Source organism: Ammospiza caudacuta, chromosome Z, assembly GCF_027887145.1.
Source record: "Ammospiza caudacuta isolate bAmmCau1 chromosome Z, bAmmCau1.pri, whole genome shotgun sequence".
Classification (NCBI taxonomy): Eukaryota; Metazoa; Chordata; class Aves; order Passeriformes; family Passerellidae; genus Ammospiza; species Ammospiza caudacuta.
The window spans coordinates 20,862,357-21,003,211 of NC_080632.1; the positions used below are offsets into that span (position 1 = coordinate 20,862,357).

The window sequence follows — 140,855 nt, forward strand, 5'->3', positions numbered from 1 at the left end:
CTGAATGAGGAACTTGGTAAGTAGACAGCAGCACCCAAGATCAAATAGCAGAGGTTTCTTTGGCCAGGTCACCACCTCAACTAACACTGCTCTGGTCCTGTCTGATTAATCAGAGTCTGAGACAGATAGCTCATCTACATTCCTTAGTCCCATCACTCACTGGGTTAGCAGAGGCAGCTCTGGGCTGAGCTAGCAGCTGTGACAAGACTGTGAGACTCAGTGTCCTTCACAAGTGAGATGTTGCAGATCAGTGTAAGTGAGCTAACAGAAAAGCATACATGCCCAAATGATAGTTACCAATTATTGACTCCTCAAGGCAAAGTACTATTTATCAAGAAGCTGTATATCAACCTTAGCAAATGTAGACAAAGACAGAAGTGGCAGAGGCCTCGTGAACCCTTCCAAAAAAATGTCTCAAACACTCTCAACCGAAGCAACAACAGGCAACATAGCAGGATTGAAATCACTGGAACAGTAAGAACTGCTGTCCTTAGCTGAAAGATAATTCCATCAAGGGGAGATCACAACCACCAACCCAGCAACCAGTTCCTCACTCCAGACCCCAACTCTAGTAAAAGAGGAGACTGCATGTATGATATCATCATTAGCACATCTGTCAGCACACCTCAAGTCCTTCTGGAGAAGAAAAATAATGCCTGTGAAAGGACCAGATCCACTGAATGTTTCAAGGGTGTTGAGCAGAATTTCAGAACCAACCAGCAATCACCAAGAGTGATCTTCATCCTTTGCTACCAGGTGCCAGCCCAGGACATCCCAGGAGATTGAGGTGCTTCAGCAGATCCACCACCAGACAACTGTGGAGAAGCAATATCTATGGATAGAGCACAGGAAGGAATTCCTGTGGACACAAATTGTGGCTGCTAGTGCAACAGCTGTCCTGGGCCTGTCATGCCTACAGGAATTGAGATGACTTCTGGTAGCTCTCAGGATCCTCGCAGTGTGTGCACACATGTTCCCCATGGAGAAGTACAAGACAGGTCATGTACTGATGCACAGATGATTTCCAGTGCTTCCTTTAACACATGTTGTGCTCCAACCCTGAGTAAGCTGTAGAAGATTGCATGCAGGACTGACAGAGAGACAAAGACATCTTTGTTTAGGGTCCTTGGGGAGAAAGATTTCTTTCACCTACAGCTCTGTCCACTGCAGGCATCTGGCTGTGCTATTCATGTGCAAGTGCCATTCCTGAGAGCTGTTTTAGGTGCTGACGAAGTGAATAGTTTTGCTCCCCAGTCCCCTTTGCAGTCTTAAACTTGGTGGCTGGGCCTGGGGTGTCCTTGGTGATTGGGGTGAATCTCTGATGTGTTCCCTGAGGTGTCTCAACAGGTCATCCAGCAGCAAGAGCCTGGCTGAGCAACTGCTGCTGACAGCCTGTGTCCACAGAAGTGGCTTTTGGGAAAGAGCTCTCCCACACAACACTTCTGCTGTGCAAAGGGCCTCCAGCAGCCAACATGTTTGTGCTTTCTGTTGAGATCCAGCAGCAGAAGTTGGAGCAGCATGTTCTGTAACTCTCTGCCATCCCATACCATTACGTACCAGAAATCAGGCCAAGAGGCAGGCTGGTATCCCACCTATCTCTTTCTGACCCATGCAAAATAGTGAGAAGTGGAAAGCTACCATTCCAGCAGAGTTGGTTATGAAGGGGAGCCTGACAGCAGTGCAACAGAACAACACTCCTGTTAGCCATGTGCACTATCTCAACCTGTGGCAAGCCACTGGAAGAGCAGAGCTGGCACCTGTTGCGGCTGGTTTGCATTGCAGGAGCTACACAGCATGGCCACATTCATGGTGTCTGTGCAGCAATGATGAAGCAGTTTATCCAGCTGGGCACAGCTCCCTGGGAGCAAAGTCCTGACTGGCATGGAGCATTTACACAGGTGGATGAGAAAGAGACAGAAGGGAACTAGCTTTCTGCACAGTGATATGCCTTGCAACTCTAGGAAAGACATGACCAGTTTGCAGATATGATATCCTCAGGTATATTTAATTCAAGGCTAAGTCATCCCAGCACACAGCCCAGTACATCTGCACTGAAGGGGAGACACTGCAGCAAACACTGAACTCTGCTTTACCCCTGCCTGCAGAGGACAAGGGGCCTGACATGGCTCTGGATGGAGACACATGGAAGAAGCTGCTAATTAGTTATGACCAATTAGGTTCATCTTTAACAAAAACTTCACTGGTTCCTATTTTTCCTACTGCAATTATTTCCAGCCCCATGCAGCTCACTAAAACTAACTGTGCCACAGGTATGTGGGCAGGTGGCATGGAGGGCACAACACCTACCAGCCTTGGGACTGATTTAAAGCACCATTGCAATGGTAGTGCCAAAACTGGAAGCCTTTTCAGAGTTTGTGGCATTGGCATTTCCCATCAAATGCAATAGCTTTTATGATGTTGAAAAATGTTATTGGAAGATGCAGAAAAAACTGTCAATTGGTTTTAATTTTGTTTTGGAACTTTTCATCCCTGCAAAATGCTGCCCATAGACAATACTTTTCTACCAACAAAATTACTCTGTAAAAGAAAAATATGTAGGTATTATTTTCAGCATGGAATTGTGATGTTGGGCTGACTACTATTTTTTTTCCCAAATGATAAGGACAGTAGAACAGAAAAACATTTTACTCTTATCAAATAAAGGAACAATATAGTCTTGGAGGAGTAGACAAAAAAACTCATGCAAAACACAAACAGTATGCCAGTTTAGCTTTGCAAGGCTGACAAAGCAGAAGTTATGCAAAGCAATGATATTGCACTTACTCAAAATGAGAGTTGAGGAACAGGCATCTAAAAAGGACACTGAACATTAAAGACAAACCCCAAAGAGCCATATTGGGACTTCCAATGAAGTGTGCAACTATGTAAAAAAAAGTAATACACATACATCATGTAATCAGGGATAGCCAATGAGTATGCCATCAGTGTGTATGATTAAAAACTCTCAGTTTTGAGCATTTACCAATGTTCAGGGCACTCAGTTTGAGGAAGGATTCTGTGAGTGACCAGCACACTGCAATAAAGAATGCTGCTTTCTAATACTCAAACCTGTGTTAGAAAGTTTTTATCTGGACAATTTTGGTATTACAAGGGGGCTCGAAATTTAATTCTGCTTACCCTGGATATTGCTCCAAGTCTTCAAGCTTCGAACAGCTTGACACCAGAATGTGCCAGAGGTTCTTTGTCATAAAAAATAAGCTCAAAACCAGAGCAGATACTGATCCAATAGCTGGAGTCTCAAAGGCAGACTTTGCACTTTGCAGGAAGCTGTCATTTAATAACAAGGAGAAATAAGGACTTCATCTCAAAGGTATAGCGGACCATGTGACCAAAGCAAACATCTAGCTGCAGTAGAGTACGGTACCTTTCACCCCAAAGGTGTCATGGTTACAATACCTTCTCTTCCACTGACTAACCCAGTGCACTGTTTTCCCCTCTGGAGAGCTCCTGAACAGAAAGCACACAGATAATCTCATGATTTAGCATCTCTGGGCAGGCCCCAGCTTCTCACTGAACTTAGGAAAGGGGTTAAATTATCTCACCTGGCATTATATTATATCAGCTCCAGCACTGTGGCTCGGTCATTGGAAAGTGTTTGTCTTCTTGCACTCGGCATGTCCCCAGACAAACTAGAGCTAATGTTTTGTAAAGGAGCTCTTAGCACTGGGGGATGGCTGGGGAATCCTCAGCATTTTCTCAGACCGCAGGTGAGCTCTTAAATGGGAAGAGAGCAAGCCCAAGGCCTTGCATCTGGCAGGAGGTTGCCCAGCCTGCAAACTGGAACAGAAACTCAGCACTGTGGTATAGCTCCTGCTACAGCGTGGTGTAGACATCCACCCACGGAAAATGCCTTGCCCCTTAGCTCTCACCTTCACCCTGGACAAGAAGCTCAAGCTTAGACTAAACATTAACAAAAAACAACCTCCCCACTAGTGCCTCTTACCACTCTGGCAGCATGCCAGAATAGAGCTTAGCCACAGCATATGAAGGTGCAGATCCTGCCAGCCAGGCCAAAAAGAAGAGGTAAAAAAGGGAAGCTTCACAGCATCTTCTTGTTGGCAGCTCAGAGACTTATTGAGCCAGCACTGGCTTTATGTGTTTGGCACCACTCCACCAATTTATCTTCTCAAACCCTATGAACTTTTGGTGGCCACAAGATCCTGCAACAAAGTGAATTTACAAGTTAATGGCACATCATAGGGAGGAGGGTGGGTGTGGAAATCAAAACTGTCCTTTTTAGGGTTGGAGCTGTTATCTTAAGATTGAGGTTAATGCAGAGATAGAAAGCTTAATTTCACAAGTAATGTTATGCATACAGTAAAGCTCAGCAAAGACTGTTCTGAGTAGAAAGACTCCTCTTTTACCACAGGCACCAGCAGAGGCAGAAGGAGCTGCTGGGCTGCATAACCAGGTCAAACTGTTTCCCAGCCACAACAGCTGTCAGTGGCAGCACAAATAATTCTTGAGCACTTCATGCAGAGGTAACCAAGAGGTTCAAAACACCCATGGCACTGACTGATAGTCATCACAGATCTTGCAGGGGCCTGAGGAATTTTTGTCTGGCCCAATTGCAATTTTGTGACCTAAGTTCAGCGCTTTTCAGTACCACTGAAGTTTATGAAGCAGAAGGAAAGTAGATGAGAGCCCATGAGGACATGTGAGCTTGGCTCCAAGGTGGAGGTCTTTATAGGCCTTGCAGGTATTCCTGCATTCACCACAGTTTAATAAAGAATGACTACAAGTGATTGGTTATCAATATGACCAGAGAAGATGGTCCTCAGCCAATACATGTGGATCAAAACAAGTGCTGAGGAAGACACAAAATAAAAGAAACTTATAACAACCCTCACATGTCCTTCCCTTCTGATTTAATTTAAAAATTATTTTCAGAATTCCCCATCAGGATCAATACTTTGATCCTTATGTCTACATCAGAAGAGTTTATGTATCACATGGACCAATGTTTATTATATGCTGTAGACATATGTCAGGCTGTGGTTTAGTCTAATAATACATGTTTCAAATGTCTTTATTATTAAACATAAGGCCAAGTCAGGAGGAAAGATTTTTAAGCTGTTGCAGAAAGCTCTAAGAAACAAAATTGTGAGTAAGCTTTTAATTTTCATGGTCTCGATTTAGAAGATAATATCTGTAACAACAGCAAAATTCTGTGTGCACTCGTGAACATAAGAGTATAAATAAATTAGATTAGCAATATCTTATGTGGAGAAAAACCTTCTGCCTTTTAGACTTCCCTATATACAAGGCATACTTTTAGAATGAACTCATTTTTTTTGAGATACTGTAGTAGGCTTCCAGTAACATTTTCTTCTCATCCCACGCTTTTAATGTGTGCAGCTCTCGGTGACCTTCAGGGGGATCTATCCACTCGTCTCAAAACTTCACTTCCACTTTGATTACTTCTCTGCTGTGTGGTTGGTGCCTCCACAGCTCTCTCCCATCTCAGTCTTCTATAATGCATTGAAACTGGCTGACTTGTCCAGTGAGGCAGACCATGTGTCTCAGGTGAATAGGTAACGTTTCCCCTAGAGTCTGTCATCTTGGCTACAGCCTGTGGGGCTGAGAATACTGTAGGCTATGAATTTCTCCCATTCCTTCCTCTACAAGCACTGACAACTTGAAGGGTTGGGTTATCAACCACCAGATATTTAAAGAAGGCATAAGCCACTTGGATTCAAGGTCAGTCTAAAACATAGAGCAGAGCCTCCTTGTAGCAGGGTCTGCTGCATGCTGTCAGTGCCAGCACTGCAGGCACACCTGGAGTGATACACCACTCAGCAGGAACGTGGGGCAGCAGGATCTGGCATTGTGTTTAGGTAACAACGGAGTGTTCTTGGTTCATTATCTCTGGAGATTTTACTCGTAGGTAAAGATCTCATTCAAGCCTCCATCAGAAAATGTATAAAAGCCCTGCTAGATCTTTTGCATCATGTCAGTTCCTGTCATGATACCACAACTGATATTTCTTCTGCACCCTCAGCTGTAATCCTGAACTGCACAGGACAGGATGGGCTAAATGGGGAGGAATAAAGAAGAGGATTAAACTCCTCAGACACCATCCAATCCATTATAAATCTGACTTCATATGGTCCCATAACTACAGCCTTGCTTATTGGGGCAGATGATCTCCTGTGACCACACTTCCCCCTCTGGTCCATTTCTTACTGACAGTTGCTACTGATGACCTTCTGCAGTATGGGAGGGAAGTGATGACAAACTCTTTTCGTTAGCTCTCTTCCTCCTCTTCACTAACAACCTCCTCCAGGTCCTGAGGTCCCTGCTCTGCTCTCTCTTTCACATAGGCTGCCTTGATCTGTTGAAGTTCACACAGCTCTGCCTCCAGCTCTTCTCTGTGCATTGACCGACGGTTCCTCAGCAGTTTCATGGGGAAGGGGTTTAAGTCATTGAAGGCAATGTTCATCAGTTTCCTACGATAGAAAGGACAGCTGTGGTCAACTTATTTACTGGCTGGTAACACATGGTAGCAGATACACCAGGAGCATTCCGGGATATTAAAGAGTAGGGCCACAGACTTCAGCTCTCTGAGCTAAGTCACCAAATAGCCGAGTCTTAAAGGAATTCTTTCCCACACAAACACCAACTCAAGCAGTACTTCACATCCACGTATACCATCCCACCTTTTAAGATATCAGTGTGCCGCCATCATTTAGGAGACAATGGATCAGATGCCAATTCTGATGGCCTGTCAGGGAGGGATATTCCTGATGTAGAGCTTTTCTGATCACAGAAATCTTCATCTCAGAGACATGTTGCCATTCAAGGTCATGGGTTGTGCTGTGTTCCCAAATACCCCAACTACAGCTGAGAGAAATCCAGCAATCACTAGCACAAGTACCAGCTGCTACAAGAAGACTGACCCAGACTTTGTGGCTTGCTCTGCTGTAGCATGCCTTTGCTTGAGCCAAAAATATTTTAAATAATACAATGAAGGGAAAGTCAAAAAGATCCATATGCCACAGACCTATCAATGCATTTGTGTCTCTCTTAATAAACTAGTTACAACTCCTGTTAAACTGACCCAACAGGCAAGCAAGTACAAACACAGAATGGAAGCTTGTCTACAACTGAGTCCTACCTGCCGTCCGTGATCATCCTCGTGAAGAAGCGTAGGTACTGGTAGATCTCCACACTGTCATGAATTCTTAGGATTTCCTCCTCATTGTATTTAAAAATCGCAAGAGCATAGCGGAAAATGACCTGGAGGGTTAAAAGGTATTTGAGTAGATAAAGTTTTAAGTAACTTAAGGTCCAGGCCATCCTGTAGAAAGATGGTGTTTGGCACATAGCACTGCAGTACAGACTAGATCCAGGGTTACTCCTGCTCTCAATAGTATGTTCTAGGGCAGGCCTAAAGGAGTACAGAGCTAATCTCAAGAGAACGACCATCTGTTAGCTAAATTGCAACCCCAGAGAATACCAAGCTCTACAGAAGTATCCCACAGGGGTTTCACAAGGGTTCTGTAGTTCTCCCTATGCACAGGGACAGTGCAGGACTCACATTTTCAGACACCATCTATCTTATGCTCCCTTTATCTGTAATACTTTAGTTGTGTCACAGAGTAGGAGACACCATGGCCTATCAGAGAGATGTTTTGCAGTACAACTATCCACTAAAAAGTACCAAGTGCACAGAATCAGAGACTAGGTCTCCCTACTAGCAGCAAGTACATAGAAAACAGGGGCTTGGAGACATCAAGGCATGCCACCAAACAGGCAGCATAGGCCAAAGCAGTTCAGCCTCACATATCTGTGACATATGTGTATGCCCATCACCCTGTCACTATGCCACAGAGGTGGTACAGAGGAATGAAGGCCTAACTGAGAGCTGCACCTTAGTTCCTTCATACAAGAAGGCATCCCACACTCTCAGGAGGATGTCGCTGACCAGGCTGTCCACAAAGGCCACCAGAAACCAGTTGAAGGTGATGAGTGAGACATCAATGCGATACTGTTCAAAATGAGCCATGAGGCGAGGCAGCTTCTCGGACAGGAAGTCTTTGAAGACTCTCTGATCTACCTAAAATTGACAAAAAAGAAAACAATGAAGTCTTATTCAAGAGCAGTCTTGCTGTTAGAGCAGAGGAGTGGTGCAACAGGACAATGGCCCTTGCATGTCAGGGTCATCACTGGTGCTGCCTTATAGTGAACCACACCCTAGGAGGAGCAAAGCATCCTTTGTTTCAAACTCACTGAGCAGTGTACTTGTATGTGGCATCCAGAGCAAGGCATGGAGCTGAAACAAGGCCAAGATATAGGCAGAGAAATACACATTCTTCTCAAGCAAAGTCATATTCCTTGCCAATCTCAAAGTCAACAAGGAAAATCTGACACAATCTTCCTGCATTGGTCTTACTGGGATTTTCTGTGATACCATGAGCATCCAATTGAATGACAGGCATTAAAACCAGCTCAGGTCTGAATGACTCTACATGGCCCAACAGACTGAACACCTTGAATACCTCTGACTTTGCAAGAGGAACTTGATTTTCTCACTTAAGCTTCTCTTTGTGGTCTGAGTACTGTCTGTGCTTTGCTTCTGGTTGCATGAGCCAGAACACAGAAATGCAGTCAGTGAGATCCTTGATGGGGTTTGTAAAGATTTCATGTCAGCAGAGCCATGCTTTCTGGAGGGTAAGTGCTAAAGAGCCCTCATGTTCAGGGCTTCCCTCTGCCATATCATATCAAATGCCCCAGCTGTATCAGCCCACTTAGCTGTGGCACAGGGGTACAAACTATACAGGTAATAAGCTTTGTCTTTAAAATTTGCAATTTTAAGTTTTCCAGCCAACTCACTTTATCAAGCCAACCCACAAAGCATCACCTCAGATGTTCCTCTTTACATGGGTCTTGGCTAGACTTTCAGATACCAACCATGAGGTCAAAAATTCTTTCTAAAGAAGACTTTCAGCTGACACTGTTTTCTCACCAAATGTAGGCAAGCCTCTTCAGTCTGTCATATTTTCCCTGTCAGTCTCTACTTGTTCAGTATTGAGTGCTGTCTATTAAATCCCACAGCTAACACAGCCTCCTCTGGAGAGACATTTTGCTGTCTTCAAAGTGATATAACTTTTTCCCCAATCTGTGAGTTGGCCTCTCCATCACCACACCACTCTCCCAGTAAATGTTAGTCAACAAATTCACTGGTATCAGTCACTCTCAACTACTGACTCTTGAAGCCTTCTCTATTGTGGGCCCACAGATAAAAACGAACCTTTTTTTCTCTGAAAGGATCACACGTAATAGAGACACCAAGTAAGGTTTACCAGACCAGGCACTGATGGGTGTGGGTGGTATGGGCACACAATTACAATTCCATTGAATTATATGAGAGTTAGCTTATCTCAGTCTGCCTGGGAGGACAGAGTATATCTGACACAAGACACACTGAAAACTTTGAAATCCAGTGACTTTGAATCAGGTGGATAAGCTATTTGTAGAACAACAGCTGATATCAAAAGGCCAGAATCTTTTCTGATGTGCAGAGAGCCCCACAGTGAGAACTAACCCTATGCTTGATCATGAACTGAGGCAAATAATGTGAATATAAAAATCTCAGCATTTTCATCCACATGTACATGGAACACCAAAGAGTGCAGCTTCAAAAACTGGAGGACTGCAAAGTGGTCCCTTCCTCATACTCAGTCTATACATACCAGAATTTGCTGCTTCTACTCTATTAAAACTTCTTTAAAATAAGTAACTGTGCAATTAATGGGGCACTTTCCTTCTGATTTATGTGATTTCATTTTATTACCTCATTTCCTAGAGCTGGTGAGTAATTTTGCTCTGTGTGAATGTAACAATTTTGCTCTGTGTGAATGTAACAATTTTGTACTCTCAAGTCTCCAATGCCTCTGCAATGGAAGGGATTGTAAGGTGCTATCACTATCCTGTGAGAAATCAAACACACAGCAGGTTGACAACTCACTTTTAAATCTTTACTTCACAACACTGTATGAGAGTCCAAGCAGATGTGAGGGTGCTCAGCTCACCTGTGATGTTATTAGTGTTTCACTGTAGTAATCTGCCGGCATTAGGTTCTCCACAATATAAACTAGACACCAGAAAGCACTTTCCTCATCTTCTAGGACCAAAAGAGCAACAGCTGCCAATCTGTGATGGACAAGACATGGTGAGAGTATTCAGTACTGCAGGAGGAGTCATCAACACAGGAACTGAAGAATACAAAAGGTCTTTTTGCATGTCTCCAGCTCCATCAGTATCCAAAATATCAAATGTGGCAAGAAAGCCAGACAGAGGCAAGTGATTTGTTTCTGAAGGAACCACAGGGATGTGATGTTCTTTCCCATGTGGCTCTGTCAGAACATATGGAACTGATGTGACAAAGAGAGGTTTCCCAGCTAATGGAATGTTCTGTAGATCTGCTGAAATTAGTAGTGTGCTGATTTAGGCTATTTCAATACATGAAAGAGGTCACACAGAGGTACTTCATATTATGTGACATGCTTAATCTCTCCACACATTCTTTACAGCCCTGACTTCCTTCAGCTGTGACTTACTGCCTTTTAGACAGACTAGAAAGATGATGTCTTTTATTAAGGGCTCTCTGGAGGAAAGTTGCTATCGTCTTTCTGAGGATCATCCAAACATCATTAGGAATAAATAGCTTATGCACATCTCCCTCATGTAAAAAGGTCCAACTAGAAATTCCCTTCTTACAGCTAACACCTACTGCTTTTCTACTGGCAGCACAATTCTAGGAAATTTAGGTTCACCTTTCCTGTAGCCTTCTTTGGGAAGTGAAAGAAACTTTTATATTCTCTGAATCTTCTCTTTTCCAGACAGAACAACCATGGTTTCCTCAGTCTCTCTTTGCGTCATTTGCTGCAACTCCCTTGCATGTTAACACTTCCCAACATTTCCTCCAACTGTTCTCAGCAAAAAAGGGAATCACCAGGGTGGTGTTCTGCTTTACTACTTTACATTATTACTTAAAAATTCAGCCCCAGCCTTGTGGTGTTATTCTGGGACTACTTCACTCCTCCTCCTATAGCTGTTCTTTCCCATTCTGTAACTATAGAGATGCCATGCAAGTGCACCCTGCTGCTTTCTGCATCCGAGTTACAACACTGGATGAAAAATAAGTCACCAAATGCAGAATTCTGCAATTAAATACCTACGGCTAGGACAGAACTGTAGAGAGGCAAGAGCCTGAGGCTGCTGGAATCACAGCCTAGAGTATGTGTCCACACCTTTTCAGTGCCATCTCATGAAGAAGCAGCATACCTGTTCAGTCCCTGGCAGTATCCAATGGCAGGATTGTGCCAGGAGAATGCCAATAACACCCTCCGGAGCCTGGGGATGAGCTGGGAGGTGGGAGAGGAGAAATGCTTGTTGTTGGTCAGTGTGCGGGGCAGGTCAAGCTCAATCTGGCGGCAGGCCGGGTGCTCGGTGCTCCTGCTCTGCTCCAGCAGCCGCTGGTAGTGGCCAGGCGCTGGGCTGCAGTGCCGGCTGACCATCCACCGCCACACCCGCTGCCGGTGCTCCACTGGGATGCCGCTTCGGATCAGACTCTTCAGCTCTGCACAGGGGTTCAGCTCGCCAATGCTGTTCCATCTGTCACGGAGGGGCTTCTCCACTATTTCCTGGCTCCGCAGTTTGTTGGACTTTATCTCAAGGGCTTGAATTTTGGCCAGGAGTTTCCAGTCCTCAATTTCATAGTCAGGTACAGTCATAAACCCATATTCATCATACTCACTGGAGGGACACAAGGCAGTGTTTAGTTCAAATGACAGTGCTGGTACCTGTGTCAAGGACACTTACACTTACATTCCAGATACAGCCTGCTGCCAGGCTCACGTCACCCATACTGGAGCACAAGTACTTGTGGGTGGGCACACCCTACCCCCCTGCCTTTCCAGGCTGCACTGAGATCTGAGAAATGCTCCTTAGGCCTCAACTTCACTTGGTTGTGCTGTCACTTAATATTGGGTTTTTCTGATACCCTTGCTAGGGATTTTTTTTAAAGTGATCTCCAACACTCATTTGTAACAGTACTTCTTCACTCTCTGCATGTGACTGCCTACCTCAGAGCCTTAAAGATAAATGAGAACCTGCAGCACTGGCATACACACACCAACTCAAGTGTAACTTTGCTCTGAGCTGCAGACCAACCTCATCAGACCCCTCATCAGCCCCTAAAGAAATACTGAGCTCACCCTGTATACCTTCTCCCTACCCTGTCCCAGTGCAGAGACAGTTCTGTAGGAGAAGACTGGAAAGGCTTTGGGGCATGAGATCAAAGTACAGAGATCCACAGTTCCTTCTGGTGTCTCCTTGTACAAAATGAAAATCTCTTACTGATCAGAGCACACCAAGAGTACAGATAGTACAGCTTGTCAAGGTTTGTGCACCATCTGTCCACAAGGTGGGAAACTTATAAGGTATCATCATATTCTTGATAAAAAGACCTAGGGGGGTCTCCTCTTGTGGATGCCAGCCCGGTCAGGGAGAGAGAAACAGCAATTGTTTCTCACAGTGGTTTGTGAGAATTTTAAGGAATTGTAGGAATATGATAACTTGTTAGTATAAACAATCTGCAGGTGATGTTTTTTCCACTTTGCTTTCCTATTCTTCTCAAGAATGATGTGTAACTAGCCAATCAAGTAGAATATATTGTATCGGTCTATATAAACCGAAAAATCCTTTGTAATAAAGCTTCTTTTTCTCCTTTTGCAATTGCGTCTCTCATCTGTTCTTGTGTCATTCTCAGCTCAAGGGTGACCTCCTCTCCAAAGCTACATGGAGAACCTGTGAGACTGACCAAACAGATAAAACAGGAACTGCTACAGAACAGGGGCCCCCACTGTGCAGGAAGGCATAGACACAAATGTAGGCCCTGCTACAGGATGTTGTTAGATGTATCTTGCCTGCACACTTCCCTTTGCAGACAGGTTCTACAAAGCTGTGAATATCCCCATGCTCTCAACTCTTACCTTACAGGGTTCAAGTTAAAACCTTCTTCTGCTTCTTCCTTCACATCCCACTGGAGAGCTTCCTGGATGAGGTTCTTCACCAATTCAGCATGCGAGCTGGGCAGGCCAGGCACAGCCTCCTGCAGCTTTCTCAAGACTGTCAAGTATTTGCTCTCCATCTGGCAGTTTCTTGCTTGCAGGCAGGCACACTGTTGGAGAAACAAGAAGGAAAGAGCTCGTTCAGTGGTAGTCCTTCCTGTGTTGCCACTGCTCTCTGCTGGGCTGGTCTGCACATAAAGTAAAGACTTCTGCAGAGCAAAGCCCCAGGAAACACATTTAGCAGTTTTCCACAATCAGTGGAATTGCAGCCGTGAATGAATCACCATGGTCTATGAACAAGCACAAGCTGCAGTAGCTAGCATGCAACAGAAATTGCTTGAGTGGGAGACCTACTACATCACCTACTTTAACTACTGCATTGCATCAGTAGATGGCCACACCCCACCAGCTCAACTGAGGACACAGTCAAAGAGCCAGCTCTGCATCTGAGTTCTCTGATATCTTTTCCCCTCATCCTCAGACAAGTTCTCTACACCACATTGAGCTGTGTCCAGATAAAACATACCACTCCAGAGACTGAGCTGTAAGTACAGCATTTTCAAGATACATGGTAGCACCACAGACTAGGTGACTACATGCCCCTCAGCATCCCCAGTCCCATGGCACTGGTACACATCATTTCTCATGCATAGGAAACCCAACTGAGATCAAACAGCAGGACAGTACTTGTCACCACCTTAGTCCTGCTCACAGAAAGCAAAAAAATGACTAAAGATTATTAATGCACTCTGCAAGTGGGGAACGGAGGCCACATAGGTGACAAGACTCACCCAGTGTCTCACAGGAAGCTCAGTGAAGACTCCTGTTCAGTGGGATGCAAAAGTTGAAAACAAGAACAAAACAGAGAGAATTACGTTGCATATAGAGGGGACAGAAAGCAGCATGGTTTCTTTCATACTACCACTTTAGTCAGTATTTTACCTCACAGAGCATCCTAGGCTCATGTGATAACTTCCTTTTTGAAGGTTATGGCAGTGTCAGGATGAAAGAGCAGCAAGTTAGGAGGAAGGCAGGGTTTCAAAGAACTAGAAAGCAAACAGACCTAAGAATGGCAATAACACTCCAGAAGCAGGTTTTTGCCCTGTCCCAGAAGTCATGACTGTGAGAACATACCTGTAATGGCACACTCTCCCATCACGTGGCCCTAAGGCCATATTATGATCTCAGAAATACTTGTTAGGCCTCAGTCTTGATGAACAGCACCTGGGCTAAGCTCTTGTGCTTCTCAGAAATATTGTCTGCTCCCAGGAATTGGTGCTAATGAGCTTTGGTTTTTAACAAACACCACTGGAAACTTATCTTTCTTGCAAACTCAAGTGGAGGAACATTTTTGTCATCAGATTTTCAAAAGTCACCAATTGCAGCCAGGATAATAAATTACTATGACCAAAGGCAATTCTCTTATGAACATATAAACACTGGTCTCAAGTGAGACCCTCTGAGCTCTTCTGGACCACAGTGTGCTGTGATCACCAACCTCCCTCTGAGTCTCTGAGTGGGGCATCTCAGAGCCAGAGAATTCTCAGGTTTGCTGTGGAGCACCAGTGCCAAACAATGATGACAAAGCCTGGGCCCATGCCCCCACTTGTCCCTTTGGCCTGCTGAGAAGATGCAGGCATTTGACATGAGCCCTTCACTGAGCTCGAGGGAGAATTTTCACAGGTGCCTTGTACGTACTCTAGGTCTGTGTGAATACGTTACAGAAAATGTACCTAGAATCTTAGATTCTCAAGTATTTTAGGTTAGTAACTTAGGCCTATAAATGAGCTACTGTTGTGATTGCAGGAAATTCCATAGAATCTTTTGTAAATTGTTTAAATTCAGCCATTGTTTAAGTGTGGTTAACTTTAAGTGTGTTAAAATCTTTAGGCCCAAACTATTGTTCAAGTCCAGAGCTAAGTTTTGCACAGGAGCCCACACTGAACCTTGTGGCTCAGTGGGAGGGCCACCCTTATTCCTTTTATGCTAAAGCTTTCCCATCCATACCCGTTTCCATCCCCAGCTTCCACATATATTTTTAACTGATTTTTAGGTTAGTACTATTTTATCTTTGTGTGCTTTAACCATCTAGTAAGTAGTAGAGTGAATCTTGGCAATGACCTTTGCCATGCTTTCACTTCAATATTGAACCTGCTATGCCTAACCTTTACCAGTGATTCTTTAAGCAATCTAAGACACTCATTCACAACAATACTTTAAAATCCAGGGAAGTAAATCCTAGGCAAACCCACAAAACAAATGCTGGCACACAGCCCCAGCCTTGAGAGTCATTCAGAACCAGAAAATAGGATTAGACAAGTCTGAGAGTAACCAGGTTTTTCACACTTATAAAGCTAGAAATAAAAATACAACTTAGGAAAACGTAAGAACTCTGGTCTAACTGCAGGACTTCACCATGCTGCCACCTAGTAATGTCAAGTCCAGCAAAGAAACCAAGACTAGATGGAGTCAGGACTCGATCTGTCAGCTCTCAGGAAATTTTTCTGATTGCCTACACAGGGTTGCTTTTTTATTTGTATAGCTGAAATGCAGAAATTTGGGTTAAGCTTCAGCACCTTTAAGACTAATCTTCACAGGTATTTTACTTGTGTTGAAGAATTAAAATTATCATGTCTAATTTCGGAACAATACAAAGCAGTAAAGAGGTCACACTAAAAAAAAACCACAAGAAAGCTTATTCCTTGTGGATCAAAATCTATTCTGGTGTGATGGTGAAGAGAAACTTTGAAAATAAATTAGTAACAGCTCACATCAAGGAAAAAGGTCACTTGGCCTTACCTTCATCAGGAGAGCTTTTTCATTTTCAGCAACACTTGTCCAGAGTCGAGTAACCTGGTGGATCTCAGAATTGAGAAATTGGTTCTGGGTTTTGTATGCATCAATATCATCCTGTCATGAAGCAAAACAGTGACACAAGGAGAGATCTTGAGGGACTTAAAATCCTTCACATTTCAGGGACATCAGATTAAGTTAATGACAATAAAATATCTCAAAAATTCTGTGTTCTGAGGCGTAGACAGGAGTCCCTAGTACAAATATTACCTACAAAGGAAATCAAGGCACAATACTGTCTTGCATCAACAAGACACCTGAAAATGCTAAATGTATATACATACTTAAAAACACTGGAGAGCTGCAGACCATATAAAGCCAGGGATTCACTTCAGATTAAGAATATATGTGTTTTGTTTGATTGATTGGTTTAATTTTGGTTGGTATCTTTTTTTTTTTTTTTTTAATATGAAACAAATCTCAGCCCCATGCCTGGCAGGAAAAATGAACACTCTCCACAGAAAGTGGCTCTTTTGGCAATTCTCCACCTCACAATAACCTATAATTACAGCTGTGCACATACAACAGCCTGCATCTGAAAGAACCAAGATGTACTGGAAAACTGCAAGACAGAAACATAGAACAACAAATTAAGTGAAGGCAGCAAGTCAGGCTGCAGCTGTGAAACAAAAGAAAGAAAATAAAGTGACAGGCACTGAATGATAACAGAAAGTCAAACAAAACAGGCTCTAGGCTGAATCTGAAACTGACCCAGATGCTTTTTAGGACCCTATTGGCACCAGGTGAGCCTCTTCCAGCCTTCCTCTCATTTGGAGAGGGATGGAGCAACCAGCAGAAGTATATTCTGTGCTTACTGCAATGAACATCCCCCACTGAACCTGACAGCATAAAAACAGACCCAAAAGACCTGTGCCATCTCACACACCTTCAGATGCTCAATCTCCTCCTGCTGCTTATACAAGGTCTCTACAGTGATAGTGTTGGCTTCTTGCAGGGGGTCAGAGAGCTCTCGGGCCATCTGTTCTGTCAAGGTCATGATGACTTCTTGTTTGGCATGGTTCTTCTCCATCAGAAGCTGCACATGTTCCTTGAGCTCCTGGATGTGGCTGTCTCTCAAAGTCAGTATCTGCTCCAGTTCCTTCTTTTCTTGTTCAAGAGCTTCCAGTCGACTTGTCAGATCTGCAATTTGTCTCACTTTGTGGCGCACCAGCTCCAGCCTGTCCTTGTCCTCTGTTGCAGTGAGATACATGTTAGATACTCGCTTCTCCTGCTGGGCTGCCTCCAGAGCTTTGTGGAGAAGTTTGACTAGTTCCTGGAAAGGGAATGCAAAACCATTACATCACTGTGCTGTCCAGGGCAATGGCATTCTGGACAGCACAGACCCAACAGTGAAATATCTTGAAATTGCCTCCTTTTAGAAGGAAAAAAAAAAAAGCAGAAATCTTGAATCTACAGTGACACCACTGTGAGATGTTCTGCTCTCAGAGCTGGGCCTGTGTCCTAGGTTGACTATATGATGTTTTTATCCCCAATCATCTGCTCTGTTTATGCTGAATAATAATTTTTTATTACCTTTAAGACTTGTTCCAGAGAGTGAAATGGGGAGAGAAGAAGTGCAGAGTTTGTTTTCAGACACTGCACTCGCCCCTCCACTGGACTGTGGTTGTCTGCGGATGGACAGACAGCAGGACAGAACTCTCCTTTGTGTTTTAGTTCGTTTTAGCTAGCTGAGGCAAAGAAGTTCCCTGGACTGTGGGGTTTCTTCCCTTTTCTTTGGAGCTGTTTAAACCTGCTCTGGACTGGACACCCAGCAGAGCATCAGCAGCTGCACCTGAGGCCCACCGGGCCAGGCCTGGCCTGTGACATTTCCAGCGCCCGAGGGACTGACCAGAGACTGAGTGAGCTGAGCTGCAACCCAGGGAGGGACTTTCTCAGTTTGTCATCTCTTTTGGAGCAGTAAGGGGTTTTATTGTTTAATATTGTTTCGGTTTTATTGTTCAATAAACAGGTTTTTTCCACTTTTCTCCAAGGAGGTATTTTCTCCTGGACCAGTTGGGGTGGGAGGGGCCGATTGAATCTGCTTTCCTAGAGGAACCCCTTTGGAGATTCTCTCCCAAATTTGCCCTGAACCAGGACAGCCTGAAAGGTCTCTGCGGCAGTTCACAGATGACTTGACGTGGATTGGCAGCAAAAAAGCTGTTGCCCACACTGTCTGAATTCTGGCTTTCCTACAGTCATTCTTGGGAGCCCCAGCAGCGAACATGGAGATCTGGTCAGCAGTGTGTTAAAATGGGAGGTAAATAATGCAGTCTGCAACTACCCATGCTACCAGAATGAAACTGCAGTATCCATTTTAACCTTCCTTCTGACAGAGTCCTCCTTCACTCTATCCTGCATGAAGGCATGAAACCTTGCCCCACAACACGTTGCTGATTCAGGCTCTGCCATCTCAGACACTTAAGAAAGCAAATCAAGGATGCAACTGACTGCCCAACATGGGACTTGGCTCTCCTGCCTCTTTGGCTGGAAGAGCTACCAGGATCATTAGCAGAGAACCTGGCATTGCTCCATGCTTTGAAGAACAGTTTCATTCATGAGAGACAGCCCTTACAGTGACCCATGCCCTGATTTCTTATAGTTAAATCACACCTTAAAGGTGGGTCACTGTTCAAAAGAATGATCTGGTGTTAACATCATGACTCCACCTGGCAGTTCTCACCAGTGTCACAGCACCCATTCAGGACTGAACTTATCAAGCAACAGAGATGCAGAAGAAAGATAACAGCAGAGTACACTTGAATTTGTTTTACCTCGCTCTTACACCTACTGCACTTCCTAGAAAGAACTGAAGGTCTTCTTTTGCGCTGGGCACATTTAGGCACACACAAGGTGGTAACACCAGGAGCTTCAACTGGTCTCCAGTTACTGCCTGATGAGCACTTCTCAGTGCTTCTATCACACCAATGTGTAAGGGAGTCCCTGAGCCCAGCCTCAGGGCCCCGACCCTTAGAAATAGTCTCTTTACCACACTCACCTTCTGTGACTTGACTTCCTCTGTAAGTGTCAGAATCTGTTGCTGAAGGACACTCACTTTATCCACTGAGTTCTTCTCTCTCAACAATTCTTCAGAGCCTGGGAAGCCACTGTTCATCCACCTGGCCTTCCTAATCCAGTTCAGCCTGGGCCCCATCCTCCCATCTTCCAGGGTCCCTTCTTTAACTGAGGGGAGATACATTTAATTTAGACAGAATTGCTCTTCTACTATGGACTCCCAAGTCTTGCTGTGGGGACTCAACAGTTCCACAGAGAAGGCTGACATACAGGACACGGAAAATTGACCCACAGGATTGGATCCAAACCTGTAGGGATCAGACACTGATATGCCCACAATAAACAAAGTTGTGATGGTTTATGGCACCTGTTAACCCACCTTGCACCCTGCAAATGAATCTGGCCCACAGGAAATGGAAGTTACCACCATGGAAAGGTATGCATCCAGTAGAGCTGCCATGCTTAGCTTGTGGCTGTGCAGCAATTATACTTCTACCTCAAAGAAATAAATCTGGTGGATTTTATTTGTTTGGGTTGATTTGGTAGGGTTTTTTGGGGGTTTTTTTTGGCTTCTGCAGAAAATTCCAGAGGTAGGAGATAGATGGAACCTGAAGCAGAGCCAAAAGAGTCAATCTTGTGGCAACAACACAGGAAGAGACTTGAGACAATGTAACCGAGTTTTCATATCCCTTGAAAACTTGTTACCATCTCACTTCCATTCCTGCTAATCCCTGCTAGAAGGCATCCCAGTCAGCTGACGCAGCTCAGGAACAATCACCTGCGCCTTCTGCCTCTTGCTCCTCATCCACATTCTCAGGATGCTCTTGGAATTCATCAAAGCTAAAGACATTCCCGTTGCTCCCCCAGAGCTGCTTGGAGCCACAAATATTGTAGACAGTGTTTCTGAAACAAGAAGAGATCAAGACAGCCTAGTGAACAGAAGTCATGATCACTGAAGCCAGCCAGTGCATATTCAAAGTATTCAATTCCTTATCTCCTCTTACTTCTCGCCTCTCCTCCCAAAACTTATCTCCTTCATGTGCTGAGAAAATTAACTCTTTATAGAATTGGTGGATTTGAGGAGAGCAAGGTTGTAACCAGTGCAAACCAGGAAAATGCCACAGAATCAGTACAGCACAGCAACGTCAAATCAGATAATCTTTCCCCATGCACTTGAGCCCTATACATCAGATCAAAGAGAGGATCAAAGGCAACAGTAAACCAACCACATCCTTCCCTCTCCCCTTCACTTCCTTCATCCATCCCTATCCTTAGTTCACTGCAGAAATCCCCAAGTACCAAGAAAGGCTGCCAAGAGAAGATCAGTTACCTACAACACAGCCAGAACTGGGACAAATTATCACATTTGGAGCAGCCACAGGTCCTGTGCTCTGAACATTTAATAAATAACCTTGCCAAAGGTTATTTACAAAGTCATAAACTAAAATGTAGGAAAGAGTTTCAGGAACAAAAAACTGCAGTCACACCCAGGAACAGTTTGTTACAACTGCTGCTATCAGATATTGCCAGAAGCACTAAGAGATGACTTGATAGAATCATGGGGAACTACAAAGGTACAAGTAGTTTGTGTAAAACCTGTACCAGAAAACATGTATACAAGTCTTTTTCTTCTCCTCATGCGCTGTCCTTCAGCTAAAACAGAAAACAAGTCCCTTGTTTTGAGATCTATAAAAGACTCAGTCTTTGCTGCTTTCCTAACTGTAAATGAAGCTGCCATTTAGATACCATTATCCTTTTGCCTTGCTACTGTAAGGCTCCAGAGCAGAAGAACAGACATTGCTGACCTTGGAGAACATATTGGTGTGTAAGACTAGCAGACCTTCAGCCTTCAGTCCCTGTAGTCTGCAGTTACTACTCATCCAATGCAATTTTCCTACTTTTCCCTATCTAATGCTGCACTGTTTTCTCCATGAGTCTATAGCAGCTCAGGGATCCAGGTGTGCTATGCTCATGAAGACCCAGCCTGATAGTGATAGAGCCTGGAGAAATGTTTACTGAACAAGGGGAGCAATACAACTTGAAGCTGGAAAGAGACAATTGTTACCTAAGCTCATGCTTGAGTAAAAGCACCGCACAGGAGCAGGGGCCAAGGATATGTTTGTGTTATTTTTAATCAACGTGAATAGGAAAGAAAGCATAGCCTGAAAAATAGAACAGCTGACCTTGAGGAACTACAAATGTACAAGTAGTTTGTGTAAAACCTATACCAGAAAGTATGCATACAGGTTTTTTCTTTCTCGTCCTGTGCTGTCCTTCAGCTAAAACAAAACAAGTCTCTTGAGATCTACAAAAGACTCAGTGTCTGCTGTTTTCCTGACTGTAGATGAAGCTGCTAACATGAAACACTGGTCTCATGGAGGATCTTTCTTCATATAAGCATCAGATTGTAACTGCAGCAGTGGTGGTAAAAAAACTACAAGCAACTTCCACACCAACAATATTTGGCAGGTGCCCGGCTGCCTACTACACCTACGGCCACTTACTCATTTTTTATTATGTGAAAATTAGTGACTAGGAAACACTTAAAGAGATACTGATGAAGTTGCGTTTGTGAAACTGTAACTGCCCCAGACTAGTAACTTTTAACCTGATGGGGCTATCCATTGCAACAGAAGCAGGCAGTAGGAATACTAAGACCCTTGAAACTCAGCAAGCAAGAGCAAGTTGTGCAGTCAGGCCACATTACAGGCTCAAGCGCCTTTTCCCTGGAGTTCCTGCTTTGGAGAATACACTACATTCAAGGTCCTTTGAAACTACTGGAAAGAGCTAATGAGCTTCTATGTACCTACTGAGTACAGCTGAAGCTGATCATGCGCTCTTCCAAGATCGCTGTGCAGGTGTGTCATACTAGGCATGAAAAGCACTGACTACACTGAAGAAAACTTAGTCAAGTCCTAGGTCTGCTACCAGGATCTTTGCTAAGAGAACTAGATTATGTGAAATGCATCAGAACAGGGGGATGTGAAAGACCCACCTGCAGGAAGTTTACTTTGGCCTGGACTAGCCTCTGAAAAGGTGCTTCACAGTTCTCCCACCTAGGCAAGAGTCCCATTTCACACAATACATGACAGGCAAAGAAGGCACACAGTGGCCAGCCAGCATGTCAACTGCACTGCAGTTCTCTTCATGCACTTACTGTATCTCTGTCCAAGGGTGCTTAAGGGAGATGTTCTGCAAAGCAGTAGATGTTTGGGGTGCAGGCAAAGATGCTGCCTTTAAACCCACTACTTCTGTTGGTGTTTTCACAAGAGGCAGAAAGTCTTCATTGTCAACTACATCTACAAATATAAAAACAAAACAGGACACAAAAGCAAATAAGCAAGACAGAATTCCATTGGACTTTGGGTCCTTCATGTAACCTGACAGCCACAACAGCTTATACAACAGATACACATTACATGTTCAAGTGGTCAAGGACAGCGGGGTAGGCTTCCTTAATTTTAGGTTAAATTACATAAGTTTCCATGTACAAACAGAATGATCTACTCAAGGACAATCAAGTGATTTCAACCATATATATGAGCATGACTAACATTAAACAATCAAACTTCAATGGCCCAAAGGCATAAGGAAGGAGAATTTTGCTGTTCTCTTCCCACATGCCAAACCACATTTGATAGTTTTAATGTGCAGATAACACTCTGCAAGAACAGTTTGTTACCAAATTTTTGCCTGCTGTAGCAAGATGCCAGAACCTTTCAGAGCAGACACTAACTAGAGAGGGGATTATTTGTTTCAAACAAAATGTGCATCTAGTCATTACTGAACAGGTGGATACCCTGATTGTGCCCTCCCCTGATCCACTGACCTGTCTACTACCATTTCTAGGAATGGGCATCTTCAGCCCAATGCTGGAAAAAACCTTCCTTGCTTGAAATTTCAGAGGCCTTACAGGAGTGATACATTAAATATGTACATTTCACAAGTGTGAGGAAAATCAAGATGATCACAAGACACCTGAAAATCCCCAAACATATGCTGTGGATTAGGAGGCAGCTTTCTCCCTTTTATACATAATAAGGCAGAAGTGTCAAACATTGGCCAAGTACTGATAGCTGGCACCTGCATTTAAAAGCCTGACCAAAACTTCTACCATTTCCAGATGAGGAACACCATTCATCACCAGGGGGCTGAAAGCAAAAGAAAGGCTAACATGTGCAACACCTACTTGTTCTTCCAGCCAGAGGTTCATTCACAAGCTGGGAGCTGCCCACAGGAAATCTGCTCTGAGTGTTGCAAAATTCCCAACGTCTCATTTGCAGCTGCTGCAGCCAGTACATCATTGCTTGTTTGCTGATTGCCTAACAAAACAGGAAAGGGAGGGTAATCATCTCATCAACACAAGACACAGCCTGAGGAGATGACCACCACTTTCCTGCACAAGTCAGCAGGAAAAAAGGTCAGCTGTATCAAGCCTATCCGTAGCTGTATCTGCTGTATCTGTATCCTCTGGTCCTAACACTGATTTGGGAGGACAGAGGAAATTTTTAGTATGGCCTTAAGGGGTAGAATCTCAGTGGACCACTGACCTAATTTTAAATGTGGTTTGGTTTATTATGGTTAAAGACTAAGCAGAAATTTCTCAACTGTTTTAGACAGGAAGCTTCCCCAGATCTTTTTAACAATTACTTACACAGAAATAAAAGTCTAGCAAAGAATCCTCCTGGAACAACCATTTTAGACAGAAGAGTTAATTTCTGTTCTATAAATGACATATGGACTGCAGGACTCCTCAATTACTTTAATTTGGCACACAGTTCCGCTTTTATTCCTACTACTAAACAACAGCCATCTCACAGGTAAGGAGTCCCAGACTTGCCAAAACAACACAAGTAATTGAGGTCCAAGTGGTAGCAATCTAAGCTACAAGGACTCAAATTAAACTCAAACTAAAAGATACCTGAGCTACAAATATGTCTATCCTGACTGAGAATTTTTCATTACCTTCAAAGTAAAAGCTCTGCTTGGTGTTCTGATCTCAAAAACTCCTTCCCCATTCTCCATTTTGCAGTCAAAGCTGGCGCTGGAGAGATCAATAGACCCCAAAGGATTAATGTCCTGGGCAGTTCTGTAGTACAGTAAGCGACATTTGTTTTCATCGTAAAAGAACCAGCGAGACTTCCAGGTCTTGATTGGGCCCTTGATACCCAACTTGTTTAAATAACCACAGAGTTTTTTTCTGGATGTTTCTGTGCTGGTTTTCACCGGTACATTTTCCAGTTCTCTGGGAGAAGGAAGCATGTCTTTCTCTCTTGCTGAGGTTCCATTGCTGCTGTTAGTGTCTGGATCTGACTCCACTAAACTGCCTGGAGCAGCAAGCATACATGTTCCGCTTTCTGGTCCTTTCTTCATCCCTTTAAGGAAATAGATTGAAACAGGATACTCTCTAGGTAAATAAGCCAATCCCAATTATATCATCACTGTTACAGAACCTGCAGACAACAAAAAAAGGAAGGAATAAGTTCAGGTCTGCCACACGACAAAAAAACACTTCCTAGCTTTCCAACTACCCAGCCAAGGTCTCCAACTCTAGTTTTGGTCATTGCTCCCTGCCCTCCTCTGCTCCAATGACCTCTAATAACTGTTTTCTCCCTTTTTCGTTCCTAAATTAAGCTGGACTAGCAGTCAAGAAACAGTACTTTAATCTCTTGTGAGAAAAATAAGTACAGCCTAAGGGCATACCAAATCCATAGCAATAACCAGGGCATTCAGCACTTAATATTAAGGAACAGCTGAAGAAAACATGGCAAGATAACAAGATCTGCAGGTAGGCACATAGTCAGGTCAAGGAATTGCAGGTAAGTGTGTCCTGGTATTTTCACTGAATGTTCAACTAATATTTAAACCATGGCATCTGGAGAAAAATACAGCATTATGCAGCATCTTTATTAATAATTTGTGTCAGCTGACTATAGTTGTTAAAATGCCTGCATGTTACGTGTTAGTCCTTCATCCAGTAGAATGGATTCATGTGATGAATTATGCACCAGAGAAAGTAATTCTGTGGCATTGCAAAAGAGACTTGGTTGCCTTAGTGACCAAAGTAACCACCTGGGTCCCAGAAGTGTAAAAGAAAAAGATAAAATTCAGGCTGGAGGAGATCTTTGTAAATCTCAAGTTCAACTTATCTCTCAGACATAAAAGCTGTAGCTAGATACACAGGCCCCCATTCAGGTAAATTTTTCCTTATGCAAGGATGGCAATTTTGCCATGACTCCAAGCACTTTTTCAAGTGCTTAACCACATGACAGATGTGATTTTTTGCTCAGAGTGGCAGATACCCACAGCTCCTGTATAAACAAAGCTAACAACACTCCGGCAAAGTATCTATAAATAACTTCTTGCATTTTTTGAAACTTCAGTTCCAGACACTAACATAGCTGAAGCAAATATGCCAGCAAATAAATTGCTGCAGTGTTAAGTTAGTGTGAATCCAACTGCAGACACAAAACTATTCAACCCAACATCCAGCTGTATGGCAACATGTCAGTGAGATAATACAATGGAGCACACTGAGATGTTTCCCAAGCTGATCTTTTTCCTCTGCTCTTAGGAACAACTTGTCCTCATGACTGAAAGAAGGTTTATGCATCCTAGCACTGGCTAAGCCCCAACATGTTTATTGCTGCCCCCTCCTGTTCCCACATTAGCTTTACAGACACCTATCAATAATGTTCACTCTTTGTGAAAAGCTACTTAAATTCTTTTAGTTCACTCCCATACGCTGTGGATCAGGGTTGTGAACACATTCACAAACACCAACAACAACCACTCCTTCAGAAGGTGTTGCCTCAACTACACCTCTGAAACACACAAAAAAACTTCATTTCCAAGCTAGTTTTGCTTGTCATAAAGGAAATATCATCAGGAGGAATGAACACTTTCAACTTTCCCAAATAGACGCTGAGGCTTTTATGTCAGCACCAGTGTAAGTATCTTCTCTATGCCCTGCAGATTCCATCATGCTTCTACTTCTTGCCAGCGTGATGGTCCACGGGTCCACACCATGAACAGGACCAAGCAAGCACTTTATGTAATTTAATTTAGGTTATTTAGTAAGCATTAGGTTCAAGAAACAAGTTAAAAGGAATCATGTCACAGCTGCATTCAAAGATCTCTAGATAAGACCTCACCTCCTTAAGGGAAGTAATGAGGAGCTCCTGGAAGTCACCGTCTCCTGGCACAGAGCTATTGCTGCAAGCACAACCAAGCAGGTACCCACAGCCTCCAACAAATCCAACAGCAACAGAAAAGCAGCGTTTGTCTCAGATTTTCTTCGGTCCAGTTAAGATATATTTAGCCGAAAGCTGCCCCGACACTGACTCACCAATGAAAACGGATCAGGGTGGACCCTACAAAAACCTTTCCGGAGCTGCGATCAGCGCAAGGCAGCCCCCACGGCCACTCCCCGCGCCTCCCGCAGCGCCGCAGAGGCGCTCCCAGCCCAGCTGCGCCGCGCGGGGCAGCAGCGCCGGCGGCCGGAGCCTGGCACGGGGCTGGCCTGAGCCTGGCGCCGCTCGTACCAGCGCCCGGCTGCGGCGGGGGGGCATCCGAGCCGCTCGCCGAGAGGGGATTTTGCGGGGGGGGAATGGCGGCGCGGCAGCCCCGCGGGAACAGCCCCGCGGGAACAGCCCCGCCGGGAATACCTGCGGTGGCCGCCGCCCCGCGCTTCCTGCCGGGCCGGTCTGCGGCGGTGCCGGCGGGGCGGGGCCCCGGGACAGCGGCGGGGACGCGGCGGCGGAGCGGGAGAGCAGCGGGGCGGGGGACGTCAGCTGCAGCCGCGGGAAAAATATCAACAACAACAACAATATAGGGCATTTCAGACGGGTTTCGGGAAGAAAGTGATTCACCAGGGTGATGAGACCCACGGAAGGCAAGCAAGCAGAGAGGGACAGCTCGTGGGCTAGACGGAACCAGCAAGTGCCATCTGCCATGGGGCACTTCTCTCCAGAGCTGCAGATCCACCAGGAGTGGTGGATGCAGAGCCTGCGAGAGGCACGGCTGTGCAGTCAGCTAGGGCAACTCAGCTCAGTGAAGCACATTTCACTGGGTAAAAACAGTGGTGAATTGGTGAGTTGGGACACTGGAGGCTGATAGGATCAAGCTGCACCAAAGGAAAAAGCCTCTGGAAAAGATACTGCAAGGAACAGGGGTGTCAGACCACCCTAATGAAGCAGTGTATGTCCTGGGGGCACAGGGGACAAGACATGCAGCACAGACAGGTTCACATGCTCTTTGACAACTGCCTTTCCTCCTACCAGTGCAGCCTGGCACTGCTGGCATTGGCAGGTGCTGTACTGGCCTGGGAAAGAACTTCTTATGCCTTTATCCCAAAAATAAGGAGTCTGGAAGGCTTTAATTTTCCTGGTGTGCAGTGATAGCTGTGCCTTTTCCACTGGTCTCAGAAAAGCCTTCTCTGAGTTTAGAAAGTGTTGCTGAGTTTTATCACTGACTTTAGCTAAGTTTAGTACCCAGAAGAGCAAAAAGCAGACCTGTCCAGGTGTGGCCCATCTTTCCACTGGCCTAAACTGCCAAATGGTGGAGCACATAAAGTTGATTACAGCATGCAAAATTTACAGATTGCCATAGAAAAAAACAATTTGTCTCAAATTTGTCTTTTCTTGGTATTTGGCCAGTAGACTGGATTATAGGATCACACAGAATCATAGAATTGTTAGGGTTGGAAAGGATCTCTGGAGACCATCTAGTCCAACCCTCCCTGCCAAGACAGGATCACCTAGAGTAGAATGCATTGAGATAGGATTTTAATATCTCTGGAGAGGGAAACTCCACAACCTCCCTGGGCAGCCTATTCCTGTGCTCTGCAAACTTCAACATAAAGAAATTCTTCCTCATGCTGAGGTGAAAGTCCTTGTGTTTTAGTTTACAGCCATTGCTTCTCATCCTGTCATTGGGCACCACTGAAAAGAATCTGGCATCATCTTCTTGTCACCTGCCTTTGAAATATTTGGATGTATTGATGAGATCCCCTCTCAGTTTTTTCTGGACTGAATAGGCCCAGGTCCCACAGTCTGTCATAAGAGAGAAGCTCCAGGCCCCAAATTATGTTTGTCTCCACTGGACCTTCTCCAATAGCTCCCTGTCTTTTTAAAACATCATCAGTACTGACTGTCTGAGTCTAGCTCCACTAGGAAAAGAGGGAAGTGTGAAGGGTATAACTGATTGCACAAAGTCCTTCTTTCCCCTGAAGGCTGAACTACCTTCTCCCCCTCAGCCACACCTGGAGGGAGGTGGCAGAATGTGACAGAAGCAGCAGCATTAGGACAGCACTAACCTATGTGAAGGCTGGCCTGTAAGTGCCTGGGAAGCCTCAGCTGGGATGCTTCAGCTGGCTAGTGCCCAAATGGCTCCAAAAGAATCATCCTCCTCATACTTACACACTGTCATCTTATACACTGTCACTGGCAAGGTGGCACATCAAGTGCTGCATCCAGTTTTTGGCTGCTCGCTTTAAAAAGGACATTGATGTGCTGGACATGTTTGGAAAAGGGAACAAGGCTCATGAAAGGACCAGAAAACATGTCTTATGAGAACTAGCTGAGGGAGCTGGGATTGTTTAGTGTCCTGAAGAGGAGGCTCAGGGCTGACGCCATTGCTCTCTAAAACTCCCTGAAGGGAGGGTGCAGTGAGCTGGGAGTCAGTCTCTCCTGCTGGGCCTGCAGTGAGAGGACAGGAGGAAATGGCCTCAATCTGAGACACGGGAGATTCAGATTAGATATTAGTAAAAAAGATTATCACTGTCAGAGTGGTCAGACATTGGAATAGGTTTCCCTGGGAGGCAGTGGAGTCCCCCATCCCTTTTGTTTAAGCATCTGGATCTGGAGATGTGGTTTAAGAGTTACAGTGGCAGTGTCGGGTGGATGGTTGGACTGGGTGACCATAAAGCTCTCCCCCAGACTCGGTGATTCTGTTATTTGGGCAGGCTCACAGGGAGCTGGGCTCCGGAGGACTCGCAGCGCTGCATTTGCCGCCTCAAGCGGGGCGGCTCGTGGCTCCAGGCCCGGCACTCCGGCACGGCCCGCGAGGGAAGGAGAGGCCGCGCTCCGCCCTGCGAGCGCGACACCGCGCACGGCGCCTGCGCCCGCCCGCCCGCGCTGCGCGACATGGCGGCTCCGTGAGGCGGTCCCGGTGCCTGCCGTCCCTCGCTGCCCGGCCTCATCGCTCGCTCCCTCCCTCCGCCATGAGGAACCTGCGACTGCTGCGGGCCGGCGGGTGCCGCTCCGCCGCCGCCACGGGCACCCCGCGTTGCTTCTGCCTCGGCGCCGAGCCCGGCGCGGTTCTCGTGGGCTCCCAGTACGGGCTGGTGGAACTGCGCGCCGGCGGGGACTCGGTGAGGGCCGCGGCTGCGGGGCAGGGTTCTGGTGCTTGCCGGCGTGTTGGGGTCGGCTGTGGTTGCAAAGCCTCCGCCAGCGGCAGCTCGCCGGGAGCTCGCCTGTCTCCTAATGCGGCTCCCCCTTCCTGGCGGTGTCTGCGCGGTCCTGGACCCTCCCGCTGCTCCCCGCCGCCGCTTGCTGCTGTCTCACGGTGCCGTGGAAGCCGCTGCACTGTGATCTCCGTGGCTGAAGAGGCTTTCTGTGCCTTTAAAATACTCTATCTGCTTTTTTAAGAGCGTGGCTATGTTAGACGCGTGTCATTCCCGTGGTTTAGTCTTAAACACGACGTGACGAATAGTTGCATCCAGACAGAACCAAGCGCCGGCAAAGAGGTGGTGAAGAGTACAAGAGGAAACTTTGTAAACTTTGCACTAAAGAGGAAAACACGCCGGCATACCGCTAAAATAATAGAATGCTATTGAGTCATGAATTCCTGTTAGAGCTGTGTTGCTTTCTTCTCAGTGTGCAGCTCTGAGGCATCTAATTCCTTCAGTACATTCAATTCTGAAATTAAGTGACAAAAAAACTTTGGAGCTTTCCAGGGGTTTAATTTTCAAAGATTGCTGTACCTTAACCATCCAAATGATTTTTCTTAGAAATTATTTTTTATGCTGTGTCTAGTAGTCTGCATGGCCCCTTATGAGCAGTGGGACACTTTAAGCAGCTACCCATGCACTTCTTAATGTTGATACTGTGGTGAAACGTGAAAAGGGTATTGAAAGATGTTTAGCAGGGCAAATTGGAAGTTGTATATTGTTTGTTCCCATATCTGGGTTTTCTCATTTTCTTCTATCACTTTTGCCTTAAGTGGAGATAAGTTCTTGCGAGTTGGCTTTTTTCTGGTGCCATTCACACTTCTACTGTGTAGTGCTTTGTGTCACTGCAGTAGGATGGAATATACCTATAACTTTTACACTGTCATTTCTGCAAAAATCCCAGGGAGGTGATGTATAATTAGTAAGCCATTGACCTTTCTGTATCAAGGTGTCAAGAGAAATTTCCCTGACTGTGGATGGGTTCTTGCCTGAGGATGGAAGTGGCTGCATCGTGGGTGTTGAAGATCTTCCAGAGCAGGAGAGTGTGTGTGTTGCTACAGCAGCTGGAGACATCCTACTGTGCAATCTAAGCACAGAGCAGGTAACATGGCAGGAAAGACTCAACTGTAGTGAGGAAATTTGGAGGAAAGAGTAACATTTAAAATTTCTTCAGTGGCCAGTTGTACACTCATTGCATACTGAGCTGTGGCTAGTTTCCATTCTCTGGGCAGACAAACTGATTTTTGTGGTAGCCTTGGGAATGACTAAAGACAGAATATATACTCTGTAAAAGAACTTGAATTGAAATGATGGTTTGCCTGTCCACAGCCTGCATCCTCTGAGTTTGCTCAGTGGGCTCCTAGCAGCAAAGGATCTGCTGGAGAGTCTTACAGAAGCAGGATATCGCTGAGACTAGGTGAAGAGTAAAGTAATCCATTCATAATCCACTGTGTAGCTACCATTTTGTTATCAGTAGATACATGTTGGCATGATTTAGGAAATGGCAGAAACTGAGATACTTGCTTTCTCCTCCTTCCTCAGTGTCTTGTATTATCTCCAGCAAGACACCACAGCAGCACCCTCTGAAATCTGAATCAGCTCCCACAATACCAGTCCAACAGTGCAGGTTTAAGTGGACATGAGATGATAGTGGTCTGTCTGAGTTAGCTGTAAAATTGTGGTTATTTGTAGCTTGTCTGTTTTGGTTCATGTTTGCACTTGATTTGCAGATACCACTTACGTGTTCAGTCAGCTGTATCTGAAAAATGTGTCCTGTATTGCAATTTACAGTATATCATTAGGGAATAGAAATTACCAGAGCTTTTGGGGGGGTTTTTTTGTTTGGTTTTTTGTTTGTTTTAGTTTTTGTTTGTTTTCATTTTTGTTTGTTTGTTTTTGTTTTTTGGTTGATTGGTTGGTTTGTTTGGGGGTTTTTGGGTTTTTTTGTTTGTTTATTTGGGTTTTGTTTTGTTTTGTTTTTTGCATTGATAGTTGCATCAGGTTTAACATCAGATTCTTTATTTTGTGGGGTTTTGGCTTACTTTTCTGGTTTTTTGCTTTACTTTCCAGTCTTCTTTTGGTGCAGTCTCGGCACCAAGAAGGAGGTCTGGAAGACTCTTCTGCTTATTCTGAAACCCTCTCTATGTAAACGATAGTTACTCTGCTGACAGGTGCCCAGTCTCACTTTTCTTACGTGGAAAGATTGTGACCCCCAAAACCTAATTTCTTCAATGGCATTGTGTTGCTTTTTATCACAAGTAATATATTTGTTTTTCTGTTCCATGCCTTTTGCAAATCAGAGTAACCATGCATAACAAACGTTCTCTGCCTACTGCTATTACTTGCTCATGATGGCCCAGTAAAACGATTCCAGCTTTCCATTAACTTTGACATTGGTGCAGGTATATACAGTTGTCAAGTTCAGCATTCACAGGCTGGTCAGAGTTTACCCCTGTGTTGGAATTTTCTAGGCAAGAATCATTATGTCTGTGTTTTGTTACTGAAGAATATTTGCCAATGTAATCACAGGCCCTATCAGGTCATATTAGCATTGACGCTATATGTGCTGACACAAGACTGAGAATTGCAGAATAAAGTTTTTTCCAAAATGGTGCATGGTAGAATGTGTAGACTCTACATTACCTGGGTTCTCATTCATAAACATTCTGGAACTCTTTTTAGTCAGAAATGTGTCTTTTGTTTTGTTCAACACAAAATGTGAAGTTAGACTTTAGATTATTTTTTTAAGTAGAAGGCAATTTTCTTTTCCCTTGGTGACTGTTTGCTTTTGTGCTGGGATAGTGGTGCCCTCATGTTCCTGTGATCTTATTTTGGTCTTGTAGGTGGAATGTGTTGGAAGTGTGGACAGCGGTCTGAGTGTGATGAGCTGGAGTCCTGACCAAGAGCTCGTTTTGCTTGCAACAGGTATCAACAACAGCCTGTAAGCTTTCTGCCTGTAGGAGTGAAACTCTCTATGGCAAAAGCACAAAACATAACCAAGATTGAGAGAGAGACGAAAAAGTTACAAGACTGGGACTAGGACTTAAAGTGGAAAAAACTCTACCAGATCCTATATATTAGATTTCATTTCATGGTTCATAAGGTGTTTCGGAGATCCAAGGAGAAATTGGTTAGGCCCAAAAAGCTGCTTTGTGGAAGAGATTTTAGTCCTTAAAATCTTCCCAGGAAGTACATTTGATATTGCCTCAAAAGCATAATGACTTCTTTATATCACCATTTGGTTTCTTCATAACAAAAACTGTTTCTTGGCCTTTGGTATGAAGTATATGTGTCACAGGCCCTAATTAACTACAGGTGTGACTCATCTAGAAAATCAAATTAGCTTCAGACAAAAGAGAATCATAGAGTGCTTGAGGCTGAAAGGAAACTTTGGTGATTGCCTATTCCAACCACCTTGCTCAATGTGTGTTACCTAGAGCAAGTTGTTTGGGGATTTTGCCCAGTTAGGTTTAAGACCCCATAACCCTCTGGGCATGCTGTTTCTATCTGTTACCACCTTCAGAGTAAGAAAAACCCCCTTTTCTTAGGTTTTAAGGGAATTTTCTGTATTTTAGTTTGTGCCCATTGCTTCTTGTGCTGTCGCTCAGCACCACAAACAACATGGCTGTGTCTTCTTTACTGTACCCCACCTCCCACATAATATATTTACACATCCTGTTGAGATTCTTACCTGGAAAGATTGTACCTGAAGCCTTCTCTCCAGGGCAGTCTGGCTTGTCTCAACCTCCACTCATGTGACATCTTTCAAGCCCTTAATCATAATTTTGATCTTTTGCAAGACTCACTCCAGTATGTCCTTCCATTTAGGAAGCCCAAAAATGGAGTCAGCATTCCATATTTCTCACCAGCACTGAATGGAGGAGCAAAATCACCTCCCACAGCCTGCTGGGAGCACTCCTAATGCAGCCAGATGCTGTTGTCCACCTGTGCAGCAGGATGTAATGCTAGCTAGTTCAGCTTGGTGCCTCAGGAAACACAGTGTACTGGTTTTTGCCAAGCTGCTCTCCAGCCACATGATTCCCACTCTCTCTTTAGTTCCTAAGATTATTCTTTTCCATATGCAGGACATTTTTTTCTTGTTGAGCTTTATGAAATTCTGGGCAGTCCATCTTGCCTACCTGACAGGGTCCCTGTGGACAGCAGCATAACCTGCTTTACCTGCTGCTTTTCCCAGTTCTGTGTCATCTACAAACTTGGAAAGGGTCCCATTCTTTGGATCATTAAGGACGATGTTAATCATTGTGCCTAGTGTCCAGGGGCACGCTGGTGGCTGACCTTGAGCTGCACTTAATGACAGTGCTAGCAAGCTTTTGAGCTTGGCAGGTCCTCTCTGTCCTTTTATCTATCCCATACTTCATGGGTTTGTCTGTGATGAGTTGGCACACAGCATCAAAAGCCTTATTAGAGTCAAGATAAATGAAATCCACTGCTCTCCCCATATCCACAAGCTGGTCATCTCATTGTAGGAGCTTATCAGGATGGTATGATTTCCTCTTCATAAATCTTTCGTGCCTATTCCCAGTAGCCTTTTTGTCCTTCATATCTCCAGAGAAAAGGAACCAGGTATTTGTTTGGAAGGTGGAAAAACTTATTAAGGTTAGGCCAGGAAGCATATTTTTGAGGAGAAAAACTTGGAAGTGTTCTGTTCCAGTTTACGGTTTCATGCTTTGGAGGATATATTCTCTCTAGTACCATGTTTTCTGTATTCAGGTCCATGGCAGAACAATAGGAGCACACAGGAGAGCACTTGAGTTTTTATTTGCTGCAGATATCATTACTAATACTGTATTTTATATCTGCCTTGCAGGTCAGCAGACTCTCATCATGATGACAAGGGATTTTGAACCAATTTCTGAGAAGCAAATCCACCAAGATGAGTTTGGAGAAGGTGAGAAGAGCACTGAAATTAAGTTGCCCTAGCTGATGTAGTTGATATGTTGTAAGCACATGGAAAGTAAGGAAATGGAGCTGAGCACTTTGAGGCCCCAAGAGACATTTTATTTATTTTGTAATGCTGCTTGACAGCAGAAGGGTAAAGTCAATATTGTTACTTGTCAGCATAAATTCAAGTAAGGTCCATGTACCAATGTACTTTCTAGGCTTTCTACATAACTTCCCAGCAGGTTTTTAGAATAAAATTTGGGAAGAAGGTGTGTCATCATTGAGTCTGTAACGGGAGTGAGGCAACACATAAACTCTAACTCTCTTCAGCAGGCTAATATGAGTTTTATTAGAAACCAATTCTTTCTATGCGCCATTCCTGTCCAGGTGGACCTCATTGGTCATGTAATCAACACCCTGTCAGCACTGGCTAATTAAGAAGATGCCCTTTGATAAACATATAATGGGAAAACAACTGTTCAAAACACCAGCTGCAAGATTGTTTTAATTGTTTCTCTCAGCCTTCTCAGAACTCTCCAGAACAATTCCTGCGAAAGTTTATCTGGCTTTCTCTCTCTGACCTGACTGTGGCATCCACAATGGTGTGGGTTGCTTGAGGCTCTAGTTGTGTTCATAATGCACAGTAGTTAAGGTGTTATCTGTAAATCTTCCACTCCAACGATTATTTCTTCTCCAGGAAAGTTTGTTGCTCTTGGATGGGGTAAAAAGGAGACACAGTTCCATGGATCAGAAGGGAAACAGGCAGCACATCGCAAGCAGACGGTATTATACTGCTTTTTTTGTGTGAAGCCAATGCTCTCTCAGGGAAAACATGCATAAAGAGAGTTTCTGTTATTCCTGTGATGCTGATTTGCCACCACCTTTCTAGTAGTTCTCTTCATATGCTGCTTCTGTTTGTTCCTGTGTTGTCTGAAATCATACATTTTTATCTTTCTTTGAATTCAAGCAAGCATCAGAGAGTATTTACTTTTCAAACAGAGCTCAAAGTAAGATTTGCAGCCATTCCAGCATCAATCTTAAGCAAATCTCAATTCACCGTGTGTCCAGCTTATGCACTGTTGTCTATAATTAGAGACCCCAGTGAATGGGAAGGATAATGTGTGGTTATGTGAAGAGACAGTCATATGCACTTGGAGGAGGAACAGATTGAATTAAATAGTTTTAATTCTAGTGTTTCCTAAAACAACATTTTGAATAGTGAGTTTTTAACTTACTAGTCTTGACACTTTTTAATGGATGGATTTCATCATAAGGCTCTTGAAAGAGCAGTCTGTTTAGACAAAGACAGCAGGTGCCTTCCCAAGCTTTGATGCCACTTTCTTTTGTGTGACTTCAGGAAGTGCTACCAGCATCAGCCTGGGATGATGGCAGGCCTCGGGTGACGTGGAGAGGAGATGGGCAGTTTGTTGCAGTGAGTGCTGTCTGTCCAGAGACAGGTATGACACCCCACTTCTTTGAAATACCAGCTTGTGTAAAGGGCTTCTTAAGCAGAATCTAGGTAAGGCAAGGTCTGTTTGTGTCTGTTGACGATTTAAAGTGAGGGTGAGTTGAGCTATTTAATCACCCTTTTCTCTGCTCTGATGTTCTCAGAGCCATTTTATAGATATGATATTTTGAATATTTTCTGTGTGGTTTGGTTTTCAGTTCTGTGAGATGCCAGGAAGGAGTACTACTTTGCAGATACTATCTGAACTATCTTTTTTACCTGCTCAAGCTTTAAGCAATACCTGATGGGCTCTCAATGCCAAATGGATGAATATGTTTGGGTTCATATACCCCCTGTCCCTCATATTAGAGTTTAGCCTTGCACACTTTCTTAAAGATACTGGTGATACTTTTCCCTTGGTTCTGCCCTGAAGTCAAAGAGGTGATGAGCATATGCATTACCTCTAAGACTGTGTGTTCATGGAAAACTGTGCATTACTTCTAAGACTGTATCATGGAAAACAATGTATTTTCCATTATAAATACTACTTTCTGAGCAGTTTAAATGTATTGGTTAACATACTGAACTGCATCAAACTGCACTGCTCTTCCACTTGTTTGGATTTTTACCTCAGTTTACTTCAGATTAGGGAGGATTGTAAATTTATAGCTTGATTTTAACATTTCTATGGTGAGAGCTGGAGCGAAAAATGATTATGACTGAACTACATCAGACTGAAATTCCTAACACAGTTCCTTTAGTCACTTGCTTACTATGGGAGAACTGCCAGAACACAGAATAAATTCTTAGCCCTTAAGGTGTACAAGAGAAACCTCCTTTTATGCATGTGCATCAAAATTTGCTCTTGTACCCTCAGGAAAGTCTCTTCCCAGTTTTCTTAGACTTTTGTCTCATTGCTTTCTCAACCTGTAGGTGCTCGGAAGGTCCGGGTATGGAGCAGAGAGCTTGTGCTGCATTCAACAAGTGAGCCTATCTCAGGATTAGAACAAGCACTGTCCTGGAAGTGAGTAGTACTGCAGTCTGAATGCTGACAGCAGTGGTGCTTGTTATTCCCTGGTCACAGTCTTTCATCAGCATTATTTTAATTTCTTCAGCATTTGGTTGATTTTTCCCAAAACTTGAAGAAAGTTGCCTTCTGATTCAGCATAAAGAAGAGTAGCCCTTTAAACCCTGAAAATCCTAATACTTTCATCACAAGTGGGAAGAAAGGATAGAGTCTCTGCATAAAGTCAGAGTCAAGTGGGTTTGGGCTCAGCTGTATAAAAAGAAATATTACAGGTTCCTTTCCTAGTGCTGACATTTATTTGGTCACATATAATTTGGTGGCTATCATAAGCTGTGGTCTGTACTGGATCTATGACTGTTGGAACAGTGCTGAGGAAAACACGTCCTCTGCTGCCTTTTCTTCATGTCACTGGAAAAAATGTGAGATCGTGGGTGTTTAGAATGATAGTTAGGGATTGTGTAAGCAATGAGTTTTCATTTGGCTCTTTTTTAAGGCCCTCAGGAAACCTGATAGCATCTACACAAGAAAAACCCAACAGACATGATGTGGTTTTTTTGGAAAAGAATGGACTTCTTCATGGAGAGTTCACCCTCCCTTTCCAGAAAGGGCAGGTCAAGGTAAGTTCCTTGTCTGGGCTTCTTTGATGAGAGTGTAATGGAGAAGAGGACTAGATCTCTTACAGATTATAGGAAAAGTTTTTTAACTTAATACTTTGTGCTAATCCTAATGGGAGAAGTGACCTGAAAAGAGAACAATGAAGAAGCCTGTGGAGAAGATGCAAGCCCATAGTAGAAAGACATGTAATAAAGGATGATTGTAGCCCTGGGGTACTCCTGTGCTCTATATACTTTGCACTAGGCAAGTGAATCAAAAGTACTTTTCAGCATGTCAGTCATTGCAAGAGTACTCACATTATCCCAAATAAGTGAGAAGCTATTGCTAGAGTGTTACTTCAGATTCTGTGCTTGGATGCTGAGAGGTCTTTTGGCAGGTGCTTAACTCAATGTCAAGGAAAGCAAAGAGAAGGCTGCTGTCATTTTTGTGGCCTCCTCATCTGTGGTCTTCTCAGGATGCCTTGTCAGGAGCTTTGTGATGCGCATGGGCTCTGTTTGTGTATTAGCCCATGTGCCTTTTGTTGTTGGAGCTCCTCCTGGTCTTGTAAACTTTCTGTGAGCAAGAATATCAGCAGCAGCCATGTTTATTTCTGCAGGTTAACGAAATGCTTTGGAATGCAGATTCTACAATCCTGGCTCTATGGCTGGAAGACCTGAAGGTGGAAAACTCCAATCCAAACACTTATGGTGAGAGCACTCCATGGGGCTCTGGCTCTTAACACTTGCCTGCAAATGTTCTTAGCAGTGGGTACTTACCTGCAGGGTAGGAGACACTGTGGAGGCTTGCAAGTGGCTTTGAGACCACTGTGCTGGTGTCATGGTTTAACCACAGACAGCAGCCAAGTGACCCCACAGAGTCACTTGCCCACTTGCCCACCAGCAATATCATGGAGAAAATCAGGTGGGTAAAAGCTGGAAAACCCATGGGTTGAGATAGTAACAGTTTACTATGAAAAAGAAAAAGCCATGTGTGCCATAAAAAGCAAAGCAAGGAATTAGTTCACCACTTCCCCTGAGCAGGCAGGTGTTCCGCCATGTCCTGGACAGCAGGGCCCCATCACGTGTAATGGTTACTTCTATTACAGAAGAAAAATGCCATCAGTTCAAATATCCCACTCTTCCTCATTCTTCCTCTCACTTTATGTATGAACATAATGTCATGTGGTTGGAAATATCCCTTTAATCAGCTGGGGTCACTTGTCCTGGCTGTGTGCCCTCCTGACCTCCTATGCATCCCCAGGTTCCTTGCCAGCTTGGCAGTTTGGCAGTACAAAAAGCAGAAAAAACCTTGGCTCTCTGTAAGCCCTACTCAGCAATAACTAAAACATCACTTATTATTTATGCTGTGTTCAGCACAAATCCAAAACAGAGTCCCATACTTGACACTGTGAAGAAAATTAACCACCCCAGCCAAAACCAGCTCAGCTGGTGAGGAAGAACTGGTAGTTCAGCCTGAGTTTGAAGCATCTTCCAGGCTGCTGTAACTGGAAATGGTACAAATGGAATGGTAAAGGTCTGAGTCCTCCATTAAACCAGGGGTACTGTCTCAAAGGGTAGCTCAGTAAATTTTAGGATTGACTTTTGCACAGCGTGTTGTTTTCTTGTGCTGTGTGTTGTATCACATAGGTCATGGACTGAAGACTAGAACTGCTATTTTAATTGCACTTAACCCACCCATAGAGGGGCAGTGGTGGTTGGGAGGGATGGTTTGAGCTGGGTCTCAAATACTAGTCTGTGGTAACTATTTGTTTTTCTGCAGTTCAGCTGTGGACCACAGGGAACTATCACTGGTACCTAAAGCAAAGTCTACACTTTGGTAGCTTGGAGGAAAATCAGTTGGTGTCACTGCTATGGGACCGAGAGAACCTGTATAGACTACATATACTCTGCCAGGGCTGGCATTACCTCTTCTACGACTGGCACTGGACCACAGACCATGGGCTGGGGGAGAATAGTCAACATATGGCAAATGTGGCTGTCATAGATGGAGGTAAGCAGTGGGACAGCTTTCCAGCTCTAGGGTGAGAAAAGATGAGGTAGTCTTTTGTATTCAGTTCTTCTTTTAGTTGTTGCTACAGCACTTTTAGGGAGGGATCCATGTAATTGATACCTGCTTCAGGGTTAGCTCAATGAAGATAACCACTAAGAGCATACCAACCATTTTCCTGTAACATCATTTCTGCTTCCTATAAAGAATCCAGGAAGAACTTCACTAACATTTGAACATTTGGGGTTCATCTTGGATTTTCTTCTTGTTTCTTCCACAGATAAAGTGCTTGTCACAGCATTCCAGCATGCTGTGGTGCCTCCACCCATGTGTACCTATGAGCTCCAGCTCCAACAGGCAGTTAATCAGGTTGCCTTTCACACAGATCCCAAACATAGTGGGGACATGGCTATCCTGGATGCTGATAACAGGATCTCTTTGTACAGATATGGTGAGTGCATGTTACAGCCTTGTTAAAAGAAACCCTGTGTTCCTGAGAACAGTACCTTAGGAGACTGGTTAGGTGATGGTCACTTAAATCTTTACACAAGACATACTTGGTTTAAGTGTGAGTTCAAGCTCTCTTCTCATTTCCAGTAGTTTGAGTGACATAGAAGCATTTTGGTGGTGCATTGACTTTGTGGGAAGACAGCGTTTGGCACTTGACTATGTCATTGTGCTGGTAATATTCCCCTGCCTAGCTTCAGCTTGAGTGCAGCACGTGGTATCTTGCATAAGCTGCTCTGATGGCATGATGATGACTGTCACTGGTAAGTGTCTGGGAACCTGTCTGGGGCACCCAGCACTTCCCAAAGCAGTTCTATACACAGTGTGCTGTGAGGAAACAGCTGTTTTGTACTGCAATGTTGGAATGTGACTATCTTTCTCAAAGTGAGTGTTAATGAGAATTAACATTTTGGCTGTAAAAATAGGGCATTTTCTGACATTTTTAATACTTGCACAAAGCATCTACTTTTTGCAAAGATTGAAGATGGAAGGGGCTCTGTTGCGTGGATGTCTAAACTCTGCTTTGTTCTGCTTTGTGTTTGCTAGGACAGAGTACAGGGAATGACCCTTCTGTCAAGTTTGGAGCTGTGGGAGGAAATGGCTTTAAAGCAACTGTAGAAACACCATACCTGGATAAAACCTACAGGTGATAAAGAACTACTACAGCTGTAGAGGGGATAAGAGGGTTGTACCTGACTGGATGCTTTAGAGGTCACAGCTCTTACCACTTTTCTCAAGATTTTTAAGAGTCTATCAGATAACATGGTATCATTTTGTGGACACTGTGCCTGCAGCTAGGACTAACTAAAGGACTTTGAACGTCCTTTACTGAGGTCTCAATCTAGCAGAACCAGTGACTGTTAATGACCGCAGAAAGATATCTCTTCCTGTGCCTTCCTGTGCCTGGTGCACAAAGGAATGATGGTGCAGTGCCCAGGCCCATGATCAAATCACACAGAGCAACAGACCTGCTTGCATGGCAGAGACAGTGATGAGGTTAAAATTCCCACCATGTTCCCTCTTTGTTCCTAGAGGATTCATGCTTTGGGTATTAGTGTTTCTGCACTGGAGCCCTCCCAGCCATGCTGTATATTTAAACAGTCAGGCTGTGCTTAGGAAGTCCTCTGCCTCTTTAGTGAGGTGGCCTATCGAAATCAGGTTCTATTTGTGTCTCAACCTCTCCTATTTCGTGACAGAGTTGATGTGAGCAGCAGCAGCAGCAATGAAGTGATGAATCCTCTGGGGCTCCGATTTCTCACCTGGCTGCCAGATGACAGCTTCCTGGTTGTTGGTGAAGGTCAGCATGCTGCTCAGTCTGTCCTTCACCATCTGACTGCAGTGCCTCCTGTGGCTGGAGCTGAAGAAGAGTGCCTGAATTTACGGTACTAGAGATCTGTCAGTTGTGGCTGAAGTCTGAGAATGCCTTCTGGACAGTGCCTAGAAGGAATTAAGTCTCGTATTAGCCTGGAGGCCCTGGGTTAAGGGATTTGGTGCTCTTCTGACAGAAGAGCCAAACGGCTCATGAGGATCCCTGCTGGTCAGCACTTGCCTGTAGTCCTGATGCCTACACCCAGCCTGGCAAGGGTGCATGCCAGACCTGCCTGTGTCAGTACAGGATAGCTCTGTTCCTTGGAATTCAAGGCCCTTGGGGGAGAGGGGACGGCACATGGCACTAAATTCCTCCATTCCTTTTCCCACCATTATCAAGGTCCAGGAGGGGACCAGTAGCCATCAAAATTGCTGTCCTCCTTCTTTTCTCCTCCTCACCTGCTGGTCTTTGTGGGGCCAGTTGAGCTAAAACCAGACACAAAAGAAAGCCACCTGGGGTGCAGAAATATGGGAGGGCTGCTTTTTGCAGCACTCACCCAGCAAAGACAGAATGATTTGCACATGAACTGTAGAACAGAAAAAGAGGGGTGTGTTTGCAGAGTGCTGCACTGCAGACAGTGACCAGCACAGTTAGGCAGATGCCTGTTGGCAGGAGTTGCTGGTGCTCTGTGGTGCCATTGTCAGCTGACATAGGTGTGAGAAGACTGCAAAAGATCCTTACATGATGAAAGTATGTCCATGCTGGAGATGTGCGTCTTTTCAGCTGGCTACAAGAAAGGCAGGAACGAAGTATCTGCTCTTAAGTGTGTCTGCTGTGACTGACATTCTGTACATCCTCTGTCTTGCATCAGGTTGTCAGTGCCTGTAGATGGAGAAGTGATCAGCCTGTACTGCAGCCCAGTGACCAGAACTGTAGCTCTGCAGCTGACTGATAGGCGGATCCTAAAATACCTGTGGGGTAAGCTGGGCCCTGTTAAAGTACCTGGTCTTAGGGGTAGTTGTTACATATTTCTTAAAAGGTTTAATGAGATGATTTGACTTTTGGGGACTTGAGTGACTCTTCCTGTATAGTTGGTGCTGCTTTTATATTTCCTCTCCTTCCAGAAATGGGCTGAAATTAGTGATTTGTATCACAATTCAATTAAAGGTAACTTTATACACACACATATGTTAACACGAATATGCACGTACAAAGTTCAGTGCTTACTGACTGCCACATTCATAGATCTTCTCTCTCATTCGACAGTGGAATAAAGGCACCACTGAGCCCCTGGAAGTTACCAACTTCTTGTCCACTGTGTCATGGATTTCTGTGCCAGCATTCCCTGCCTCTTTCAGATAGTGTAGCTTATTCCCAGTTCTGGTTTTCTTAAGATACATATCATGTGGTTTTAATGTCTGAGTTTTTGTTTGGCTGGAAAACAATTATATCTTCTTTGCTCCTTAGAGGCTTCTACTCCAGTCCTTGAGCCTTGGCGGAGTAGCAGTAGCTCTGCTGTTCAGTTCCCCTACCGTTGTGTGCAGACTTCCATCACAAGGATCAGTGGTGAAGTAAGTAAGGCTGCAAACAGATTAAATTCCGTACTCAGTTATTCTCTGTGCCAAAAGTACACCATGGTCTTCTGCCCAGGGCCCAGTGATACTTGTTCATGTTCTTCATAAGGCCCTTTGCAGAGCTGAAAGCTTATCTTCCCTTGCCTTCTTGAGCGGGTGGATTGCAGTTAACACCTGATCACCCTGTTCTATGAATACAACAAATAATTTCATCAGAAAGTGAGAAAATTCAGATTGGAAATTTCTAGCAGTTACTGCCACACTCTTTTTGAAAGGAATGTTCAGTTTTATTTGAACTTAACATATTAGCAAATATGGCTGCAGTGAGTTACTGCAGATGTCCTGCTACTTTTTTTCCTCTTGGAGATGCTTTCTTGATAGTTACAACAGCTTAAAGAATGACTAGCTGTTTTGCTGATATTTCTGGGGTTTCTTTCCTTGAGTGTGCATCCAGCTGTAGGAAGCTGCTTTGCTCAGCTCTGTTGTGGAGCTGTTCCTCTGGTACCCTAGACCAAGTGCTGCTGAATAGAAGAGTCTAGATTTCTAGCATGGCTTCTGTTTCCATTTTGCAACTGTGCAGTTACAGGGTAGGCCAGGCTGGATTTTCAGCCAGCAGTGTTTAAAGATGTTCAAGTTAAAGTCCTCCTGGAAAAGAGGTTGGATGACTTGCTGTTTGGCTTCTCTAAGTAATTCACATGAAGTACTTGTTACCTAATTGTAAGGTACTTCAGTGTAAGGTACTTTAGTGCTTGTCAGAGTTGTGAAAGACTGGAGGTTGTGATGGCTCATAGTTGTCATTATTTTAATTACAGGAGGTGATCTTGGGCCTCACGGATCGATGCCGGTTTTTTGTTAATGATATTGAGGTACAAAGCTTTTGCCCCTCATTTCCTGCCCTTTTTCTCTGCCAAAGGCAGCTTCCATATCCTGGTCTAAACTGTGATAAACTTCATTTTTTTACAGGTTGCTTCTAACATCACATCATTTGCAACATACAATGAGTTTTTGTTGGTGACAACCAACTCGCACACCTGTCAGTGCTTCTGCTTGAAGAACTTGTCAGTGAAGGGTAAATATCATTTAGCATTTGTCTTGGAAACACAAGATGTCCCCATTTTTCACATCCAAACCTGTTGTATTTGGGTTCCTCAAAGGAAATGTTAAAGAGATGAGAGTAAGAGAACTGCTTTCAGAAATCTACCAGAGAGCAAGGAGCTCAGGAACTGACTATATATCAGATGTTTTTCACAGGGAAGAAAATTTATGCTGTAGTTGACTCTTACACTGTTTCTAACAGCCTAGCCCTGCATTGTCTTCCTTCCCTCCATGTTCAAAAGGAGAAGTCTGTGTGCTATTTGAGGGTGTGTGGTAGGGAGGGGAATCACTGTAGAAATAGTTTCTGGTGGTGTCTGGCTTTGAGAAGCATGATGACTTTGGTAAAGGCAGGACAACAACTTATTGGTCCTTTTACACCCTTCAGTGCTACTCTTATCTGGTCTGTTGAGCTTTGTCATCCTGTTGTGCAGAAGATGCAGCTTTGCTTGTCTTGTTCAGCTGTGATGAGCACTCCACAAGGTCTCATCCTGTCAGGAGTTGTTGAAGATTGCTGTTGTACTGATGGCTTGGTTGGTCCAGTACAGCCTTGCCTGGCTCCTACAACAGGAGGTTCTAAATGGGGCACTGTGCTGCATGTGCCATGTATGCTGATGAATGTTGTCTCCAGCCCTCCAGGCCAGCCTGAGCAGCGCTGCTGCACCCAGCAGTGAGACTGTGCGCAAGGTGGAGCGAGGCTCACGTATCGTCACCGTCGTTCCCCAGGACACAAAGGTGGTGCTGCAGGTCAGTGCTCTGCCCATGTCTGCCGACATGTGCTATCAGGATGTGCAGGGGTCTGTCACTGTGAGCACCTTGCCAGCCTGCAAACAGTATGTGCAGTGCTACAAAGCTGGTGCCCTGCAGTGCTACAGCAGAGCACCTCACAAATCTCCAGCTGCAGAGGGATTTTGAGCATGCCTTTGGAAGTTAGATTCAGTAGAGGCAGGTAGGTATGTGCAGAACTGGGAAGGACTATTCAAGTTCCTAATGGCTGAGGTAGTGTAGTGGTACATATTGTGCCCTCTCATCATGAATCCCAAGACTCACTTCCTAGTATTTACTAACAGCCCTCCATTAGCCTTGGCACTTAGTTTTTTGCTGAGCTTGCTCTTCAGAACTGCTAGAGATTCACAGAATGGAGAAGGATGTAATTTGAGAGGCACTTTTGAAGGTGTGGAGCTCAACATCTTCCACAGAGCAGGACTAACATGAAAATTTGATCAGGTTGCTCTGGGTCATGCCTGGCTGGATAGAGTCCAACCTTCTGAGGAAGGAATGTTTCTGGACTGAGAGAGTGCTCAGGTATTTTTCCACAGTTGTTGAAATTGCTTGTCCTCTGAAGTGAGCAACCAGGCCCATGCACTTGCAAGTAGCAGACAGGCCAAAGAAACTGGCCAGTCCTTACTTTCCCCACAATGTAGGCAGAGTAACTAAAGTAAGTATTCGTGTGGATCTTGTGTTATAGATGCCAAGAGGAAATTTGGAGACTATTCACCACCGTGCTCTGGTTCTTGCCCAGATTCGGAAGTGGCTAGACAGGTAAATGGTGCTGGTGTATTCTTGTCTTCCCTCCTCCAGTCTGAGCTGTTAGATGCTGACTGACCTGGAAAAGAGAGGGAGGCTAAAGTCAGAGGAATTGACCTTGTGAGAGGGAGCAAAACTGTTTCTAGGGTGACCACCCAGGAGTCTAGCTTTCAGCTGTGCCAGGTACTTCTCGCTTCACCACTGAAGGGCTAAAAATTGTGTGGGTGGGAGAAATCTTCATTGCTCCATTCTCCAGACGTCTCAATCACTTCAAGCTGGCTGTTTTCCATTTTTTACTGAGTTCATTTACACTGAAATTTTCTGAAAGGGAACTTGATACAAAATGTAACATTGTTTTAATGGAAATAAAAATAATCGAAGTTCTGTATTGCTTCATCAACCTTGCAAGCTGGTGTGTCCCACTGCCAGGGTCAGCAGTGAGCTCTATTGACCTTGCACATTTTTCTGGAATGCTGTCTACACAGCTTATGGTGTAGGCTGTTCTCATCCCACTGCTTCTGTTCTTAGCTCTAATTTTGCAAAGTTGCCTTTGTTTGCATCTTATCACTAAGTAAACTCTCGTACTTGACTCATTCCTCCAGGCTTATGTTCAGGGAAGCTTTTCAGTGTATGAGGAAGCTCCGAATCAACCTCAATCTTCTCTACGACCACAATCCCAAGGCAAGTCTGCCCAGCTCTCTTGTGTTGTTTGCTACACTAATCTATCCTGGAATCCACTGAGCAGTGTGCTCAAAAGTGTAGGTGGTACTGCTTTCAGCAGTGATGGCTGGCTGTTCTGCACTGCAGCATCATTGCACACACAGATCAAATTTAGCATTTCCTTCATCCTGTACTTCCAGACAAGGTCTCTGAATTTATTCTTATACTTGATGTACATGTTCTTACTGTTCAGAATATCAGTGGTAATACTCTTGTTCATTTCAGGCATTTCTGGAAAACACAGAAACCTTTATCAGGCAAATAGATTCTGTGAACTATATCAACTTGTTTTTCACAGAACTGAAGTAAGTATAAGTCTGCAAATGGAAGCATGCATGCAATCAGTGGTGGTACTTTATTTTGTCAAAATGTTGACAACTCTTCAGTGTGGGTGCAAGGAATCAGAAATCTGGCATGTTGAGTCATAAAGTCTTGAGTAGGCTCAGTAGTTTCAGGGATAGCATGTCTTGTTGGAAATTCTCGTTTGCAGGCAGCCATTAGATTTTTGTAGCAAGTAATTAGTACATTGTCCTAGTGCTTTGACTTCTCTACTGTTTCGCTGTAGAGTAGTAAATGAGAACAGAGAAAGTTTTTTCCCTCATAAAGAGGAGTAAGGTAACAGTGCAAGGGGCCTGATACTTGCCTGAGTATCTGAGGCCAAGATACTTGCTTGAATCCTCAAACCAAGTCCCCTGACTTCTTTTTTAAAGGCTCAGTGATGAGGCTTTACAGTGATGGTAGTTTCACAACTTCTCAAGCTTGCTAAAGTCAATAATTGTGTAGGAACTGGTGCTATCACTTCGGTTTGATTTTCAGTCTTGACCTGACCAGAAATAATAGCAAATGCCTTACTCTTCTGAATTGTTCAGTGGAAATATCCATAGTGAATTTACAGCTGTATCTTGTAAATCTTGTCTTCTGATTTTTTGGTGCTTCTGAAGTAAATGTTTGACCAGTTTTAGGGGATTTTTTATGCCTTTCTTGGCTGACAATCAGTTTGGACTGACAGAGATTTTTGGAGAACTTCCTGTTAGCATGGCAGTTAATGAGTAGTTATGTTCTGCATGCATTTGAGTTCCTTAACCTTACTGTCTTTGTTCTGGGCTATGTGGCGGGTGGTGCTCTTATTCACATTACCTGTTTTTATGCAGAGATGAAGATTTCACTAAGAGTATGTACCCATCTCTGAACGGCAGCAGTAACAGCCAGCCACGCCAGCATCCTGATCAGGAAAAAGTAAACCTCATCTGTGACGTGATGAGAGTTGCCATGGAGCACATTGACCCTCAAAAGTGAGCACTTTCTTACTGTAAAGGAACCATTAGAGAGATTTCCAGTAAGTCATTGACAGGAAGCAAAGCTGTCCTTGACATCAGTTCTTTGGCCCTAGGTTCTCTGAGGTGAGCTTGTGCTCCACAAAATTAACTCTACCATGCCTTGCTTCTGCTGAGCATGCTGTCCTGGAAACATCTAATAATTCCACAGACAGCATACCAACATTTTACTATTAAATAAAATAATAGAATTAAAATAATAAATGCAGGATGCTTATAAAGATTTTGGAGATACACTCAATTTAGGATCAGTCTGTGTGGGAATGGAGATATGAGCAAGAGTTTCATCTTGGTGAGTTGCTGACTGTTTGAAGCAGCTGGCCCTTTGGAAAGATATCAGCTGTTCCATTTGACACAGAATTACTTTGTAAATGATCAGCTCCATTTTTCTGATTGATTACCTTTTTGGTAACTGTCCTTCTTGGATGAATCAACACCAGACAAAGATAAAAGCTGGGAAAATAGGATAGTAACAATGCCTGGTGAAATGGTGTTAAGGTATTGACAGTCTAATATTAAACAGTGGAGAGGGGAGCAACCGGTGGTGAGTAGCTACTGAGCCCTGAGAATTTAAACACTTTCCTGCAAACTTTCAGAAAACAAAGCATTTGCTTGGCTGGGAAAGCTATTTTGAAATAGTAAATGTGAGATGTATGGAAGTACAAATAACACGCTAGAAAGCTGTCATTTTTTTAAAAAATGCTATTTTTGTGCCAGATTTGGAAAACCATGTCCAGCTAGCTGAACTTTCAGAGAGAGTTTCTTCATCATGCTAGCTGGCATGGTAAAGGAAGCTCATTCTACTCAAAACACACCTCCAGCTTTGTGACGTGTTTGGGAAGACATGCTGATAGAAGAACCTTTCTGGTCTATTCTCTTCTTTTCCTGTGTTTGCTGCCTTCCTCTAGGAGGATCACAGTGCCTGAGCAGTTTATTTTATTTTTTTTTTACTAAGACGTAAACTAGAACTTGTACAAACTGCTTTAAAAAGGAATAAGCTGTGTTTCTGCCTTCTCATTTTCTCATTCACTTCTTCTCTTTTCTTCAGATACTGCCTGTCAATACTGACAGCACATGTGAAGAAAAGTCCTCCAGAACTGGAAATTGCTCTCCAGAAGGTTCACGATCTTCGAGGTTTTGTATCAGAAACTCAAAAGTTTTGAAAATGGGTCATTTGCAGAAGCTTTATGTTAAGGAAACTTCTCTATCCAACCAAAACTGTTAAGGGGGAAACTTCCTCATCTGACCATCCAGGATCCTGGCAGACTGGCAGTCACATTTGCACCACCTGAGCTGGGACCACCCCCCACAGCTACATCCCCTACCCTCACAGTCAGACCAGGATTCCTTACTGGCTCCACCTCAGTTTCCCGTATCAGAGTCTCAGGCATTCTGGTCCTCAATATAATTAGTCTCAGTGCAGAAACTAAGTAACAAAATAGCAGCTCCAGCTATTGCCCCTGAGGAGAGGACCTGAGCAAAGGAACCCCTGGGCCTGTGAGTACTTTTATACCCTCACTGTATATCGCTGCAAAAATCTGGCAGTCCTCAGCTCCTACTGTGTCTCACAGGTCTCTATCCCCTTTGCTAGGCAAGGGGTTGGCAGTTCAAACTGGAGCTCTCACCACCCAGTGCTCAACCTGCCAGATTTCCCAGCACAGCTGAATCCTGAAATACTGCACTGGATGTGTTCCTCAACACTTTGATCATTAGCCTGGTTCACCAAAAAAATTATTTTAGGGTTGCTGTTTATGGAGCAAGCCAAAAACCAGAAATGGACTTGAATCCAGTATGTGTTTAGGTACAGCAGCATATCAGCTAAGATAGGCTGCTCTACATACCCTCAGCCCACCCTTTTGACTCGGTCTTTTGGCAGTTACCCCAGAGTTGGACCTGTTTTCACTTTCCAGTTGGAGCTCTAGTTCTCCCAGAATGGAATAGGAGGTTCCTACTCTTGATTCTGGTATCCCAAACTAGCAAACTTTGCTTTTATTCTGTGCTGATCCTTCAAGTTCGTCACAGTTGCACACTCACTGCTATGCTGGGGATGGTCCTTGAAGTTGCCCAGTAAAGGCAAAGTAACCCCTCTGCAAGGCAGAGCAAGCTGTTAGTCCAATGGGGTCTCTCTGATGTCAAGGTTTGCTTGATGATGCATCCTTTCCTCACAGCAGGGCTCCACTGCTGGTGGTGTAACAGGTCATATGCTGTTTTATCTTGTTGCAGAAAGCATTACGCCAGATGTCCAAACTGTGAGTGCAGAAGAAGCACTAAAGTACCTGCTTTTCCTTGTGGATGTCAATGAATTGTATGATTATTCCTTGGGGACGTATGATTTTGATTTAGTCGTCATGGTGGCAGAAAAGTCTCAAAAGGTCTTGGTTCATAGTTCCAGCTAAGGAACTTATTTTTCTACTTTCTCAAAGGTTCTCTGTAGTCTGCAGATCAGCTTGCATGTTTTCGTAGTAATGGCTCTCTACCCAGGCAGGATTGCAGTTGCTCAGAAGCCCTATGTGTGTTTGGGATGATGCTGGGCAACTGTCATGTCTCTGCATCCTTTGGTTCTTGAGCACAGCTCTGGGAATTTATTTGTGTTCAAGGTGAAACAGTGCTGTTCTAGAGCAGCAGAGCAAAGTAGCTCTGGGGAAGGGAGGGATTGGTATCTGAAGTTTTGCAACTGCCCGCCTTTCATTCTCAGTTCTGCACTTCTTTTTCTTGCTTCTTTAGTGGTTCCTATGATAATAGCATGTGGGTTTAATGTGAAATCTCTGAACTGAAATGCCCATCTGCATCTTCAGAGTTTTCTAATGTTATAGCAAATTCTGCTGCTCATCAGTTAGGACACCCTATTCGTGTTAACAGGTTTTATAACCTTTGGTGTGGGGAAGTTGATCAACCTTATGTCTGCAAATGTATACATAATCATAGATAATAGAAAACAACACTTGATATGACACATAGGCTTGAATTTTAAATGTTGCCAGCCTTTAGATAGTGTTGAAATCCATGTGGGAGCCTGGTAATTCAAGTTAGTAATTTCTGACAAGAGTATGTGCACAAATCGATTAAGATGACTTACATTTGGGGGGAAAAAGCCTTTTTTAGTGTGTTACCATATTTTTTCAAATATGGGACTGTCTGTTTGTGAAGATGGGAGCAAATAAGGATTTTAGCAGATTAACTCAATTGCCATTTTTATTTTTCTTTACAGGACCCAAAAGAATACTTGCCCTTCTTAAATGCCCTCCGGAAGATGGAAACCAATTATCAGCGATATACAATAGACAGACACTTGAAGAGATACACAAAAGCTCTTGGCCACCTCAGCAAATGTGGTAGGTGTCCTAAGGAGGATTTCTGCAGTGCAACATGTCCGTTTGGGAGAGCCTTTCAGGGGAAATAGCTGAAGAAAGAGAAGGATTGCATAAGATCATCTTCCCATCTGGTAATGGGTGGTGAACTTCTGCTACTTGCTTTTTGTACTATAGGTTTGTGTGGGAAGAAAGAAGTGTTTACTCTTCTGTGGTCATGAAGCACGTGAAGTCTTGTGTTGTTCCTGTTCAAGTGAATTGTGCCTGGTTAATATCTCTTGAGGCAAAACCTCAAGGAAGTGAATGCTTTGATTTTACAGTAGTAGAATGGGTGGTCTTCCACCCAGGCACCTCTAGTTGATTCTTCATGTTGTGAACCCAGACTGTCTTGGAGCCATGTACTTTCTCCTTAATTTTTACAAAAAGTAAATTATTTCTGCAGGTCCTGAACACTTCTCTGAATTTCTGAACTTGGTGAAGGATCAGAATCTGTATTCTGAGGCCTTGAAGCTGTACCCCTCTAGCACTCAGGAGTACAAGGTGTGTAAGCTCATGACAGTGCAGTGTCAAAGGTTTATATTCCCTTATGAATGTGTTTGGATCTCCTCAGCACCTTGCATGAGGGCAGGAAAGAAACTGCAGCTGCATGTGTTCAAGCTCTGTAGGTCGTTGCTCTTCCAGTGCTGTCTGAGACCCTCTTCTGAGATAACAGCTGGAATGACTCTCAGCACTAACCCTGTGTGACTTGGTCATCAATGGTTGTTATTCCTTTGATCCTGTGACTCAGAGAGCATCTGCAAGTCCTGTTTCTTCTGCTGCACTGTCTTGTAGTTTGCTGAATAACTCATAACCTCAGAAAGACTTCTCCCTATTTTGACCTCTGTGTGGCTTGCAGATTGTGTGGGGACAATTTGTTATCCTTAAACTATTCTGAAAAGTGCTGAAGAACTTGAACACTTTTGGATGTGCTGTTTCTTAGTACATAGTGTCCCTTACTGGTTTCAGTATTACTGAAGAACTTCAGCTTGTCCAAGGTTGAGATAAAATGTTAAATACATTTAATATAAGCTAATGTAGATACTGTAAATACTCAAACACACAAGCCTTTGTACAAGGAGGAGTTGAGTGAGAGAGGAAAAAGAGAAAATTGGTCTATTTGCAGCACAGTGAAAGCAAAAAGGAGTCTTTATTCATGAGGGAGATCTGTTTCTGAGTGACTCCTTGGAAGTAATTTATTATTCCCCCTGTATCCTTCCAGTGAAATCCACTTACCCCTTCTTCGTGGAGATAGTGAGCTTTGAGTAGCCTGTGCCTGTAGAGTTACAGAGCTTGTGTGTTCCCTTGTGCCAGTGTTTGTTTTCTAAAGTAGGTTGATTCAGAGAGATATTCTAACAAAAACTGCTCATGTGGGTGAGGAGGAAGGGTCTGGTTTCCTGTAGTATCTAATTTACCCAGCATTTGGTTTGGAGAATCAGGTACCACCCCTGTGTCACTTTACTGTAGCTCTGTGAAGTATCTCCATGTGCTGATCATCAGCCCTTGGTTTGATAGTGTTTGAAATGAGGTAGAAACTTCATGCCTAGAAATTCCTTGGAGAAGCTGGGTAAGAGGCTTTTGTTGATGAGCCTCCATTTTTACCAATGGAGGACTGCTACTGACCTTTCTTTTTTTTTTTTCTTTTTTTTTTTTCCTTTTTTTTTTTTTTTTTGTTTTTTTTTTTTTTTTTCTTCTTTTTTTTCCTTTTTTTCTTTTTTTCTTTTTTCTTTTTTTTCTTTTTTTTCTTTTTTTTTGGTCCCTGTCTTTCAGGATATCAGTGATGCATATGGGGAGTACTTGATTCAGAAGCAGCTGTATGAACAGGCTGCATTGATATTTGCTCGTGCTGGCATCTTTGCAAAAGCACTTGATGCTTTTCAGAGCAGTGGCAGCTGGCAACAAGCCCTGTGCATGGCATCACAGCTTGGTTACACAAAGGATAAGCTGTCCAGCCTGGCACGGAGCATGGCAGGTAAGCCTTGAAGAGATGTAAATGTGCAGAGCAGAGTGGCTGCTGTTATTTATGGTTCACTTCAATTTTTCCTAAAATTCAATGAAAGCTTCATTATTCAGCAGCGGTTTTCTTAAATGAGAACAAAGATCCCATGTTTCCCCAAGGTTTGTGCATTTGTACATGACCTTTGTTTCTCAAAGGAACCAAAAGATGCTGAAGCTGAATTGGTAGGCAACACAGAAGCTGCCAAGCAAACTGTGCCCTTGGCTGCCCGGTGCTGACTGCTTCTTGCATTGTTCCCTTGCAGCTGGTTGCCAGACTGCTCTTCCAAATTGCCTCATTAGTTAACCCCAAGGAATGGACATGCACGTGTCTGATGTAACTGAGGCCTCTAGACATTAACTGGTGCAAGTGCTGTGCCTATTCACCAACCTTAAAGGCTGTTGGATAATTTGGAGCTGCATCTTGTTTTCTCCTTGAAGCCAGCTAGCAGCTAGGACCAGCTGATACATAAAGCTGTGTGCTGTCCTAAGGAGAGGAAGATAGCTGGTCGCAGAATTTTTACTCACTAGCACAGGTCAGACATGAGGTGTGTTGTGGACCTGGTGGACCTATATTTCAGCAAGAGAATGGAGCATCATTTCTCAGAGGCAGAGTTTATGAAGGGCCACTTAACACAGAGGGAGTATGGCTTCTGGAAGTCTACTCTTCCAGAGTCAGATACCCCAGTATTTGCTTTTATTGTCAATGTGATTTAAATCCTTCATGCCTTTAATGATTTTTATGGTGCCCTTTTTAAATTACAGCTGTAATTTAGCAATTGAGTACATGTGTGAGTGGATAGAAAGTCTCTCAGTGAGTGGTATCTTTCCTCTACTTTGTAGTTTTCTGGCACAAAAATCTAGGTTTTTCTGAGAAGCTGAAACTCCACTTTTTCTTGTAGGAAAACTAGCTGAACAGAGAAAGTATGCAGAGGCAGCCATACTCCTGGAGCAGTACACTCAGGTAATGTCATCACCCTCCTGCCTGTGACCAGTAATGCCCAGTATTGTCAGTCAGATACACCATCTGTGTTTCCTCTGTTCTGCACCACATGTGACTCCATGCATGCTGACAGCAAAACATTCTGCCAAGGGCCCCCTTGGGGAGGGCAGAGCAGGCCTGGGTGATGCCATGAGCAGGCTGGGGATAAATGCTGTGTCTCTGAGTTTTTCCACTTGTAAAGCCTCCCATGCTTTGATACGAAAAATGTTTCAGCTCTGTTTTGTCTCAGGGAGCTGAAGCATGAGGACTGGAATAAGGAAGATAGAGTTCCAGAGGGATTTCCCCTTAGTGTGGGAGAAGTAACATAGATTTGCTGAGTTGGTTTGTGGGTTTTGTTTGCTTGTTTGGGTTTTTATGTCGTCAACACCTTGAAGTAGCTGGCATAGTAGTGTTTTCCTCTCTTGACTGGGATACTGCTGTGTAGAAATAGCCATCTGAATAGCTTCTACCTGAACATGTCTTGCTAGCAGCAGCAGCAACCCGTGGTTGCTCTTTCCTTCTAGGACTATGAAGAGGCTGTTCTCCTGCTCTTAGAAGGGGCTCTTTGGGAAGAGGCTTTGAGACTGGTAAGACATTTCAAACCATAATAACAGAAGTGGAAATAAACCTTTAGAGTGCAAAAACAGAGGGATGTGGTGTGGGTTAGATCCTTGAATGATACCTTCTCTTTCCCTGATCCAGATTCACAAGTATGGTAGGCTGGATATATTGGAAACCAACTTGAAACCTGCTATTTTGGAAGGTGAGTCTGTGCTAGAATATTTCTCTGTGCTGTAGAGGCTAAAGAAGACCTTTGCTGGGTCTGTGGGAAGTCGCAGCATTTCAGTACTGGAAGGTGTATACTTTGTTTCCACCTAATTGATGCTGCTCAGTTATCTGCATTTGGCTGTCCTCAGTTCATCTTGAAGCCCTGCAGTGTCATGGGACCTTTTTAGCTTAGTCAGGCTCCTTTGGAGCTTTTCCAGACTACACAGTCAAAAGCTGCAAAGAGGTCCGTGTCTGCATATCCATGAACAAGCAGAAAAGTCCTTGTTCCAAAGCATATGTGGCAGCAGAGCTATGGACCAGGAAAATGGCTATCTGTACTGTAAGCTTTGATGAGTAGTTTTTGGAAATAAAAAATTATTTGATAGCTTTATTCTCCCTTCCATTCAGGAAGAATGTTTTATTACTATTGCTTGTTCTTCCTTTTCATGCTTTATGAGTTGAGGGATTTTTTTTCTAAGGTTGTTGAAGGACTGTGCTTGTGTAAAAAATGCTTTTCTGTTTCTCTTGCACAAATGTTTGTGTTTTGATTTTCTTAATGATCAGCTCAGAAAAGTCAGCTGATCTTCCTAGATTCCCAGAAAACAGCATTTCTTCGCCATAAGAGTCGCCTGCAAGTGGTGCGAGAGCTGAAAGAGAAGGCCTGTGAGAACCTGCAAGGTTGGTATTGAATTGCGTATGACTTTTTCCTACATAAGTAACTGTGATCATGTTTTTATGTGTGGTTTCTGTTTGCTGTGATGGAGCTATGCTCTCCTTTAGCTCCAATGGGACCTACAGGAGTAAAACAGCACCCTTCTCAACCCCTCCTCACTCCGTATTTGGAGTGTGGTTACTCTTGTATTTTCAGCTCTTCCTTGGGTCACAGCTTTCACGCAAAGAAAGTGCACCTGAAAGCTCTTCAAAATGACACAGCATTGTTTCCACAGTACCAACTTGACTGGGTGAGACAGTGCTGAGCATGTCCTTCGTGCCAAGTACCTATAGGCATATTCACCTGCCCACTGACACAGGCTCAGAGAATTCTCTGAAAGCAGAATGCTGTGTCCTAGTCCAGTTCTGCTGCACTGAGATTATCATCCCTTTTATTGTGCTGTTCAATATCACGATCCCCACCAGGGTGGAGGAGCAGTGTTGTTCTCACAATTACTGTTTCCTCTTGTGTGCTGGCGCAGTGAGTTTGGGAGCCATAAAGCTTCAGAACACCAGCGGGTAGAATGACTTTTCCCAGCAAGCTACACAGATCAGTCAGAAAGCTTGAAATAATTCTGACCTTTTTCCATACTGTGACCGTTGTTACCATATTTTGCAGATTATGAAGTGCCAAATTGCCCGGAATTGGAGCTTTTTTCTGAAACCAGCAGCGTTGTGACAGCCAGTGACATGAACAGCAAATATACACACAGCAATTCAAGAATATCAGCGTAGGTATCTGCCTTCAAGTCAGGTAGTGACTGTTCTGGCATCAGCATTCAGGAGGTTAGCTTGCTCAAGCTTGGCTTGCTCCTCCTGCAGCCTTGTAGCTGCTTTAATTACAGGCATTTGATGGTTATTTTAGCTCTCATTGGAAGGGAAAGAGCAGAAAAAGCCAAAAGCTACTAGTGCAACAGGAAGAGCAGAGGAGCTGAGAGCACGGACTCTGGGTGGGTTCTGGCTCCCATGGATGTTGGGCATATGGCCAGAATGGCTGGCTGTAGAAAGTTAGCCAGAGAATACAGGCAGAGCCTCTCAAACATTAGCCGCTTGTGTGCATGCCTTGTGTTCTTTGGCCCAGGTTTCACACTTGGTGTGTGGGACTTGCTACTAAATCTCATACCAATGTCTTCCCACAGTGGTTGTGTGCATTGTTTGTGAATGCTCTTAGTAGTATGAGCTGCAGTATGGGATGGGATGTGTTACAGGCTGGTCAGGCTGGTGTAGTCTCTGGGACCACTTCTGAATCCCCTGGCTGAATTGTGAAAGAATACAGAAGAATACAGTTGTGGGGAAAGTGTGCACATTTTAGACACTTTTTTTTTTTCTTGTGGACCATATGTAAAAGAAGGAGAATGCTGCCTTAGTATTCAGCATCAGTGTGCGGATCACTTAGGAACATTATGCAAGTAGGTCTAGTCTGTGAAAGAATTTGCTTTCCTGTGATTATGGTTAGGAGCTGAGCAGGCTCTGGAGATGGCAGAAATTAAAATGATCACAGCCAAGCACAGACCCTGGCCACCAGTGTTCTAAGTGGACCTCAACTTTGCCTGATAGTGACTACTGCTTTGTGCTTAGACCAGCTCCTGCTTTGTGTTGTTCACATGCTTTAACCTTGCTGGAACATGGAGCAGTCCTTTTTGAAGTAGAGAAACAGCTTGATTCCTGTCTTGTGTTTCAGACCACTAAGTATATTGGTTAAATAGAGCTGAAAACATTGTCAGAGCACCTAAGGTTACACACGGTCCTCTGTCACTGGAGAAGGCAAGGACTTGAGTGACAAGCTTCATGCACACTGTTGATGTTCCTTCATGCATAGCCCTGCTAACAGCGAATCTGTTGTGCACACTGTAACTGAACGTGCTCTTTCCAGGCGATCCTCAAAGAACCGACGCAAGGCAGAGCGTAAGAGATACAGCCTGAAGGAGGGGAGTCCTTTTGAAGATACTGCCCTTCTGGAAGTCCTGGGAGAGAGTGTTCGTGCTGTTGAGACTGTGAAAGGTAGGATAGTTGGTGATCTTAATCCATGCTGCAGCTTGTGAGGATGAGGACAGCTAAGGTACTGTGCTTGTTCTTACTGTGTATGCTGGAGAGAAAAGCTGCCTGGTCCATACAGCTCTCTGCATTGAACATTGGTTTACTTAATCTGCCTCTGTGCTCAGAATAACCTGAACTCTCTGCGTTTGAAGCTGGGAGCAGAGAAAAGAAGCCTTCTCTGTACCATTTCAGATTTGTCTTGTTTTTGTTCTCAGACGCTGTAGGGGCTCAGTAGGAACAGAACCAGTTCTGAGTTACTGCTCTCCTTCCTGTGTGCTGATAGCAAAGAAATGCAGCTGTTTATTTAGTATACCTGTGTTGATTGCTATTTTATTGCTTCTGTTCCCTCCTGCAGGAGAGATACACATCCTTCTGAAGCAGCTTGTGCTCTTTGGTTATGATGAGCAAGCTGGGGCACTGCAGCAAGCCCTGGAAGAGGTTTTGCAGTTGATGGAGACCTCGGTCCCAGAAATCTGGACTCCAGACCTGCAACAGAGCTCTGTCAGCCTGGTCTGTGCTCATCTACAGCACCTTTCATTCTCACTAGACAGTATCAAGTGTTTAACAGTATTTTGCATTCTCCAGCACAGACCCTAGAATCCTTCCATGGCTTTCAAAATCTGGGGTTTCTTTCTGTTAGAGGTTCAGTAGATATTCTGGGCAGGACCTGCTGATTCAGTACACTCTAGATGGGTACAACATGTATAGTCTACTGTCACCCCTGCACTGAGTGCCACATTGGATGTGATGAGATCTTCTGAGGATTGTGTTCCCTTGTCCTAGTGGTGACTTGTTTTTGTAAGCTCCATCTTAAGCAATTTGTAGAATATGGGAACACTCCCTCTTTTCTAGGCCTAATGGTAGAAGTGTACTGGAGTAGAGTAGGTCTTGTGAAGTGAAAAACTACTGGATTGGTCAATTAAGTCTGAACCATATATCATAAGAAGTAAGTTACATAAAGAAGGGTTATATCAGGCTTCTAAGCTTCAGCTTAATGCAGAATAAGGAAATCACAAGGGCTTTAGTTAGTTCCCTTCCAGAGTAAAAGTTTTTATTTCTAGTAAGTGTTTCTGAGCATTTATGGTGAACACAAAATGTTCCCCAATATCTTCCCCCCCAACTGCTGATTAGCAGGACTCTTAAAGACAGACTAAAATTGTTCTGTGTGACAGGGAACAGAGACTCCCAGATGAACTTTAAATATTGGTGGTGCTGTAATGAAGTCGGTCCTGCTGAATCATGACATTTATGGTGCCATGAAGAAGTAGGTGCTGGATAAGAGTTCTGTGTCATGAAAAGCTGTGTGAAAGCAATTCTCTCTTTCTGCCTCTATATTAACTTTTCTGAGACATTGCTGCGCTTTGATCACACCGATCACACTTTGATCCTGTTCACTTTGTACTGTGAGGTCTCCTGGTTTTGGACAATCATAGCAGAGTTTCCTTTGAGGGTGTCCCTACTTGTGCCTTGCATTGTTCAGGTTGGAAAATGGCTATTTCTTCTTACAGGTCCTGGGACCCAATTCAACTGCAAACAGCATTATGGCTGCTTATCAGCAAAAGAGGATGATGCCTCCTGTTGTACAAGGTTAGTTGAGTCTCCGAATTAAGTTTGGGTGTGAAATGTCAGGGAGGTTAGTGGGCTTGGTGGCTCTCCAAACACTGCTACCTGCCAACAATTGTACCAGTTACTCAGCTGTGGTGGTTCCTTGCTTTTCTTTATGGGTGTACCATCCTGCCTTGTGGCAAGTGAGCAGCTTTCTTAATAAAGTTTATTTTGCTCTGAATTCATGTTCTAAAACTGTTTCCTGTGCTAAAATATCTCAACTGTTCTTGGGTTACTGTGTGTGTAACGTCAGTCTGTTGTGAGGGAATTGAAAATCCGATTTCTTAAAGAGCATGTTAGATAATTCTTCTTGTAACTTACCTGCTGAATTTTTCTCTCTGCCTTTGGCAGTCAGGCCAGGCCCTTGACCAGACCAGGCTACAATCTGTCATGTCACTTTGCCTTCTCTAAGTCCTTGCAGTGAATACAAAATTAGGGCTGAGAGACCTAGCAAAGAGTGGTCCCAATTCCTCAGTCTTCCATCTCTCCCCTAGTCCTACATCTTCTTTCCCTGCTAGTCCTGAAATTGCGTGGGGAGATCCTCTGTTGAATCTATAGATGCAACCTGTCTATTGCCACTTGCCAGGGTTGGCTTCAGAAAAAGCTCTTACTCACTCCAGAAGGAGCTCACTGTGGTGCCTGAAGGGCCAATGACAGGTGAATGAATGGGGTTCTGCTTTGTGCCACTAATGGTTGTGGCTTTGTGCCTGTGCCTCCTCGTTCTGAACAGTGACACTTAACTATTAAGAGGGGACTTGGTGTGCCCAGACGTTTCCTGGGCAAGCAAGTCTTCTGAGGACACTATCCTGTGCAGGCTGGTTATCAGTCACTACAGGGAAATTATAGATGTCAAGAGATTTCTCAGCATCCTTTGATTTAAGAAAAGTGGACAAAAGTAGTTGACAGCTCTTGAAGAAACTGTATGCTGTTACTCCCTGTTCTGACACTTGCTCCATTTGTCTTTCAGATCCAGAAGTACTGACTCCACCAAAATTCAATAAAAATGTGCAATGGAAGCTGCATCTTCTCCAGTAACCAGAAGCCAAGGAATCTCTGTGGACTCCGAACTCTTAACTTTTCATATAATTTCATTATATCTTTGCAGAAGGCGTTGCTGTTCTGGTATTTCTGATACACTGTTCCTAGGGCTGCTCTGGAAGTGAAGGGTCCCTCCACCTGGTGCAGCTGTGACTGTCACCCATATGGTGTCACACTTGTGGGCACAGCTCTCATGTGCACTGCAGAGGTGGCTTGTGCGGCTGGGGAGCAAAAGGATATGCAGATCTGACAGCTCCTACCACTGTTCCCCCTTCTGGATGAAGCAATCCCACCAGTGTTGGATGGGTTATCTTCACTGCCATCCATACCTCCCAGAGTTGATATCTGCTATGATAACAGGCCACATTTTAAGCACTTCAGCCTGCTTTAGAGAACTCATCTGCAAGACTGTACCAATAGCAAATTCCTGCAGTTGCCAAACAAATTTTGTGTCTTTTCTGCTGAAACTGGGTGTTGCTGATACCAGATTTTCATTATTGCTTTGTTTTATCAGAGTGAATGCTGCAGTGCCAACAGCCATTGTATTGAAACTGGGCCTGATCACACCAGGGTGTCTTGGACAGAGGAAAACACGAATAAAAACAGGACAGTGGTGTTGGTGTTTCACTCTGCTGGGTAATACTACCCTAATTATCTGACATCAAAGAAGATAAAGTAATGGTGCTTTATGGCACTGACCGATCAGCCGCTGTATCGTGATAATAGTGCAATAGTGCACAGCATTATTGCAGAACTGTGTCATCTGGAAACTGATCTTGTACTGAGAATTAGGTTTTACCTCAGAATACTGTCATCTGATGCAAGAAGTAACAGCAGTAGTTCTGGGAGCAGAGGAAGGAGATGAAACTGGAAGCCCTCTCAGTGGCAGCATCCCCTTCTTGGTTAATTATGGCCTGGCATTTGTAGTGTTCAGGCCATTTCCATTGGGTTCTGCAGAAAAACACCTTACAGACAAGGTGCTTGCTGTCTGTTGGAGTCGTTCAATGGCACAGCTGTGTTCTGACTGCACAGCCGTGAGCATGTGCAGTGCTGCAGGTAACTTCTTGTGTGGCAAGAACTCCATCAGATTAGACTGGCCATTTAGTCTTGCACTGTCTGTTTTGTGCTGGCTTGGGCTTGCTGGATGGAGGAGAGTGGTAAAAGTGTGAAGTCTTTTTTCAGTGTGAAGCATTGGAGCACATCTCCAGTTTTTCTGAGTTGCCTGGCGTGTTCTGGGTTGTGTGGGGGTGACTTAAGCCTGTTGTCAAATACTGTGACTACACTGGAAAGAGATTCTCCAAGAGTAATGCCTTTTGAGATGGCAAAACACATGAAAGTCTTTACAGGACAAGACTGTTTCACAGGACCTGGTCTTCAAAATGGTAGCAGAGCACAGTCCCTGGTGAAGTCAGAAGCCATCTACCAGATCTGGAGAGTCTGTGCTTCTGTGCAAAGCACTCTGGCCCTGCAGCTGAAATGTGACACTGACACTAGTAATTCCTGACATTCCTGAATCTGATGCCAAGAAATGCTGAGTCTTGCACAACTGAACCTATTGTTTAGAAAGAGAACACAAGAAAAGATAAAATTGCCACTGGCTTACTGAGGATTCATGCTTGTGCCTAAGAATGGGTACGATTTCTTTGGTTTTTTCATCATGGTGATGGTGAAAGCCAAGGACCCTTTTGTGTTAGGCATGCTTTCTTGTTCTCCCACCAAGGCAAAAATCTGCCATCCAAGTGAAGACCAGTCTTATACATCATTCTTCAAATTCTTACTGTCTTCCCCCACACCTTTCCCTCCTGAGTGAACTTGGAATAAGGAGCAGTAGAGCTGGGAGCAGCACCTGGTGTGGGTGAGCCTCAAGGGGGAATATCCTTCTTACTACTTCTGCAGTTGCTGGACCTTAATATCTTCTCAGCAGCAGCTAGGAGTCAGCTTTCCCTTGATTTCTGCTGCCATGTTCTTTTACTTTCTTAGTGATGCCTGTAATCTTGAAATATACTCAGTTTTAGTTACTGTCATTACAGACACATTGAATTTACTCTTAGGAATTCTGTGGGGGCTCCTACAAACACAGTTACCAGGAATTGAAGTAAACCATTAATGCAGAAATATGGAGTTCACTTTAAAAATATCTCAACCTCTGAGCAAATACGGCTGTATGGAAGCCTGTTTCTCTTGTTAGATATTTTCCACCTGTCTGCTGATTAGCTTCATTAAACACAGAAGGAACATAAATCCATCAAGTTCAGTAGGAAGTTTCATGAACAGATGCACAGTGTGGTTCACTGGAGCAATAGATTATAGTTCTTGCCAGTGATAAACACACCTGCTAAATACAAGTGTAGAGTGCTTTGTACAAGTGTTCCCAGGTATACTCTAATGAAGTCAGAATCACAGATCTTTCCAAAGAGGCAACTGCTGTGGGCGAGAGATGAGTAAGACCTTTGACTTTTCTGCAAGGTGGTTATGTTCTCATCCTCTGCCTTGGAGGCTTTCAAAGAATAAATTTATTCTTTTTGAGAGAAGCAGAGATAAGACTATAGTCTCATATTCTATTAACTGCAATTGTAAACGGAGAAGAGGGGGAGAGAACTTTCTTTGTAAATCAGTATTAAGAGTTACAAAGAGAGAACAAAGCCAGTGGCATTTTCATAAGGATGGAATAGAACTCTTGTACCATTCACTTTTCCACTGGGATGGCTGCAGGGGCAGGGGTCATCTGCCCCTCCACCTGATAACCCGTCACTCCATCAGCCTACCATCAGCCCATGTTAATCCCTTCACATATCTCATGGCACATCTCATGGAAAGTCCTTTACCATATCTTTCTTGGCTTTAGGCCTCATTTCTGTAACAATATTACAGAAAAGAATACAGTTCCGTAAGAGATCTAATTACAGCCAGGTGTGGATGGGAGATGCTTTATCATCACTGGCTGATGAGTGTTAAGGCTATGCTGCTATTCTGCAGCTCTCTTCCAACAGAGATGTTATCTTGGTTGCTCGCAGTCTCCTGTATGTACTTAGCAGCTGTAGAGGAAAGATTGGAGGAAGGCTGTGAGTACCTGCAAAGCCACACACAAAGTCACTTGTGACACTTTGTGGCCTTGAGGCTACCCCTATAGGTGGCTTCCCCTTCTTGGCTTCAGAGAGCTTGTGCCCACTGCTGCCATTCCTGTGGACCTTTTCCATACAGTGGTGACCTCACACAGTGCTGGACATGCTGCCATCCCTCACCCTGAGGTCAGCCCAGTGGCAGTGGTTCTCCTGGTGATGCTGCTGATTTACGACATCATAGATAGGCTTGTCCCCCTGAATCGTGCTCCCCATTTGAGTGTGTGGCAACTGTGACTAAGCTACCTGCTGTTCCCAGACAGATGGATTGCAGGGGGTTATGCTTCACTCTGACCTGCTCCAAGAAGTTCTAAAACCATGACTCCCGCTCAGATGTGATGGGCCATGGGCCAAAAGCAGCACATTTCACTGTGGAGAAGCATGGCTTCCCTTTCTGGCCTGGGTCTGCTATGAGGAAGACCACAGCTCTCTAGCATTCGCAACTGGCCTTGGTACAAATTAGTTCCCGTTGCAAAGCATTAGCACTTTACCTCTGGAGCAGCTGAAGCCCTAGTTTGTGACAAGAATGGATTCATAGACTGGCTGTGCTTTTGTCCTTGTTCCTTACTGTCTTTAGCTTTATTCTGTAATTTAAGGCATATTAATACTGATGTCAGCAATAGCTGAACTGTGGCTGGTGTTTTAAATTAGGCCATGGCCACCTGTTAAGCTTACTGTACCCCATTCTGGTGAAAGATGAATGGTTTAAGAAAAGATTTTGCACAGTGAGTCATAGGAGAACAATAAATACTTTAGAGACCCAGAAAAGTGGGAAATGGCAGGTCTTGCAGAATAGTTTTGAAACAATAGAACACAAACAGAAATCGTGCATTTGGCAAGGTTCCATGTTTTACTGAAATTAACTAAATCAGCTAAAAAGCATCCTTTAGATGAACTTAGCTCATTATAATGTGAAAGCCATATCTCTAAGGCTTAGACTACCCACCTCCAAATGAAGAATCCTACCTACTGAACATGCATAATAAATTCAAAACACATTATACCCTTATATTGAAGCAGGCAAAAGATTGTCCAATAGCTATTGAGTTGGCAGGTATTTAGACATCAGGTAAGTGCAGACTTAGATATTTTGAAAATATCTTAGCTACACTGCTTGGCTAGAACTGGGTGTGCTAGCTTTGTGGATTCACCAGCCAGCACCCATCTCTGCACAAGCATGAAATAAATGTGATCCTCTGTGCAGTTTGGCTTCTTGCACACCAGGTTGAAAGAGCACATTTTTGGGAATAACTTTATGACAGAAACATCTTTATTATTTTCCAGCAACATCTACTTATTATTTGCCCTATCTGAGTGGGTACAGCAACATGCTGCTGCATGGGGGAATGGAAGAAGAGGACACCCTCTCCCTAGAGAATGTGTTACTGTTAGGAGCAGCATTTTGCTTGTGTAACAAAAGCTCTGTGCACTCTTTTACTAAAAGCCATTTCACCCAGAGAGCATCTTACTTAACTCAAAGTTGAGCTTAGGATGAAGCTGAACTGTACAAACCAGATCTGGACTCAAGAGATTTTTACTAGTACTGTCCTGCTGCTTCTGGAAGTTCACATCTTGACAACAATCAAATTATTAGAGGCTCACTAAAATCCTGATTGCAAAAACAGTACAGGATTAAACCACAGAATTTCTGTATCAACCTCAACGTATGCAGACAAGCAACTGCAAACCTTGATAGTTTTATTACTCTAGGAAGCAGTAAAGCTGGTCATTGTGTATTACAAATGTATTACATAAAAAATGTTTAAATACATCCTTGTACCCCAATGAGACTTTTGCTCCACTTAGAGCCTGAGCAGTGGCTGTACCCTAGCTGAGGGGCAGTTCAGCAGCACTGAACCTGAAGTCAGGCCTTTCAGCCAAGCGGGGGTGATCAGCTGCTGCTCCTGCCTCTCCACTGACAGTACATTCTGTCAGCCACACCAGTGCCTGCAACATCAACACATAGGAGGAACTTCAGTGGTAAGCAGAAAACGTCAAGAGAAAGACCTCTAGATCATTGTTTCTTTCCTTTCTCAGTAGAAACCTAGATCTGGGCTCAGTTCAGCTTCTGAATTTAAATAAATCCTTTCATCCAAACAAAGCACTTCTCCCAGACTTCAGTTCACTTACAGATTGGTGCGACTGTACGACAATAAAGCTGCAACCAAAAAGCTTCCATTTCAGAAGTCACTTTATTTACATTTTCAGTAGGAAGGAAGAAGAGGGCTTGAGGTTTTGTTGAAGCTATTACTAAATTAGTATGCTGCTGTTTCCAGGCCACTTTTCCCCACATTACAACATGTCACTTTAGTTAATAAACATATATTTCCATTAACATTTTGTCGTCTTTGTGTTGGCTTGAAATCTGAAGACAGATTGAAAGATTATTTTTTGCAAAATCATTTTGGCCAATGTTTCCGAAGATGTTCCTTTAACTGTGGGATTGTGGACAGCTGTTGTTTACAGCGATGGCATCTGAGGGGGAGTTTGAGAAGTTCAGAGGTGTGGTCTTTCACCATTACTTTTCCCTTGCTTCTTACCATCTCTATCACATCTGGGGAAAAAAATAAAAAAGACCATAGGTATTGAGACCACATAGCGTCATGAAACACATGACATTGCAAATCTCTGTGCATTGTTTTGCATGCACAATATGTCATTGCTGCATTCCAATTTAAACCAGCCACAAAATTTGTTGAATTTTACTCAGTGCTACTCCCCAATATCTTAAATTAAATAAAATCTTTCACTTACTGCAATAATATGTATGACTTGCACATTTGTTTGGAAGAAAAGCCCGAAGCCAGAATGTGCAAGTATGTTATGAAATACTTTCTCTAATCATTACCTTGAGAGTTTAAGAAGTAGTCTGTAGTAAAAGAATTCCAGTGCTTTTTGGTTTTCAGGGCTGGAGAATCAAAATCCTGGCTGATTACATGCAAATGTAGCTGACTGAAAAAAAAATATAACGTAGATATGAGAGAAGATGGTTAATGCTCAAAGTTGTTTTGCAGTTGCATCAGTTGCAAACATGATTCAACAGGGTGCCAGCCTTGTGGGTCAGTCCTGACCCTGTGACAGAAGAAACACAGTCTGTTCTGGAAGCACTGTCTCTTGCCAAGCATGTCACTTATAAAGAGTCAGGGTCACTAATCTGCATATTCCATTGGTCCTCACTGCAGTCTATATTCCTGCTAGTTTCCAAAAAGGCAGAGACAGTAGTGTTAGCAAACCACAGGTTTATTAAAGATTTAATAATAAACCAAAGTTTTATTATTTGTAGAGTAATTGAATGGGACTTGATCAGTGTTCAAAAGCTTCATTCAAGAACTGGAGAACAACTGACTGCAGTATCAACAGACACTTGGACACTCTAAGGTCTGGACTTAGACACAAGACTCAAATCCTTGCTCCTAGCCTTAACAGGTCTAGGAGTCAGTCTCTAATCTCATGCTGGTGCCCTGGGAGCGGGATGCCCTAGCAATGGCAGTAGTGCTTCTGTCACTGGGGCTGGACCACAGGCATCCCACAGCCCCAGGCACCAACTTCTGCTAGAGAAGCCCAACAGGCATTTTCCCCGTGCCTCAGGATCTACACAGCAGCGTGGGGCAAAGGACTGCACACCAAGCTGTCTCTAGTGTTGAGGAGGACTGCCTGTTCTTTAGCAATGCCAAATCTCCTCATGGATTTAGCCCCAGATCTGTGTAACTGGAATAACAGCATGTCCGCCACATGACTCCTCTAGGTCTTACCTCATACTGGGGATAGCATGGTAACCCAGTCGGAACTCCAGGCTCTCTCGGGCAGGGCACTGTTCAATCATTTTTTGCCCAACGGCATGCATATGTTCCAGAAGTGCAAGGTGGTCCCTGGTGACTGACTTCAGGCTTGAAATAGGGTCCCATGGTAAGATAAGCCAGTGGTAACGTGCTTTGGGATATTTATCCTTGATGACTACAATCTTTTCATCTTTGTAAACCTTGCAAAAAAATGAAATAACAAGATTACTTTACAATTGAAAGTTAAACATATTATTCCTATAAGCACTATGTTTAGTGGAGAGACGCTATCCAGTGAAAACTTTTGCTGGAATTAAGCTGCTCCAGGATAAGTACCCTCTTCCATAACATATACCAGGCAGCTATGGAAAGGTGTTCCAGCATCCTTTTTCATATACTTTATTATAAAAGGGGCAAAAGCTTTCTAATCTTACTTTCCAGTAAGTTAACCATAACTACAGCGGTATATGAACTTTAGAAAATCACCTGGACTGAGATATCAGTGAGGCCTAGGGAACTCTACTTCCATCAGGCTATGCTCAAGCTCTGCAGTCACAAACAAAACCACAGTGCTCAATACAGAATATGTTGGAATGTACTAGGTTGCAAATTTCCAGAGTGAAGCACAAATCTCAGATGTGCTAACAGCGGTGTGCAACAGACCTCCACCAGCATTACAAAGACAAAAATATTCAAGTCTGGGCTATTTCAGTTCATCCTACCCAGTGTGCTGCTTTGTAAGATCACTCACAAGAAGGAGAACAGAATCCTGTCTATCATGTCCTTCTTCCTGTTTTCATTTTGTTTTACGTTCTGCAACAATTCAGTGCAGCTGAGGAAGAGAAATGGTTGGGAAGTTTGTGGACAACAGTGGGGAGAACCCAGCAATAAAAAGCCGTCAGGCTGTGATGCAGAAACTGTGTATTGTGTCTCTGGTCTCTTAGCAGGGCACCAGCTGACGAGAGATGGATGATGTCTTTGTCACCTTTGTTAATTAAGTTTTGGATGTTTATATAGAGATCAGTCTTACTCTACAGGAAAGAAGATTGGAGTTCTATTGGCACACAAATCATAGGACTGATTCTTTCAGCAGCAAGATATTTTATACACACATACTACTGTCTGCTCCTGCTGCCAACAGGAACAGGATCACATTCAAGTCTTTTCAAGTTCAAGAAAAAAGAAATATGGCTATTTAATATTTGATTAAAAATAAAAAATAGGAGTTCTATTGTTTGTGTATTCAGATTGAAACTACAACTAATAAAGCTAACCTTCACTCATAAACAGGTACTTGTGTCTAACATTAAAAGAAGAGTTTTAAAACCTGCTTACATTTTGGGTCAAGAAAGCCTGGTTTTGGTAAGTATACAGAATTCTCCTTCAGGGGTAAAAGCAAGGTTTCATGTTTAAAAAGTATGGAAGAAGAATGTACTCTATAGGGGCTTTATCATCCCTTATATATAGACTCATTTGAAAGTGCTGGCAACTCTTGGACAATGGACAATGGCTATCCAGTTCTCCTGTAAATCTATGCAGTTCAACACTGCACACTTGTATTAGAAGAAAAATCAATCCAGAAACAGGAGCCTTCTGTTTAGTTATCAGCTAAGCAAGGAACTGGCTCACAGGTCTGGCACAAAAGTTTACAGTGAATGGGTGACATCAGACTGGTGACCTGTCACTGGTGGGGTTCCACAGGCCTCCATCTCAGCCCTGTGCTCTTCAACAGCTTCACAAATGACCTGGACACAGGACTGGAAAGAACAGAAAGCAAGTTTGCCAATGACAGTAAGCTGGGAGGAACTGTCAACTCCCTTGAAGGCAGGAAAGCCCTTCAGAGAGACCTGGACAAATTAAGGGCTGGGCAGAAGTTTAACAAGGTAATGTGCTGGATTCTGCACCTTGGACAGGGCAACTCTGGACATAGAGAGAGACTGGGGAGCAAGAGACTGGAGCGCAGCTCCATGGAATGGGAGCTGGGGGTCCTGGTTCATGTCAAGCTGAACTTGAGCCAGCAGTGCCTGGCAGCCAGGAGAGCCACCCGTGTGCTGGGGTGCATCAGGCACAGCATCACAGCCAGGCAAGGGAGGGGATTGTCCTGCTCTGCTCTGCTCTGCTCTGCTCTGGGGCACCCTCACCTCCAGTGCTGGGGGCAGTTCTGTGTGACAAAATAGAGGACATAAAGCCCTTAGAAAATGTCCAAAGCAGGGCTCAGAAGATGGTGAAGGGCCTTGAAAGGAAGACATATGAGGAGGTGCTGAGGTCACTTTGTCTGTTCAGCCTGGAGGAAACTGAGGGGAGAACTCATTGCAGTTACAGCTTCCTTGTGAGGGAACAAGAAGCAGCAGGCACTGACCTCTTCACTGTCATGAACAGTGACAGGACTTGACGAAATGGCCTGAAGCTGAGTCAGGGCAGGTTTAGGCTGGATATCAGGGAAAGGTTCTTCACCCAGAGGATGGCTGGGCTCTGGAACAGGCTTCCCAGGGAACCTGTCATGACACCAGGTCCATCAGAGCTCAAGAAGAGCTTTCAGGTACATGATATGATTTCTGGGAATGTCCTGTGAAGGCTAAGAGTTGGATTCAATGATCCTGATGGGTCCCTTCCAACTCAACATACACTATGACTCTAAATTATCTTCAGCCTAACAGAGATGTCACCTGAAGGGGCCCAGTGAGGCCAGAGGTCAGATCGTGTCAGCTGATATAAAGGCGTGAAAGTTAAGAACTTGCTGGAAACAAGGAAATAACACAGCGCTGACTGCTGGAGAATGGGAACCCCTGTGGCTTGCTCAGCTTCAAATGATAACACTTAGTTGGTTTCCCTGAGGAAACAAAGCAACTGCACAGCTCTCCTGCTCTCCCATCAATGTTTTTGAAATCTGTTGGCCAAATCTCACAGTGCAAAGAGCTCAAAGAAATTAACACAATGAGAATCTGCGAAATCAGTACAGTAGGGACTTCCAAGTTAATGTTACTACAGAGAGAGATGCAAGTACAATTCAGCCCTCATGCAGGACTCCATTGATAAACCAGACTGTTAAAGCAAATTGCAGAAGGAAGAAAGAAAGCTCATTTAGCTTTATGATACAGGATCTACTGTAAAGTACAAGTATACAGCTCTCACCTGCATTTTTGGATCTTGCATGGAGCTCTTTAGACCCTGACTCCAGTGTCCTAAATGTTCCTATAGCACAGAATGGGAAAAATAAATTGTAAGACAATTAAGCATTCAATTATATACTTCAAAGAATTCAGTAAAGAATATTCATTTGTACACAGCAGTACAATAACAGCTGAATGAGACTTCAATTATTTCCCTTCTATAAAATGCCAACATACCTGCTTTAACTGCCCCCAAAAAGCTACTTTTGAAAACTTTTAACAAGATACTGTGAAGATAGAAAGTTCAATCTTCCAAACATTGGAAATTCAACAGCAGGGAACTATAAATGTGTTTAAATTTAACAATTTGCCTGCATGTGTCATGGCACAAGGCCCTCTGCTTCAGGGATCATAAGAACCAAAGAAAGAACAAAGATGTCCATTAACTGTCCTATCCCATACTGCTCTGCACAGAAAAAAAGTAGTTGCAGTGTGTGGCCTTATCCTTAGATGTATTGATTTTTTTTATGTTGTTCAGTGGCCTGCAGAGAAAACAATAAAGGCATGGGGAGATCAAGCCTTTGATCAACACAAACTATTTCTTAACTTTGCTACTGAACACCTAATAGAAGGTGTGTCTTGAGTGCACCTTTTTCAAAACAGATGTTTTAACTATTCGGAGCAGCAATAATATTCATCATATTCTTACAAAGAAAGATATTCAAACATTATTATAGTGCTGGCAGGGCTATAGTGTGAGTTGTCATCTCCCTGCTCATTCTACCACAAATCTGGCCCTAACATAACCAGCCCAAGTCCACAAATTAAATAAGTGGTTAACTCACAGCAACCTGAGAATAACATTTTGTCTTAAGCAGTTGTATTTCTGTGCCTTCTCCTTCAGCACTGCACTAGTTCCAAATGCATTAAGGTCTTTTATTTTGTCCATGTCACAGGGCTAAAAACTCCCTTTCAAAGATTCTGGCTGAGAACATTCACTAATGTAAACATGGTTCTGCCATACGGAATGAACAAAGCAGGAGGAGAAAAAAAGCTTCATGCAATTATAAACATACAAATTTTAAAAAGAAAATTCTCAGGTTGTTCTGTTCTCTGTGCACTTGCTTTTAGATAACCACTCAAGAGCCAGGACAGTGTCCTTGGGTGACTGCAGCTAAACAGAGCTCACGTGGACTGTTCTTCTAGCAGAAACTGCAGCTGAAACCAGAGATTAAATCCTCATTTGCTCATCCTCACACATACCTAACTCTCAGATCAGGTTAGCATGGGTCCCAAGTAACTTTCCCAGGGTGTGGGTGATGTCAGGAGCACATAACACCTCTCATGCTCTGTATACTTTGAGGATCTGTGCTCACCCGAGATGCCTCTCACCAGCAGAATCCACAAAAGCAAAATACCATGTCTCCTCATGAAGGAGACAACCCCAGGAGAAACAGCACAAGTACTAATACCAACACACTCACCTTTTTGCTCGAAGTTCCTTCATGTGTAGTTACACTGGTATTGCTAAGCTTTGGATTTGTAGAACTGCCTTGTGTATCCACCACTTCCAACTTCATTGTTTTTCTGGGCACAAGCTCTATATCATCATTCTCACAGGAGCCTTCATGTGGCATCTTGTCTGTTTCTGGAACAGCTTTCCCAGACTCTTCAGCAAATTGCACCGTGTAGGGGTAAAGGTTATTTACAATATGCAGAACTTGGCCTGGCTTCATTTTCACCACTTCACCCTTGCCAATATTCACAAGATCAACACTAGTTGGGTTGACCCCTATCTTTGGTAGACAGAAAAAGGAAAAAATAGTAGAAAATTATGTTGTGAGTGGAATTGCCAACTTCTGTTCAGTTCTCCTGGAATACCATTATCCTGGAAAGAAAATGCATTTTGTATTCACCACCCACCCTGCGCACATCAACGTGCTTCAGCAGACCAGGCAGTGCAGCACTGGGGACATCTGGGGACATCTGGGGACATCTGCTTCTGTCCCAGTCTTGCAGTCACGGCTGTCAGCACACAGCCTTAGGGCCTGTGTCAGAGGGAGCCTGGTCTGCAGCAGTTACACAGTTTAAGCACCACTTGTGCTGCACTTCCCACACAAATTAGCAACCTATTAAACAACTAGTAACAGCAGCAATTATTTCTGAGGAGTAACGACAGCTTTAGCAAATTATTTTAGTGCAATGGTGTTGTGATGTAGGCAACCCGCAGTGATTGCTTGATAGCTGGATTTTGCATCATCATGTGGGTGACCCTACAAAAATTAGGAGTCTTCAGCAAAATGCTTTTGGTTAATATCTATGCACAAAACGGGCTTTAGGAAATCAGCCCTCTCCTGTGACTGATGAACTCAGTCAGAGAAACTTTTTGTTAGCTTTGTCACTGCCATACCTACATGCTTTACAAGATGGTACTACACCTCTCACTTGGTATTCACTGCAATGAAGCACACACCTGATTCCAGCCAGGATCTCTTTAGTCTACAGCTCTGCAGTTTCACTCAGGTCAAGGATGCTTCCCATGAGTGAATAAATTATCAAACAACTGATCACTAGAACCTTGTGCCACACACCTGGGGAGCAACTCCTCAACAGGCAGCGAAAACATGCTAGCACCCACCACCAGAAAGTATCCTCAGTTTTGAGATTCCAGTAACACAATATTCAAATCATGACTAGGGTTGATTTCTGAGAGAAACTGTCCTAGATATCTCCGCCAGATTCACCAGATACCCCCAGGTGCCTGTGCATAGTGGGCTGTGGAGACATTTTGAGAGAAGGCGTGACCCCTCGGCAGGTACAACATGTTGTGGTACTGTCTGCACAGGCTGATGCTGTGGGCACCCACACACAAACTAACACCAGCACCACAGACCTTTCCCTTCATAGTATCTCAGAGATACTGGGTCTGGTGCACATGAGGGAGTAGGCCTGCCACCATCCATCTGGTAACAGGGGCATTCCAGCAGTGCTGTCTCTCAACCCATCTCTTCCCATAAGTAACCACATCTCCAGCTCTATGAGCTCACTCATAAAATACTCTACAACTGGGGAGTCCCATTAACACAAGAAGTTCAATCTTAAACAAAGGGCTGCCTCAGCTCATGAAGTTTAAGGCTCAGGAGAAAGATAAACAAGTTCAGTAGAAGAAGTCCAAAGTCTCTCAAATGCAGCACCCAACAGAACTGACCGAGGATTCACAACAGCATTCCCTGATGCCGCAAGTCTGGCTGTCTTAGACTGGAATGTATCTGGAAGGAATAGTGCAGCCTTTCATTGAGATGCACAAAGCAGAACGTTCACTTCTGAGGGTCACTTGCTCTAACCTCCCTTGGTGATAAGAAAGCTTCAGGTCCCTCAGACCCAGTGATCATTATCATCACCTGGAGCATTTGTGGAGCTAAGTACAACTGTCCCAGTAAGTGCCAGAAACACTGCAGATCTATACATAAAAACATACCTGTTTAACTGTGACATACCCCTTGTTACAGTCTGCTTTTAACTGAACTGGAAAAGAAAGAACAAAGTGTCACAAAACCATGCAAATAAAAAGAACTCTGCTGAACCACCCAGTGCAGGAAACACTCCTATTTTTGAAGAGCTGTTTCTTTCTGGAGCTGATCTTTGTGAATGTGTGCCAAGAATACTTCTGCCTCATCTCTTCTTTCCAGGACCGCAGGTAAAACAGAGCCAACCCACACACTGAGCCAAGGGTAGAATTACTTCAGAACAAAGCTGGATTCTGTTGATGTCTTATACGTATTTTTGACATTCTTACCTGCCCTCTGGGACAAAAAAAAAGGCATAGAGCAAGACTGTGTCCAGAGGCACAGAAGATAAAGCAAGGAAGATGTGCAGCATTGTATAGGTGATAGGCCTTTTCATATATTCTCCAACATCACATTATTTTATGTATCTAATAACAAGTCCTGCTAAAAATCAGTTGGTGGAATACTATGGAGAAGAAGTGCTGCTCACGAATAGGGGGATGCAGGCAGTGAAACACAACTTTTGGCCTGGGAACTCACATTAAGATTCAAAGCTTTAGTTTACAGAGGTGGATGTCCTGTCACTGGGTGTCTCGGATTTTTTAGGCCACAGAGATCTCTGTAAGTGCTTATTAAAAAGGATTGATGAGTTCAAGAACCAGGCAACACTGCAGACCACACAGAGGAACGAGGCAAGCTCAGCTGCTCTGCACATGGAAAGCAGGATTTGAGCAAAATCACCTTACCTTGCTGCCGTGAACACTTCTTATCCGTTATCCCGGTCTCTGGGCCACGCCCAACCACCACAGCTTCCAAGTGTGGCAGTTTCACTCGCTGAGCGCATTTCTCTTTGCCCACAAGCCAGCACACACGCATCACTGAGCTACAGAGCAAAATAAACAGTGTGTTACTTCCCGAGGGCCACCTTCCTGTGGAACAGGGTCCATGAATTCTGGTGCCAGCCCATCCATTAGCTGAACCAATTCTGCTAACTTGGTTCAAGTTTCTGAAATTCAAAGCAAAGCATGTCACCAGCACACGCATAATCTATGAGCAGGTTGCTGGTGAAAGGGCAATCCTGTTTTCCTTCCTACATTACTGTACATTCTCACATCCGTGAACCATATACAGGAAAAATCAATTGGATTTGATGGGACTCCTCCATCTGACAGAAGAGCCTAGCCACAAAAAAGCTCAATTTGTTTCCCACTGGATCAGAGTTCACCCGAGAAATTAACCACCAAAACAAGAGAGAGCAGCAAAAGACAAGAGATGAGAGAAGTCGGGACAGCTTCCATCCAGCAACACTCAGCACACGGACCACGCTATGAAATCTTCAAGTTTACATCAATTTGACCCTGAACAGCAAAGATCCCTCACCCTGCCCGGTGCTCAGCCCTGTTCCTCCCAGCTCTGCGGTGAAGAGCTCATGCCCGCGGAAAGCCAGGCTCCGTCCCGGTGTAACACCGGCACTGTCATACACCCATCCCACGGCACACCCATCCCACGGCACACCCGTCCCCACACCACACCCATCCCCACGGGACACCCACGATCCCCACACCCATCCCACACCACACCTATCCCACGGCACACCCACCATCCCACGGCACACCCATCCCCACGGCACACCCACCATCCCCACACCCATCCCCACGGCACACCCACCATCCCACGGCACACCCATCCCACGGCACACCCATCCCCAAGGCACACCCATCCCACGGCACACCCATCCCACGGCACACCCATCCCCACCTCACACCCACCATCCCCACACCCATCCCACACCACACCCATCCCCGTGGGCCCCGTTCCCATGGCAACGCCGGACGGACCCCCTCCCCCTTACCGCGCGGGTGACGTTCGCGCCGCCACCGCCCCGCAGCCAATCAGATACTGCAGCGTGTCACCCACGTGACCAGGTAAAGACTCCCGCCACGCCGCGTGGCCCAGCGCAGGCGCACTGGGCCCGCGGAGCCGGGGGTGGGCAGTGGGTCCTGGCAAAGGCGCAGCAGAGTGAAGCGGCCCGGGCCGCCGGTTACCGGCCTGTGCGGCGCGGAGCCAGGCCCGCGTCGGGTGAGGGGGGGAAAGGAGCGAAGCAGTGCCGGGAAGGCGGCGGCGTCCCGTATCCGGTGCAGCTCGGTGCCTCCGAGGGCGGGAGCGGCCCGGCGCGCAGGCGCAGGGCGAGGCAGACGCTGGGCAGGGACGCCACAGCCCGCGCGGGGCGGGGTCAGCGCTCAATGCGGGCGGCAGAGGCGCGCGCTGATTGGCCAAGCCCTTTCCCCTCCCCATCAGCCATTGGTGGGCCACTCGCCCGGGCCCGGCGCGCGGTGGGGCAGGACTTCCGGGGCGGGGCCGGCTGTTAAGCGGCGGGGCTGCGGGACCGGCCCGAAGTTTCCAGAAGAGTCGGGATCAGAGCAGCGCTGAGTGGGATCTGCGTCCGCCGCCCCGGGGGCCTCCTGCCGCCGCCACCGCCGCTATGGTGAAGGAGACCACCTACTACGATGTGCTGGGCGTTAAGCCCAACGCGTCCGCCGAGGAGCTGAAGAAGGCCTACCGCAAGCTCGCGCTCAAGTACCACCCGGACAAGAACCCCAATGAGGGCGAGAAGGTCGGCGGGACGGGCCGGGAGGGGGGGGCGGGCGGGCGGGAGTCCCGCCGGGGGTGCCGCAGGTGCCTGAGTGCCGGTGACTGTCCTTTCCGCAGTTCAAGCAGATCTCGCAGGCTTACGAAGTGCTGTCGGACTCAAAGAAGAGGGAGCTGTATGACAAAGGAGGCGAGCAAGCTATCAAGGAGGGCGGCTCTGGCGGCGGCTTCGGGTCACCCATGGACATATTCGATATGTTCTTCGGCGGCGGGGGAAGGATGCAGAGGGAGAGGCGAGGTAATATGTCGGCGGGGATATCAGATTCTTTGAAGAGAATGTCATAGATGTGAGAATTTAAACAGAGTTTAATGGAAGTTACAGAATTAATCTGAAAATTGGAGAAAACTGTTTTTCCCTTAACGCCTGAAACCCCAACGGAGGGCGTTTGGTTGGTGCAGTGGTAGTTTGGTCTCCTGTGCATTGTCCTCGGTTAATCGCTAACCAGGTGCGTTCGGAGTACCTTTAGCTGAGTGTAAGCCCAGCTGCTGGTAGACAAAATAGGAAATGGAAAGGTAAAGTATCTTAAAATGATTTATTAACTAAGCTAGTGTAAGTGTAGCATGTAAAAGCAACTATCTTGACATCAAGATCCAGTTCAGTCTGTGAAACTTTTCTGTGTTCTGCACTGTGCATTGGTATTATGTTGAAGGTGCAGTAAAATGCTACCCAGAAGTTAAGCTCCAGTTTAATCACGCTGGGAAGAACTTTAAACTTGTTAAGAGCAATGCTGACCCCATCACCTCTTAGTGCAGATCTGGTGAGAAAGGGAAGAAAAATTGTTTTGTATCCAAGTGTTAAGAGTCTGTAACAACCCAGAGCTCAGCATCCTTTAGATAACTAAGCCTACAGCAGCTGAAGTGCTAAGGAGTTCCTGAGGGTAAAAATATAGTTGGTCATTTCTGGTTCCAGAAGGTCACATGGTGAGAGAAGGAAGGTGCCGAAGTGGAGATTCCAAACAGAGTCTCTCACTTGTTTGCAGGAGATCTGTTTGGTGACTTTGTTGAAACCAGGGTCCTGCATTATAAAACTTACACATTTGAGGTTTTGTATGTTCTGTTGCTTTCACTGTTTGTACTTTTCCAGAAGGTCTCCTCTGACTTTGCCAGAGTCAGTCATAACAACTGTTCCCTAATATGACAGCAGCTGAGAAGGGGCTTTTGACTAATATGAGCAAAACAAGACAAAGCTCTATTGAAACAAGATGCTAAAGCCCAGAGACTTGGCTTATCATGGCTTGACAGGGAGATGTGAAGACCAAGCTTCTAAGCTTGAATAAATATTTGTTCTTTTACAGGTAAAAATGTGGTCCACCAGTTGTCAGTAAGTTTGGAAGATATGTACAATGGTGCAATGAGAAAACTTGCACTGCAGAAAAATGTCATCTGTGACAAGTGTGAAGGTAATGTTGAAACTGAAACTAAAGAGAATGTTTCTAAAGCTTTTGGGTTTTTTTTCTGCTAGCATATAACTACCTATCTCCAATTTTTGTTCTCAGGTCGTGGTGGTAAGAAAGGTGCAGTAGAATGCTGCCCTAATTGCAGGGGAACAGGCATGCAGATCAGAATTCACCAGATTGGGCCAGGCATGGTGCAGCAGATCCAGTCTGTGTGTATGGAGTGCCAGGGGCATGGGGAGCGTATCAGCCCCAAGGACCGGTGTAAGAGCTGCAATGGCAGAAAAATTGTTCGGGAGAAGAAGATCTTGGAAGTTCACATTGATAAAGGTGAGGTGTGTTACTGAGGTGAAGTATTGAACTTGAATGTGCTGACTGATTTTGCAGCACTAAAACAGAAGCCTTAGCAAATACCTGGTGTCAATTTGGCAAGTAACAGTGCTGAATACATAGCAAAATTGCTTATTGTTGTCTTACAAAAGTAGAGTTGTTTTCTAGGGAAGGTCAACTATCTCTGTTCACTTCTTAAGCCTGGCACATAACTAAGAGTGAATTCTGAAACTTGCATTATTGTAAGCAGTGAATTATTTTTCAGGTCCCTCTAAGGCCAGTTTGTGATCAGGTAGTCTGATCAATTTTCACTGCCTGCAGCAAAACCCTGCAGACTCCGATCACTTCCGCTGTGTTTCAGTGTGAGGGGAACCAGGTCTGCTGTAGTGATAGGGTGCAGAGACAGTGCTAAGCCTCTCGTGCTTAGGACTCTGTTGGCTACACACCCCTGACAGTGCTGCCCAGCGCAGGTACTGCTTCCTTTCCTGTCAAAATGCAGCTCGATACACAGACCCTCAGTGTGATGGGTGAAGGTAATGGTATTGAGTGACAAATGCATTTCTGCTGAGGGGGCTGCCCAGAGGCTGGTGGGAGAAGCCTGTGGAGTAGTGCAGCTTGTAGGACAGAGCAAGCTGACAAGTACATGACTTTTAGAGACTCGTGATTGTGACCTGCAGCTGTTACATGTGTGAAGTGTAAGCAGAGCTTATGCAATGCCTGAATTTGTAGGCCAAATCCTACAGTAGTAATAAATATGAGGACTAGAAGGGATATATATTACTGATACTTCGAACATATGAGGATGTTTTTCTAGAAGGAAGGGAAAAGAGACTCATATAGCATTAGAGAGCTAGTATATTTGTTCAATAGACTTCTTGTGTGGGTGAAACAAGTTTCTTACAGGAGATTTTCAGTCCATGGGGAATGCTTCTTTTACTTGGCAGGCACTGAGACGATGCTTCATAAGGAGATGTGCCACATATTTATGAAACTGAAGAACCTGACTAGTCAATTGCTCTTGAATAGAGTTAGTACACAGTGTTTCTGATTTCTTCTTTGTATTTGTGTGTATAATGAAAACTGTCTTGATGATGTTTTCCTTCAGGACTTTATGTTGGTGGCTCTTTTGGCAGTACAGTTAAACCTGATGGTCTTGAGACTGAATTCAGGTTAGCAGTGCTAAGATCTGTTGAACAAGTGAGTGGATTAAAAGAAAAAATAAAAACAAATCCTTCAAGGGAAAATCCTGATGTTCTTGCTTTAAGATATCTTGATACCAGCTCATGCCTCTAAAAGTGTTTGTTGTTGGTGCTTTTATCTTAAAAATAAGAAAAATGGTTTTGTTTTGTGCAATAGGAATGAAGGATGGTCAGAAAATAACATTCCATGGTGAAGGGGACCAAGAGCCAGGTCTGGAGCCCGGGGATATTATTATTGTGTTGGATCAGAAAGACCACTCTGTATTTACAAGGTAAAGATACTTGAATTCTCTTGTATTATCTCCTGTGATGTTTTTCCACGTGCTTCCTTGGTTACCACTCATCTTGTAGGTACTGGAGTGTCAGGATCACATGACTGTCACTCAGCCATGAGTTTGTCTGGGTGGTCAGAGGAGCGCTGAGGTGAGTTCTGGTGCAGCTAGTCTGGCCACTTGTGTTCTGATAGCATGAGGTAATCAGCTGTGAACTTTGGCAGCAGAAGGGAATAGAAGGCAAACAAAAGCAGTTACATTTAAGAGTTTACAAATCTTTCATTTTAAGAACTCATTGGAATACTGAGATTTATAGTAGTTTTGAATATTTGTGACTGTTTCCTTGCTTTCAATTATTTAGCTCAGAAAATTGTCATTTAATGTAGTCCACTGTTGTCCACATGGCCTCAAGACACAGAAAACTTGGAGTGTGTGCATATGTGTTTGTGGATCTTATTTAGGACGGATTTATTCAGTATAGCGTGCACCCTTGTGATCAAACATGGTTTGCCACACTTCATTTCCTGCCCAAGTGCTATGGGCAGCATAATTGGTCCTGTCTGGCTTTTGTTGTGAAAGCAAAAGTGACTCAAGCAGCACTGACCACATCTCAACTATTTCATGCTCCCAGGCAATACTGCTGGGTGTTGCATACCTCCCTCTGTAGTTTTACTGTTTGTGGAATTAGTCTGTTCAGTATATTTTGGTTAAAAGCACCGTTGATGAGCTTGCAGAACTGTGTTGCATTTGTTTTCTCACTGCTGCTTCTCAGAGCAGTTACAGAGGAAGTGGTGGGTTTAGAGAAAGCACTTTTCACTGACCTTGTGCTTGTAAATAGGAACAGTGAGCCAAAGGTTCTTGGGAAACCTGCAGCTGGTGTACCTCACTATCATGTATGGTGCTGAGCTCTTGAAGCTGGTGCCAGAATTCTGTGCCAAGGAACACTGAGCTCACAGGTTAAGAATCACTTCTGCTTTGGATGAGCTTACTCAGCTGATTTTTCTTAACTTCCAGTGAAACCAGACACTGATTCAGATATGCCAAACTGTTCTCATGGTTTCCTGGGACCTGAAGTCAAAATGCTGCTACATTATTTTTGTCTATCCTTCTGCCCAATGCTTTCAGTTCTAGTGTCCTTCAATAACCCTTGATATTACTGGTCTTGTGGGTTATGCTGAGGTCATGCTCTCGCACAAGTGGGATGTTCCTCCTCTCCTGCCAGAGTCTAAAATTAGCTTTTCGTTCAAGTCTCCTTTTAAAACATCCAGAGATGTTTTAAAAACAGGGTGAGTGCTCTATATTCTTTGAGTAAAGTGAAGGATTTTGTAGCCTTTGAACATGTAGACAATTACTAGTAGTGTCATACTGAAGTCAGAACACAGTTAAAGTAATTAACACTATCTATTCCAGATACTTCTTGGTACTTGTGTCAAAGGTACTTGTATCATTACCAAAGTGGCCATCACCTGTTCAGACTTACCCTGGTAATAAATCTTGAAGGTGTCACAGATCACCTTAGTGCAAACTAGTGCAATTAAGACTGTATTTATCTACACAAAGAAAGGAATTAATTGTCCCAGTTTCAGTATTTATGAGGCTGAGAAAAATTTTTTTTAATTGGGAATGAGCAGTGAAGTGAAACTGGATGCCAGTGGGCCTTACTGTATTATTTCTTCTCAATAAACACTTGTAACACTTTAGATAGCTTGACATAATCGTAATGGCTCTCAGAGCGAGCATCATTCTAGTAATTGAGGAGCTACATTAATATTTGGTATGCTTTGTTTAGTTGCCTGGGTTTCTGTTATAACTACAGCTTATTGTAATTTCTAGATTTTAAATACTGAAGTTGGGCATGATCCTTGTACTATTTCTCTCTCACTGTGCTGTTGTTGATTGGTTCTGCCTTAGACGAGATGAAGATCTACTTCTGTCTATGGATATTCAACTGGTTGAAGCACTATGTGGCTTTCAAAAGCCCATCACAACTCTGGATAACAGAACTATTATTATTACCTCCCATCCTGGTAAGAGTTGGTTTGCTTTCTGTTGGAAATTCTTGCATACAGTGAATGTAAGCTGGAAATCTAAAGGAACAGAAGCACCCCATCTTGATGTAAATGGGATGTGTGCTGGTGTCAAATTCTTTGCCCTAGTCTTTGCAGTACAAATCTTAAAATAAAAAAGGATTTTTGCATAGCAGTCAGCAGTAACTTTCTCTTTGCGTGACATAGTAACAGACCCTACCTCATGGACATACTTGCATCCTGAGGATATCTCATGAGAATTGAAGGCCGTGGGTCTCTGAAAACCACTTTTTCAGCCTTGGAAGCGATGGAGCACTTAATAAATTTGTAAGTATGCTTCCTTTGGGAAGCATAACAAGGTTTACAGGAATGTAATGGAGACATCAATCTGCTTTCCTGCTGATATGTTACCAGGCAGTAAGTTCCTGTTAGACTACTACGTGTTGCTGCCTAACCACAATATAGAAAGCTACATAAATATTGAAGGGAATTATAACTAAAGCTGCTTCTGTTGCTTGCATGGCTCCCTTCCTTTTTTGGTAATTTTTTGGGTTTTTTTTTTAGGCCAGGTTGTTGAGCATGGGGCTATTAAGTGTGTGTTGAATGAAGGTATGCCAATCTATCGCAGACCGTATGAAAAAGGACGTCTGATCATAGAATTCAGGGTAAGTGAATCAACTCACTTCCACAGCATTTCAGGACTGAACATCCATCCAAAATTCAACCAGTAAGCACTACCTCAGTCAAGAAGAGATACCAATAATCAGATATTCTGTTTTGGTATTTGTTCTTTACAATGATGGGAACATGGAACCCATCAGAATTATAGTTCAGAACAGAAAAAACTTCCGGAATACTGTGCCCTCAAAGTACATTAGGTACCAGAGGAGTTTCTTCAGCAACCTTGTGAATTTCTATTTGCTTGACATGTTGTTTAGTTTCTATTGCCCTGTAGGAAGGATGCATGAGTAACTTCAACTTCTGCACTGGAGCAGAAGAGTAGGTTGGAAAATGCTGATTTTCTTCTCTGGGGAGAAGCTAATACTGGGAGCTGTAGCCGTAAGGCCTGTCTGCTACAGCTTAGAATATATTTAACCATATCTCTAATGTTGATGTTTTTGTTTATATATATATATTTGAATATGTAGTTGTATATGCTATTATAAATATGTAGCAATATGTGCTACTGTATTACATTTCTGCTTTGCTTTTGTGGTTGGTTCTAGAGGGCAGCCTGAGGCAGAAGAATAAAGGTGTTGATTGAGTTGCCAGAGTTAGAAGCTAACTTCATGCAGGCATTAAAAACCAGCTTAATGATGCTGATATTAAGCTCTGAATTTAAGTAACCTAGGACGACAGACCTGACTTTGACAGATATTTAACCTGTAGGTCTCTTTGACCTAATGAAAAAACAGTTCAGATAGACTTGAGTAACTTTAGCTCTTGATTTCAGGTGATCTTCCCAGAGAGTGGCTTCCTCTCCTCAGATAAGCTGTCCTTACTCGAAAAACTGCTACCTACAAGGCAGGAGATAGAAGAAACTGAGGAAATGGAACAGGTGGAATTAGTGGACTTCGATCCGTCTCAAAAGCGAAAACACCACTATAATGGAGAAGTGTATGAAGATGATGAGCATCAGCCTAGAGGTGGTGTTCAGTGCCAGACATCATAAATGGGCCAGTGAATAACTTGTGATGCTTGTTTTGTATGGAGTAGTGGATGAGTGAAGGACTACAAGCAGTTTACCCTCACCTGCTATTTGTTGTTCTATCCAGCCATAGTCATTTCTAAAAGCAAAGAGAAATAAACTGAGTAATTAAACTGACTTTGCGATTTGTATAAAGCTCCAGGATACAAGCTGAAATGAAGTTGACTGCACTTCACCCCTGCCTCTTGCTCCAGAAAACTCCCTTACCTGCTTGTCTTTTATTCCAAACCTTGTAATTCCTGTATGTGTGCAATTGCCCAGGCTTAAACTAAGATTCTGTGGTGTGCTTTTTAGAAATTCTAGATCTTATACTCTGTGAATAAAGTATGCACAAGTACTTATAATCCATGGTAAGATGTAGTGAAGTTTTGTACAATTAGGATAATAATGTTTGGGCTTGTAGTGGTGTTTGTTAAACAGGGCCTGGCTGTAATGCACCCACATGGTAGATGAGGCTAACACAGATGTGATCAATCTTCGCAGGCCCATTAATGTCATGAGATCCCCAAGCTTTCCACGCCATTCCACATGAGGTCAGATAGTCCTTTCCTTTGCCAGCACTGGTCCTGACCCTAGAACTAGCTATGGAGCTTCCTTTGTTTCATCAGTGACTCCCATTTGGCTGCTGTCCTGCGCCACACTGCCTGTGGAGCCAGGGCTTGCTTGGAGCTGCCTTGGCTACTGTGCATTAGTAAAATCCTCTAGGTGTTGTCAGCATGCAGGTGGCTCAGAACGTCAGAGTGCTGCTAGGTGAAGCTCGATTTCCACCCTGACTACTGAAATCAGATACCCTTGGTGTGTTGTGGAGAGCAGCACCAGTCCTCTTAGTGAGTATATGTGATCCTGCAGAGGAAAGAAGGCTAGTGAATGCAACCAACCACTGCATCTAGTATATTCTGCAATGAATGTATTGTGTGCATTATTTCAAGCTGACTCTTAAATTTCTGTATGAATGTTCTAATTATTGTAGATGAAGTGTTTCCGATATAATTACAAAATTGTTCATTGCCTCTTTTCTTAGACCAGATGTTGGTTCAAAAACACCACCCCCTTCTTTTTAGACAGCTATTCACAGAAAAATCTTTAAAACCTTCTTTCAGAAAATATGCTGAGATGACATGTCCAGATTTAACCTCTAGTGTGGTAGTTTAGTCTTATTCAACCATCTGGCTTGGGACAGAGCTTGTGCTTCTCTGCTTTGAAGCAAAAGTGTCACGAGGAGAACTCATCTGAGTAGCTGCTGCGTGGTAGTACATGTATTGTAACCTGAATATCTGGAACCTCTTAGAACATCTCTAGCTTATCTAAGCGTTCCAGGTTTCATTGTATAAAGACAGCTAGTATACTGTGGATTTTGTACCTCAAATGTGGTCCCTTTCAGGTACCTACAGAACTGTGGTCTTTCACCTGCATGTTTCACCTACTTTTCTGTTTTCTTTCTCAACAGAAATAAAATTCTGTAGGCCAAGTGTTTTTCCAAATTCTACTTGAGTGAGCTCATCAGTGAGATGAAAAATGTGACCTGCAGGTGCCTGTGCTCTATCAGTAGGATGGTTTGAGTCAAGCAGAGAAACAGAAAGTAATCTTCTGGCTAGGGCTGAATCCTGCACAGCTGGCTTGAGACTTGAACAGCAGTAAAATAAGCTACTTTTTTTTCAGCTCAGTAAGCACCCTTGGTTTTGGTTTTTTTTTTTTTTCCTTAACCACTAGATCAAAACAGTAAGGACAAACAACACCCATTCATAGCCTTAGTCTTGACAGGGGGACATGATTTTGCTTCAGATGACTGTGTATTATATTTCAAAAAAACTCATTCCATAAACTTACTTTCTCAGGAGCACTGTGTTTCCTTTCGCCACACTCACCCGTAGCCGCATTGGCATGCAGTTGAGGTGACATTCTTGACTTACTCTGGAGACCATGACATGACAATTGTGCTTGGTGGTTGGTGACCACACGGCAGATGGGCCAGGTTCCAGGAGGAGGGTGGCTGACCAGGAGCTGCCTCTAAAGGCTTTAGCAGAGCAGTCCAGGGAAGGATGCTCTGCCAGGAGGGAGGCAGCAGGAACACCACCAGATTAGTATTGTTTTGAAATGAATTGGTTACAGATACAAAATCTGTGCCCCAAACTAAGGATACAGTAGCACAAAATAGCTATTTCTGTAACTGCCAGTATAGTAACCTGACCTATTGTAATCTGAGTTTGCAATTACTTCCAGTGATTCAACACCACCTAATTCATGTGATCAAGCTTATATTTTAGTTTATTACAATTATTCTTTTCACTGTGCACCAGTGAAAAGTATTTAGGACTTCATATTTTGCCCATAAAACAAAGTTCCACTACTGCACAGGCTGGCTGGGAAAGAGCCTACTCTCACTTTTGCTTTGCTTTCAGAGTCCTTAGGCTACAGGTCCTCTCCTTCCCATAGCTTTGAATATCTGTTAGCCAGCAAGAGTGGAAAAGGTTGGTTCAGCCCAGGGGTGTAAACTCAATCATCCCAAATCTGTTTTGAATTTGCAGTGTGATGCAAGGTCAAGCAACTTGCCCTATGTTTTTTCATTAGCAGCTTCACCTGGGAAGAAATGTTTGTGACTGATTTCTGCTCAGAGCATAGGAAAGCACACTAAGAAAAGAGGTTTGATTTAAGCCACTCTTTTTGAAAACAGCACATAAACAAATGCCAGGCTTAATTATTTTCTTAGGGAGTAAATGAGAACAATTACAGTGCCCAAAGAATGGGACTTCAACTACCCTGTTAACTGCTGTCAGGAAAACAAAGTAATTATAATTAATAATAAAACTAAAAGTAGATCCACATCTCAGGTAAGTGCTAAGTGCTTTAGGTCTCTGCCATAATGGTGGGCATTCCTGAGCCAGAGCCAGTGTGTCTACTGAGACAGCCCCTGAGAAGTCTGATGCTTCCCTGCAGACAGAACTGGTGAGGCAAGTGTCAGTACGGGTGGTTTCCATGGATACTCCAGGTACTTCTGAAGAAAAGGCTGGTACCTGTACAAAGTGTGCACAGGTGGATGACCAGCTGCAGCAGGTGGCTGAATGACAAGAGACAGTCGGTTGGCTGTGCAGTATATAGAGGGGCTGAAGCAGAGATAGGTAGGTGGATTCAGAGCCACTGTGGATACCACTGAGCCTGAGGCACCCTGCACCCTGGGGACCCACAAAAGCAGGCCTCCAATTCCATCTCCAGCCTTCAACTTGCAGACCAAAAACACAAATCTGATGCTTTAAAGGCTTTAGATGTCCATGAGCAAGGCCAACAAAGAAAACCTCACCAGCAGTGCATTGTGATTACTGTAAAAATAAAATCAAGTGGTTGTAGTGGGCACTGAGTTGTCCATTTGCCAGCCTAACAGACAGTCACAAGGGTTATCCTGCCCTCCAGGAGCTGGGATCCATGGTGTTGCTAAGAGGGTACCCTGACCTGTCATACACCACTACCCCCATCACTTTTTCATACGGGAACAGATGATGCCACATGCCTGCAGCGAGGTGGCCTTCGGTAGAGAGTCCGGCTAGCAGGAGGGGCGGCCAACAGCCCACTGCAACTGGACGAGCACCCCTCGGCGTCTGTGGCCTCGGGCTGCACTCGTGGCGGACGGATTCGCTATTGAAGCTAACCCGCGTCAGCCAGGGAGTGACCCCAAACTGGGGGGAGGGTGAGTGCAATAAGGTTTTATATGGGGAGGAAAACATTGGCGGGGATTACATAAGAACCAATAGGGGAGTGCAAGGGAGTGATCTTAAGATAATAGGCATTAAAGGAAGACCAATAGATACAATATAAGGGAGGGGCCCCAGAGCCACAGCCAATCAAGTCTCCCTGAGAGCAGAAGATTCTGGAAGAGCAGGAGGGGTAGGGAGTGATTGACTAGGCCCAGGGAGGAGAAACAAGTCTACATAAAAGGGAATGAGGGGAGGGGAAATTACCTAACAGAGGGGATTGACATAACAAGTGGCAGGAGTTGCCATGGGAACAGAACAACTGACAGGGCTAAGGCGGGAAAAACTGGGAGGGCAGAACCATTACAGAACAATAGGGGAGAAACTGAACAAATTAACAAAACACACTACAACACATGCCAAAAAATAGGTGAGATCAAGGAAGACTATAAGACCCTGGCAAGGCAGATGGAAAATACCACAAGTCATCCCCATGCCCAAGTCATCTCCTTCTCTGTCCTCCCTGTTAGAGAAAGCAGGACAGCCAGAGACAGACACATTGTGCAAATCAGTGTCTGGGTTTGTGGCCAAAAGCATGAAGGTGGTTTTGGCTTCTATAACAGTGGGTTGTGTTTTTATGATTTTTAGCCTGTTATGGGGGAAGGAGATTCCCCCTGGCTAAAATGGGCAAGAGAATCATTGGCAGCACTCTGGCCAGTCAGGTGAGATGGGCTTTAAACTGAAGGACTTGGGAGGCAGGGTGCAAATGGCAACGATTGTGCCACTGCTTCCTCCTGAGAAGCAGGTTATAGCAACCACTGCAGAGTCAGATGTACCTTGGCTGCCCCTGGAGTTGAGGATCAAAGCATAAAACACATCATAGGTGCTTATGGCTGCGGTGAATCCTCTCACATCCCTTCTAGGAGACCCCATTCCTTGATTATCCATGAAGTGTCAGTATACAAAATGATGCAGCATGAGGAATGAACAAGAGCTATATATATATATATATATATATATGTGTGTGTGTGTGTGTGTGTGTGTTCACAGGGCCATGATCTCGCTGCAGTGCTGAGACATAGTGGGATAGCTCACATGACTGGAATATTGTCATGGATGGGTATGTCCTTTTTAGAAACAACGGAGACATGTCAGAGAAGCAAGGTAGTGGAGTTTCTATTTACATGAGAGAGGAACAGGAATGTATCAAGCTCTACCCAGGAACAAATTAACAAACTGAGAGATTGTGGGTGAGAATTATCCAGTGTGCCCTGGCAGCCAGGAGGATCAGTCCTATCCTGGCATGCATCAGGCACAGCATCACCAGCTGGACAAGGGAGAGGCTTGCCCTGCTCTGCACTGGGGTGGCCCCATATCCAGTCCTATGTGCAGTTTTGGGTGCCACAGTGTAAGAAGGGCATTAGGCCAATACAGAGCATCCAAAGGAAGGAAACTAAGATGGTGAAAGGCCTTGAGGGGAAGTCATATGAGGAGTGGCTGAGGTAACCTCAACATGAGAAAGAACTTCTTTTGAGGGTGGCAGAACACTGGAACAGGACATGGACTCCCCCTCTCTGGAGATATTCAAAAGCCATCTGCTCTAAGTGACCCTGCCTTGGGAGGGGATCGTATTAGATCTCCAGCAGCTCCTTCCAACTCTAACAATTCTGTGATAATCAGTCCAGGAGGATCATGGAGTGCATCAATGAGAATTTCCTGACCCAACTGATAGTGGAAGCAACTAGGAGAGGTGCTCTGCTGGATCTTGTACTCAAAACCAAAGAGCTCGTTGGGACTGTTGGGACTGTCAAGGTCAAAGGCAGCCTCAGCTGCAGTGACCATGAGATGGTGAAGTTCAGGAGACCGAGAGGAAGAACTAGGACGAAAAGCCAGTTCTCAACTCTAGACTTTAGAAAAGTAGACTAGTCTCTTCAACATCTGCTTAGAAGCACTCCAAACGATAAGGCTCTGGAATGAAGAGCCTAAGAAGGTTAGTTAATATTCAAGGCTCACCTCCCCCAGGCTTGAGAGCAGTCCATCCCAGTGAACAGCAAGCCAGGCAAAAATGGCCAGGTCTGTGGGAATGCATGAGAACTCCTGGTGTCCTGGATTGCCAAGCTAACTGTATTTTATTTGCCATCTGCATGGCAGCTGTCTTCTGTAAAGTGGGCAGTTTTCCTTATCTCTTCCACAACCACTCCTCCCTCTGGGGAGTCATCTGCTGATAATAGGCTGTTGAATGTCACTGCATGACTGATAAGAACTACATCCCACTGTGAGATGCTCTGCCCAGAGGGAGGAGCCAAGCATTCCTACCCAGATATAATCGCGAGATTCTGGAACACATGCATGTCTTCTCCACTGCATTAGCCAGAGGAACAGCTGCTTCTTCCACTGAATCTTCAGAGGAAGACTACACCCTTTCTACAGGATCCCTGTTCCAACAGAATCACACCTGATGCTCCAGGAGGACTGCAGCCACAATTTCCATTGGACTGCTACCAATACCCTGACCCACAGGATGTCAGGTTGTGTTCTGACTCTGTCGGTGTTGTTTTAGTTTACTGCATTATTTTCTTCCCTAATAAAGAACTGTTATTCCTGCTCCCATAGTTTTTGCCTGAGAGCCCCTTAATTTAAAGTTCATAGCAATTCAGAGGGGCAGGGTTTACATTTTCCATTTCAGGGGAGGCTCCTGCCTTCCTTAGCTGACAACTGTCTTTCGAAACCAAGATACCTGGTTTAACTAGAACATAAGAAGGAATTATCTGGAGGGTATAACCAAGGCTGGGTATATTGAGGGGAACACAGATGTGATGTGCTACACAGATGTGGCATCCAGAGATTAAGTTATGGAAGCTAAAGCTTAAATGGATAACGAGGGCCTCTGAAGTACAAAAGTGGGAAAGGGCAGGGGAAAAATGGGGCCATTACAGAATTAGATGGAGCATCTGGTCACACATGACATGGAAAATGTTGAGGTGCTGAGTACCTTCTTTGCCTGTCTTATTTAGTGACAACATAAGCTCTCAGAATTCCAGAGATCAAGAAGAAAGTGTGGAGCAAGGAGGATGTTCCCTTGATGTAGGGATGATGACATCAGAGAAAACTGAAGATACACAGAATCATGGGCCCTAGCAGGACACACCCACACATGCTCTGGGAGCTGGCAGATGTCATTGCAAGGCCCCTCTTGACAGTCTTTGATTGAGCATAGTGACTGGGAAAAGTGCTCAAAAAACTGGTGGAAAGTAAATGTCACATCTGTCTTTGAGGAGGACAAGACAGGGAGATCCTCAGAAAACAGTCTGTCAACCTCACCTCAATCCCTTGGAAGGTAATGGTGCAGCTGGATAGAAACCATTTGCAGGCACATCAAGAGCAGGAAAATCATCTGAAGGGAGGTTTTGTCAGGAGGGATTCACCAAAGGGAATTCACACTTAACCAACCTGATACATTTTACAGTGGAGTGACTGACCCGGTACATGACAGGAGTGAAGTGGGCATGGTGTCCCTGAACTTCCGTAAGGCACTGTTTTCCACAGTAATCCATGCAGAGAAGGTGCTGAGGTATGTGATGGGTGAAAAGTGAAGTGGGTTGAAAACTGGCTGAACACCAGGCCCAGAGGGTGGTGATGAGTGCAACAAAGCCCACAGGGAGGGGCAGTGTCCCAGGGTCAGTACTGCCTCAGCAAGAAGAGGGAGAAGTAGCTGATAAAATAAGAGTTGCCATGCAGAGGGATGAGCTGGCAATATCATGAAATTCAAGGGGAAGTGCAAAGTGCTGCACCTGGGGAAGAGCGCCCCAATGGAACTGCACACGTTGGGGACACTTGGCTGGAAAACAGCCAAGAAGGAAGATGAGGGTCCTAGTGGACACCAAGCTCTTTCTTGGAGAGAAGGCAAATGGTATCCTGGCTGACAGCAGTGGAGGGAAGCAACCCTTCCCAGCTACTCAGCAAAAGTGAGGACAGACCTGGAATGCTACATCTGGTTTTGGGTCTTCCCATAAAAAAGGGACAGAGTTGTACTGGAGAGAGACCACTCAAGGGTCACAAAGATGCTGAAGGAACGGGAGCATCTCTTCTATAAGGAAAGTATATTAAAAACATTTTGTCAAGATCTTCCCCCTTAATAGAAGCCCATGGAGCTTGTCAGATATCACTGACAGATACTTCTGTTTTTTCAGGCAGGAAAAATAATCACTTTTTAGTATCTAAAACCCTCCTCTGTTAGCACATCTATGGAAGTATAAAACAACCTGGGAATTCAGACATTATAGCTCAACAGAACTGAACATCACACTTGTAGCAAAGGGGCTGTGTGAGAATTCCAGCTGAGCTTTCTCTACATTTCCCCACCCCACTAAAGACACAGACAAAACACTTAAAGTGGAACTCATTTATTAAGTTGAAGACAAGTTATTATTGTCTGAAAGATTACTACAATAGGAAAGCATTCTACAAGAGATGAGGACAGAACACAATATAGCAAATTCAAATCTACATGCATTTGATTCATCATTACAGGAAAAACATCATTTTTCTGCATACTAAAAAAGACAGTCACATTTTAGAAGACTCTGGTGTACATTCAGAACAGTGTACATTAGTCAGAATCTCTCAACAAAAAAATCATGTGCTTCAAATTGAAGAGCCTGCAATTTTTTTATCTTTTTAAAATCTTGTGGGACCCCTAAGCATAACCTCAGCTAGGTCCACAGGCATATGAAATTAAAAAAAAAAAAAATCTTTAAAAGACTTATTTAAAACATTATCACAGCACTAGGAACGCAACCTATGTAAACATGCAACTTTTGCATGTTTTAAAATATTGATCCCCTGGAGCCTGTTTCAGATATAGCTGGTCTGAAAACACCTTGCACTTACAGAAAGAGGGCCCCGGTAATAACTCCTTTTAGTCTGGAAGTGAAGTAAAACAAAATAACAAACATAACAAAACAAAAATCCCCAAACAAAATCAAATGTATCTCACTGCCACATTAGGCAGGTTTAGTTTATAGTAGGAAGTGCTGGCAGATGGGGAAGGGTAGTTTCATCCTGAGGCAGCTGTGTGACACTATTTTCCAATATAATTAGAAAAATGATCGTGTAAATTGAACACAGCAAAGCCCAATGGCATAGAAGTAACCCCATCATCAAGCTGATGATACTGTACCCTCATCTGCATTCCAGGAAACTATTCCTGTTTCAGCAGTGGGGAAGAGACAGCTTTCCATTCCACATTTTACTCAAAAAAAAAAAAAAAAAAAAAAAAAAAAAGCATTTTGCTGCATTCTAAGAAGTCAGCAATCACTCACAAGCGTGTACAGCTGCTGACTCAATGAACTTGAACAAACATTGTAGGAAGAGTACAGACTTCAGGAGGCAGAGAAAGCATTCTCACTGAAGTTGCTTCAACTACTCTAGTAAAAATAAAAGTATATGAAATTAACTGATGCTATATTTATGCATCAATCCACTCTAGGGAGGTAAAAATGTAATTCTCTGGAAACCTGAACTGAAAATTGAGCAAGTATCACACTGCATATTTAGAACTTGTTAAAGCACGAACACTAGTAACCTGCAACTAACAGGCATGCTTCAGAGCTTGCTGCAAAATCAATCTATGGCTTCCAGAGCTTGAGGAGGCCGTCTTCACTGTAAGTGGCAATCAGGTTCTGGTGGGGGTGATGAGCAATGCCAATGACATCTTTTTCATGGACCTAGAGAGTAAACAGAAAGAGACATTAAGAGAGTCTTCCTTCAGCAGATTCAAGACAAATATTCTCTTCAAAAAACAAGTGAAGGAAAAACAAGTGAAGGAAAGCTGGACTGAAGGTTAAGGTGCTTTGTGCACAGAGCTAAAGCAGGGGCACACACCAACATTCAACTCGTCGCAACAATTTCTGACGTGGCAGTTACTTTTTGTTGGGCAGGGGAAGGTTCAGTGAAGGTTTACATCCACTGAAATCCACATCAAAGTGTTCCCTGTTAAATTTAGACATTCATGCTGGTATTCCTCTTTAAGTTCAATCTAAAGCAAATTTAAACCCCAAATTTAAACCTTTAAATCTGATGGCTTTTTCAGATTCTCCACCAACTAGAGCCCAGGTCAAAATATGCCCTCATTCAAGGAAGTCTGAACCAATTGAGTCTTTGCTTGATGGGTAAATACTTCCCTAATTTCTACAATTATATGGTTCTAAAAACCCCAGACACATTCTACAGCCAAATTCCTGAAATTCATTTGTTAGTAATCATGTTTGCTAGAGATGAAAGACTGCTTGGTTTGAGAATGGACTTCATAATGAACATTCACATCATCCCCGTGTTTAAAACTCTGGAAAAGCTAAGAGCTGAAAACTTACAGTCAGAGTTCTCTCCAGCTTGCCCGTCACTGTGCTGAAGCAGTACAGCACAAAATCTTCACCAACACAGTAGATCCATTCACCACGAGGTGAAAGTGCACAGCAGACGAAGTCACCACCTTCTCTCTTACCAGAGCTAAAACTTCTTACAATCTGTAAAGAAAACAGAAGGATTAATCAGCAGCATATCAATACCATGTTTAGGGCATGTTTAAAGAAGTACTAGGCCTGTTCAGAACACAGATCTCTCCATAGCTTCAAGAGCTTTCTGTGTTCTATAAACTTGAGTTCAGAATAGTTTGCCATGCAAGCAAACCAGAGAAATCAGTTTTAACCCTGCTAGGTTATTAACTAGGTCTTCTGCATTCTTGAAATGACAGAGTGACCTGGAGGGCTACCAGTAAGACCACATACCTGTCCCTGCATATTCATGATGACAACTGTATTCGATCTGTTGCAAACAACAAAGTGTTCTGGGTTTTTAGGCAGCAGAATGACACTGTTCACAGTAATGTCTGTCCCTGCAGTGCTACCAAGGGACTTGAAGGTGTTGGAGCACTCTGTTGTCTTCACATTCCAAACCTAGTGTAAAAAAAAAAAAAAAAAAAATTAGTTTCAAGAAATGAAAAAGAAAGAGCTGATATGCAATTATTGCACATAAGGGAATCACTACATCATAGGACAGTCAGTTTAGAGTCTAGAACAAAGCAGAACAGGCAGGGAGCACTACACTTATGTCTCTGTTTCATAAATGCAGCACAGACATGCTCTGCAAGAGACTGTGATAACAAATCTCATCTGTTCTCACACAAATCTACAGCAAAGTCACAAGCACACTCATTACTGCAGATAACCCCCGAGTCCTTCCCCAGTGACTGCAACAATTGTAACAAAGCAGGGATAAGACAGCAGGAGTCTGAAGGTATTCTTTACAGAGGGTAAATGCCATCTTACCTTCACTGTGCCATCAGAGGACGCACTGATAATATAGTGGCCATCCTGGGTAAAAGTAGCTTCATTGACAAAGGAAGAATGACCACGGAATTCCTTAAGGGTTTTCCCAGATTTTAAACCATGAATCCTGTAAGACAAAAGAGGTGAAAATGAGTAAGCAAATTCCACTCAGTAACCAAATAGGATCAGAATTTTGCACTACATGAACAGTAATCAACATTTTCCAGATGCTAAGAACTGTAGGAAAAGGGGTTTGAGAATCCTTTCCTATTAAGATTAGAGCAGTGTTTGAGTATTTTTCTGGGTGTATTTATGCTCACTTCTAACCTATCCTGCAATGATCCTTAGAAAAAAAAAAAAAAAAAAAGAAAAAGGAAAAAAAAATAAAAAGAGGAGGGAAAGAAGAAAGGAAGGTATATTCACCTAAATAATTTTAGTATCTTAACACCTAAAAAACTAACTATTGGGTTAACATCCCTACCCAACATGTCTTCAAAATAAGTCGAGTCAGATCCCTCAAAAGGTGTACAAGCTGAAGTACAAAATGCAGGAACTATTGAAAAAATCCCACCCCACCAAAAAACTCCAACCAAACCTAACCAAAATATCCTTCCCGACACCCAAACAGGATTTTCCCAAGAGAGGCAATGGGATCTTGAACCCTGGAGATTTTGAAAACACAGCTGGACAAGGCCCTGAACAGGCTATCCTAACTGACAGGCCAGCTGTGCTTTGAGAAGCACAGTGGACTAGAGACCCCTACAGGCCTGGATTATACTATCTCATAATTATACTGCTTAATTAGAAAAACCTGTTTTCCGTTCTCCCACATTATCAGTTTATTTACCTGATTGTCTGATCGAAAGAAGCACTAAGAATTTGACTGCTGTCTTTAGAGAAACTGAGGCATGTAACACCTTTACTGTGAGCTCGTTCAAATCTTCTCAGGCACTGACCACTCTGGATTTTCCACACCTGAAAAGGAAACAGCAAGTAAGTGATTACTTTGTTATGAGAACACATGAGCTTCAACATCAGAGCAAACACATATGTTAAATACATGTTAACGAGAACATTATTGGTATTGCAAACTGATCTTTTTGGTCACCACCTCTCCCAACACAGTGTACAAAAATATTTGTACCTTGATCTTTCCATCCTGGGCTCCAGTTGCTAGCATTTCTGTATCTCTACTGAAGCACATGCACAGCACTGCATCATCCATCATCATGAAGTTATCTTGTGCCTGGTACTTCAGATCCTAAACAAAAGCAGAAGATTCATGGGTTACTAGTGAAATCAATTAAGTCTATTTTAAGGCAAAGTGCAAAAGCATTTACAGTTTTAACTTCAGTTATATTTTATAACGTATTCTAAATCAGACTTCATAGCCTTGTAATACAGGCTACTACCACTGTCACCATTTTAATGGCAACAGAAACAGTGCAGGAAGGTAAAGAAGTTATCACAGAGACAAATCTATGACAAACCAGAGAACTACACCCACATAACTACTCCAGACTGATATTTGCATCACCTAAACAGAATCTTTTCAGGTTCACAGGCCCTAAGAAATTAAAACAATTTCAAAGAATAGATCCAGGTGCTCTGGCAAACCAAAGTCACTCTGGGTGAAATAAGGAGTAACTTACCTTCCTAATCTTTCCAGTAGTGAAGTTCCATACTTCAATGAAGCCATCAACTGAGCCAGTAACCAGGTACTGTCCATCTGGAGAAAACCGAGCACACTCTACGTGTGACTTCTGCCCAAACTGTTTAAAAAAGAACATAAACAAATTTTAAGAAGCAATTTAAAATACTAAGCTCATTAAAACAAAACCACAGTGTCATTCTGATGGTAAAAATACAGTACTTTCTAGAGGTATGTATAATAAATTTAATGCTGAAGTACAAAAAAAAAAAAAAAAAAATCTGTCAATACACAGAGAGTTGCATTTTCAAAAAATGGTAAAACAAAACAAAAAAAACCTCCTTTTGGTCTGGTAACGTAAAATGTTACAACAGAACCTGCATGGTTACATCAGGAGCTGAGTTGGTATCTTTGTACTTTTGTTTTTGCAGCGAATTCTCTGCTAACAAACACCTTTTAAATCCCTAAAATTTAACTCTGTCAGACTTCAGAACTTAATAAATTTCTGAAGTTCATTTGGAGTAATGTTTCTCCAGTGTAATTTTTACAGAGAATGTTTGCTTTTTTTCAATGTCCAATTTTTTATTTCTAAATTTTTAAATTCAAGTGGCCATGACAACAGAAGAAAAAAAGCTTCACTAGCCCAAACAAAAACACAATATCAGTTATGACAAACAAAAATTCTAATAAAGCATTTTTAGCAAGTTGTTACTGAACTGATTTTCTAAGTTGAAGCTCATGGCTTCTGAAAAACAGTTTAAGACACAGGTACTTCCTCGAACAAATGAAGAAGGGAACTACGCCAATTCCTGCAAAATTATTGGTTCTGAACTGTGAAGTCAAAGATGCGATTATCTTAATCACAAACACCATAAACACCCAATCTTGTTAAAAGACAGATTTTAATCTGTCTAATCTCAGACTCCCAGGAAGAAAAGTCTACTGACAAGATAACGCAGGGAAAAGGGAGGAAAACACACAGGTGGGGAGTGGAGGGGAACGACTTACAACAGGGAAAAATAAGCACTCAGAAGATCTCCTCTTATCTCTCCACATTAAGCATGCAAAGGAAAGATCAGCAGAAACAAAGCAAACATTACCTTAATGTGCCGGCTCAGCTGCGTGGGGAACTTCTCCTCTTCTACGTCTTTCACAGCTGCTTTGCCTCGGAACAAGTCAATTGTCATACCGGGAGGAAGCAGGCCCTGGTGCTGCTGCCATTTCAGCGCCTTTAGGAGATGAAAGCCGCACCATTAGCCACCAGTTAACACAGATCGACCACACAGAAACACCGCCTGCACCGAGCATTCTGACAATCAGAAAGGGCTGAAAACACACCAGAAAACGTGTGTCACAGAATGTTATTCTCAAAGTGCACGCTGTGCTGCATATTTACTCTACTGGAAGAAATCTACCACTAGAGTGATGGCTTCTTCCACAACTACTAAATCCTTCCTACACGGGAAAACTTTTTTAAACTATACCACGTTTAAACTTTACTTTTATACAGCTGGAGACTCAACTACATCATAACTAGTTTTATACAGCAACAACCTAAAGACATAGCCATTAAAACATCTTTCAAGACTCACCTGCCCCAAGAGTGCCATCAGACGAGATGGAGGCACCACGCTGACCTCTCCAGCCAGAGCTTGTGCAATAGCAGCTCTCCTCTTCTCCTTGCTACTCCCATCGGGGTATGCCTGCAGAAAAGTTATTTTCATGAGGTTATTGTGCCAAGTAATTTTTTTTTTTTCTAAAAAAACCCCCTCTGTTCTTCTGAAATTAAAACCCCTTCCGTATAAATTTTCTGTTAGGAGCCCAAAAGAGGAGCTCCTCCCCCCCTTCTCTTCAATACCCACCTTAAATGCAAAGAATTATCAGGATTGGAAGAGATCTCCAAAATCAGGCCCTTAGCTAAGTTAGCCATTAACCCAACATGCTCTCACAAAGACGTTCAGACTGATGTTAGCAGTCAGAAAACATGCCTTGTTTTTACTGTTATTACACACAACCTGCATTTTCTTCTGCTGCCTCCATAACACTGAAAAGGCAAGCTGCAGATACCATCCTGGACAGGCAGGACACACGGCCAAAACCCCAAACTCCCAACAGCAGCACAGGTTTACTCCCTCCTGATAAAGTATCATGCACTACTTCCCAAAAACTTCACAGAAGGTGTAAAACCATCAAATGATGAAACTGCACAGTGTCACTCCCCAAAACAAGCAAAAAAAACCAATGCCGTGAGCCATCGGCAGCATGCAATGATGCTGAGGCTCCTGCAGGAGAGGTCTGTAGAGAAAGGATTAACCAACGTACCTCACGAGGATCAAAGTAAGATCTGGCCAGAAGGTTTTCCAGGTGGATGTAGCGCTCTGGCTGAGTTTGTTTCAGCATGATCATGGGATCTGTTTGCCTCAGCAGAGACCGGGCAGCACCCAGCTCTCGGAGCTCGATCAACTCCAGCACAACCTGCGCCCAGAGACAAGCGCCTGCATCAGCAAAGGGTTAGCGGAAAGCACCCCATGGAGGTTTCCACAAGGACCACAACAGCCCGCAGGAACCCCGCGTTTGCTCACCTGCTCATAAAGATCAATGAGGGTCTTGTCGGGCAGCTTCAGAGACTGTATGGCCTGCAGCACCGTGTCCCAGTGCCCGCTGTTGATGTCCGCCACGAAACTCTCAATGCTGTCTACGGTGTTGAGAGACACGGTGGTTTCCTCCTGCAGGGTGGCGAGCGCCCGGTGGAGGCTGTTTTCCTTCAGGTACTGCATGATGAGCCGGATCACGCTGCGGCCGAGACACAGAGCACGGTCAGCGGGGCACCGGACACACGGGCCGTGCTCCCGGGCCGCAACCCTCGGCCCCCTCACGACCCCGGGGCCGCCGAGGCCGCCGCGTCTCGCCTCCCTTCCCCTGCGCCGCTGGGGCCTGACTCAGGCCCGGGGCCGCCAAACCGCTCCCTCCCCGCTCCCCCGGCCGCAGGGGCCGCACGGTCCTTCGCCACCGCCCGCACCACCGGCATACTTACTCGGAGGACTCGATCTCGATGGACATCTTGAAGCGCCGCTGGTGCCGGAGCCGCCGCTAGCGGTAGTAGCAGTGGTGGTGTCGGTGTCGCCGCTAGGCCTTCCGCCCGCCGCTCCGCACGCCACTTCCTCTTCCCGTCCCGTGTCCCTGAATAAATAACGCGCGTGCCCGCCTCCGCCCCGCCCCTGGCCTCGTGACGTCACCCGGCCGGGACGGCCCCTCCCGGCAGCGACGGCGAGGCTGGCGCGCCCCCCGGCGGCGGAGCGGGGGCAGCACAGGGCCGGCCGGGCGGCGCGCCGAGCGCGGGTGTGCCGTGCTTCCCACAGGGATTCCTGCTTCCCGCAGGGGTTCCTGCTTCACACAGGGGTTCCTGCTTCCCGCAGAGCCGCAGCACAGCTCCAGTCGGCCCGCGGTATCCTGGCGTTTATCCGCAGTAGTGTGACCGGCAGGACCTGCGCTGAGTGTGCCCCTGGTGAGGCCAGCACTCATGGTGAGTGCTGTGCCAGTTCTGGGCCTCCCACGGAGAGGAGATGCCAGAAAGGCCTGGAGCTGCTGAAGGGTGTGGAGCACAGGCCCTAGGAGGAGCAGCTGAGAGAGCTGGGACTGTTGAGCCTGGAGAAAAGGAGGCTCAGGAGTGACCTTGTCACTCTGCGTGTCCCTGGAAGGAGGGTACAGCCTGGTGGGGATTGGCCTCTTCTCCCAGGCAGCCAGTGACGGAACAAGAGGACATGGCACCTCAAGCTACACTAGGGGACCTTCAGGTCAGACATCAGGAAGAAATTCTTTACAGGAAGGATTAGGCATTGGAATGGGCTTCCCAGAGAGGTGATGGAGTCACTGTCTTTGGAGGTGGTTAAGAAAAGACTGGACACGGCTCTTATTGCTGTGGTCTTGTTGACAAGGTGATGTTTGGTCATAGGTTGGACTCAAAGATCTCAGAGTTGTTTCCCAACCAAATTGATTCTGTGATTCCACCCACTGTCATTCATAGGGATCTCAGAAGATTCCCTGTGGTGGCACAGGCATGGCAGGCTGCAGGTCAGGCATTCTGGCAAAGACACACAGCAGTTCCTTGGCATGTTTCTTGGCACGTGCAAGTTTGTGGGTGCAAGTCCAGGGTGTTACTTGCAGTTTGCAAGCCTTAAAAAGCCATTGTGAGCTCTGCATCTCAGGAGTGTGGTCATGTATAAAAGAATGACAGTGCACAAAGCAATATGAGTAGGGAAATTAATAGCACACGTCTTGGCTGCTCTAATTATGGACCAAGAATTGGAAAAATTATAGTCTACTGGGTAGAGCCCTTCAGTGGTGCCTGGATGAGAAGACAACTCACCTTGGAACACACTGAAAGTGGCCCTCGCAGTTCATCTGTCCTGCGTGGACTCTGACTGAGGTAGCCCTGGTTAGTACTACAAGATGAGCAAAGCTCCCTGTGACTCTCCTGGCTGCACACAAGCTTCTTTGTCAGGAAGAGAGGCTCTTTGTTCCCTGGGCAGCACCAGGATCGTGCGGCTCATGGCTTTCTGGGCGCAGCACTTCCCACCTGCACCCCGTGATCCAGTGATACCACCCAGCCTGATACCAGAGCTAGGCTGCCAGTACATGGCGGTGTGGAATCCACAGTACTGGCCCCTTCTTGGATAGACTTCTTCTTGCTGTTTTTTCAGGCGTGTGCATTTTGCTAGATGAGCCATGGAAAATACAGCGGTGTGTGAGAAACTTCCTCCTTCTGCCAAGGAAAGCTGTTCTTTGCTGTCTCTGTCCCCAGAGTACTCAAGAAAGTAATCCAATAGCATGAAGTTGAAAAAACAGTGAGCGAAATACATGGCTAACATTCTTCATTCTGTTGTTTCCTCTCTGTGATCCCGACTAATTTTTTTTACTGCTTTTACGGAGGTGCAGGGATTACTTCAGGGAAGTATTGTTTAATCGTTCCAGGTTTATTGGTTTTCAATGACAGGTATATTCATGTTGTTTGAAGGTTGTTTTGAAAACAAGTCTGATCCAGACTCTAACAAAGAAAAGCCATAAAACCTAAAGATGGCAGCTATTTTTGTGCTGGCAGCACATAGGAATCTGGCTCAATTCCTCAGTAAATTCAGCTGGTGCTCTCTTGCTGCTCTCCCCCCAGTGTTAACAGCTTCTAGCAAGAAAAACCAACAGGTTTTGGTTGTTTTTTCCTGGCCCTGAGCTGTCCCAGTCCTCAGGATGGCATTTTTCTGAGGGGTGAATTCAGCTCAGGAGCCTGCTAACAGACTGGACTGCATGCTGGTTTACCTAGCCCTTCTGGCCCTCCTTCCCTGATAGATGCAGAGGGAGGTGGACACCCCAGGTAAACCTTCTTGTGCTCTCCATCTGAGAAAAGGGTCCCCGTGGTCCAAGTGCTATGCAAGCACACAGGAATCAGACTTGGACTTTGAGGCTAGACACAGCTACAGCCATCATCTGGTACTGGCAGCAGTCCAGTGTCTGGAACCCTCCAGAGATCCTTCCAGCCAACACTCACAGGATGCCCGCTCTGGCAGAGCATTACATAAGGCAAGAAGAGGTTTCTATTATATGTTTTGGCTCCACTGGAAGTGGATGCAAAGGGATATACACAGTCTTGATGTAGTTAGGCAACACAGTTATCTCTAGTACACTGGAGCTGACCCCAGTCCTTGTTGGTCCCAGGCCCATTCTTTAAATGGAAGGTGAGCAAGCATCTTGGAATCAACATTTTAATGCAATATGTTTACCTTTCTTTCTGGCAGAAAATTTAATAAAATTTTTTTTTAATACCTCCTGATTCAAAAGTAGTCAGTTTCCAGCTTTCCGCTCCTTGGTGCATCCTGCTGTTTTGCTTCTCTGGGAGAGCAGCTTGAGCACCAGGAGTGAGGTGTGCCTTTTCCAGCCAGGCCACCAGTCTGCACAGTGTGAAGCAGGATCCGTGAAGCGGATGAGATGCAGAATCACAGCCTACCCCACATCCATGAGGACATCACATTCCCCACCAGTCAGATGTCTGACTTCATGTGCAGCTGTCTGCTGCCCCACAAGCTGCAAGGCTTGTTTTCTACGCCCCAGAGCTGTGGTATGGCACCAGGAGGCCACATAAGCTTACAGTGACAATGATGTCCTTTCCCTGCTCTCTGAATTACTCTGGTGATCTACAGTGACGTTTGGCTTTTCTCAGCTTTCAGGTCACAAGGCCAGAAATTATTCCTTCTGTCAAAGTGCATTTACTGTAGTCTCAAAATAAGACGCACACCTCTGAGGCCAGCCTCTTGAGAGAAGCTGTGCAGGGAAGCAGCCTGTGGTTTCTGTTTCTCAGTTCTTGAGAATACTTTTTGTGGATCCCTCAAGAAAAACCCCACCCCAGGACCAGTGTGTCTCACAGGGAGAGACCTGTGAACTGAGATTGATTTGTGGTTCCAGAGAGTTGTTAAACCTGTGTGCAAAACCAAGTTTTACTTGTCGTTGCTGGTGAGGCAGACCACGTGCTGGGCCAAGTGAGAAGTGAGGAGACACAGATAAAAGGACATTGTCATCCCTTCTTCTGGGTAGGATGTGGAGAAGCTGGAGGAGGACCAGCAAAACATCTGCAAGGCAGGGAAGGGCATGGAGCACATGGTCTGCTGGCAGGAGCTGGGCTTGGCTTGCCTGGATGAGGTGAGGCAGGAGGGAGGTTTAATATCAGCCTGTAATTACTGGAAGGGTAATTCCAAATGGCTGAAGGCTCTTTGATAGCCTCAGCTGACACAAGGAGGGGCAGCAGCCGCCTAGCTCTGGGCCTGTTAGCTGCAGTCACCAGCAGCTCTGGGGCAAGCACCAGGGAAGCAGGGACCTTGGAGACAGGGGGGGTTTAGTCGTGGAGACATTCTCTGTCCTGAAGAGAGGATTTTTCTCGTGGCCACAGAAAGCCTGGAGGGGGCTGGGAGGGTCTCGTGTCTGTGGGGCTTGAACTGAAACATTTCCCCCTCCCCCCAAGAGCTCTGGTGATGCTGGAGCCCTGCAAACTGTGGACCACACTCTGGCTTCATCTGACCCTCAGCAGCACAGCAGGGAAGATTGGTAATTTAGGCCAGTCTCTGAAAGATACCCAGTGAAATGTATCTTGGACTAATTAGGCCTTAGGGCTCAGGAATTCAGTTCCAGTTGCCTGGCCTCTGTTTTGACCCCTCCTTCCTTTGAAGTTCATAGAGGAGAGGGGAAAGGAAATGAGAGGAGAGGCCCTGCTTTTCCTGTAAAATGCCTCATTCCTTATAAAATCGTTTGGCAAAAATCTCTTTCAGCTGGATAAGCTGAATGCTTTAATACATGCCTGCAGTCATTTTCCACCCTTGTCTCAATTTCCCTGGCTGCTTTGTCACTGTTCTGCATCAGTAAAACTGTAGATGCACAGACACAAATGCTTCTCAAAGAGGTAACAGAGAAGATCTGCAAAGGCATGTTAGAGGGCTCTGAGTTGCAGCATTGTGTTATTTCCTGGGCCAGCTCGAAGTGCACAGCACTATGCAGTACAGAGGCTCCTGCTCCAGCTCAGCTCTGGGTTTTGAGACCTTTCTTCCAGGACAGCCTGCTGGGACACAGCTTCCAGCCTTTCCCAGGCTGTGAAGAAACTACGCTGAAAATCCTCACTTCCATGTTAGCAGGAGGAAAGCAGCCCTGGGATGGTGAGGGAGAGGCACATAGTATCTCAGATACATCCTAGGCACTAGGGGTGTTCCAGGGCAGGGGGGATCCCAAAGCTCCAAAGGAAGGCAGTTGTATTCTATCTAATAGGAAATTTTCAGGAGTTTTTGGTAGGAAGGCATCTCTGGAGGTCTGCAGTTCAACTCCCCAGTCCAAAGCTAGATCAAGTTGTGTTTAACCATGTTGAATTCGTCATACCTCCAAAAACAGAGACCTGGTCTCTGATTTGTACCACCCTCGGTGGAGGAACTGTTCCATGCCCAGCTGGAATGTCCCATCCTGCAGCATGTTATGTTTTCCCATGTCCTGTCCTTGTCTGCTTCTGGAAGAGTCTGTCTCTGCTTTTTCCATTACTCCATTCAGGAAGCGGATGACCCCTCTGAGAACTCTCCAGCTGTCCCTTCTCCCTTCTGGAGAAGCCCAGTTCCCTCAATGTCTTTTCATGCACCCTGTGCTGCAGCCTCATAACCACCCCAGTGGTCGCTGCTGGATTCTTTCCAGTTTGTCAGTATTTTCCTTGTAGGCCCAAACTGAAGGATGCAATAGAGAGATAAGCCTTCAGCAGCACAAAGTGGTGAGCGAGAATCACCTCTCCTGTGCAGAAACTGATGAGTCTGCTTCTGGCCCATTCCTGAGCTGCTGAGATCGCATCAGGTGACAGGCCTTCCTCCTGAAACACAGCAACCAGTTGATATTAGTTATGGGCTTTTTCTTATCTCTCCTTGTGATGGGTTGTAATCCACGAGGTGCCTGTGCAGTGGGTTGTCACGGGTCCTGATAACTGCGCAGAGTTTCTGTCTCTTTGGCCAGGGATCCAGAGAGAGCAGTAGGAACTACTGTTTCCCTAGAAAGTGGCCTTGCTGCAAAATGTGACTGGGAGAGAGTGTATTTAGAGCTGGATCATTCTTACTTCTCCTTTTGAGAGGTGAAAGGATGGCCCAAGTGTGGTCAGAGATTTCCTAGACCTACATTTAGTGCCCACCTGCAGCCCTCAGGCTGGGAGTTTTCATATCCTGTTTCATACCTAACCTCCCGCACAGCTGCAGGGAGGAAGACTGAATCCGGCCACAGTGGCAGGGGCTGAGCTGTGGTATGGGTAAACAGCTGGGAACAGAGAAGGAGTCTCCAGCTTGCCTCGTGCTCTTCACATTTGCCTGCATGGGGGTCTGCAGCAGCATGTAAAGGGCCCATGCTCGGAGTGCCTACTGGCTTCATCTGAGTGCATCTGCCCAGCTGATTCCTGCCTTGGGCATCTTGGAGGCACTGCCACCTTCCCCAGGCTGCGAGGGGGAGCTAGCTGACCTGAGGCTGGGTGGGCACTGCTCTCTGCGGGTTGGTTTCCTGCTCTGTGTGGTGAGGGGCACAGGGAGGCCCAGCGCAGCTCACAGATGGTAGGCAGTCACTGGGGTTTCAGTGAGGACGGCTTTCAGGTAGTGTTTCCACATGCAACTTACAGAAAATGCCTCAAAATCCATGTATGCAGCTGTGCACCAGTGCAGGGGCCTTGGATGCATTAAACCAATAGAGCCACAGGCACTCAGAACAGTTTTCACACCAGTGGCTGCTATGTTTCTAATCTGTGTAGTTTTGAAGTGCTAAACCAGCTTGTGATGCAAGGACAGGCAGGCATTGATCTGGGTGTATGCAGAGCACAGGAGGCCTCATGAAAACAAAATGTGGCATGGTGTACTTCGCAGTATTGTCTTGGAGGGGGAGACCATGCTACAGATTTATGTTAGAAGCTGGATTTTCCAACTCATTTGAGTGATTTTATTGGGTGAGTCATGTAAAAACTGCTTTAAGGTTAGAAGTGAATTTAAAAATTAGGCTGAAAAGGTGTTATTCACAGGCAAAAACTGATTCAAGACATTTATCTTTCATTTTTATGGACTGTAGACAAGGGAGAATTGTGAGAAGACTAATTTCTATGTAACTTTATGAGTAATGACACTCCCTAGTAACGTTTGATAGGATTGAGTATATTTAACTTGCAGGCTGTGTTACACTTCCAAGCTGTAATCTTGGGCAAGGCCCTTGGATGCTTATAAAAATGAGGCAAGAGGCAAAAAAAAAAGAGCAGTAAAAGTAAGGAAAGGACGGGAAATCATGTTTGTGGCTTGGCAGGCAACAGCTGTTCTTCAGGGCTAGCCCCAGCCCCAGTCCTTGCCTTGAGATCATCAGCACCAGTAAGACACTCAGTCTGCTCTCCAGGAGCAGTGGCCTCACTGCTCTGTCACCAGTGTGAAATGCTTTTTGCCGTGATGGGACTTGGCTTTGGAGAAAACCAAACTGTCTGACAGCACGGTGAGGCCAAATCTGCACCCAGTCTGCAGACTTGGAGGGCTGGGCTTTGATAGCACACACACTGGCCACCACTGCCCTGTGCACCATGGCAGGAAAGCATCCAGGTAGCTGGAATTTCTTATTCTTGGAAGAGCTCTCCCTTCAGGCTGATCCTCCCTGGTACTCCAAACAAAAACAGTCTTGGTGCCTCAAAATGTCCAAGCAGCTTCATTTGGCCATGTCTCCACCTCTGGTATTTCTTGTGGGGTTCAGTGCAGGAAACTAGCTGCTGTCCCTTAGGATGGACAGTGTCCAGCTGGAGAAGGATACTTTCTCCCAGATTGGGGGAGTCCACAACAACCACTGTGCCTCTCACCCATTTGTGTAGAAGCCTGGCAAGGGAAGAAATTTATCAAGTTTTTTTTTTTTTTTTTCCCAGATGGCAAGAGAGGGGTGGGCTGACAGGAGGGACTGGCGCCGGGACAGACACAGTCCAGCAGCCTGTACTGCTGCTTGGCTGTGGAGGCAGCATGGAATCTGGTGTCCTTCTTGTTGCTTTGTGTGTAGCCTGGCCATAACAAACCAGAGTGGACAAGGCACAATTGCTTGGCTAGCATAACCCTTCAATTACAAGTGCTTTATTTGGTTTTTAATCAATACCTGTAATATCATCATGTGGCAGGGTGGCTGGAGGAGATCCTTGAGTATTCTGTCCCTGTCATTGGAAAGCACACACACACACCTCACAAGGGGCTGAAGTCAAAAAGTCAAAAGTTTGAGAGTCTTGGAATATCTGCTGGCACTCTCCTCTTACTGTTTTCATAGTCAGAACGCCAAGCCGAGTGATGGATGCCGAGCTCGTCCTGGAAAAGGGTGGAAAGCCAGCTATTTGACTGCAGAAAAAAACCCCAAAACCCAGTTGCCTGCAGAATCCCTTCTAAGCCAAGGTGGGAACACACAGCTGCCAGGGTGGGTCAGTTTGCACTCATCTGAGAACAAAGACAAACTTTGCAGGCATTTGCACCTAGGTAGGATTTTCTTTTATCTGTGCAACTTGGGAAGCCGAAGGCAGTACCTAGTCATTTAATCTCAATTGTCTGCCACAGACCGCGTTTTACGCTTCATTGAGTAGCTTCGTAGCACCTTCACCGCTGCTTTTCTGGCCAATTTGTCTCACCTGACTGATTTCAGACCCCCAGCAGTGCTCATGGTGGTGGAGCCTGTGGAGTTCTCCAGTTCACACCCTTCCGTTCAAACCAGGGATAACTAACCTGAAGCAGCTCGGCTCGGAGGTGAGCGGGGCTGGGAATATCCCTGGGGCAGTAGAGGTGAACACCCGGGGCAGCCTCTGGTGCACCTCTGTGTGCACACAGCTCGTCCTGCTCTCACCTGCCCAGAATGGCCAGGGGCTGCAGCTGAGCCCAGGGTGACATGTAAGGTCGCATGAGACCCAGCAGCACAAAAACCAGCTGGGCCTTCTGAGGTCTCCTGCTCTGGCATATGACAGGTCTCTTCCCAGAATGATGTCAGGATAGCTGTGGCTTTGTGCCGCCATGTCCAGGAACCATTCCCCAGGGATGGAGACCTTCTCCCTCCCTGGTGCACTACATCTTTGCCTATCCAAGTTGTGGCAGCTGTGGTGGTGGATTCCTGTGCTTGCAGCAATGGCAATAAGCATACCCACAAAGCCTGCCTATGCTGAGCGTGTCTGAGGAGGCACACCATGCAATGGGTGCTGGCTGTGAGTCTGATGTTTGCACTACAAGGAAAGGAGACCTACTGGAGACCTTTGAGACTTCCCAGCTTGGCTGTGCAAGCCTCTTGAAGCTGTCCTTGCTCTGAGTGCAGCTTTGGAACTGGGCACCTCCAGAGATTCCCTTCCAACCTAAATTTTCGCAGGATTCTGCTGTAATGGCAGGTGTACTTAGGTTTTATTTATTTTTCTCTAAACAGGAACTTATTGAGAACCAGTGAGTCATTGCTGGACTAGTGTTGGGGTGAGAAGGTTGTACAGAGCCTTTTTTTAACTTCCCACCCCAGAAGAGCTTTACCAAAATGGCAAGTTGCCACCCAGTACCAGTCAATTGATCACCGGGGCTTTTTATGCTTGTTAGCCAAGTCACAGCACCACTCCAGCACAGACAGGCCATGGTTTTGGCAGAGGGTCCAGTAAACATCCCAAGTGATTACTGGTATCTACAGGTATGAACATCAATAAAACTTTGGCTCCTGTTTTGTACTCATTTTGTTCCTTGAGTATTTTTACATTTATTACTTTTAGTGGAAGTATTTCTGTGCCAGAGAACATAAAACTCAGAAGAGCAACAGCACATGTCTGCAGAAAACAGAAATGTTATATGTCTCTCTCTTACCACATATATATATGCAGATATATACTTACATATTCTTTTTCTCTTTTTCACAGTGCTGGAAATAATCATTATGAGGGAGAGGCTGACATGGTGAAAGACAGAGCCTTGGTCCAGAGGGGTATCTCTAAATAGGACTGGACCACCAGAGTTTTACACAGCTCAGGCAGCAGAAGTGTCAGTGCATCTGATACACAGGGTGAGGGAGGAATAACCCTGAGGATTGGTTCAGACTGAGAAGTGACGGGTGGACAGAACTTGGAGGTAACTCTGAAAAGAGCTTGAACATAGTCCAAAAGTAATTCTCATTTTGTATAATGCAAACTGCTTACTGAGCTGTACAAGGAGGACCACAGCCAGCTCAGTAGAGGGGTGTTGGAGACTCCTGTGTAGCTGCGACTCCAGAAAGCTTTTCAAGAGGATTCATTACAGTGAGGAGAAATGGATAATAATGCTGGCCAAGTTCAAGATTCTTCTGCAGCCCTCTGCAAAGCTGAGGTTACAGGTAGTCAGACCAGTGGAAACCAGTGTTTAAACAGGGAGACTGAAGCTTGTATGCATGCTGGCAGAAGACAGCAGGCAAAATGTCTTGCTGTACATTAGGCACTGGAATGAACAGTAAGTACACATTCTGCTGGCATGGCCTAATAACTCCTTGCCTGCATGGGGCAGCCATGTGAGCTGTGCCAGCATGCGGGGTACCAGCTACATTGTCCTTTTTGCTTCCTCCCAGGGCCATCACTTCCAGTATGCTGGTGAGGTAAAGGTTAGGGTGTCTTGCAACACAGCCTGTTCTCAGTCAAAATGGCAGTTTTTGGCACTGTCTACTATCCCTCAGCTTATTCTCATGTCTGGCTGCTGCTAGGTGGCATTTTCTCTGAAGGACTGGGGTCCTTGGCCACAATATATTTCCAGTGTTGCTCTTTCTGATACCACTGTGGTTCCTGCTGGGTGGGTTTCTTGCTATCATACCATCTCATATTGCATGAAACCGAAATGGCTGGAACAGTCTCTGTCCTAAGCTGTTGGTGCAGCAGCAGCTATGGTGTTAAACACTAGCAGAAGTTGCTTATTTCCCCTGAACGGGGATCGTTATAGCTCTGCCCTGATTTTCTGTTGTAGTCCCAGAAATACTGTAACGCTGATGGCAGGGGTTAGAAATTTGATTTGTTAAGACATTGCAATGGCATTATGTCTTGGGTTTTTTCAGAATTTCCTGGATGTTACTGAAACAGGATAATCACTTACTCATGTGCAACCAACGACCACATGGAAGCTGCTCACAAAAGAAGTAGCAGTCTCTTTGCTAACAAAGGGACTCCTTACTGCTTTATTTTTCTAGCAAAAAATTTCCAAACGTAGTAATTAAATTTATCCCTTTGTTCCGGTTTTTGTGTTTATTCTCACAAGAGAGCCCAGTGAGGGGATGGAAGACAGGGTTCCTTGGTATTGTAATAAGAGCCCTGGTCTGAAGTTTTTTTTTCTGTTGGTAATTATTCTTAGCTCAAAAATGCCAGAATGATGAAGGTTTTTCTTCTTTGGACTCTTTTGTCTAGTGTGTTCACATTACCATAGATGGAATACTTTGGAGAAGCTATAATATTTCAGTTTAATCAGGTCCAGGCACAAATTTTGGACCAACTGCTCATACAGCAGAGCATCAGCAACATCTGTCTCCCCTCTGCTCACAGATAGAAGGGGACTCAAGAGCTACCCAGGCATGACAGGAAGATTTGCTTATACAAGAACCATCTTCCCTTTTCTCCTCTTCAGTCTTCCTCTTGTTCTCCCAAATGCAAATCGGTAACGCTGATTATTAACACCAGGTCTGAAAAACATTTCTATGTTTAAATGTGAGGACAGGTGGGTGTTTGGTTTGAGGGATATTAGCCAACCGGCAATGCATAATCAGCACGGTAATTAACTACAGTCAACACATCCAACGGCTTAGGCATCCCGGGTCAGGATTCCTAGGGCTGAGAGACCTAAGAAGTAGTAGAGCGGAGGAGGAGTCAGCTTCCCGAGGGGAATGGAACTCTGGTGAGCTGGGGTAGAGCGGTTTGCCCAGGGGCATGGCTGGAACTAAGGAGATGTGGCAGGAAGAAATACTCGTGGTAGCTAAGCAGGTCAGGAGGGGCTGTGCTGGGTCTATGTCCCCGCGTGGGTCTGGTGCCTGAGCTGGACCTGTGGTGGGATACAGGGGTGGAGAGTGCTGCCCGGGGATGGCCCAGCTTGGTCACACCAACAGGAGACAACCCCAAAGTGAAGGGACAGACTGCTCTCCTCCGACCGTCATTCTGGAAACGAAGCAGAAAACCGCGTATGGGGGGGCTTCACCCCGAGCGGCCCCTGCGCATCGCCCGTGCTTCCAGGCAGGACGCAGCGCCTCCAGAAGCCAGCGGGAAGCGGCGGCAGGCGCGGGATGCGTTCAGTCTTCCCGAAAGGCTGCACCTGAGCTTAATTGTATTTGGGAAGTACCCAGGTTACTTTTTCACAGCCTCTACACTTGGAGTGATGTTTATATTTCCTTTTCTGTCTCCCTGCACCCTCACATTTGCAGATGATTCACAGGCCCCTGGCCAGAGGCAGTTAAGACTAAATCAATTAGGTGTTAATGATCTACCTGCAGGCTGGACTTTCGCAGCAGCTGTGAACTAATTCTCTTTCTTGGTCGCATCCCCAAACAGTGAAACGTTATGTCATATGACATCAGCTGTTGTCCCTCGTTTGTCTCTCTGGGGAAGGCACCAGGCTAAATCATGAGATCCTCTCTCCTGGTAAGTTTGCTGTGGCTGGTACCTTCAGCATCCACCAGAGAACAGTCACTGTGTAGGACTGTTAACGCTGCATCTTCGTAGTGTTAAAGTAGCATGAGCAATTTATGCTGGGACATCACAGTATCATAGAATGGTTTGGGTTGGAAGCAAACTAAAAGATAAGTCCTGCCGTGGCTCTCCCCATCCCGGCCCCACCAAGGCAGGAACATCTTCCTCTAGACCTCACTGGTCAGAGCTCCATGCAGTCTGCCACTGAACACTTCCAGAGCTGGGGCATCCAGAGCCTCTCTGAGCAACCTGTTCCAATGCCTCACCACCCTCACAGTAAATAAATTATTCCTGATATCTAGCCTGAATCTGCCTTCTTTCAGTTTAAAGCCATTTCCCCTTGTCTTATTGCTATGTGCTCTTGTAAAAAGAGCAGCTCTCTCCAGCTCTCTTGTAGCCCCTTTAGGTACTGGAAGGCAGCTACAAGGTCACCTCAGAGCCTTCTCCTCTTCAGGAAGAACACCCTAACTTGCTTGGACTGTCCTCATAGCAGAAATTCTCCATCCCTCTGATCATCTTGGTGGTCTACTCTGGAGTCAGTTCAAAGGTCCATGTCCTCCCTGTGCTGGGAGCCCAGAGCTGGATGCAGGTTCCAGGTGGGCTCTCCCCAGAGCAGAGCAGAGGGGCAGAATCCCCTCCCTGCCCTGCTGCCCACGCTGCTCTGGATGCAGCCCAGGACACGTTTGGCTCTCTGGGCTGGGAGTGCCCATGGCTGGCTCATGTCCAGCCTCTTGCCAACCAGAACCCCTAAGTCTTTTTCCTTGGCTTCAGTCATGGCGGAGGGAGGAAGGGTGCTGGGTCTTGTGCAAGTTACAGTTCTGAATTTAGGGAATCTTCCATGGAACATATCCTCCAGAAACTTAGACAACCAGCCAGCTCATACTAGCAGGCAGTCAGAAGAATAAACCAGAAGGGAGGACTGAAATGCTCTTAAAACATCCTCTACTCAAAGCAGGTTAACCCCAATGTCAGGTCCAGTTGTTCTGAGTCTTTTCAATTTATGTTTGTGGTATGTCCAAGACCAGAGACCCTACCAGCCCTCTGGTACTTGTCTGCATCTCTTCTGCAGGGAAGCAACTTTTTCTTGCACCCAAACAGCAGTTTCTCTGTGCCAAGTCTTTGCCCAAAGGATGGTAAAGTAAACACGTGCCTTTGCCTCACACATCCTCTTCCTTGGGCACACAGGGACAGCAGTGAGAAGTGAGGCCACAAGCACTGTCTGCCCATTGGGAAGGAATCCTGGGGCAGGGAGGCATCTGTGACTCAGAATGCATGGGGAAGCAGCAAGGAATCCCAGCACTGTAGTCTGTAGTGGGGCTGGAGCTGAAACAGAAAAGGCACTTCCTGAAGTTGAGACCAGCCTTGTTTGCCCTCCTGCTGTGCCTCTCCACCCAGGGCTGGTGGGAGAGATGGTGCAAGGACAGGGCTTTCTCACTGTCTCCCACAGGCAGCAGTGCCACAGTGAATCTCTCCCTGCAGTTTCAGCTGCTGCCAGTGTGTTGGAGATGTGCCTTCCAGGCAGGGGTTTGGCCCACAGCTGACTTTTACACTGGGTTTTAAGGGGTTGGTTTGCAGAAGAGAGTGTGATGGCATTTCAGGCATGATGACTATGGTTTCCATAGCAGCCTGAAGGCCTGAGTCAGCATCTCCCTGCTGCTGTGACTGGAAAGATTTGTTCCAGGCGTGGCACATGAAAACACAACAGTGGAGCACACAAGGGTAGTGTGTATAAGGTTTGAGCTACCTTGAGGGCAGGAAATATACCAAAGAGAGGACCAAATCAGTTTTTTTCACAGCTAAATATGGGGATCCCTTTTGAAGAGTGGGGGTTGCTTGTGCCCACCTGAAGGGTGAGTGCTCTCTTTAGCATGAAGCTCCTTTCAGCTTCTTCCAAGCATATCTGCTTGTGCTCTTGCCATGTGCTGGCTGGGGCTGTGCAAGTGTGCGAAATGCTGTGTCCAGATATGCACTGGCTCAAACTTCTTGGATGGCAGGAGAGCTGAAGCATGGTTCTCTCTTATCCCTCTTATCTCAAACACAGAGATAACTGTGTTTGTCTTTGCAGCTGCAATTTGAGAGCAGGATTCCAGTGTGAAGGAATAGCAAGAACCACTCTGAGCTCAGAGCTCTTTGTAGCCCATTGCAACTCAGGACATGCACTGAGCAGGGACCTGCAAATTATCATTACCACCAGCAGTGCAAAACTCTGCCTTCTGCATCCATGGGAGTCAGAGGGCATAAAACTCTCCAGAGGGCATAAAATTCTCAGGCAGTTCACCATAAGCCCTGGCCTCTGATCATCTGCTTTTAATGAGAATGTCAAGAGAAAGTCTGTCTGGAAAGGCAAGACTTCATCCGTCATGCACCCATCCATGTTGGGCCCCTGGCCAGGGTATGCCCCCTGGTGAGTATCCTCAGCACTCACTGTGCAGGGTTTGGGTGTAAGAAAAGATTCGGTGGCTCTGCTCAGGATGGACAAAAGCAAGCCAATTAGAAATAGAGAGATAATTCCCCCTCCCTGGACTGGGAAAAGACATAAATAGTCATTTGAGTACTGTCAACCTTTTCTGGCATTCAAGATAAGGTTCAATCTTACATGAGCTGCAAAATATTTTTTCTTCTGATGGGGCATTCTTCTAATGAATGTGTGAACAGATTCAAATTACCAGCTCACTGTGTCCCCCTGTACAACAGACCAGTGACAAATGGCACTCCAAGGATGTGGGAAAACCCCCCAGTGTTTCTTTAAGTGCTCTATTTTGAGACCAGTAAGCGCTGAGTAAACACTAGTGTGCTGGGAGCAAGCTGTGCTTGAAACATGAAACTCCTCTGAGAAAGGTCATTTTCTTCCTTTGGGTGCATCACAGGATTGCTAGCAGGAACCAGCTCTAACTACTCACAATGTGGAAAAACCTGTCCCATGTCGATCCCTCAGGGCTCATGTCCATCCCCAACCCGCTGCTGCCCTTTTTGGCTGTGTGTTCCCTGTCCCTCTCCACTGTAAAGAAGTTGGCACCTCCTCCTAATGTACTCTTGCCTGGTTTCACACCTCCTCTGTCCAAAGGTGTGTCCGGATTTTGAACTCCTGTAACCTGTGAGTAGTCTCCTTGCCCCATCTGCCACGGAGAATGTCTGTCCAAAGCAGTAACAGAACCTGCCCTTGGGTCCAGAACAGCCCAAGCTCCACTTCTCAATACAGCCACAGCTCCCAGGACTCATCAACTGCCTCACAATGTGTTTGTTAATCTGTGTGTGCAGTGAAGTGAATTAGCATTAGTGAGGCTAATTTATTTCTTGGAGGTTGCCAAAACAAATGTTGCAACTCAGGCTTTCTCTGCCATAGGATTTTGGTGTGCAGGATTGTATTGGTTCTCTTCTACACATTGACTCACAGGATTAACACTCCTATAATGGGGTTTTGACCTCCAAAACTACCCAGATTTGCCTGGACCTGTGGCACCTCCGTACCCCAGCAGTCTTATTCTTTGTCCTGTGCTCCAGTGCAAGATGTCTCTACTGCCTTTTTATATACAAGGACCTTGCAGAAGTGGATGTATGAACAGAGACATACACAATCCTCAGGATGGTGTTTTGCCAGGTACAATAGGCCCAGGGTAAGATACACAGAGATGTTGCTCCATACACAATGTGGACCCACAGCACAGCGCAGTGTTTGGGCAGGAGAGAGGGAGTGTGGGTAAGGTCAAAGGTTTTCAGCTTCTGATCCAGCTCCATACTACCTGGCTTTTTGGGTGCTCTGCAGGCTGTTTCCCAGCTCTTTTTACTCACCCATTTGGGTCAATCTGCAGGACAAAGGACTTGCTCTCTTACTTTAAGGATCTTTCATGTGGATGAAGTGCCTCTTTCTGGTTGAAACAGAAATCCACTGCCAACTGGCAGCAGTAACAGCTTTGTAGCAGGTAGATTTTGGGGGTCCCCACAGCAGTGTCTCCAGGTGGTCTAACTTGCAGGCATCTGCATGGTCTTTGCTGGCATCAGGTGTGCACTCACTGCGTGTGCATAGCGACAGTCCTAGCTTTCCCTCCTTCAGCCTGTCCAGGGTCTCACAGGTGGGGATGACTTCTGTGTGTGCGCTGCATTATGGCACTGTCCTGTGCATCAGCACATTCTGTGCCTTCTGCTCCCCAGAAACATGTCAGATAAGCCCCTGATCTGTGGCACTGACCTGCTTTCTAGTCAAGTGAGCTATTGCTGACATCAGGCTCAGGTTAAGAGCACATCTGCTCAGTTCAGTGCCAGCAGCCCTTTTCCCTACTGAGTCCTCTTTGGGTCAGGATGTTCTCTGTATGCTTGGTTTGCAGCTGTCTCTTGAGGGGACCAACCAGCATCCAGGGTTGAAAAGCATACACCTATGCCACAGTCCCTTTCCCTGCCTTGAATTTTGACTTTCCAGAATGCAGTTTTCAGCCCAAAGACAACTCTTCCCACCAGCATACTCAAACACAGGCCAGGACCCCCCACCCAACCACCGGGCCATTCTCTGGAACATCTGTGCTCACAGACTCACCTGTGATTGCATGTCTCCTCTCACCCAGTACACATATGAATGCTTTAGTGGGCAAAACATGAAATACCATATGGTGACCACCAAAGAGAGCAAAACATGCCAAAGGGCTTGGCAGCATGACTACCAGATCCCTGCTGCTGAGCTGCAGAATTTTGGCCATAGGATGTAGTTTTCCTTTGGTTTGCACAGTCCTGAAGCTAAGGCAGAGGTTGGTAGCCAGAGCAGCAGGTTTGGAAGGAATGAGCTGCTTTGCTGTGCAGCAAGGTGCTGAATCAGAGTGCCTGTAAGTGATGGGACAACAAAATCAAAAATGACATACTCAGCAGCTGCCAGACTGGGGCATTCCTTCCCCCAGGAGCTCCCATGGGTCAGGCTGGGAGGGCAGCCTGTCACACAGATCCAGGGCAAGTACAACTTCTGATACCAGACTGCTCCTGCATCCTTAAAGATTTCCAGCCTGAAACTGTTGGGGAGAGGAATTTCCAAAACAAGTATTGCTATTCAAGGAATGCAGCAGGGGGAGGAAATAATCACAACAGAGATAAGGAGAAGTTGGTTGATTTGACAACTGTGCAAGCTCCTCTGTCTCCCGGCTTGTTTAGGATAAAACTTCAGTCCACCTCCCTGTGCCCCAGGTGACACAGTGCTGCCTTAGCATCAGCTCTGCTGGTGGGGCTGGGGAGGCAGCTCTGAGGTAGTTGCAGGGAAGGTGAAATACAACTAGAGGGGTCAGGGTAGTAGAGGGGCATCTGTTCTCACTCCACTCTGCAAATGCACCAACATAGCTCCTCTCCTTTGCAGCCATCCACTGGGCTTCCTCTGGCTTTTTGGTCACCAGACTCTTCCAGTAAGAGCACATGCAGGTTTCAGGCATTTCTGTGGAAAGCCAAGTATCTGTACTGCACTATCACAGGGATTTTGGGGCTTGTCTGCTTTTCTCCCTGTCCTGGACTGTGTTGCTCTCAGCTGCCAAGATTCCCTGTCTCACCACCAATCCCCTCAGGGTCCAGCTCTGTTTAACATCTATCTGGACATGTGGCACTCCTCTGGCAGACTGCTGAAGGCTTTGTGTAAGTGTTCTGCTGGAAAACATCTGGGATCCATGGTCTTGTTCTCTCCTCCCAGGGATAAAGAAAAAGCTGCATTGCTCTTGGCTTGGAGTTTGGGAAGAATATGTTTGCTAAAGCCAGATGTCTGCATCCACATTTGCTGACTCCACACTGGGGCTTTTGCACCTGACACTTGCAGAGGGACTGTTCTCCCACTGACAGGCAGCAAGGTATTTGTCAGAGCCAAGGTCAATATCCCACCATTCTTGGGGGCAGATGGGCAAAGAGACCGTGCACATCTGTAGCTTGGAAAATAAGTGATATGAAAAAATAGGCTCAGTGGCTGGACAACCTGCAGAGGTAAAGATGGACAGACAGTGCTTGGGTAGGTGGATGCAAGGCATTCACTGGGCTGTCCCCAACACACCCGAGTGATGGGGCTCATATGTGCACACAGGAACTAAGGAAATGCCCTGAGTATTGAGACAATACTAGGAATTAATAATTTCAGCCCTTTAAGGTGAAATTATCCACTCAAAGGAATGGCTTCAGATCAGCAGTTCCATCTCGACTCAGAGGTATGCTCAGTTTTGTTTGTCCACCCTGTGCCATTTGAGCGTACTTCTTACACTGATCGTTTTAACCCACTGCTTTTCCAAACTTGCTCAGCACTTTTCTATCTTACAAAACACTTGTAAAGATCTAAAATATAAAATGCAGTTGGCATGGAGTCATTCTTCCTGACTCCTGCCAGTGTCCAGCTCTGCAGCCTGAGCCCTGGCTTATAGTCTTGTTGCAGCGCAGAAACACAGAACTTTCCTTTAGAGTTGTCAATGCCTCTTCCCCAGAGATACACCCAGTGTGAAGGAGGAGCACAGCAGAGACTTTATTGACCTGAGGCTGGAGGGTTCTATTACAGCCTTCTCCCTTTTGCTGCTCTGTACCTCTGAATGGGGCTCAGAGACATTCTTTCCCTCTTGGATGTGTAGCACAAGGTTAATTTTTGTAGCACTCTTTGCTCATTTCTGCAGTTCTTTGAATATGCATGTGTCCTTCTTCCTCTGGAAATACAGACAGCAGCCAAGTACTTTGCCTACCAGGGCTGTGCACAGAAGCAAAAGCTGCCTGTTTCTAATGCTGTTACCCACTTTCTTACAGCTGGGGGTTGCATTATCCTTATTAACTGCAGCAAAAGAGCTCATGGTGCTACCCACAGATACACTTCAATATCTCTGCAACACTGTTTTACAGGGCAGGTCTCACATCTCACATTATTTGCCTCCAGTTATGTTTCTGTAATTTACTAAAGCTTATTTCACCAAACTGTAATGACTTGGTTAGATCCAGAGCTTCTGGGAACAGAGACATCATTTGGTATGCCACCGTGTTTCTGCCATCTGCAAACTTCTTAAAGGTTTTGTAACAGCTACTTTTTGAAAGGTTGCCAGACCATTTTTAAACTCTTGTTTCTTTTGTATAAGGCATGGGTCTTACCAAAGCATCATGTGATATTAAGTAAAAAAATGCTTTGAGGAAATCCTATTATATAACAGAAACACCATTCCCCTTATTGGATTGAAGCAGTAATCCTGTACAGCTTGCTTTTTATTCTTTTGTGTTGTTGTTGGTTTTTTTGGTTTTTGGTTTTTTTTTTTTTTTTTTTTCTTTGGTTTGTTTTTTGTTTTAAGGAAGAAAAATAGAAGAAAACAAGTTTATTTGACAGTACTGTGCCTCGTGGGTGACTGTGGTAGCAATCTTCAGCCTCTTTGTTGATCCTGAGTGTCAAACCAACATTTGTATAAGGCGCCAACTGTTCCCTTACCCTTATGTCTTCTGTTTTCATGGAAATCCTATGCTGGTTGTTGTTATTCTGAAAGGAAAACATTGACTGGATGGAGAGTACCTGGGTGCAGGAGCAGCCACAGGGCAGGCAGTCATGGATGGCATCTGCATTAGCTGACTACAGGTTCCAACTGCTTTCCAGACCACACCAACCCCTGGGATGGTCTCAAATATTTGATAACCTAGAGCAGGATATACCAAAGCCATTACAAAATGCGTTTGGAAGATGAGATGTAAAGCATCCTGATAAAGAGACAAAGAGCAATGAGTATCTCTTAGTGGTTCCCAGAAGAGAAGCAGAGATGAAGAAAATGGAGAGACAAGAGACCACAGTCACCTTCAGCTCCTAACAGGTACCAAAATTCAAGACTCAAAAGCAGCACACATTTCCTGAGGTAACAACACAGGAACCATCATAAGACCTCGGTAGCGAGTGTCCCTTTAACTCTGCATCAGCATTCAGTGTCCTTGGACAAACTGCTTGCACTTTGGGGCTTTCATCCTGGACAGACCACACAGATGCTCTCAGCTTGAAAATCCTTGTGAGTAAGAGGCAACTGGCTTAGTTTCAAAATAAGTATTCCCCCTTCCCATAGGGTCCAACAGTGAGCTTTGCTGTGTTGCTGCAAGATGAGCTTTTGGTCTGAGATTTCTGATTTGGTTTTTTGCCATCTGCTGCTGTCACCTGGGTCTCCACAAGAAGGACATTGCTGCTGCTGCTAACAGTCCCAGCCTTTACACTAAAACAGTGGATGCTCAGCATACCAAGACCCTGTTGTGGGCTGTTATACATGTTGCCAGCTCCTCATGAGTGCCTGGTGTGTGAACTGGCCTGAGGTGCCAGGTGTCTCTTGTTATTAATGTGTGAAGTAAGCACGATAGCAGCAGGGGCCTTGAGAGTTTTGGAACAGGCCAGAAGCAGAGGCTGCAGGACTATAAATAACTCACTGGCACTGTGTTAGGTGTGCAGCCTCAAAAGCTGGGCAAAGCCTGTGTTAAGTGTTCCAAAGAAAAGCAGCAGCAGCAGCTGAGCAATGAGAAACACATCTGAGCAACAGGGTCAGGCACCTGCTGCGGTCTGGGAAAGCAACACCTGCCAGTGAGCACAGGAAAGGGGGTGGAGGACAAGAGCTGGGAACTGCCTAGAACTACTCAGACACTTGAGGAAGTGCCAGGATGCTGAATGTGGTGTGATTCTGGGGGCTTCTGTGCCACAGCTGCGGGGCTGCGGACAGCCTTGCTCCATAAATCCCTGCTCTCCTGGGGACCATGTGCAGCTGAGGTTGGAAAGGAGCTTTGGAAATCATCTGGTCCAAGCCCTGAGCTGAAGTAAGGCCACACAGAGCCAATAACCCAGGACATGTTCAGATGGCATTTGAACATCTCCAAGGATGGATAGTCTCATCGTCTGCCTGGCTGCAGAAGCCTTTTCAGCTGGCAATAGTGGGTGCATGGTGTCATGAGTGCGTCTGAGCCTAGCTTTTTGTGCCCATCTAATGCTACAGTTCTCAATGGGTTTAATACATATGTGTCAATGTGTCTCATTATTTTGGGCAGTATTATAATTAGCACCTGTGGGACAGAGCACTCCCTAGCAAAATGCTTCACAAGTGGGCCAGTGGCAGTGGTTAAGGCATGCTGATTTTCAAAGCAGCTTATTTTGCAGAGAGCAGACTCTCAGGCAGAGAGCCACATCAGCCAATCACAGCCTCGCTGCTTGCAGTAGCCAACACTGACTCTGATATTCAGCAGCCCTTTACATGTCAAAGGCCCTCACCACCACTGCAATCAGATGTCATCTTGTCCACCAGAAATTCTCATTGCAGTGGGATCACAACTTGGAGGGCTGCTGAGTAGATCTGAGAAATCCCAGTTTCCATTCCTGTTTCTATATTGTCTGGGAAATCAATGTCAACAAGGTGTGCTGAGACCTTGTTTCTCCAGGATTCTTGCTGAGAAGTACCACAATGTTCGTGTAAGTTAGAAGTAATGAAAACACAGTCAATTGCTGACTCTGTAATTGTGTTTTCTAAGGGTATGATGGTGGTTTAGAATGATTACAGCAGGGAAAGATCTCTTGAGGGCTCTTGCTCAATTCCTCCACTCAAAGCTGGTGTAAATCTAAATTCATATTTTGTCATCACTCAGGGATTTGTCCAGTCAAAGTGAAAGATGTAGTCTTTGTCCTTCTATTGCTTCAGAGACATCCAACTTGTCCCCTTAGCTTTGTGCTTCTTTGTAAGACTCCTGCTTAAACCTGTGTTTGGAAAACCACCCAGGCAAATGTGAGGCAAATTTCTAGCAGTTGGGTGAGAAAGTAAGTTTTAGAGACACAGGCAGAAAGTCAGTATTTTCCACCTGAGATGAGCAAGACTTGGCCATTCTGCAAAACATCAGATGTTATCTACCTGAACTTGTGCAAAGAGTTTGACACGGTCTCACATGACATCTCTCAAAACTGGAGAGACATGGATGCCCCAGTCCTGGAAGTGCTCAGAGTCAGGCTGGATGGGGCTTTGAGCAATCTGCTCTAGGGGAAGGTGTGCCTGCCCATGCCAGGGAAGTTAGAACTAGATGGTCTTTAAAGGTCTCTTTCAACCCCAGCCATTCTGTGCTTCTGTGACATTCTGAGGCTGCCCCTGTGGACTTGTTTCACCAACACGCCCCACATCACCTGTGCCACTGATGTCCTACACAGCCTTTGCACTTCCTTGTGTCAAGCACATCCCCAGGCACTGATGACTGATGAGTGGATGCATTAAATTCACGAAAACTCTGGTGCCAGGGCTGACCATACCACTGCCTCCTCTGTAAGAACACATCAGCTTTGTCAGAAAGACAAATAAATTTGGATCACAAACAGAAGAATGATCTCTTTTCCCTTCAATACAGATTTTTTCCAGTCCTGGTCTCTTCTCTGGCACATCTCACTCTTCCTTGGGTGAATGTATCTGAGAGTATTTCTGGAAATGGGGAGGACAGTTATGCTGCAGAGACATCTTCTCCCACATTGCTGGAACACATTCTGCTCTGGAGTGCTATGACCTCAGGCCCCAGACCCCTTCATCAGTGGAGATCTTCTCTGTGAAGACTTGTCAACACATTTCCCTTAGAGGGGTCACTAAATCCCATGGGAGAGAGATAAGTGGCTATGATTTTTTTTCCCATTAAAGAAAAGAATTGTTTCTGTTCCAGTTGTATTTCCGAAAGAAAACTGAGGCATTTGCTAGGTGGGGTGTTGCTGGAGGGATGGCTCTTCAAACTCTTTTTCACACAAGAATCTACCAGTGTTTTGCATTTTTTGACTAAGTTGTTTCTCTCCCTCTTGAGGGAAAGTTGGAGGATGTAAAAAAACCCCGTGGTCAGTGAGCTCTTAATGTGACTTTTTGCGTGCCAACACTCTGCAGCACCTCCACATGCTCCCAGACATGGGCTTAACAGGTTTGCCAGCTCTGGATGAGTTGGACACAACCTTAGAAAGTTTCACAGCTCCTCCCTTTCTCTCCTGCAGCACGGCAGATAGTCACAGAGTAAACACCTTGCCAAGTTCTGATTAGTAAAATATGGTGTAAAGTTGGTTTGGAAAGCACAGGCAGCCATGCAACTCCCTGCTCTTTCCTTGGAAGTGCTCTGCAGGCTTCTCCAGGCTTGTTGGCGTTGTCCATGACCTTAGTGCAGTGTCCCTTCACACAGGGACGGCACTCCTGCTGCTCTGCTGGCTCTGGCTTGGAGCTCCTGAGAGCTGGTTTACTGCAGTTTGGTTTATTGCAGCTGCTGGTTTATTACAGCCCAGGGACCATTGATCAACCCTTGAAACCTCCCAAGGTGTCCCCTCGGTATGCTGTCCCAGGACTGCACCAACCTCCTTGGGAAGGGTTTTTTCAGAGTGCTCATCCTTAATAGCCCAAGCCTTCCCTTCTGCAGGAAGATTGGGAATTTCACTGGAAGTCCTGCTTGACTAAAAAGAGCATTTATTTTAGCAAAATAATGAAAACAAACAAACAAACAAACAACAAACACCAACAAAAACAACAACAAAGGAGCATGTGAGAATGGGAAATATGATAGCAAAAGAATGTAGTAAACATTGCTTGCTTGTGTACTTAGAGGTGGTATTGAGCATGACCAAGTTCCACCCACAACTCAGACTAGAAAGGATCATTAAAGGTAGTACAACAGGATCCTGCAGGTGTTCTAGAAACTGGGGGAAATGCACAGCCACTGGCAGATGGAGGAAACACTGTGGTACTGGGCAATATGGAAAAAACCACAATGATCAATGAACTTTTGTACAATCTTCAGAGGCAAAGCCAGGTCCCAGATCTCTGCATTCACCAGCTTGGGTTTGGAAGTAGGTGGGAAGACCAAATGTGAGGCTTAAGGACTGCTTAAAGAATAGAATAGATGACACTAACCCACATGAGTTATCATTTCATGTCAATAAAACTGCTGTCAGCCATGGTGGAATATCATGGCAAGTGGGAAAAGGCTGAATGAAAAACCTAATATGATGCCCACCTTTAGGGAGGGCAAGGAGAAAGATACGTGAAACAGCAGTAGAACCTTCATTCTTGTGTAGTAATTACAAAATGTAATTACAAAATTATTATGAGCAATATATATTTCCATCCTTGGAAAAATCATGGAACAAGAATTCCTCAAAATAATTTTCATGCATGTGAGAGGCAAGAAAGTAATCAGGAAAAAGTCTACTGGTCCAACCTTTGGATTTAACTCAAACCCCTTATTTTCCCTACTCAGCTCATCATTGCAAGGTCTAGTGCAGACTTGGGAAGTCAAGTCTCCACTGATCTCTACAGAGATTTTTGTGCAGTCATCTTCCTTGCTGGTAGTTATATTTAGAGCAGTGGATGGATAAGGCAAACAGGCTCCAGGAGTGGGGTTGCTGCCTTGGGTTGGCAGAAAATATAAGTGTCATATGAGTGCATTGTCCCTGAGTATGTAGACATACTGCACATTGGCTGTAGTCAAATAAGAACAGATCCAGCAATCAGCAGGGCTGTGCTAAGACAAAGCAAGAACAAAGGACAAACACGCCTACTTCAGACTCCTTCCAAGAGGGTGAAAAGGTTTAGCAAACTCCAGCTTAGAACTTTCCTTCCTTTTAACAACAGCTTCTTTTTTGTCGTGGGTTTTTGGCTCTTTTTTCCCCCTGTGGGCTGGAGAACAGTAAAGTGTAGCAGGGCAACATGTGGGATAAATGTAAGAAACCTTTGATCCCTCATCCTGGCTCTTGGCAGGCAGGTGGAGCATGAGGTGGAGAAAGCTCTGCTAAAGCAGAAAGCAAGCTCTGGAGAAAGCTCTGTGAGCAAATATGGTCTTACAGCAAGAGTCATGGGATCCTTTACCAGCCACAAGCTGATCTGGTCCAGAGAAGCCTTGGTAACTAGTGGGCAGAAGGGTGAAATCCTGGTGACACTTCTCAGCTGCTGCTTTCAGCAAGGGACAAAATTTCCACACATGGTTTCTTCCAGCCACTGAGCCTCACCCATTCAGGGTGTAGACAGGAGGAATAGCTCAATAGTCTGAGGGCAGAAGAATTCTCCCCACAGAATACTCCTCCCATCTGCAGGAGGAAGTGGAAGGTTGCTCTTAGACAATTTTTCTGCCTGTAGATGCCAAACTTGGAAGCATAAAAAGGTAACACCCATGATTCCTTGCAACACTTCAGGGTTCGAGAGTCAACAGAAGATGAAACAGGAACGACCAGGCCTGCTGCAGCACCCCAGTTTGCTGGCAAGTTCCTTGTAGTGATGGTCTGCATTGTCCCCAAAGCCCTAAAAGGCACTTGTGAAGGGACAAAGCAGGCAGAGGCAGGCACTGCTCTCTTCCAGATCCCTCAGTCAATATGGTCTTCAGAGCATGCCTGCAAACAACTGCAGGAGCTTGGGGCTGTCCTGCCCCCTGTGCCAGCCTGGGCCCAGAGGCTGGTACTTGGCCTCAGCTGGAAACAAGCCTGCCTTTCCCTGGAGAGCACTGGGGACTCATGCCTAGCCTTAGCCACAGTCCAGCCAGAAACATCTCTTCCACAGAAAGTGTTTTTGTGAGAAATTGCCAAGGAACACAGGCAAATGTTTACTTCAGTTTCCCAGGAATTATTCTTCCATTTCCACACTCTAGCCAAACCCACAAGCACTCAGGGAGCAAGCAGTGGCCTGTTTGCCCACAAGCAGTCACAGCCTGAGTGAGGGTTTGCATCTTCTGCCTGGTTTCAGTATGGATTGCATGCTGTCCCCCTATCCAAATTTAGGAATCACCTTACAGTTTTCTGGTGTCTCTGGGGACTCTTAGGTCTGTGTCTCTAACGGGCAGAAAATTTGCAGCACAGAGAAATTAATTCAGGGAGTAGCCAGAGGGAGGAAAATTTGGAGAAAGTTAATGCAAGGAGATTAAGGCACAACCTAGTCTACCGCATGAGCCAGAAACCCACCAAGACAGAGGGGTAACCCAGAGCAATGCTGCCAAACGTTGTAACTGAAAATATTTTTATTTGACATCAATAGTAAAGAAGGCACATTGGATTACATCCCTTGATATATAAATGATAAGAATGCAAAAGCAAAACCATCTACAGGAAACCCAAAGGCAGTCCAGTATACATGTAGCGTCCTGGGGGAAAGCAGCATATCAGGACCCTCCCTCATGCTAACAAGCAGTCAGTCATCCCAAAGAATCCAAGCATTAGCGTTTCCTTTGAAGCTGTTTTTCTGGGTTTCAACCATTAGTTACAATCAGTATCACTCTGAATGTTTTCACCAGTAGGGGAGAGGAAAAAACACCACCCACGACAGGACACCAAAGTCGGAATTGGCTTTGGTGCAACATGAGTGTTTGTAGATGTGGCCCCTGAAAATCCCCGGGAGAGAAATTTCATGGCCAGGTCGAGTCACGAGCATTTAATGAGTTTGACTGATACAGAGTTTACACAGAGACAATGAGATCTAGAAATCACAGGTCAGCACCAAAGGGCAATATAAGCTACAAAAAGTGGCTTCAGTTCTTTACATGGCTTGTGGCTTTAGCAGTGGAAGAGAAACTATGCAGCAGCTTCTTGCACTACTAGAATCTGTCTGCTGAAAAGGGTTTTCAGGTTTCCTGATTTTCCAGTTTCCATTTCTTCTCTCTTTCAAGGCACATGTTGTAGAAACCTTTGATCCCAACAGCCAGAAACAAGCGCTCATCCCACCTCCATGACATTGAATAATTTCAGCATACAGCTAAACAGTGTGTTGTTGCACTAACTTTTTTCTAACCATCAAAGAATCTCACTGCAAGGAATGCTGCCAGCATCTCCCCCACCCAGCTGACATCAGATAGACATTACAGCTGAAGGTTCCAACTCTGACTTACAAAAGGCTCAGCACAAAAGTGAGGTGCTCTCTGCAAAGACATGGCATTTTCAAGTGAAGCCTTGATAAATTTTTGGTTATCTGCTGCTACCTGTAGAAGTGGAGCCCTCCTTTCTAAGGCAGCTTTGAAAAAAATTTTTAAAAACAATTCTCTCCTGTGTCTCCATTATTGCTACAGACTACACCCATGCCAATGTTTTACAGGGAGGCTTTTTTCCTGATTTCTGTAAAACACATATTCTTGTACTCTCTTGCATCTTTAAGACCTGGAGCCTGATCTGCCATAAGGACTATTGTATTGTTTGGGTTTTTTTTTTAATATTCAATGATAAGCACAAGGGATAAGGTCTTAACCACAAGCCTCCTTCCTTGCACTTTGCTCCTGCTCCATGCAAGGCCATCTTGCCATAGCTCCCACCATGATTGGAGCAGCAAGTCTAGCCAGAAAGAGCGTTGAACCAAAGGAGGTGAACACTTCTCCAAAGTGAAACTGAAAAGGCATCTAGCAATTAAAGTCCCTCTGCGTCCTGTGAGCCACTGCTGGCCTAAGAAGAAATGCACTGTTCCCTGGCCCCTGCAGGATCCCACCCCTGCAGTGCAAGGGCTCAGCAAAACCTTCAGGTCTCAAAAGACCTTCAGGTAACAAAAAACCAAACTAAACCAAACAAAGGGGAAAAAAAAAAAGAAAAAAAAGGCAGTGCTGAAGTTGATCCCCAATACAACAAGAAGTGTCCCTGATTTTAACAACCTTCAGCACAGGCCAAGGAAGTGCAAATTGCAGTGGTTAGAGCTGGTGGCAAAGTGCTCACCAGAAGGAATTCAGTTCTGAGTTCTGGGAAGAGCTTTAAATCACTTAAACCAGCTCCCTGGGTGTCAGCGCTCGAGGCTTTCACACACGGTCCAGGGAAGGAGAAGCAGGGTCTGTACAGGTGGTGCCCTGGTGCACTGAGAGAAAATGGTACTGCAGAATGTGCACGCCCCTCAAGCCTGAGACAACCAGAAGGGAGGACACACGTTGCAAACAGGCTTTAGGCAAAGAAAAATCATTTAGATGTCGGCCCTGCTGTGAATATCTCAGCACCGCAGGAGATTTAATAGAAAAATACACAGAGCAAACAAAATACATGGCTTATACATAATGACGCACATGAAAAGCCTACTAGTCTAAAGATAAAGGAGGCTTTGAATCACATCCTATTACGCTGCACCCTACTTTAATCTGGTATTAAATATACTGCCTATGATACACAAATTGCTTTTAAAAGTCATTAAAATGTTACAACAACAAAAGTACTAAAAGATTTCAAGTTTTATGCACAACCTTGACACAGAAAATTTTGGTTTTTGGAAGCTTCAGACAATGTTTAAATAGCGTGGTAACTTCCCACCACTACTAACAAGTGTTAGCAAATGTTAAGGCCATAATTTATTTGTGCAATGAAATTAATCTTCATTTCATGGAAAAAAAACCCCCAAAAGACGAATCAACACCACAAACACCACTCTGAACTCCTCCACCCCCCAAAAAAATCCCAGGTGGTGTTGTGCTGAAGCAAATAATCTCTACCATATCCAGAAGTAAGGTTATCTGAAGCCAGCAGATTTTAGAGAGGTCATCTGTATAGCTTCCCACCCTGTGCAGGGAGCTTACCCACAAATTCTGGCAAACTGTGTCAACCCACTCAAAGCCTCCTTTGAGACTAAAAGAAATAATGACATTCACTGAATCCAGACTTGATTGTTCAACACCTGCTCTGCACATAGAGGAGATGTTTGTTTTGGTCACTCTGAGAAAAAAGTTGTATTTTGCTGTCTCCATTTAAAAAAATCTAATGCAAAGCGTAAACTTGGACAATTTTAGCAGCATTTTACAGTCCTTCATAAAGTAAAACCAGGAATGAATTATAAAGAATGCCTGCACACACCTCATTCAAAATACCAAATATCATGGGCAGTAACTGTTGCTATATCACATTCATAATCAGAAAATTTTGAGTCCAGCAATTAATTCGACATCAGATTCAACATTCTATGGCAAAGTAACTATTTACAACTCGTATGTACAGCTTCTGGACTTACAAAACAATGGAGAGCTAGAAAGTTGTGTAAAGTCAAGTTTGAAATTTAAAAAAAAAATTAAAAAGCACTTGTCCAACCAATTTGGAGACACTTTGGCATGCCAAAAGAGGCCTTTTTTTTTTTTTTGGGTTCACTGCAACTCTTTTAAAACCAGCACATATAATGCATCAGTGAGGCCAGATATCCTGGGCAATATAGGCAAGTCTCTGTTGTGTCTCTGACGTTAGCTATTGGGGGAGCCAATATCCACTGTGATCTTTGTGTACAGAGGGTACTTGTCAGTTCTTAACACCTTGTAGGATAGTGTATTTAAGCCATCAGAATTCATTGTCTCCCGTGTGTGAGCAATTCGGTCAAACCTGCAGGAGGAGAAGAAATAAATGTGGGGGAGGGGATGGAGACAACAAGGAAAGAAAGGAAAAATGTTTAAACAATCTGATCTTTGCATACCTCTTAGGCAGCATCGCAGGTGTTTCAAGAAAAACCTGAGTATCAGTGCCATAAACTCCCTCATTTGGCCAGCCTGAGCAATGGGCCAGTGCATTCCTATGGGGTCAAATTTTAGCTAGAAAGAAGCAGCCAAGCTTTTAAATCACACAGGTCCTTTTCCAGCTCTGCACTAGAGCAGAGGTTTATACCCCAAAGACAAGCTGGAAACAATTGCTCAGAATCTAATTTTCTGCATTTAAGAAATAAAAAAACAGGAGAGGCCTTTGTGCTGCAGTGCAATGTTGGGGAAAAGGTGTATAAACAGATAATAAATTGGGAAGGGGAAGGTGGCGGCTGACAGAGCAGGAGCAGAGAGCTCAGTAAGCAAGGAAATGGCTGCAGCCTTTCCACACTGGACCTTTGTGCCCGGCAAAGGGAAGGCCAAGCAGCTGGAGCAGCAAGGGCAGGAGGCACCCCTAAACCTGCTGTGGGGAAGGGTGAGACACACCTCTCGGGGTTGGGTTCGTTCTTCCTGTCCCGGGAATGCCGGATCATTCTGCACTTCCCAATGACCGCATCCGGACGGGATATCCCCATGCCTTTAAACACCAGCCTGCAGAAAGCGAGTACATTAAACACCCAAAGGATGTGGGATGCTCTGCCACACCTTCCACAAACAACCACTGGTTTTACCTACTGTTTTTTGGTTTCTTTTGAGGGGGATGTTACTAATGCACTCCCAAGCTTGCTGACACAAGGAAGGAAAGCCAGTCCTTCTCCACACAGACACTATCTACCACACAGAGTGGAGACCTCCCCCTGCCAACACCAAGATAGCTCACCACACCCTCACTTACACCTCCATCTCCTCCAAACAACACCCAACACCCACATTAACCCTGGTACAGGCTGTAGACTCGAATTTGAGTGGGAGTCATCTAGTTTTTTAACCCATATGGATGGGAGCCAGAGGAGCACTAATCTCTTGTGAAAGCTGCAGTGTTGAGGGAAACCAAAGTGAATGGTGGTGACACAGCATAAAGGAGACACATGGTCAGAGTCACAGTGGCACCAGCTGGGACCTCCTGGGTGAGGGGCAGCCTGTCTTTGTTTGCATGCTCTCTACAAAGCACCTGCTGAGTTTTTTCATAGATATCAGTGATGAAAAATACTTGATTTCTTGTTTGCCTCTCTCTTTTCACTTCTTTGCAGCATCTTCTGTTCCTTAAAACCTGAGTGCCCCAAAAGAAAGGACTGCCACCTTGATATGAATGCCCTACTGGAAAGCTGTCCCTTTCTTCTTTTTTTAAACAGAAGTGCCAAACCTCAGGAAGGTACAATTTTTTTTTTTTTTTTAACACCTTTTCTGAAGCCTAGAAGAGTTCAGAAACCCCAGAGAAAAGATCACAGAGTGGTTTTGATACTGAGAAACATGAAGAAGGCCTCCAAATACAAGGCTGTCATGATGATTTCTCTCAGTGAATGCTGTGGATATGTGAAGCTGAAAGGTAGCACGTTCATCCTTTGCCCTGGTCCTCTCAGCCTGCCCTGTGAGAACACCTTCATCCTCTCCTGCACTTCTGAGCCTTCTCAGCCTCCTTCCAGTCAAGCTCACAGCATTATACAGACAGCCTGACAAGTGGAACTCTCCTGGGAACAAAGGGATCTGCTACAAGGCTGCAGACCCAAACAAATCTTGGGTTGCATTGGGCAAGGTTGATCAAAGTCTCATCCACCTTCAGCTGCATGTCCTGAATTCCCTTCTTTGAGCCAGTACTGGGCGACCAGAAGCACACTGCCCCAGCCAGTGCACTGGTGTGGATGCTGTTGGTGAGGGCATAGGGAGAATGAACAATGGCAGGGGGAGGGGTGTGACTTTGCCAACTAGAGCCCCTCCCCGCTGCACCTTGGGAGCTGAGAAATGGGGTGCCAGCACCCAGCAGGAACGTGCTCTCGCTGAGCCAGTAGGTTGCCCCACACATCACCTTCACCTCCTGCCTGCAGACAGCCCATGTCCTCCCACACCCAGGTGAGACCAGCAGGGCTGTGCTCATCCTCACCCTGAGCACACCCCAGGGTGCCAAGGAGGAAAAATTATTTACCTGTTATAAATGTCATCATCTTCACCACCCCAGCCCCAGTAATTGTTTGGGAACCCATTGATCTTTGTGAACTGCTCTTTGCTTAGGGCAGACACGCCTCCAAAATACTGATTGTAAGGCAACCTGGAAGCAGAGGAAAGAGCACATTAGCGGAGAAGAGGTGTTAGCCAAGGGGCAGCCTGCCTGCCTGAAAAGGGCTTGCTGCTGCCCTTCACCCAGCCCACACCCTGCAAGGCACCTTCCTGCCACAGGAAGCAGCCATGTGTTGTGGTACTCTGGACTCAGCTGAGGCAGAGGGAACTGGTGGGCTCAGTCCCAAATACACCTGAGAGGTATTCTGCAACTGGAAGTAGCTGCAGCCTTTTACCAAGCAGTACACTGTCCTCAAAGGACAGGCTGAAATGCATATCACCTCATCGAAGGTGACATGAATGCCACAGGAGTGGCAAGAGCTCAGACAGACACTGGATATGCCACAGAGCCTTCTCCCTGTGCAGCTCTACTGATCACCTTCACACCCCTCAGTGCCCCAAAAGGAAGCTTGCAGCCCAAAACTGAGCTGGCAGTGTGACCTTGCACACAGAAAGCCAACCAGCTCACACCTGAAATGGGACAATTCACCAGGAGACTGGGGACAGACGAAATTCAGACCAAGAGCATAAGGAGAGGGTCCACACAGGGATCACCAGGATGTAGTACAGCCTTGTCTTTGCTTTAACAAGCAGAGAAATCCCCACGGCCATGCATTTCTGTTTTAAGCTTCACATCCATGCAAGAAAGAGCTGCAGCTGCTGCAGTGCCAGTGGCAGTCCTGCTTGGAGCAGGGCTTGGGTCTGGAGTGGAGACATTCACAGACCCTGCCAACACCACCACTGCCATAGCCCTTGCACTACTGGCCACCGCAGGGTCATGACCAGTCTTCACTTTATAGATGAGCTTTTAAACTCCTCCTTGAGGATTTGGGACAGGGGAAAAAAAAAAGCAACCAAAACTTAAAGGAAAAGCAAGACACATTTTGTCCAGAACAGCTTGCTAAACCCAAATATATGCTGCAAGAAGTTTCACTCTGTGCTGCTCTCATGTACCAGGGCAGGTCTCTCAGTGGCATAAAACCAAACAGCCAAAAAATTTTTGTCTTGCTCTTAAAATAGTGTCTGATGCAGTCTTTTTAAAGCTGCACATAATTCTCAGTGTGTGAGAGTGTCTCACTTTTCAGACTGGGTGGAAACACTAGCTGTCTTCCAGCTCCTAGACTGAAACACAAGAAGGGATATGTGGGCATCTGCAAAACGAAGGCTGCTTAGCTCTTCCTCACCCTTTGTTTCACCTTCCAGAAGCTGTGAATTTTAATAAAGTGCTCAGCTGCATTTCTCCATCTTCCTCCCCTGCAGCCACCCGCTCCCTGCAGGGCCCTGCAGGTTAAGACAGCCTTTTGGGAGAGATGCTTTCCCATGCTTTCAGTGGTGGGTGGGGATGTGTAACACTGCGCCTGCCCTGCTAGGCTGGCAGTGCTATTAGGAAACAGATGCTGCTCCAAAAGGCATCTCACCGAAATCCAAATTTATCCATGGATACGGAGAGATGTCGTGGCTGGCTGTAGCATTTGTAGGTGTTCCTGTCATCCATCGGGATGAGGTCTACATCACTAAACACAAAGCAATCATAGTCATACTCCTTCAAGGCCTCTGCAAATCCAATATTCAGTAGTTTAGCGCGGTTAAATTCTTCTTCTCCATCCTAATTTAAAAACAAATAAAAACAGTTAAGTGACTTAAATTTGACAGTGGACATCAGCAGTTTCTTACTCGTTGCCAGATGCCAGTGTTGCTGCAGAGGGCTGACACGCCCTGATGACAGACTGAGCTCGAGCTCAAGCACTGCTCTTGCAGCACCCATGGCATGTTTGCAGCAGACCCCAAATGCTGCCTGTGGAACAGTGACACTTGGGTCAGCTGCAAACCACGGAAGCAGGAAAAATGGCTGAGGAAGGGCTGGACCCAGCTCAGCTCCCATCTCTTGGTGGGAGCCCCCAAGAGGGCAGGTTTGATCCAATGGTAAGCAGTCCCTATGTTCCACTCCATGTACAGGCATTTAAGGATTGAATTTTCTTATACAGGGCAAGCAGGTGGGGCTTCCTGGAGCAGCAGAGAAAAGCAAAAAGAGGTGAGCTCCTCTGGAAGAAAGGACTCTTGCTGCAGAGAGAAAAACATGGGCAGTGCTTTAACTTACAGCCATGACAAGGACCATGGACCAAAACCCTGCTGTGGCCAGAATTTCAGCACCCTCCTCCTAAGCTCTGTCACAACATGGCTGTGAGACTGTGGCACAGCCACTGCTGAGCAACACCCCAGACCTGATTTGCAAAGCACGAGATGGCACCAGGAGCCAAGGTCTGACGCTTTGCTGCTCACCTCTGACCCTCTGCCAAGCCCTGAGCAGCCATGAAGGCAGAGGAGCAGGCTGCTCCCTGGGCCCTGGGCAGCAGGTTTGGCACGTGGCTGTGACACAGCCTTGGTCACTGCATGGCAGGCCAGCACGAGCTGCTTGCCAAAAGGGCTGCAGCTGGAGAGGAGGATGCTGCCACTGCTGCGGTGGCACATCCCCTTCTTGGGTGCTCTTCACCCCTGTTCATCTCTCCTGGGGGCTTTGACAGATGGGGAAAATGCAATCAGGAAGGTTCTCGCCATGATGGGAAGAACCATCATGAAAAGAGTTGACACTACAGCAGGGCATATTTATCCCAGGGCAAGCACAGCTAATGAAGGGACTGGCAAAAAACAGGGCAGGAAAATCTCTACTTTCCTCCCCAGGTAATGAAGCACCTGAGGAGAACTTGTCTGACCCTTTTCAGGCAAAAACATTTCAAAAGCACATGTGGATTTGAGCACAAGTACAGGCTCACAAATTGCGGAGTACTTTAGCTTTTTAGCTAAAATATCGTACCAAAAACCCAATAATGCTGGTGGTTTGAGAGTAAGGATTTCCAACTGAAGACCCCACTCTGCAGCAGCTTCAAACCCAAACCCTGTACAAGGCAACAGAGCAGGTCGAAAGAAACTCATAGGGCATCCCTCAAAGAGACTGAAGGATTTTGCCAGCCTTGAAAGCAAGACTGCCAAATCCATTCCACTTTTACTCCTCCACACTCTCTGAGCAGTGCTAAGACAAAGGACTCCCACACTGTGCAAGCTGTCCCCCTACCCTGCACTACCCACACCCAACATGGGATGCAAACCAAGGATGGATAAAATACTGTGCCCAAGGAGCAGCAGCTTGGAACACCACACTCGTTGTAACAGCTTTATCTGGTTAATAAGCAATCATTTTGGTAACCATTTAATCCAGACTAATTAACAGATTTGCTGCTGAATACCCAATGCAGGTTCTTGAAACAGCCCCAAGTATATTCCAAATGAAGGTTTTAAAATACAAGTGTCAAACCAGTTTTCAAAAGCATTACTCACCTGCCTTGGGCATAAATGACTTCACAGGGAGGAGTAAGCTTTCATGGAAGAGGATCTGAGCAAATTCTCAGCATCCTCACCCAAAACAAAAGGGTTCACACAACAATAAGGTGGTGGGTGGACGATCATCATCATGCATAAAGCAAGAGCAGTGAAAACTCAAGAACAGAAAATGAAGGCAAGTGGAACAAAGAGGCTGGGGAGAGGAAGCAGCTGAGGTCATGAGATTGGAGGATTTTCTTTCCCCAGCAAAGGCTGCTGCCAGCCCTAGCTGCCCAGCACTCCTCAGGGCCCACGACACCAAATGCAGACTTGGTTCCAAGGTTCTGAGGGGGATTTGACCGGGTGCTGGTGCAAAGTGCAATGTGCTCATACCTCAAAGCAACTGCTGGGGCCTCATTTCATACCCTTTGGCTGCTCTTTTCCTAACGAAATTCAAGGAAAAGGGCACCAATTTTGTTACCAGCAGAGGCTTAGCTGTAATTAACCAGCGCCTTCAGGCAGCCTCTAACTCCTCTGGATGACACATGGGGATAACAGCACTATAAGGAGCAGTATTTTTAAACCTCTCCCCAAAAAATCTCAAAGCACAGAGAGTTTTGTACCAAGAGCATGCAGGACCCTTCCTGCCACCCCACCCATGGGACCCTGACAGAGCTCACACTGGAGCCCACACTGTGCACGGAGAGGGACAGGACACAGGGCAAACACTTCATGTGGGCATTGCCACTCTCCTCCCAAATGGCCCCTAATGCAGCTTCACAGTCCGGCATCCAAAAGACTAGGAAGAAGGGAATCACAGCCTATACAAGAAAACAAAGAACTCTCTCCAAGCCATTTTTTACAAACTTTACGGAGAGCATGTAGCTCATGCAGCAAACTTTGCAAGGCTGTTATCAACTGTGACTGCTTTGAGGCAGGAGGTTACTTTTCTGTCCCAGAAGGTATGTGGGGATTTAACACAGTATATTGGAATAAAAAAAAGACAAGAGGTTTTGCTTTTTGCAGTAGCTCTCTTTCTTTACCTACGGCAATGTGGAAGCACTGGCGTGCTTGCAGTATCTGAGATTCAAATATCTCTCAAAACTCACATGCACGCTTGCAATCTGACTGATCTGTGACATTTTGGAAAAACAACCAAACAACAAACCACAGCTGTGAAAACTTCCTTCCAGGTCAGCACAGAGCACAGTACCTGCCGGTGAGCCTTCAGAAAGCAGATAAAGCACTGCTGAAAAAACCTCCATCCCTCACCTCTGCCTAGTGGCTTGTCATCCCATGAATGCTGCTACTTGTCACAAAGAAATGGATGAGTGTGGACTTGCTTGGACAGAGGAGCATTATCCTGAAGAGCAAGGCAGCACACAAAGGACTGCTAGTTAGACAATGCAGTCAAGCTCTAGACATAGCCTCCATGCTCTCCTAGGCTTTCAGACAGAAAATATGTAATCCAAGCACATTTTTTCTATTTTCTTCTCCTGACAAATTTTGTCCCAATGTTCTCTTGTCCTGAAATTTAACCCATGTCTGAGTTCAGTGCTGGTGTCCAGCACCTGCTTCTGGCTCCTGAATTAACTCTCTCTGTCACTCCCAGAACAAATTGCTGCCTCAGTCCTGCAAGGTCTAACACTGACTCCTGCTCGCACCTGGAGGTGAATGATCAGCTGAGCAGAAGAACATCCAGGCTTTTTTACTTCCCATCCCTTACCTCAGCTGAATCTGGCTTGTTCACCCAGACCTGCCAAAGGAGACAGGGTTCCTTTTTTTTCAGTGCTAAACAGAAAAAAAATTGGGGTTTTTGGAATCGTTACTCAAACTAAAGAAGTTGCAAACCAGCAAGAAGCCACATGTCCTGACTTTGCTCTGCCTCCCACATCTATGCAGGAGGCAGCTTTGTGATTCCTCCTGCAGACAGCACAGATGAAATGTGGCTGCACCTCTCTCACCTGAATCCTCAGCTCATCGGATCTCATGGAGGTAATGGTAAGGATGTGTGTTGTATGTTTCTGGCCAACGAGGAGAACCATCACCTCCAGTGGGAGCTTGCTAGCTAATACACTGAGATAGCCTGAACCACGCCCGCCATATCCATGGGGAAGTCCTTCCTCCAGTGGACTTGACCAGGCATAAACAAATTTCCAGAGCCACAGAGAGATATCAGGAGATACTTTGGTGTTTCTCTGTCACAGGGTGTTTTGAGGCCTCAGCACAATTACACTGGGCAGTGGGAGAGAGCAGCCACAGTCGAAACCTGCCTCCCCTGCCTCTGCAAGGGTAAGCAGCAGCCGAGCACAATTCCCTCCTTTGCCCACAAACCTGATACCCCCTGCAAAGTAACGCGGGTAAGAGTGATGCCCCAACCACTTCACACACACACACACACACACACACACACACACACACACACACACCTCTCTGGAAAACTGCTACCAAGACACTACAAATGGCACCAGGGGCCAGTGGAAAATGGTTGAACAACTGCCCAGTTTCCAGGGAATTGGCTAAGTCTTCCCTTTCTCAAACTTTAGTCTGGCTGCATGGGCATTTGCATGGGCTGAACTGCAGGGAGAAGATTAACTTCTAGAGCTGAGCATCTGCCTGGCATTGGCCGCAGGTGTGGGAGGACACACGGATAAGGGTGGGAGTAAGCAAGGCTGAGGGAGACGCTGCAAATTTGTCACTTGTGGGGCATTGATGGGCCCTGGGCAGAACGTGCCCAGCCATGTGTCCTCTTCTCAGATTTACCTGAAAAATCCTCCAACACACAGGGTTTGGGTTTTCTAGGGGTGGAGTGTGCAAGGTGAAACACAATACGTTATTTTCCACTGGCTCCCGTTACATACTGGACATTTTACAAACATCATCCCCCTGACTTCAGCCAAGTCCTACTCAGAGGCATTCAGGCACGCAAGAACAGCACGGAGGAAACACAATGGACTCGTGACAGAAACACATTGCGCTGAAAGGAAGAAGTTTGACATTACCAGTGCAGCAGTAGCAGGGCTCAGCGCTCCTCTTTCTTTCTATGAGATGCGGAGCACAGAAGAGCATGTAGGCAGCGTGTAAGAACCAGATCACACAGTAATTCTCCTTGCTTCAGTGATTGCTTTGATATAGACAGGATTAACAATAAAGGTAATATTTCCCCACTAGAAGGAAAAATAAAATAAAAAAAAAGGAGGGCAGATGCAAAGGGAAGGACAGACAAGAAAAAGAGAAAAGCAATTGTCAAGACAGCAGAGAAATAAGACTGTTTTCCTACTGTACTTCTGGAAGAATTAATACATTTTCTGTATCTCTCTCTACTCAGTGTTCCCACTCACCCTTGGGAGATGCATCCAGTGGTTTTACTACCACTGACCACTCCACTTCTAGACACGGCTTATTAGAGGCATGCAGAAGAAGATTTATTTTACAAATCAAGTAGTCTTACTTGCTAACCTACATCTACTGGATGTGGCCAGGGCATATATACCCTGTGTACTGCATTTCACTCTCACTCAAACTATGCCCACCCAAGAAAAAGCATTTGCTTCAGAAACTTCTGTGAGAGTTAACTGTAAAGGACACAGCCCTAGTGCTGGAGAACAGGACCACAGAAGAGGAGTAGCCAGCAACACAGGGCAATGCAAGCAAGCATGCACCATCACACAGCAGCAGGGACTCCAACCAGGCTTCAGACACTGCCTGCCCTTAGGGGCACCAGCCCTGCTTTCCTCACGCTGGAGCACCACGCCAGCTGCACACAACGGGGTGGTTGCTCTCTCACCAGCGATGCCCCGGACACGTGCAGGCAGCTCTCACAGCTGGCACGACTGCACCTGCCTGGGAAAGCAGCAGCCCCAGCGCAGGGCCGTGCTGGGTGCCACACCACCCTCCTGCTCCTGTGCTCGGAGCAGGGAGGCACCACCTGCACCCCTGGCCAGCAGCTCTGTGGCTCAGCCAGCCCCGCGGCACCAGCAACTCACACGGGCGAGGAAGCGCAGCCCGAAGCACAGAGGCTGCCGCTGGCCCTGGGCTGCTGCACCACAGTAGCACCAGCTCTCCTTGCTTTCCACAGCATGGGTTTTCTTACAGGGCTCAATTCTAGGGCACAGCACGCCTGTCTGCGTGCTGCAGAGATGCCTTGTGTCCTCAGCAGCGTGGCTGCCAGGCCACAAGCAGTCAGATGCAGACACTGAACCATCTTGGCCATTGTGCTGCAGAACTACTGCTAATTCCCCAGAAATCCCTTTTGTCCTGATCTCTGGCACCCTGGAAATGAGCAAAGCAAGAGAAATTGTAGTAATGGAGTATCAGTTTTCTCTCTTGGGATAAGTCTCCCCCTACTTTCAAGTCTGTGATGAAATTCATCGCCTGGGTGACCATTTTAAATATTCATGGTGTTTGATATGCCCAAACACACCAGCTGATCCAAGCAGAAATTTAAAGAGTTAACACTTAAAGAAGCATGTTATTTCATCTCAGTTCTTACTGAGCTGAGAAAACAGGATAAAAATACATATCCAAGAGAGAAACTGCAGTGGAATTGTCCAGAAGGTGGTCTCTGCTGAGGCTCTCAGAATTGCATCTGCCCCTTCACCCTACAGCCTGTACAGACACCTGCACATTTTAAGCCTTTCCAAGGGTGAACAACACTCACTTATCACACCATTATGCTGTAAATTAAGACAGCTTGTTGTGAGTGAAATGTGCATTTTTATGCCTTTCTTTTTTTAAAAGGCAGACTGAAGGCCACCAGATAGCAAGAAGAAAAAGCCCCAATACCAAAAACTCCAAGAACTTCTCCATGATGGCTTGTTTCTTTTCTACTCCTCTGAAGACAGCCACTTACCTGCCCCACTGCCACAGCTTTGTTTTCTCCATCCTGACTTTGTGCAATAAAGTGAAATCCTACACATGTATGACACATCTACTACCAAACTAGGCATTAATACCAACTTGTCACCTTAAAAATCTCTGCATGCCATTCCTGCAGCAGTTGGGAAAAAAGAACATATGGAAAGAGATAATTAATTGGGTTATGTTATTAGGAATTCTTTCCTCCTCACCAAGTGCTTTCTTTAAGCAGAAACTCTTAGGAGTAAATTGCACCTAAGCAGAAGCAGGGATCTCGAGTTTTCCACCAAAGGCATTGAAGCAAAATTTTTCTTCCTTTTGTTTTTCTTTTTTTAAGCAACCTTATTCCTGCCTGCCAGCCTACTGCTTTTCAAAGAAAAGCAGCCATTCCTCTGTTTCAAGGGGCACAGGCACTGTTGTGACAGCTGTGTGAAAGCTTGTCTCCAGCATCTTACCTGGTTGATAACATATACTCCATAATCTAGTTGCTGCCTCTGGAGAATTGGGTGCAGGTAATAGAGCCAGTACTTGAGGTGCTCCTCTCGGTTCCTGAATGGTATGATTATTGCTACCTTCTGAAGTGCTACACAGTCCTTGGGAGCAAAGCGACCTCCTGCTCTGACCTGTGGGTTTATCCTTGCCACTTCTTCCAGGTTTACAGGCTGGGAGAACTCCACACGCAGTGCACCAACTGGAAGAGAGTCATAGCACAAACCAAATTAACACACACAATCTATTTCTCTGAGCATACATCCTTTACACACATTAGGGTTTTGGTTGGGTTTAGTTTCTAAGAAACAGAGCTTTTGGTCCAAACACAATCCCATCAGTGCTTGGAGGTATTGAAGCTTGAACCATCCATATCCAAAGCAACCTCACACCACCAAGTCAGAACAAACCCACAAACAATGTGTGCTCTTGGTATCAGAACCCAGTCACTGACACTGAGAGTGTCCTACAGTCTGTGTGGCCAACCAAGAGCTGTGTTCCCACTGGCACATGCACCACAAAACCAGCCTGAAGTGCTGCCCCCTGGGCTCCCACCTACCTCAGGCAGCCCAAGAGGCAAGCGCTTCAAAAATTGTTCTGCTCTCCTACTGACAAAATCACCTATGGATAGTCACATGCAAAGTGAATAAAATCCCCTTCCTGCTTTTTTTTTTTTCTTAGAGATATTTTTGGTGTTCTGTAGAAATGCCACTTATTTATTAGAAGTTCTGTAATAGAAATTATAAAAAATCCCCATATCCAGATTTGCATACATGTTGGCAATTCCTGTAGATGGTTTCAAAAGTGGCAACTTTTGAAACCATTGAAACAATGTGTCAAAACCAGCTTAAAAGCGAGAAGTCCAGGTGGCACCAGAGAAACCCTTTCAGAACAGCCCGGCTGGCCGTTCTATTTGCTTCCAGCTGCTCCAGCACCAATGGCATGACTCACCAAGGAAGCCCAAGGAAAGGCCTCTCCTGCTGCCACGTCCTGCTTCCAGCACCAGCCAGTCAACAAACTGCACTTGGCACAAGCTCTGCAGTGGGGGGGTTGCTGAGGGCCCCCTGCATAAGGCATAAATCATCAGCCATAAATACCAGCCTGAGGATCACCCCTTAAGGATTTGGCTGCTGTGCCCTCCCCTGCTCCTCCATTTGGGTGTGTTTGAGTGTCCTGCCTCGCCAGTGCTACTGCCTCACATTTGCTGCAGAGACCCCCAGGTGCCCAAGGTGGGGCACAGTGCCCTGGGCAGCCCCTTGGCAAGGAGCACAAGTGACTTATGGAGCTCAAAAAGGCACCGGTCATCACAATCAACCTTGTGCATTCCAAAACATGTGACTACTAAAGAAAAGCAGAAATGATTCTCCGGACTCATGGCTCATTCCCTAGTTATTTAGAAGAAGCAACTTGGTTGTGCTGCTTCACTAACCGGTGCTCACTCACGCTGGAGAGGACAAGGAGGAGAGTGGCCAAGCTGGCAGAGGTGCTCGGTGCACCTCCAGGGGCAGCAGGGAAGCTTTGCTGCATAGCACCTACGCAGTGGCAGGATGCAAAGGGATCTCCTGATCTCTGCATTTGGCACTGGTTGAACAGGCAAGTTTCCCTCTCACACGAGGAGAAGGCAGTGATTGCTCAGACTCCAGGGGCACTGGGATCAGTCTGCCCACACTCCCAGCAATTCCCAGCTGACACCCGTGCCCAATTCTGCACCCTCTCTGCCCCGTGGTACAAGCTGGGCCCTGTGGATGCTGTCCTGCAGCTGCAGGGCCAGGGCTGAAGCCTCTCTGCTCTGAAGC

General features: G+C 45.2%; 6 protein-coding genes across 9 annotated transcripts in view; 2 read left to right on the forward strand and 4 right to left on the reverse strand.

The window, feature by feature from the left end:
* Positions 1-4,871: 4,871 nt before the first annotated feature.
* On the reverse strand, positions 4,872-26,488 carry TBC1D2 (TBC1 domain family member 2). Of its 2 annotated transcripts, none has more exons than XM_058823395.1 (14): positions 26,117-26,488; positions 23,928-24,337; positions 23,152-23,284; positions 22,120-22,261; positions 19,741-19,865; positions 18,946-19,130; positions 16,837-17,223; positions 15,897-16,007; positions 13,020-13,207; positions 11,311-11,781; positions 10,056-10,176; positions 7,895-8,080; positions 7,139-7,260; positions 4,872-6,470 (listed from the first exon to the last, which is right to left on the reverse strand). In XM_058823395.1, exons 2-14 carry the CDS (start codon positions 24,333-24,335, stop codon positions 6,269-6,271), a joined length of 2,781 nt encoding a protein of 926 aa, XP_058679378.1. In that variant the 5' UTR covers positions 24,336-24,337; positions 26,117-26,488; the 3' UTR covers positions 4,872-6,268. The 2 variants fall into 2 exon arrangements, with proteins under 2 accessions (XP_058679378.1, XP_058679377.1); XM_058823394.1 differs by having other exon boundaries at positions 23,928-24,415.
* A 2,629-nt stretch (positions 26,489-29,117) lies between these two features.
* Positions 29,118-65,800, forward strand: ELP1 (elongator acetyltransferase complex subunit 1). Its single transcript, XM_058823342.1, has 36 exons — positions 29,118-29,334; positions 30,362-30,514; positions 32,256-32,337; positions 34,241-34,321; positions 35,012-35,097; positions 35,672-35,771; positions 36,695-36,785; positions 37,282-37,405; positions 37,999-38,089; positions 39,162-39,392; positions 39,670-39,840; positions 40,443-40,542; positions 41,093-41,278; positions 42,077-42,183; positions 42,673-42,776; positions 43,592-43,645; positions 43,743-43,848; positions 44,503-44,618; positions 45,340-45,413; positions 46,001-46,079; positions 46,344-46,423; positions 47,270-47,410; positions 48,501-48,586; positions 49,676-49,824; positions 50,661-50,784; positions 51,203-51,300; positions 52,567-52,768; positions 53,694-53,755; positions 54,298-54,360; positions 54,476-54,536; positions 55,106-55,219; positions 55,872-55,983; positions 57,126-57,253; positions 57,645-57,799; positions 58,798-58,876; positions 59,862-65,800. Exons 1-36 carry the CDS (start codon positions 29,185-29,187, stop codon positions 59,927-59,929), a joined length of 4,008 nt encoding a protein of 1,335 aa, XP_058679325.1. The 5' UTR covers positions 29,118-29,184; the 3' UTR covers positions 59,930-65,800.
* APTX (aprataxin) lies at positions 65,233-75,581 on the reverse strand. Of its 3 annotated transcripts, none has more exons than XM_058823346.1 (8): positions 75,299-75,581; positions 74,193-74,329; positions 73,419-73,465; positions 71,425-71,736; positions 69,963-70,022; positions 66,804-67,030; positions 65,900-66,003; positions 65,233-65,605 (listed from the first exon to the last, which is right to left on the reverse strand). In XM_058823346.1, exons 2-8 carry the CDS (start codon positions 74,320-74,322, stop codon positions 65,451-65,453), a joined length of 1,035 nt encoding a protein of 344 aa, XP_058679329.1. In that variant the 5' UTR covers positions 74,323-74,329; positions 75,299-75,581; the 3' UTR covers positions 65,233-65,450. The 3 variants fall into 3 exon arrangements, with proteins under 3 accessions (XP_058679329.1, XP_058679327.1, XP_058679326.1); XM_058823344.1 differs by lacking the exon at positions 75,299-75,581 and adding an exon at positions 74,827-74,909; XM_058823343.1 differs by lacking the exon at positions 75,299-75,581 and having other exon boundaries at positions 74,193-74,931.
* A 251-nt stretch (positions 75,582-75,832) lies between these two features.
* On the forward strand, positions 75,833-84,506 carry DNAJA1 (DnaJ heat shock protein family (Hsp40) member A1). The gene is made up of 8 exons (XM_058823275.1): positions 75,833-76,060; positions 76,156-76,333; positions 77,391-77,495; positions 77,592-77,819; positions 79,176-79,290; positions 81,202-81,317; positions 81,882-81,982; positions 82,771-84,506. Exons 1-8 carry the CDS (start codon positions 75,929-75,931, stop codon positions 82,987-82,989), a joined length of 1,194 nt encoding a protein of 397 aa, XP_058679258.1. The 5' UTR covers positions 75,833-75,928; the 3' UTR covers positions 82,990-84,506.
* Positions 84,507-91,995: 7,489 nt separating this feature from the next.
* On the reverse strand, positions 91,996-98,856 carry SMU1 (SMU1 DNA replication regulator and spliceosomal factor). Its single transcript, XM_058823584.1, has 12 exons — positions 98,719-98,856; positions 98,267-98,477; positions 98,007-98,159; positions 97,277-97,387; positions 96,785-96,913; positions 95,686-95,805; positions 95,178-95,294; positions 94,881-95,008; positions 94,034-94,160; positions 93,494-93,661; positions 93,080-93,232; positions 91,996-92,434 (listed from the first exon to the last, which is right to left on the reverse strand). Exons 1-12 carry the CDS (start codon positions 98,742-98,744, stop codon positions 92,336-92,338), a joined length of 1,542 nt encoding a protein of 513 aa, XP_058679567.1. The 5' UTR covers positions 98,745-98,856; the 3' UTR covers positions 91,996-92,335.
* Positions 98,857-124,792: 25,936 nt separating this feature from the next.
* Positions 124,793-140,855, reverse strand: part of B4GALT1 (beta-1,4-galactosyltransferase 1) — a 27,183-nt gene continuing 11,120 nt past the window's right edge. The window contains exons 2-6 of the mRNA XM_058823489.1: positions 139,026-139,261; positions 131,817-132,004; positions 130,268-130,390; positions 128,674-128,778; positions 124,793-128,095 (exon numbers count right to left, since the gene is read on the reverse strand). Coding sequence (XP_058679472.1) covers positions 127,960-128,095; positions 128,674-128,778; positions 130,268-130,390; positions 131,817-132,004; positions 139,026-139,261 — 788 coding nt within the window. The 3' untranslated portion in view covers positions 124,793-127,959. The remainder of the gene's footprint in view (positions 128,096-128,673; positions 128,779-130,267; positions 130,391-131,816; positions 132,005-139,025; positions 139,262-140,855) is intronic.

What these genes read in the sequence shown, in the direction of transcription:
- TBC1D2 (XM_058823395.1), bottom strand. Translation starts at nt 24,335, where the DNA reads ATGAAGAAAGGACCAGAAAGCGGAACATGTATGCTTGCTGCTCCAGGC. An exon ending in AAACACTAATAACATCACAG is followed by an intron (nt 8,081 to 10,055) that starts GTGAGCTGAGCA and finishes TGTCAATTTTAG; the next exon opens with GTAGATCAGAGAGTCTTCAA. An exon ending in AGGATGATCACGGACGGCAG is followed by an intron (nt 6,471 to 7,138) that starts GTAGGACTCAGT and finishes TTTCTATCGTAG; the next exon opens with GAAACTGATGAACATTGCCT.
- ELP1 (XM_058823342.1), top strand. Translation starts at nt 29,185, where the DNA reads ATGAGGAACCTGCGACTGCTGCGGGCCGGCGGGTGCCGCTCCGCCGCC. An exon ending in CAGCACATCGCAAGCAGACG is followed by an intron (nt 35,098 to 35,671) that starts GTATTATACTGC and finishes GTGTGACTTCAG; the next exon opens with GAAGTGCTACCAGCATCAGC. An exon ending in TCTACGACCACAATCCCAAG is followed by an intron (nt 46,080 to 46,343) that starts GCAAGTCTGCCC and finishes TGTTCATTTCAG; the next exon opens with GCATTTCTGGAAAACACAGA.
- APTX (XM_058823343.1), bottom strand. Translation starts at nt 74,490, where the DNA reads ATGCGTGTGCTGGTGACATGCTTTGCTTTGAATTTCAGAAACTTGAAC. An exon ending in GAAGTGTTCACGGCAGCAAG is followed by an intron (nt 73,466 to 74,192) that starts GTAAGGTGATTT and finishes TTTCTTTTCCAG; the next exon opens with TTCAGTTAAAAGCAGACTGT. An exon ending in AAGGAACTTCGAGCAAAAAG is followed by an intron (nt 70,023 to 71,424) that starts GTGAGTGTGTTG and finishes TCTGTGCTATAG; the next exon opens with GAACATTTAGGACACTGGAG.
- DNAJA1 (XM_058823275.1), top strand. Translation starts at nt 75,929, where the DNA reads ATGGTGAAGGAGACCACCTACTACGATGTGCTGGGCGTTAAGCCCAAC. An exon ending in GATGCAGAGGGAGAGGCGAG is followed by an intron (nt 76,334 to 77,390) that starts GTAATATGTCGG and finishes GTTCTTTTACAG; the next exon opens with GTAAAAATGTGGTCCACCAG. An exon ending in GTCTGATCATAGAATTCAGG is followed by an intron (nt 81,983 to 82,770) that starts GTAAGTGAATCA and finishes TCTTGATTTCAG; the next exon opens with GTGATCTTCCCAGAGAGTGG.
- SMU1 (XM_058823584.1), bottom strand. Translation starts at nt 98,744, where the DNA reads ATGTCCATCGAGATCGAGTCCTCCGA. An exon ending in CCCAGGATGGAAAGATCAAG is followed by an intron (nt 95,009 to 95,177) that starts GTACAAATATTT and finishes TTTCCTTTTCAG; the next exon opens with GTGTGGAAAATCCAGAGTGG. An exon ending in TCTTTCGATCAGACAATCAG is followed by an intron (nt 94,161 to 94,880) that starts GTAAATAAACTG and finishes TTTGTCTTACAG; the next exon opens with GATTCATGGTTTAAAATCTG.